This window comes from Acipenser ruthenus, chromosome 17 (genome assembly GCF_902713425.1).
Source record: "Acipenser ruthenus chromosome 17, fAciRut3.2 maternal haplotype, whole genome shotgun sequence".
NCBI classification, from domain to species: Eukaryota; Metazoa; Chordata; class Actinopteri; order Acipenseriformes; family Acipenseridae; genus Acipenser; species Acipenser ruthenus.
The window spans coordinates 33,197,496-33,337,139 of NC_081205.1; the positions used below are offsets into that span (position 1 = coordinate 33,197,496).

Here is a 139,644-nt window from a genome sequence, read left to right on the forward strand (position 1 = left end):
ACATTTGGTATAATTAATGTGGAATAGTCGCCTTTAAAAAAATAGGGGTTGCCACCTAGATTAAACCAGTTTAACAGGACCACTGTAGCTTTATTAGTATTTCTATGGGGGGACATGCACTAACAGTAGGATTTTAATTGACACTTCTGTACTTAAGTGCATACAGGTGTCACTTTTATCCAGTTTTTTTGTTTACCTTGACAATCACCCTTCAGTTCACGGTTCTCTGAATAATCAGCCCTGAAATATAATCTCTCTGTTGTATTATTAATATTTGTCCATCCACCGGGAGTGGTGAGCCGGCCTCGCTTCATTTCATCTGCCTGAAAAAACAATCATTTGTTTATATGAAAGCTTGTTTCATAATGCCAGATAGAAACCTCATGGATCGACTCAGCAAGTCAGCTTCCTAGCTGTAGAGCGCTCGTTATCCCACAGGTAGATACCCTGTAAGAGCTAACATGACGTGAGAATCTGGAATCTCGCTTTAAACAGCAACACAAATTTCAAGAAGCCCAAGCGATCCAAAACATAAAAAACACACGCAAAAACATTAGTCAGAAAAATATGTTTTCAACTTTTTCCACACTTTTTTTTTTACCCCTTAGGATAAAAAGATACAAACAATGATAACTGTGATCTGGCAAGTTTATTAAAGGACGGGTATATGAATGGCACTTATCATTATGGAACAATAAAAATAGTTTTTTCTTTTTTTATTCTTTTTAGGAATGGAACATGGAGGTTGTTTAATGGGATCCTGTGCAGTGTGGCACTCACAATATCTCCATCCCAAGTGAAAATATCTGGGTGCCGGATATCCTGATCAAGTGTTGCATTCACCCATGAAAGAAGAGCTAGAAAATGTTACACTGCTGGCAGTACTGTGACCAGGTCCTGACCTATCAGTTCTGAGTACTCCCAGATAAAGGGCTGATGCCCGATACCATGAGATAATTGCCCAGAGATATCGATGAAGAACAGTGAAATATCGAGGGAGAACTAAATCAGAAATAATGTTGATTATTACTCAGTTGCAAATGTGGAGCTTGCTTTTTGATCAGTGTAGTACCCAGGCTCCGAGGTTCTACCCAGGATAACAATGCACATTGCTGTTTAACGTGATGAACCTCATCGTTCCCAGCACCTTCCTCATGATGATCGACCTCTTCAGCTCCTTACTGCCAGCACAGAATGTGGCCATAGCCTCCTTCAAGATGACCTTGATCCTGGGCTACACCGTCTTCCTGCTCATCATAAATGACCTGCTCCCCAGCTCTGCTGAAACGCCGCTCATCAGTAACTCCTGGCTTGTCTAAGTTATTAGATCAGAGCCATGCAAACTCTCTTGATCAGAGACGTGAACTGCGTATGACAGAGTTCAGGAAAACATTGAAGTTCTTTTTAAGTTCTAGGATTTGTCTTTGAAGTTGTATCTAATGCATCAGATAAAAGATGATACAATGTTCAGAAACTAAATCAAGTAGACAAATGTTTCAGCTTCTGCCTTTTTCAGTGTACAAACCGAAACATTTCTCTCCTCTTTGCCTTAGAATTCTGATTGAGCGTTTCACGTCTATGAACAGTGTTGATAAAAAAGTTTGACTTTTACAAAGTGATTAAGAGGTTGTTGGAGGTGGGGGGAGGCAAGGTTCCTGTCTCAGATCACAGTACAGCATGTGGCTTCCCTCAAGCTCTTCTTATCTCAAAGACATTGCTGTTTGATACCTTTATAAATTACAGTTCTTAGAATAGAGAAAAATAACTGTTTCTTTAGCCAAGAACTCCCAGGAGCCTTAGGGACTCCCTTTCACTGTGTCCATTCCCTCCTAATAATCAAATCCTTATCTCATCAATGACTGCATGTGCGGGATTCAAAACCAAGCATTTGTAAAGTTCTTTATTTGAGCTAATTAAAAACTGAGAAAATATGTCCCTTTATATTTAAATTTTTGTAGAGAGACCACAGAAATACTATAGTGACGTGATGTGCAATTTATGGAATTATTTAGTTTACTACAATCACTTTAAAACCATCAAATATTCTCAACCCCATCCTATTGCTCTGATTTGGATCATGATTTAGCTACAAAGCTTGATATGGAACATATTTCAGGGGCTATAATTGGCTTCCTCAGTTAAATATGATAATTTCTCCTGGGGCAGAAACAATCCAACACCAAACAAGTTCACTGGGTCATTAAAGTGTTACAATGACACACGTTGATTAAACCCAGCGGATTCCCAGCCTCTCCTGAAGTTATCGATGAACAAACCTCCCCTTTCCTTCTCAGTATGTGCTCGCTGTTTGGAGCTTTGCCACACTGATTCGGAGAGCTCTTGGAAGGCTGGATGAGATTGTGAGACTTTGGCGTTTGGTGTTTAAACAGACCAGGACATCCTGTCTCTGAGGAGCAATAAGTGACCACCATCCACCATGGGGGAGTTCAGGGGTCTACTAATCCCTTCCTTGTGTTTTCTCTTTGGAGGTAAGACATCATAGTTCGGGATTGTTTGCCATTTGAGACACAGTGTCAGTCACACATATTTGTGATTGGGTAAGTTGACATTTAGCCTGTGTCAGTACCATTTTACTTCAGTGGTTAGAGCTAAAAAAATGATTCCATAATGCTTTGTAGTCACGCTTCCGTTCCGCAATGTAAATCTTACATTTGTAGTTTAAAATAAAGAGTACATGTTCCAGCAAACATGCATTTTCAAATAAAATGCAACCTGGTACCATACTAGGCTAAATAAAAGTGATCAGTCTGCAAGCCTTTCTTTCAGGTAGTCCATTATTACTTCCTCGGCCATTTCAACTCGGCAGTGTCTTTGTGAGTCATACTGCCTGTCTTGTCTTTTGCCTCAAGCCTCTCTTAGCATCTCTGTCCTCTTCCAGCAGCAGCCGTTCTCTCTGAGCTCGCCTGCAAAGACAGTCACAGCGGCCCCACCTATGAGTCCCTCCAGAGCGTCTTCGATAAGAAGCCTTTCCGTCCCGCCACCAACCTGAGCAACCCCACCGTCACCAACATCTCTTTCACACTGTACGCTGTGCTGGGGGTGGTGAGTAGAGTACCCACAGGTTAGGTTACATGGAATCCCCTGTAGTGAAGATGGAGGTACACAGGCAGGCAAGGTAACTCACTGATAGCTACAGTAAAGCAAATGACCAGCACAGTACAAGGAGAGCAAACTGCTAAATATCCTACAATTGTGTGTGTGTGTAAAGCATGTTGGTATAATACAGCAACCTGAACCTGTCCTGCTGCTTTCTATTGTCACAATGTAAGCTCACACGCTCGCTTCCTTTTTTTCCCTTTAAGAACGAGAAATCTCAGATTCTGACGACATTCCTCTGGCTTCGACTGGTAAGGGAGTCTCGCTCTAAATCTTGCATGTTTCAGGTTTTTTGTTTGCATTTGAATGCATGGCTGACTTGTTCAGGGTGGGCAGGGCAGATCAGGGAAACTGTGGCTGGCTCTATCAGGGCTGGGTTATACAGAGGGGTATGAAAGCAAGTGAAATATTTGTCTCTATGAGCTGATCCGAGTTTGCGCTCTGTATATCCATAACTCAAAACACTTTTTGAGAGGCATCTTCTACAGGGTTGATTTAATCAACCCAAACCCCACCAAGACAAGCCACTGCTGGATTTTATGACACAGGGTTACGGGTTTGTTATTATGTGTTTACCCCTAAGATTATCGAGCTGATGAAATCCATAGTCCTGAAATGTCTTTAATAAGATCCAGGGATAACTTACCCAGGCAGCATAATATTTAACAAATCAGCCCCTACTTAGATTTGTCACTCTCTGTGTTTAAGGCTTGGATGAACATCCTCAGATTGTCAAATCGACTGTGTGACGGTCGCGTCTCAATTTATGCACAGTCCTGGAGAAAGGTTCTTCTTTGTTTCAGTACTGGCACCATGAATTCCTTCAGTGGGACCCAGAGAAGTGTGGAGGGATCACCAAGATCTCCCTCCCCGTGGAGGAGCTGTGGATGCCGGACATCATTGTGTATGAGTTGTAAGTACCCGTGCATCTCCTCCACATTTATTTTAGGTGAAATGTATTATATATTCTTTCTTATATAAATGAATGAGACAGATGGACTGATTGAGAGGGAGAGAGAGAAAGAGGAGAGCAGCAATATGGGCTATCCTAGGAATTCCTTGTTAACACTTGCAGTCCTCGTTCGAATTATATATGATCTTCCATGGGAAACAAATGGAATTCAAATGGAAAATAACAACAGTAGCACCACAAAATGACTTTATTTCAAGGAAAGGGAGACTGCAGCTGGTGTGTGATTTCTCTCTCGCAGTATCGATGAGGACAAGTCCCAGCGCTGCCCGTACATCTACGTGAACCACACGGGGCAGATCCGTTATGACAGGATGTTACGCGTCCTCAGCTCCTGCAACCTGGAGATCTTCAACTTCCCCTTCGATGTGCAGAAATGCTCCCTCACCTTTGGCTCCTACATGCACACAAGTAATGCTTATAAAACTTTGCTGTTGTATGTGTCTGCTTGGGGTTGTATGTGTCTGCTTGGGGTTGTTTATCACTGCCTCGCACTGCTGTCGAGGAAGACATTTTCTTCTAGTATTTATATCTCTGGCCCGCAGTTCGAGATGTGCGAGTGAGTCTGGCGCTCCCCATTGAGCAGATCTCAGAAAACTCCAAGAAGTACCTGGAGACGAGCGGGGAGTGGGAGCTGGTGAAAATCCAGGGCGAGACCGACATCCTGAAGTTTGGGATTGACGAGTGGGACATCATTACCTTCTGGGTGAGCGATGAGAAACTCGGCTGATCTACAAAAGTGTCATCCCACAGATATGATCTATTATTCTATTCCTTCCCCTTCAGGTGACAATTAAGCGGCGGTCCGTCCTCTATGTGGTGAACCTGATCATCCCCAGCTCCTTCCTCATGCTTGTCGACATCATGAGCTTCTACCTGCCGCCTCACAGTGTGGACAGAGCCTCCTTCAAGATGACCCTGATCCTGGGCTACACCGTCTTCCTGCTCATCATGAACGACCTGCTCCCCAGCACTGCCAACGGGACCCCGCTGATCGGTGAGACAGACACTGCCCTCACCAAACCCTCTACAACACTAATGCACAGACACTGCCACAGCAATTCTGGTGCGGCCCATTGGTAGAATGGAACCACATTGGTAAAACATATACACATGAATTATAACTGAGATCCCAATGGGATTTTTCCTATGCCTCTCTCACAGTCGGTATCAGAATTGTAGATTGAAAAGCAGGTACTCCATGATCAGAATTTAGAAGTCTGCTCAGCCACATGTCCTGGTCAAGGTAACCATTACCAGAGTAGTTATAAAACCTGACAGCTACTGCAGTAGAAACTGGAATAGATCAGAATACATAATAAGTAGGTATAAAATGAAATATTAGGAAATATGCAATCCGCTTAATTGGCTGCAGAAGGATTTCAGACTACTTTCGCTGCTATGCCACGTGGTAAAGCTGCAGCGGTGCACATCTCTGCTCCTAGGGATCTACTTCTCGGTGTGCCTGGCCCTGATGGTTATCAGCCTGCTGGAGACGGTGATCATCACCAACGTGCTTCACCACAACGCCATGAAGTACCGGCCTGTGCCACGCCTGGTCCGGGTCCTGGTCCTGGGGTACCTTGCCCGCCTCATCTGCTACACCCGGCCGCCCAGCCAGCCAGAGACCCCCTCAAACAACATCACCACCGGTAAGACAGCACACAACTAAAACACAAAGCTCCGACTTTGCTATGTAGAGGGCTTCCCTCCCCTAACTCCTAACCTCTAACCCCACGCACTTAATCTTTTATAACATGCTGTAAAGACCTGTGTATAAGTGGCACCTGTTGAGCAATTGCACCTTTTTACTGCAATAGTCACTCCTCCCTTTTCCAGGACCCCCAAAACACCTCAATGTTAAGGTAAACAAAACTCCTCTATTGAATGAAGTGTTTTGGTTGGTTTCCTGTTGCGTCGGCAGACCCAGAGAAGATGAAGAACGTGGAGGTGTCAATGGTGAGCTTGCCCCCGCTGGCCAGCCCGGAGCTGCAGCAGATCTGTCGGGACCTGGGCATGGTGCGTGCCCACATCGACTCCCTGCGCCTCCAGCAGGACCTCGAGGAGGAGTGGATCCACGTGGGCTACGTCCTGGACTACCTGCTCTTCAGGGTCTACCTGGTCCTCATCACACTCTACGCCCTCGTCATCACCTGCATGTGGTGCATCTGGTACAACCTCTAGAGCTCCAGAGTGCAGGGGCCGTTACGACCCGTCCCACCCCATGAGCCATCATCCATCATTTCAGCAACGCTCATAGATTCTAAAACCCGTCCGTGATAACAGGTAGACAAACGTATCAGCTAGTGCAGTCACTGTCATCCTCAGAGTAATGACCAGAGTCTCAGAACAAAGCGTTTCACAGGCCCTGTCAGGTGCTCACTCGCTGCTACACCAAGGGTCCGATGACTAGAATACATGTTGAAAAAAAGCAAACATTAAATTGCAATGCTAATTGTAGGTAAAGCTGACGAAAAAGGGTCTTGTTCTCTTTTGGTGTGTGTGTGTGTGTGTTGCGACGTCATTTGCTTCCTATCTGAATGTAACTTGTACGTGGATGTCTCCACAGCGCTCTTCATATTACAGGTCTTGTTTAAAAGAATAGTAAATCGACAGTGTAACCTTTGTTGTACAATCAGTAAAAAATTTAAATATATACATACATAAATAAAAAATGCCATGGTTAAGGGTATTTTCTTCTAAATTGCCTGGTCTCGTCACATACAAACAACACATCCCTAAACAAAACGACACGCAGGGAAGTGGCGTGGATTCGTGGAGCGTCAGGCTGGATCAATGGACAGGTTATATTGGAACAGGCAGGTTTGTCATATTGGTTCTGCGTGTTTATATATGATGACTACATCTTAAGCAATCCACTACTAGACTCTGAAACTCCTAACTTGAGGCAGGGGAGGAGGACAGAAAAATACAAACACAATACAAATGTACCAAATACTGATTAAAAGAAATAGGACGGATTTGTTAGTACTGGTAATTGTGTTTTTTTTTGTGCAAGGTGTAATATGTGTGAACTGTGCACACCTGTGGTGTGAAAAGCTTTCTCTGTCCCTCATGGACCCTTCCATTGTGTGCCTGGAAACTAAGGGTATTGATGCTGAAAATTAAAACTCAGAACATAACAGGATTTCTTTAACTGTTTCGGGTAACATTTCTTTCAAAGATGCTTTGGAAGGTGAGATTGCTGGATTCTCACAGACCAGTATCTTATCCACAGAGCTGATGAACCCACTGCCTTCCACACTGCAGCCTAGATCACTAACCTCTGGGCAAGATTCATCCCACATAATCTCAACCCGACAAGAAAGAAAAAAACAAAGACACAAGCCAGTTTAGTTGATTTTGTGTTTTTCTATTTGGGGACAGTTCTCTGATAGTGCAGTGTTTCAGGTTCTATTCCATCCCAAATTGGTAACAGAATCCTATAAAATGTGTCATTCTTATATACAGCAAGACTGTGTGGCAGATTAATAATACAGGACATATACACACAGACACACACAACAGAATTAGTCTGATATAAATGAGTTCAATACTGCTTCTGTACTATACACACACAGGCTGTGCTTCACTGGAAAGCCAGGTCCACAGAGCAGGCGCTCCAATTCAGCCTCGTTTGGTTGTTGGTAGTCGTGTTCCAGGACATTTAGTGATATTCACACATTCAGCCTTTAAAAAATATATATTAAAAAAGTGAATTGCATGACTTCCAGCTTGCCCCGCTTCTACAGTGGATGCTTTTATATTTTAATGTTCATTGCAAAGCCGGCGCACACAGCTTCATCAGTGTTCAACACTCTCAGCTGCACTGCGAAAACTCCCCTTCACTCCCACCTCACTGAACCACATAAGCACTCCCACACAGGGAGTCCCCAGGGTCTTTTATAGATTCACTGTGCAAAACATTACTAGAAGATGCATCTCCCTCTGTACCGACAGGACCTAGGATCTAGAGGTGGACTCACAGGAGCTCCAATCTAATTGTGGGAGAACTTTACTACAGGCTTGCTTTTCATATAAAGTGAACCTCTTGGTTTCGTTTAGGAAAGGGGAAGGTTTAAACTCTGAATAGCAGATTGGCCATCTGCCAGAGCAGATACGTCAGTAAATATGGATTCCAGTTTCAATTTCAGCTGAGCAACAGACCCTAAAAAAATAAAAAACACAGGGCCTTCTGATTCAAACAACTTTTAGTAGAAATGCAATATTAGTAATTATATATAAAATTAGAAAAATAAGTTGTGAAAGCTGCTAAAAACTTTGAATACGGCTGAAAGTATTTTTCACCCAACTTAATTCAGTGTTTAACATCAATACTGAATTAACTAATGCACTTTCACTATCAAATCACTTTCACTGCCGTTCCTGTTCACAATGGAGCAGAGACTGCAGAGAGTACGAAAAACAAACAAACACGCTAACGGACAGGGACAACATGAAAAGTCTTGTTGTGCAATCGGCCCTTGTTTAAGAGAGCACAGGCTATATAAGAACAGCCTAATACATGAACGGTATAACAGTGCAATAAAATCTCATCTTCATCGGGTGAATGCAGAGGTTGTTTTAAAGACATACAGAGCAATGCATTCTTCTGAAATATTGCCATGTCATTTGAATTACTGGGATCTCCAGCTGTCCATCATGTGCACTGGCCCGTGATAAAGCTGCTCCTGTTTGGACAGATCTGGTCCATTCAGAGCAGATTTAGATGGCTTGCACAGTCCTGACTGTTTGAGAAACTCATCTCGGAATGGTAGTTCTGTGTCTGCGGGTGAGTGGGTTTCCAGCCCTCGATAGAGGGACTGCTTCCCGTGATTGCTTGTTTTCTCAGGACACTCTGCGTGTTCTTCCTGCTTCATCAGAGCACACAGAGCCTCTTACTACAAATGCAACCCTGCTTAGAAGCACATTCATATAGACTTTTTCCAATATTATTTCTCCAAACCCACGACCTCTGCAGAAACCAGACAAGGAGTCCAATATTAACACAGAGCCACAAAGAGCCAGCGAGGGCTGATCCAGACTCGTATGCACCCAAGCAGAGCCACCCACAGCAACACAGCAAGTGGGATGTTTTAAAACCCTGAAAATGAAGGACAGTACAACTGTCTGGGGACCTGCTTCAGGTCAAAGCACTGTGAACTCTCCCAAAAAAAATATCAATAAATAAATAAAAAGTCAGTGTTTTAAATATGTTTGTTTCATCCAGTCCAGCTGAATTTGAACCCCAGTCTCTCCTTGCTGTGCAATCTGGGGGGCACACAACCCCCTCTGGTGCACACAGCCCTCATTGAGACCCAACAGGAGGCTGTGCTCTGCAACTCGAGATCTGCGAGTGAAGAGATAATCCAGAGCCCGCTGCCGGTACGCAAGGAGAAACAGCTGTGTCAGGCAGCGCAGTTTCTCAGAGTAATGTGCAGCTTCAATGGTCTGTGACCCTTTATTAAAGTCATTAAAGCAGCACATGAAGACTTCAGTGAAGTCATTTAAAGCAGCATGTCTGAACTGAAGTCTAAAGGCTTGTGCTCATGGTATAGCTCAGTGCGTTGTGATCCCGTGCAGAGCGAGGAGTAGTGCACGGGGGGGTGGGCTCTGTAGGGTCGGTGCTGTGACAGCCATGTTCTCCGGGTCTCAGTCTCTCTCTTCACTGCCCCCCATGTCCCTGTCTGAGCCCCCTCCCCGCTCCTCGCTCTCCCCCTCCTCCTCCTCCTCATACTGCTCCATGTTCCGTCTGGCCAGCTGCTCACGGCGTGCAGCGAGGCGGCTGCACCTCGGACAGTCCTCCGAGCGGAAGCAGTTCTTGTGATAGCAGGCCTTGCACTCTGAGGGGGAGACCGAGAGGGACACAGTTAGTGTTCAGATGCAACACCAAGGCCACAGTGCTTTGCTAATTACTGTAAAGAAATATATATATATACTTTTTGTCTTGGGAAACTCAGACTTAGGAACACAGACCCTCAATTAGCATAAATCTTGGACTACCAAGGCCACACTGTTTTGCTAATTACCAGCCTGGACTACCTTGTGTTAACTTAGATAAGGTAGTCTGATACCAATATAAATCAAGTGCTGTGAAACCAGCCATACATCTTTTAAGTTACACACACACACATATATATTTATATATATATTTTTTAATGTAAACTGTCTAGACACACAACGCACACACACATGGTTGCGAGGAGCCTCACCTTCACAGCAGCGGCACTTATTGAGCTCGAAAGGGAACAGGATGTCCTTGTCATTCCCACAGAACTCGCAGATAAAGCCCTTTGCCTGGCACAGCTGGGGGTGAGGTGGAGGGGAGAGAGGGTTAGTGAAAGTGCTCAGAGAACCAGAGTGACCCAGAGGTTACAGATGAACACCTGACATGATGTAAACATGACACGGCAGAATGCTTCTAGAATAAATATAAAACCAAAAATACAATGTACATCTTCTTACAATGTGCAACACCTCCAGCACTAGCTACACAAGATCAAATGTAATGTGCTGGATGTACTACAAAGTGGGAGCTTTTGGGGACCGAGGTATAACGTACTGGGAAATGGCATCCCTGACAGAATGGTTTGTAAACATGCTCATACTGTTTCAACATAAATTGCTTTAAAACTTTCAATACAAGAGTATTTACTTTAGACCCAACTTTCATTACTGGTACTGTGGTGATGCATGCCCCTGTGGAGTTCAGAAAGGTAAATCTACACTATATCAGCATGCTGCGTGCAACGTGCACGTGTGCTTCCTCACCACGCAGCTGTGCACGTGCGCGGCCCCCAGGCGCACCAGCTCTCGCAGGCGGGGGGACAGCTCCCCCTTGCGCACGGCGCTCAGGTCACTCAGAGAGTACAGGTGCAGGTCCTCAGTCAGGTGACCCGGCTCCCGGTCAAACTGCTCCAGCAACCTGCCGGGGGAGCAGGAGACACAGCATCAGGGGCCAACACAACAGCCAACACAACAGCCACCACACACAGAGCTGCTCACCTCCAGCTGCAGCACAGGAGAGATGCAACTCTCCTCTTCTCATACAGGAGTGTATAAATCAAAGCATACAGCTTGGTGCAAAGTACATTTCAAACTGCAGGGTACATGGGAGTTTGACACGCAAAGGAAATTGTCAATGAGAGAGACGCTCGGCACCCTTCCGCCACCAGGGGGCTGTTCAATAATGTCAGTGTTTAAGTAGAATTGAAAACAGTGCAAATCTACATGTTGCTTTGTTGAAATAGGAAATAGGTACATCCCACTATGGGCGGGCTCTGTAGTGAATGCACAGTGCATGTGTTTCAGTTGGGGTTCATCTCATGAAGCTGCACCTTGTTGACCACAATGAAGTGTTCAAAGAAGCAGGGCTGCACTTACTCCCTAGCTAGCCGGCAGGTCTTGAACATGTTCTTCATGTGGACCAGCTGCATTCTCAGGAGCTGCAAGACACAAGCAAACAGAATCTTCAATCCACGGACAGAAAGCTACTGCAAAAGGAAACAGTAATAAAAACACAAGAGTGAGAGTAACTGGCAGCTTGCAGCACACCAACACAAAGAACAGCTTCAGGAAGCTCTGCTCCAGTGCAAGTTTGCATTGCTATTTCACTTTTACAAAACTAGAAATAAAAGAAAGCATGGAAACTTTGCATTAGGAGCAAAAGCTACATGAGTAAAGCATTAACCCCTAGTTGCATTTGGTCGTTACCTATTTGACAAAAAAGTTTTTTTTTTGCTGTGTTAGTTTTGAGTCAAATAACACAGGTTTAGCCCTTTCCAGTCCGATGTGGGACCAGGTCCGACATTACAATTATTCCTTTCCGGTCCGGTCCGACATCATCAAAAAGATGTAAAGCACAGGTCTCTAGTCGTTTTTTCTCCGGAAAAAGCCGAGAAAAGCTTTCAATGGCCGTGTGAGTCCGACAGAAACTCTTCACCACAGACATAACACCGACATGAACAAAACAAGACAGCTGCTTCCGCATCCAGCGCTCAAAGAATATCACAGACATTTTGCAGAGCTGTTTGAGATGTTATGGTTATAAAATAATGACTTGGATCGCATTATTGAGGAGTTTGGTGATAAAACGAGTGATCAGGAGATGATTTATCAGTATGCACGTCTATGAAGAGGTATGTGGAAAATACAGCAAACAATGAGTGGGGCGGTGCTGGAGATGCAGTACTGAGTGTCCTGTTGATATGCAGTGCCTTTTAAACCTGTTTTACTATGAATAAAATATGTTTTAAACAGAGCGTGTGAAAATAAATTGGACCGGACACGCCTGACAGGCACTGAATAAATGGACCGCAAAGGGTCCTGACTTAGACCACAGTAGAGGACAGTAGTTACCAAAGTGACCGCCTGCCTGCCTGCCTGCCTGCCTGCCTGCCTGCCTGCCTGCCTGCCTGGCTGCCTGCCTGGCTGGCTGTTCGGAAGCCAGCACTGAAACGAAGGACGGCACACCATGGCTCGCTTACCTGCACTTGCTCTAACGCCTTGACCTTCCTGTAAAGGGCACTGTTGATGTCCTGCACATTGAAGAGGGGGTCACCCCAGATCTTGGCCAGCAGATCTCTGGAGAAGTTGCTCAGGTAGTACTTGCTGAAGTCCCACTTGCGCAGGACGCGGCTGGGCACCAAGGACTGGGAGTTCTCGTGGCAGCACTGGCAGAAGTACTTCCCAAGGTACTCGCAGTAGCGCAGACGCTTGATGTAATCTGACACAGGGACAGAGACAAACACACACACACACACACAACATAAAAAAGTACATAAAATACTTATATGAGTTTAAGAATTAGTAATCAATATCTCTGCTGGAAGCCAACGTGAATGAATGATTGAATGCAAGCGTCTCACCTGGGTCTGTGCGGATCCCACAGCCTGCACAGCGGTAGTTCTGCTTGGCCACCACTACCTTCCTCCTGGAACAGACAGCAGCAGGATTACAATGAGAGGGGCAGCAGAGTCTCTACTTTACAAACAGGCTGCTCAACTACCTGTGCACCACGTCTACTCCTGGGAGGAACCCAGACACGCTCGTGTCTTTCCATGCTTACTCGTATTTGTAGCCATGTACACCCACTGCAGTATTGTAGAATGGCCCACTTACACCAAGACACTTACTGATGATGCAGGACAAGTCAGGGAATAACTTACGCAATGAGAAAACTAACATTCAGAAGCTGTGTACTTCAACTATATGCTATGCTTGCAAGTAACGACAAAGCCAATGACTAACACGCTGAATTAATTTTGCAGCAGCTATCTAGTAAACTGAAGCATGGCCAGTTTTGAACTCCCTTCACACACACACACACACACACACTGACTTGGGCGCGGGGTGGATGTTGAAGATGATCTGTGGCCGAGGAGGAGCCCACTCCAGATTTCCTCGAACACGGATCCGCAGCTTGTAGATATCCGCGTGCTCGCCGTCATCCGGGGAGATCGGCAGCGAGTCCGGGATCGGCAGCAGCTGGCATGGGAGAAACAAAACAAAGAAAGAAATACAAATCACATACACGTCAGTGCCCATCAAGGATAACGCTTCAAAACAAGTAACCCAAAATGTACCACACATTCTGTATGGTGCACGGTCAGGATACGAATCACGATGTGCAGCTTGTCATGAAATGATACGGATCACTACACACACACACTTTACGAATGATGGTATATGAATGAATGAATGAATGAATGAATGAATACAAACATGGTAATTTCTGCCAAAGATTACATTTTAAAGTGCATAAATGACGCCTGGAATAAATAACACACAAACTCCTGAACTATTTGTATTTATTTTTTTACTGCAATATGGTACACATTAAACTTTGGTAACAAGTTCAAATGAACAATACAGCACTTCAGCTCTCTCAGCCCTACCTTCTGAGGGGCTTCGTGCTCGGGGACCAGCCAGTCCAGCTCAGAGGCAGCAGGGAGCTGCATCCCCTCAAACTGCCGCAGCAACCCCATCGCCACCGACTCGGCAGAGTTTGACTGCAGGAAGGAGGGAGAGCTGCAGAGACACAGAGGGACACAGACAGAGGGCTTGTGTAAGCAGGGAAGCGCGTGTGAGTGCATGCATGACCAATGACGAGGAGAAGACAGCAACTCACATGGACTCCGAGCTGAGCAAGGACTTGCCACTGCAGCAGGTCAGGCTCCTCTTAATATCAGCGTCTGCAATGAAACCACAGTGACAGACACACGAGACCCTGTTAATTACGACAGCAACACCCTGTTGTGAGGAGCAGAACCAACAGAAACAGCTAATGGGGAGACAGGGAATGAACAGAGTGCGACACCAAAATGAGAGACCGTGACACAAGGAACCGACAGACACCGACACCCTGTGGTAAGGGGGAACTAGTAGACAGTGACACCATATGCAAACAGTAAAGGAGTAGACAGTAGCACCCTGCCACCCTGTAAGGCAATCAGCAAAACTACGACATCCAGCCGAAATGGAACTGATGAGACAGCGACATCCCGTCTAGGGGGGTTAACAGTCACACCTTGTTATGCAGTTAGTGTGCAGACAGCAACAAGCCTTTCTAACAGGAAGTTAAGAGACAGCAAGAGCACACTGGAACACTGGCTAACAGCAGCATTAAAAACACACTGGAACACTGGTTAATAGGCGAGACAGACCGTTTCAGAGAGTCAGGCTCAGGGGGGGTGATGACCATGTCATGGCTTGATGGACTTGAAACAATCTTTATCTCCTTCCCTTAATTAGGACACACTCTCCCGAGTCAACTGTGTTATGAGCTGCATTGTACAGCACACACAACCACCCGTGGATGCACACTGTAACTGCAGTCATCAAGCAATTACAAGGGGCATGCGTTTCCAGCACCGTGCTGCGTTTATGTTTCAGTGGTCTGTAATGAATATGAATGAGGGGTCTCCTGCAAGGTCTAAGATGACAATGAAGACACGCTTACAGGGCGCAGAGTGGGAACCCTGAGCCTGAATATCTGCACTGTGAACCGCAGACATGGCACCACCCCCAAAACCTCAGAGTGAACCCCCTTCCAGTGTGATCTAAAATCTATAGCTTCCCAAAGCACCAGCCACTCACACACACACAGAGTGAGACAGCGCCACCTACAGCCTCCCCAGTGAAACTGACCCCAGGAGGCAGCCTCATGCACACACCGTAAATTCTCAGCAGTTTGTTAATGGCCAGAAGTCAAAGGGCTTGAATGTGAATGGAGCTGCTAAGACAGTCAGAGGCTACAATATCGAATAGGCCGATGAGGTGCAATTTAGTGAATTATCTAACATAGAAAAGCAATCAAAGCTGTTACTAACAGAAAAATGTTTTTGTTATGTAACATTTTTTATATGATAATTGAATGTTTTTACTCTGAGTGTACCTTCCTTAGTACAATTCCTTGGTGCACCTACAGCAAGTGCTTGCACCCCCACCTTCCCCAATTCTTACACGCGTGTGCACATCCCCACATACATGCTTGCTCACACACAAACGAAGCGCGATTGCCCGTGGAATTTTTCCGGTACCTGAGAACAACGAAGCCATGGATAAAGAGAGTCCGCTCTTGGACATTAGAATCAGGTTAGATCCATCATTACCATCTGTGTGATGACAAAACGTTCACATTCAGCCTCAGCTCTCTGGCGCTGGAACCCGACTGAGGAACACACCCTGCCTGCGCTAGACTGAGCCTCTGCAGGACTCAGCATCTACACATACATTAAACAGCTTCACTCTTTCAACACCACAGACAGGCCTGGGAGAGAGAACTAGCACTCAGCACTACAGGAAAGAGAACTCCACTACACACTGCAGAGCGCAAAGAGAACGCCACTCAACACTGCAGAGCGCTCTAGTAATATAGGAAAGAGAACTCCACTCTCAACACTGCAGAGTGCTCTAGCAGTATAGGAAAGAGAACTCCACTCTCAACACTGCAGAGCGCTCTAGCAGTATAGGAAAGAGAACTCCACTCTCAACACTGCAGAGCGCTCTAGCAGTATAGGAAAGAGAACTCCATTCAACACTGCAGACCAGAAAACATATACAATATGCTAAAATGTGTATCACTATTTTCAGTCTAAGCCACTGCAACTATTTAATTCACTATCACAAATGAATCTTTCTGTAAAGTTTCTCAGTGCTAAACGTGCTTATTAAGAGGCAGAGTTGTGGCTTAAGCTCGAACGGTCTTCTTTCTATAATGAACAGGTTGTCACACCCCTCTCAGAATAGGTGACCCCTTAAGAAATTAGAAGAGTTAGGACCTGCATTGAGGACTGGCATACTGCCTTAATAAAATGTGCAACTACAGTACTTTCAGCAGCAAATAGTGTGCTATAATTGAACTCGTTCTCTCTCTCTCGTACCTTTGAGCTCGTACTCCTCCACCTCGTCAATGGAACTGGAGTCTGAGCGCAGCAGGGACTCCTGGGAGCTGTGCTGGGAACCGCCGCTGTCAGTGGTGGTGAAAGCTGAGGGGAGGCAGAGACACAGAGATCAGCGACAGAACAAAACCAGCAGCATTTCATTTCACCTTTCTAGGGGGTGCACTTGAAAATGACTCAACAAATCAGAAGATGCACGATCATCCTGAGCTAAGGTGTTTGCAGAGCAATGTGTTTAGCAAAACTACAGAAACGCAAGCTGCAGTTTGTAAGTTTTCATTCCTTCTTCATAATGAATGATGAACGAATGGTTGCTGGCTCCTGGCTGCTGGCTGCGCTGGTACGTACCGCTGTGGGAGTGCGGCGGGGGAGGCTGCAGACGGCTGGTGCGGATCTGCTGCCTGCGGAGCCGGATCTTCTGTTTGAGCTCCAGGATCTCACGGTCGTTCTCCTCCTCCCCCTCCCCCTCAGAGCCCAGCCCCCCGCGCTTCAGCAGGTTACACTTCATCAGTTCAATCGCTGCGATCAGAGACTCTGAGATACTGAAGTGAGCGTTCTCCTGCAGCGCGGGAGACAGGCAGACAGACAGGGGTTACAAACACATCACCCAACACGACAGTGCTCCATCCAAGTATAAACATTTATAAGAAACTATACAAAATTAAAATTAAAAAAAAAAATGCAACTTGCTGGCTAATGAGAACACTGATGATGGAATTAACCCAGGGGAAATCAGCCCCAGCACATTCCTGCCATGTCTTTAAACATTACATTGAACTACAATCATCAGTTACTTATACCAATAAACCTGTAATGGATCAGCACTCCCCCTCCATTAATTGGACACACGTTTCCTGAATTCGCTTCTCACATTTTATACAGTATGAAGAACGCACTGCCAGCCCCCATAAAGCCTACCTTCTCCAGATCAGCACAGCTGCCGAAGTCCTGCTCAGAGAGGTAGCTGATGAGAGACTGTCCCTCCGAGGGCCTGCGGAACATGCTGTCCGACACACTGCTGACCTGGGAGCCCTCTGCGGAACAATGAAACACAGACACGGTCTCATCATTACAAAGATAAACTGGAATTCATTAAAAAGAGTGCAGTCAGTCAGCAGTGAAGGGGTTAAGTGCGCAGCGCTCACCGGACTCCATGTAGAGGGAGCTGGGCGTGCTGACCTCGCTGCTGTGCGTGGAGAAGGCACCATACTCCATCACACTGGGCACCTCGGGGAGAGACTCTGACACACAGAAACACAGGTTAGCAGCACTTCAAAATCAAATCACCGCTTAAACAGCTGGCAAATGAACAGCACACACGAGACAGATCCACTGAGGCTACATGGTTTCACACTACAGTCGCTCAGTAGAACGTTGTTTCTATCAATCCCTTAAAAGTGGTGCAGAATAAAGAGCTCAGTAAATCTGTCCCGGTGTTACACAGCTGCTACACCTCAGCGGTGTGGTTTACAAACTGCCCTGGGCAAATACAAGTGCACACAAAAATAAAAGGGAACTGATCACATATGAAATGCTCCGATGTGCAAAACATTTAATAAAAAAACAAACAATGTCAAGAAACTTCAATATAATGAGAAAACAAAAAAGTAAAGCCAATGAAAAAAATGAATAAAAATAAATAAATAATAAATCAGCTGCGGACTGTCATCTTCCAGGGATGGGTCTCTCTCTTTTCACTGCTCCCCTTTCCCTGCATCGCTCCACCTTGTCATTTCTTCTGATGGTACAGCACAACACTAGAGCAGCCCCTCTCTTACTCTCTGTCTAGCTGAACTGTGTTTATATCAGGCAGGCGACACCCAGCTTCACTGAAACAGCGGGGCAGGTGAAGGACACATTCCCCCTGAACCCTGCCCAGCACACAGGGAGCATGCGAGGGACTTTACCATGCCCAGGAGGAGAGAACAGCAAAAGCGTGCACAAAGAAAGCATGCAATGGCGATGGAGGTGAGCACGACAGAGAGTTGAAGCACTGCAAACCTGCCATGGGGTCCTCAATTATAATAGTGATGTCCCGGTGTCCTCCTTCACAGAGCAGGCAAGGAGAGAGGGTTAGAGACAGAGGCAGACATGGTGAGACTACAGGAAAGGACAGGGTTCGACCTGCTCTACTGTTAAACAATCTGTACTGCAGGACGTGAAGGGAAGGGAAGAGAGATCTAGGAGGCTGATTTACTAAGCTGTTCTTCAAACTAGCCACCATTTCAATTGAGAATAGAACACAAAAAAAAAAAACCTGTACTGATCTAGAGTAAGATCAGAAAGCTCACTGTTGAACTGCCCTCCCCAGCTCACCTGGTGCCCGCGCCTGTGTGACTCCTGTGTCGGAGTGTGAGCGGGCGTGCCTTTTCCTGGCCCTGCCCGGTCTCTCTGCCCCCTGTCCCTCAGAGAAGCTGGAGCGCCGGGGGGGCAGGCTGAGGAGGGCGGACCTCAGTGATGAGGGTGCGTTTACAGCCGGAGGATCCCCCTTCACGCTCCCATTGCTCCCAGTGCTGCTGCTGCTGTGGGAGGCGCGGCGGCGCCGACCCAGGTTCCCGATGGCCAGGTACTCCGGCCCATCATCAAGCTCTCCGCAGGGGTCCTCAGGGGCGTAGGTGGCCGGGACGCTGCCTGCTGGAGTGGAGGGCTCGGTGACAGAGAAGCTGGGCAGTCCAGGGGGCAGCGTACTGACTCCTCTGTCTGCACAGAGCCAAGACTGGGCTGCACTGGAGCACTGCATGTGGCTCCCAAACTGACCGTCTACTGCAGGGGGAATCAGGGACAGGCAGTTAGGCACGAGGAACGTATTACATTAAGCACAAGGAATTCCATACATTGCACTGCATATGCAGGTTTTTGCTGTGGGAGAGTTTTAATAAACCGCTGGTTAAACTCATTTTCATGATTTCAAGACTGTGTGTGTTTGTGTTAAGCTGGGCAGGGGGCTGCACTGTGTGTGTCTGTGTTACCTGTGCTAGGCAAGGGGTTGCACTGTGTGTGTCTGTGTTACCTGTGCTAGGCAGGGGGCTGCACTGTGTGTGTCTGTGTTACCTGTGCTAGGCAGGGGGCTGCACTGTGTGTGTCTGTGTTACCTGTGCTAGGCAGGGGGCTGCACTGTGTGTGTCTGTGTTACCTGTGCTAGGCAAGGGGCTGCACTGTGTGTGTCTGTGTTACCTGTGCTAGGCAGGGGGCTGCACTGTGTGTGTCTGTGTTACCTGTGCTAGGCAGGGGGCTGCACTGTGTGTGTCTGTGTTACCTGTGCTAGGCAGGGGGCTGCACTGTGTGTGTCTGTGTTACCTGTGCTAGGCAGGGGGCTGCACTGTCCTGCTTGCTGGCTGTTGTAGGTGGTGCATCTGCGCTGCACCCCGTTGTGGGGGAGGATGCCCACAGACCCCGGCAAGGCCAGCAGACTCTGACTCTTAATCAGCAGCACTGGGGACTCCTTCTTGCGGGCCAGCTGGGGGAAAAGAGACAGTCAAGGAGTGGAACTGTTTATTAACTCAGTACTAAACCCTCATGACATACAGAACGTGCAAGATGCACGCTTTCATTGAAAAGGGTTGTAACTTTCATTCAACAGAGTCTCAGTCATAGTGTTCACTTCATTGCGAGGTATGCTGCACCCCAGCCTGACAGAGTCCCGCTCTCACCATGGTCGTGTCGATCAGAGCCAGCAGCTTGGGGTTGTTCTGCTCCACAGCCTCCAGACACTGGAACATGGCCGTCACGTGGGGGTCACTCAGCAGGAACGCACAGTCTGAGAGGAGGGGGGCAACAACAGAGCAAGGGTTACTCTCTGAGCTTACAGCAATGCTGTACAACACCAACATTAAACTGTGTGCTGCCATCATATTCCACCACTGCACCGCAGCTTACAAATCAATTAAAAAAAGAAAGGAAAAGAATGCAGCACCTCATGGCACTATACTGGACTGGTTGTTAGAAACCGCATGTGCAATCGCATGCCTGTGTTGTAATTTGTGCATGTGGTTACCTGTGTAGAATTTGCGAGTGTAGCTGCGCTGGTGCAGCAGGGGCCGCAGCTGTGCAGACAGGCAGTGGAACTGCAGGCTGTGGTGAAGCCAGCGCTCTGCCTTGTGTCGCTCGCTGGGCTGCAGGCCAGGCCACGGGCTCCTCTCCTCCAGGTTCATGAACTGGGGGCAGACAGACAGAGAGAGAGAGAGAGAGAGAGAGAGATTGAGGGGACTGGATCACATCTATTGGGATTCCCCAACATCTTCACAATATTTCAGGTTGGATTTTGGTGCAGGAGAACGATTGACAAAGACACAAACTCGGTACCTGGTCGACGTGCGGTGCCAGCTGCGGGCTGACGTAGCGGACGCACCACACAAAGCGCCAGTAATCCTTCTGCTTGCAGTAAACCTGCAAAAACATGCGAGTGTCAGAGAGCAGTGCTGGTGGAGTAGCAGAGCCTGGGAGGGTTAAGAGAGAGACACAGATCATAGATCAAATAAATGCTATTTGTGGGACTGGGAACCACTGCACTAGCAGGATCACGTCAATCAGTGTGTTCTTGTAAAGGGACTCTGAATCATTAATGCAACGCTGCGGTCTGGACTTGCAGCTCCACAATGGGGAGAGAATGTACACTTCCTCTTAGTCACTGCTACTGTAGAGCCATCTCCTACTGTCACTGACTGTCAGCCGAGTCCTCTTTCCTCATTGCTGTCATTATCTGGATTTTACTTCAAGGGCTTGTCAGAGTAGGTTGGAACTACGTACACTATTTGTTTTTGTTTGTTTGTTTTGCACACAGCGGGCAATTCATAAAAATAGATTGCTGCGTTGTACAGTAGTTTCAAAGGAAGTTAGTAAAATAATTCCGCTGCATTTAAGAAAGAAATTGCAAGCGAGTGCAAAGCGAGCGCCCTGCCCCAGCGAGCAGCCGCCAGCACCTCGTCGTGTAGCAGTCCGTGGCTCAGGATGTTGTTCATGTCCTTGCACAGCCGCTGCAGACCCCCGTATTTGGACCACACGTTGGGGTTGTTGGTGGACAGCAGCCCCTCCACGGTGGTCTTCAGACTGCCCAGCAGCTTCCAGTGCTCCTTCCTGCAGAGACAGCAAACACAGCGCAGTCAGAGAGGGTGAGAGAGCGAGAGAGAGAGAGAGCGGACACACGAGGAGAAACTTCTGAGCTCACTTAAAAACAAAAGAAAAAGCATTTCACAAAACAAACATATCCTGTGGGCAAATGGCAGGCCCAAGGTTTTGTTTCCTGTGAAATAACTTGTCATGTGCTTTCTGCCCAGGTCTCCACAGACGACACATTCTCCGATTCAGCAGAAACTCTGTCCTGGAGAAGAAAAAGAAGTTCAAGATGCCACTCAGCAATGTAATCTATTTTATTTTAATCTCAAGAGCAGGAAACCAACAGAGAGCTTTCAGGAAAAGCAAGCGAGCCATCCCGGATCAGCAGGGCAATTCTAATCTGGAATGCTGCTCCAATTCATCAAATCTGCCTGCTGGACAAAATCTACCGGCAACACATTGCACAGCAATCTCCAACAGCCTTTCAACATCACAAGGCTGGGATTTACAGAAGTAATGAGGCTTATAAAACACTAAAACCCAACAGTGTGGGCTTGTACTTTAGTCACGTATTAGCATGCTTCTCATCTGAATGACTGTGAGGACGGTGTTACATCCGAGACAGGCAGCCCTGAGCCTTTCTTCAATACTAGATTGTATATTTTTAAACACACACCTGGATCGTATGACCTGCAGTCTGCAGTGTAGCTCTGGTAATGGAGCTCCAGTAAAACCAGACTAAACTGCTATGCAACGGACTGAAAGGACTACAGTGAAGTTTGCAGAGTGTGTCATTAAAATAAATCCCCTTGTAGCTCTGATATGTTTAAAACAATGCACTTACACAAACAAAAACCAAAAAACCACCCTGAATAAGGAAGCAGAACTAAAACCCCAACAAAATCCCAGAAGGAGCTGACACCACAAGGTCTGGTAAATGCCATAAACACCAGAACTGCTATGGACTGGACTCTGGACAGAAAACAGCAGGAAACAGCTACATTTACAACCTTTGTATAGTTCCAGCAAATTCCCAAGTGAAACAAATGTCGGCAGGTTGGCTCTGCGGGAGGGCGTGGTACATGCTGCTGTTACAGTAAGAATGTGACGCTACTGAAAGAAAAATCCAGCAGTGCAGAATGGAATGCCACTAGCATTCCAATAGAGACCCGTCCCCGTCCCTCCGTGAACCTAGGAATATACTGCAGTTTGATCCAACACCTACACACTGTGTCTCATCTAGCTCGTATTAAAACCTAGAATGGGTGAAAGTGCTATGCAACAGGAGACTCAAGTTGAAGTGCAGTTCTTTACAGCCGAAGTCAATTGATGCAGTGGGGAAAACTTAGGAGTCCTACGCGGGCCTGTCTTCTCGCAGTCGCACACGCACACGCACACGCACACGCACACACGCCTCGCTCGATTAGCCGACACCCCACCCAGTTTATTATAGCTGGCTACGCTCAATTAAGGCCAATGTTACACTACCCGTCGACTCCGCGACTTCAAGTCGCTGCACAACCACACGTTTCACTTTCTAAGTGTCAATATTACGCATGTCTCTTTCTGCAGCCCTGATGGTGTTGGTATAATTTGTACTGTGGTAATACTTTGAAATGCCCAAAACACATTTTTCTTTTTTAAAAAAAAAAAATTATGAGTACAGGTAGGTATACAAAACAACACAACACTATACTAGTATATAGACGTCATTTACCTTTCTTTAATGCAACTTCGATACACAGAGGACCCGCGTCATGTACCTCAGCAAGATTATTATTATTATTATTAACCTGTGTACGGCACTTCAATTGAAAATATAAATGCTATTATAGCAGCTGTGTTAAAACAGCGTCGCTTCCCCTAGACATAACCCGCGGATAAATAATGTACGCAGATTGTGATATAGCGACTGGGGAGGTTTAGCGTGTATAGGACCAATACTCCCATCTTTCGAGAAATCTGCAGAAACGCAACTTGGATATATATATATATATATATATATATATATATATATATATATATATATATATATATATAATGAATGTATTTATTACCTCCTGGTCTCGCCCTCCTCCGTCATTGCATCCATGTCTCCCGGTGCAAGAGGGAAACCCAGCTGCAAACAATCCGTGCTCGTCTTCTTTGTGAAACCGCTCATAACTGCGGTGTTGTTATTTAATCAATCATTATTGCGAACGTGTTTTTGTTGTTGAGTTTTTTTTTCCCAGCTGCCAAATCTTCTCTCTCGTCTTGACACTGACAAGCACGACATTAACCTCTCGCCCGCAACTACAAGTCACCAGCGCAAACCGCCCACTTCCTTCTTCCGGACGCGGTATTGAAACTACATGTACCAGGGTGCTGTGCGAGAACACGAACTACACGCGTCACGCTGCTGGGTGACGCTTTGTTTTGAGTGGCAGCAATAGGAATTTATTTAACGCTTTCATGCTTGGAATGTTGAAAACAGTTGTTTTTGGACACATAATAAATGTTTTTTTGTATTGAATTGTTTTTGTATTTTATCTCGTAAGATTGGCATCCTCATATGAAGTCATCTTTCATGTCCCCATATAAAGACTAGAAGACTAGACTAGTCTTATTGTATTACTTGTATTGTAACGCTTGAAATGTTTTTGCTTACGATTGTAAGTCGCCCTGGATAAGGGCGTCTGCTAAGAAATAAATAATAATAATAATAATAATAATAATAGAAGAGAGGTTTTAATTGTAGAACTAGGACAATAAGATAAAAAGGCCAGTTTGTAAAAATAGAACAATTACAAATACCTTGCACTTTTATTTAATGAAAAAAAAAATACTCACTAAATTAATGTTTCTCTCCAAAAAAAATATAAAAATCGATAAAAATCAATAAAAGTCGAACTGCTTAATCTAGGGGTATACAACAGTATAGTAAACTACATTTCCCAAAATTCAATGGAGATTAGCTTCAAGGGCCGTTGCCGTTGTGACGTACATTCTTTTTTGCGCATGCGCGGAGAGGTGCTGGGGCGGGTGGGCTCAAGAGTTACAGGGTTTGGACTGAGCTGAGAAAGTGGGGAGGCCTTAATACTACTAGTATTATTATTATTATTGCTGGTGCAACTGAATTTAATTAAAAATATACTTGAGAAATAAAAAAAATACGATATGAGAAGGAACGGGTTCAAGAGCGAAGACGGGCCGGGTTTCGCTCATCAGCGGAACAGCAGTTCAGAGGGGCTGGATAAAATTGACATGTCTCTGGGTAAGGACAGAAACCCAGAGTGTTTTTTTTAGCTGTATGATATAATATAATATATGTGACTGGGAATGAGATACCAGGGCCCGCGGAGATTGGGGTTGAGGTTAACTACAGCAGCTGCCAGGGTTTCGATATGATCCACAACATGCAACCGGAGAGACTTTACAAAAATAAAATGAGAAGTGCAGGACATCTGCTCAGTGGGGGATACCTGCGGGAAGACGTGCCAAACAAACCACGGGCCTAAAGACGAGACTAGAAAGAGGATGCGCACTTCTGTGTTTGTTTGATAAAGACCACACAGTCTGCAGTGGTTAGTCATGTATCTGCTGCACGAAATAACCCTTCCATTCACCCGAGCCGGGTAAAACAAGTTCAGATAGTAAAGGTACGGGGTTTGTTTGTAAGTGATCGGGGTTTGTTTCCGATCACAGCGGTTTGTACATTTCTTCCATGACGTTGCGTGGCACTAGCAAGAAATCACAAACAAGCTCTCCTTGTGAGGTACTGGGGTAGACTGAGGCCAGTTTAGGGTATTTGGTTTCTTTAGGTGATATTATAAATGTACTGTCAATGGATCATGAATAAAACTTGACTGATTTTACCATCATCATGCATTGCTTCAAATATGTTAAATCAAATGTCACACTTTTCTTGTGTGTGTTTTTTTTGTTTTGCACCAAACCTCATGTTACAGTTCTGTGAAAATAATAATATAATAATAATAATAATAATCGTCTTTTCCTTACAAAGTGGGTTATGTTGGTTACACTTTGGTATGTGCGGGTGATACTGCTTACAATAATTTGAAACCAGACAAATTGCCACCTTGCTAATTGGGGATCTGTGCAGTGGGAGCCTCATTTCCGTCCCTGGATTATGATGTTGTCCTATTGCAGATGATATAATCAGGCTGAACAAGAAGGAGCAGAGGAACGTCCAGCCGGCCCGGTTCTCCCAGGGCAAGCCCAGGATGACCTGGAAACTCCAGCAGGGCTGGCGAGCGCCTCCAATTCCAAGAACGGCGTGGCGCGGGACCCAGCAGCAGCAGCAGAGAGGTGGGGAGAGCACGTCGACCACGGCAGCGCTTGGGACTCAGGCTAGCCCAGCTGCACACAGTCCTGGGGTTCAGAACTACCTTCAATGAAGTGTGTTATTTAAATGCTCAGCAGCCAGGAGTTTAATGTTAAATGAATTGTTCCTCCCTGGCATGCAGTGCCATTAGTTCAGAGCATATTTACCAGGGGCCTGTTTGTTCAAACTGCTGGCATCAGATTGTTTCAGTAATACAGCTAAACAAGGGAAGCTGTGATGCACAGGACTGGGTGCAGGGGGTTTCAAACCCTGCTGTGGTGGGTTTAATGCAACCACACTATGTTTTAAATAATAATACTAACACCTGATAGTTCACACCTTTTTAAAGACTCCAAACACTGTTATAGATATTCGTTTTTCATAAAGGGTCCTACAATTTTTGTTTTACAATTCATACAGCAATCTCCAAGCTCGTTTGGCTTCAGTTCATAGTGAAGCGTGGAAGTGTTTCGCAGTTGCAGTGCTGCGGCAGTGTTAATTCACGTCTCAGGAAGCTGCACTGGCACGTGCCTGACGCTTCGCTGGATTTGTGTTCCAGGCCTAGGGATCAACAGGCTGGGAGTCCGAGGGAAGAAGCTGCTGCCTGCCGTGGGGAAGAGGCGTGCCCAGGGCATCGGCACGTGGCTGGCTGCCAGAAAACCTGGAGCACTGCAGAAAGGAATCAGCCCACTAAACAGACCCGGTTTCACTCAGATGGTAAAAAGAAGGAGGCTCACGTACCCCGAGGAAACATCCCTAGAATCAATTTGTTAGCATCCCCATAAGAAGTGGCTGTGAAGAAAGTAACAGAAGGCATGCTCGTTCAGCATAGTCAGAGTAACGAGCCTCTGCTTGCTTGTGGAGGTCTGAGATGGAAAAATCAGAACATTTTGCTGTGCAGCTTTCTAAATTACTTTTGGCGATGTCCTTGTTTTAGTTTATTAAATGCTCAAGTTTCCTTCTTTTCTGTCTGTTACCAGAGACCCCATCCTGGGTTGCAGAGAAGGATGCCCCCTTACAGACAGACTGATGCACAGAGTAGGCAGCTGCCAGCTTTGGCAGGGCCTGTCGAGCTCAGGAGGTGAGCACTGGAACCTTAATCCACACAGGGCACGACACCAGAGCATTAGAGCCTGAATAACTGTGCGTGTTTGGTTTTTAGAATTTGTAAATTGATATGTGCGTTTTGAAGTCTTCAGCACGGGTGATGTGTGGCAGCGTTTCGGTGTTTCTCTTTGCAGGAATGTTTTGCCAGCCAGCGTCCCTAGTCCAGCAGCCCCACCACTAGCACCACATCACCCCCCAGCTCGCCAGACCCAGAAGGAGTTGCGTCAGGCCACCTTCCTGTCCAGGAGAGGGCTCAAGGTAACGTCCTCCTCCCGGTGTTTGTGCAGGGCTGCTGTTAGCACACTGTCGCACACAAACCAGATGCCAGTTTGACTCCGTTTCCAAGATCGTTCTATGTTACTTTCTGGACCCGGACCCTGTGATATCTGCTGCTGTTGGATTTAATGTGAGTTTAAACCAGGAATCCTTTGAGACTGAGGGTTGTTGATTCTTCAGTGTTTAAGAGAACATTGAAAGAAAGTGCAACATTGTGGTGTAAGATTGCAAGTTTGTTTACATGTACAGGCTGGTTTTTACTTGCTCTTTGTTTGAAATCTTCTATTGAGCCACACCATTGCTTAACTTGCTTCTGTTCTGCCCTGTTTGTCATCCTAAGGTTCAGACTCATTTGCCGACGGTGCCAAGCCAGCCACCAATGACCCAAAGAACGCGGCAGTAAGTCTTGTCTTGTACACTGTATTCGTGTTAGTGCTGCTTCTGCACGCCACTGTACGCATACCAGTTAACCCTGTATATCTGCACTTTATAAAATAGATTTGGCCATTAAAAATACATTCAGATGTATGCAATACATAAACATGATTTTGTTTTGGCTTTAAGCTGCGGAAAGCTGCTTTAAATTGGCAAAATCTCATTGCTCGCTTTGACTGCTGCTACACAACCTAAAGGATCGTTCTCATTAGCTCTCGTGCTTTGCTCTCTGACTTGTGCGATCCATCACACAACACGCATTTTAAAATGGAATATTTTTAAGCCCCAAGGAATTTAACACCAGTTTTGTTGAACAGTTTTGCTTTCTGTCACCAGATGGCGCACATCCACCACAGATGGAGGCATCCTGACTGTATCCATAGACAACCCAACTGCCAGAACGGTGCCACCAGAGTAAGTGCCATCCTGCAGTGTAGTCAGTGTACACCGGAAGAAAACAAATACTTCTGCTGAATCAGTGGGTCTGCATTTTTCAAATGAAACTGGCTCTGCTATCACAAAGGGAAGAAATAATCTTAGCATGCTAGCCGTGACTAACCTCCTTTTTAAATGAAGGTTCAGTTGAAGTTCTAGTCCACTGTACCCTGAAGAGTGATGACAACACTATGGTCTCATACAGGTGTAGGGAACTCTGGCTGCTCCATTCCTGGTTTAATGCATTGATTTGATTTAATTACTCTGTCAAAGGGATCAATTCAGTTTGAAATGTAAAGACATTGTTGGTTGTAACAAAGCCATGACTGCAAGGGACAAGGCTGTCCACCCTCTTGTGCAGTGTACAAGTGTGCCTGCTCAAAGAGGCTACCCCAACCCCACACACCCCAGCTTAGCTGAAGGGTCTCACTGAAAACCAGCCAGCCTGCCTGCTGAAGGGGCATATTAAACAAGTCTTCAGATTACTAACCAAGGTCTCCGCTGATTCCTTACAGCCCCCCCAGGCCGCGGATCCTGCGCCCCCCAATGCCTCCTGCCCCCCTGAAGCTGGAAGATCTGGAGGAGAAGAAAGTCCCCAAAGGAGTGCCTCTGGAGTTTGACATCAACAGCGTGGGGAAGCAGGTATGCCCACGGGAGCCCCTAGCAAAGGCTGTGTAACGGTCTTTGGGATCCACCTGTCACTTTATTAAAACAAGAGTAATGTTCTGCGTCATTTAATTAAGGCATATATGTTTGTTCCTGTATTCTTTTTTTTTTTTAGCAAGTAAACTGCATGTTTATCTAGACCTTGCTTTGGGTTCATCATTTTTGGTTTTGCAGTGTGTGACGATGTATCGCATTGTGTGACCTTTGCAAACGGCATTCTTTCACACTGTAATAATTTTCTCTTGAGATCACAAATAGATTTGTTTTTTTCAATGTGCTTTATAAGTGAAAGCGTACCAAAAAAAAGAGAGAAGTGAAGTGTAACCCTGTTACACTTTGTTTGCAGACGGCCCTGACCCTGAATGAACGGTTTAAAATCCTGAAGGATCAGAGGACGGCTGTCGCTCAGACTAAAGGGAGTCGCTTTGTTACAGTGGGGTAAAGAGGTGCGCCAGCCAGCTTGAATGAGGAGGCAGCCGTCCAGCCCCCACTGAAGTCAGCACCGAACCTGCAGGGAGCCGTTTCCCCTTCCTAATTCAGGGACCTGATACAGCAGATGTGTTATTTGTAACCCTTACTTACTTTGTACAATGTTAAAAAGAGTATGCCAGCTGGGATTTCATATAGAGGTTAATAATGGTGCAAAAAAAAAAAAAAAGACTTTGAGAGAGGTGGAGACTCGCAGTGCCAGCAGATCAGTCTTCTGTGTTTCATCTTGGTGGGGGAAAAAAAGTGGGGAGTTAATGTTGAAGAAACTTGTATTTTTATATCTATATAAGTTTCTTCAAAAAATATTTCATTTGCATTTGAAAAATATATATATATATATTGAGGGAATTGAAAAAACTATTTTGTATAAAGACCAAAACTAATGCAGTGGAGCATTTGCTTTTTAGTTCTGTTTTAAAAGTGACCCTCTGTGACCTTTTAGAAGATGGGAGAGTCTGTGTCTCTTCATCACTTCTCCCCTCTCGGTTCACACACCCGCACCCAGTTCTGCGACTCTTCTGAGACGAGCTGTGTCTGTTTGTGTTGGGCTGTCTGATTGCCCGCACTGGGGATGTTTGCCCCTGTGCTTGTTTATCACAGTTGCAGTAATTGCTGTATGTGGTTTGCATACACAGAAATGCAGGGCAGCAGTTGTGTGTGTTCATGCTTTCTTGTGTAGCTTTTATGGGTTTTTTTGTAAAAAAAAAAAAAAATGAAAAAAAAAAATTCCAAGTGTTTAATTCTGAAAAAAAAGCATTTCAAACTTTTATTAAATAAATGTTAAGTTTCACTTTGTGTGTTTCTCTTCTCTTTTTTTATTATTATTATACCTGCTACTGTATTTGAATCTATAAAATAAGATACAACATGATATTTCAGTACTCCAGCTTTTGGGAGGGGGTACGTGGTACATACTGAAGGTATTTAAAGGGCACTCGACAAGAACAACCATCCGGCGTAACTATTTCTCATGTCTAGAGCACAGGCTGCACTTTCCACTTTTACTTTCCGCAATGCGCATGTCTGTTGCTTGCTGTCGCTCCCTCTCAGCGCGCATGCTCCGTGCCAGCACTGGCGTCAGAGTGTTCTCAGTAGCTGCGCAGTCGCAGTGTGTGTCCAGCTAGTGGGAGTTAGCTGTGTAATGGCGGCCGTGGTGTTGATGTCTGTCGAGAGTTCCGGTCCCGGGTTCGGGATCGGCGGCCAGAATAACAGCGGAACCGGAGCGTCTGGGAACGGCCACGGGGTAGCGGGACCCGCATCATGGAACCGTTCTTTGGACCGGGCACTGGACGAGGCGTCCGTGACGGGCTCGCTGAACCTCAGCGGCAGGAAGCTAAAGGAGTTTCCGAAAAGCGCCGCAAACCACGACCTGACCGATACGACTCAGGCCGGTAGGAACCGGGGCAGGGAGTGACGGGAGCCGGGGTATAAAAAAGCAATGTGTATTGCTACTAGTGAACCGTTAAAACGTGACAGAGCTAAATTGAGCCCGTGTGGGGGGTTGTTCTGTAAAGACCGAGTCCTGATGAAAACACGGGCGAATCTGATGTCCCTGATTTGTTTACTAGCTGTTTCTGCTAGGACTAGTGGCGCTTAGTTTTACCAGCTACTGCATTGGAGTTTTTGTTTGCAGTTAATAAAAGCAGAAGGATTACGAAATATGTAAAAGTTTTAATATATAAACTTTTTAATTTATATATATATATATATATATATATATATATATATATATATATATATATATAAAGTTCAGTGCTGTGCTGGTGCGTTGATCCGGTTAGTGTTGTTGCTAGTCTGTCATCACTGTGAGTTCAGATTGCATTGGCACTAGTATTGCTGTATATAATATACTGCTTTGCATGAACGCATGTAAAGCCGCTGACGTGATTATAAATTATGCATTGTTCAGCATGGGCGGATGTCATTTAATTTAAAACAAATTTGGTTGGTTCTTTTTTTACTGTAGTCCATGTTGGTATTGTCAGCTGCAGAAGGGCGTTCAGTCGCTCTACAGTCAATTACCTACAACACCGTTTAGTGTCTTTATTTTCTATGCATTGAACAAAAGACTTCACATTTTCAAAAAGAAAAGTGTATAAAACAGCAGGTTGACCTGCTAGGGTGCAGTGTGCACAGCATTTGAATGTCGTGTGATTGCTTGACAGTAGGATGCCTTCTGCCAGATTGTCAAGATTGAACTTCATCCAAGTTTTGACCTGCAGGAATCACTGCTCTACTCTCGCTGATTAACGAGCGTAGTAAACAAGACACACGCAGCTTATAATGGTGTGCAGCCCTAGTGTGTGAGGAAGCCAGGTTTGCCAAGGCGTATTGTTCTTTTAACTGAGATGGCAAACAAACCATGTATTGTTTGTTGTTTTTTTGTTTTTTCAGTTCGATTGACAGTATTGTACTCCTTGTTACCAACCCAGTGATTCGTGCTCTTTGAATGCAATTAAATAAACAAGTATCCGCCCCATTAGTTTCTAAGCAGTAAGTTTACTGCTCTTCTCTATGCCGGATTCATGCTTTCTGAGTGAGTTCACTTGATTCTCCCATACTGTACAGTTTATCCTGATGTGCACTCGGCTTCACCAGAAACTGGTTCTCAGATTGTTTACACTTGGTGTTCTTGTATACTGAGCATTTTAAAAGAATCACATCTCTGCCATGTTCAACGGGAGCTTCATATATATGTACATGAGTGTATATATAAGGGAAAGCAGCATGGAGAAGTGCTTCAAGAATCAAGACGGGACTAATCTGGCAGGGCTTTGTCTCCCGTCTGATTGGTGAAACAGCTGCTACTCTTTGTCAGTTGAAAGGAGTTCCTTGTTGCTGCGGAGGGAGGGAGTGTACCTGTGCACAGGTGAGCCGCCCCATGCTCATAACCGTGAGCAATGCCGCAGTGGTTATGGAGAAGTTTCAGCCGTGCTGCAGCACTGTATTTTAACTCGTGTCTGTATCTTCCCTTCCTGTTACTCCGTCCGCACTGTACGATTAACTGGAGCTCCTCGGTGAACAGGTGTTTTTCTGTTTAGTTTTATTAAAGTGCCAGTGACTGCCAGCGAATTTCACAGCACTGTCTCTCCAAAATGAAGGCTTTGACATTTGCACCAAAATAACACCCCAGTAACGGTCACAGTGAGCCACTTTCCTCCCTTTGTGGTCATACAGGATCTCTGAGGGACTGGGAGGCAGGCTGGGCTGGGCGTTTGTGTTAACAAGAAGTGAGATTGAACTTCCAGGGATCATCTTCTGATGGTTTAGGTTAACAAACAGAGAAGTGCCTTAAACTGAAAAATCGCTCAGAATAGATGCGCGCAAAATCAGGGAAGGTGTTCATTTGAGCATAGGCTTGGTAAAGATGAAGAGGGGAAGTCTTGTTTCACTGCACGTGGTTCTGTGAGAAGCTGAACATTCCTGGGGAGTGGGAGTGTGGCCAAATAAAGGATAATCCATGAAGGCTTGTAGAATAGTGTAGATATTCCAGGAATGAGGAAGGATAGCTGAATAACCCGGATGAGCCCCTGAATGAGTCGAGTGTGTGATTTATCTATTCATTCTGTATCTAACAAGTGTAGAAGATAGAGAACAAAGTATGTTTCAAGCTAGATCAAGCTCCGCACCTTCTTAAAACGAAGCACCATTTGGAACAGTAGACATGATCATTCTGTTATGGGATTTGATTGAATGCAGGGTATAAACAGATGGGATACAGCTCAGTCCAGGGTGTTATGGTGTGAGGCAGTGCAGTGTGGTATTGCATGGACTCCTGGTGCTGGTGGTGCTTTTCTTCTCCTCGCCAGCGCCAGGAGGCTGAGTGGCTGCGTCTTGATTCAGAAGATTCATCTGTCCAGTAACCCGGAATGTAAGATTTACTAAACCTTTGCACAAAAAAGTAAAAAGAAAAAGGGGGACTTAACTATTGTTACTAAAAAAAAGTATTTTGTTGTCATTATTATCAGTTTGTTTGCCAGAGTGCAACACAAAAAACAATGCTGTTGGAGTGAAGACCTTAACAGATGTAGTCTTGAGTGTCTCCCCTTTCTTCTTTATTTCCCCTGCTCAAACACGGAAGTGCATCATCTTTTACGCAGGCCTAAGCATTTTGTAACAGTGCTTTTGTTTGTAATTACTGTGCTATGTGTTAGTTCTGCTCAGTAGACTTTCTGTGACGTGCCTGCAGCATTGATAAACTGTGTACCCCATCCAGCCCTCCTGCCAGAACTCAAACTCACTTCTTTGTTTAGTGTTTGCCCTAAAGTTTCAAACCAATTGGATTCCCTCAAATGCCGCATAAACCCTTACAGCCCATCTGTTATTTCAAGAAACATTGTTGTGGTCGCTGGAATGGTTCCAAAGACTTAAAAAATAAAATACAAATTGTAAAGTTGTGCACATGAGGTTTGGTTAGCGTGGGTGGTACGTGTCATGTGATCTGTGGAATCCGTGCTCTGTGAGAACATTCTCCTCGTGTTGTTGGTGGGTATCTCCGGCTCTTCTCAGGATGTAGCTAGTGGAGGGTTCTCAGGGCTGGCAGAGCGAGGACACCGTGCCATTTGGAAATCTCACAATCGTGCGTGTGATTTGACGCTAAGGCTGGAAATCTGTGTTTGATAGATCAAGCATTTCAGGGATGGAAATAAGACTCTCATTGCATAGTAGTTTTCCCCATTCCAGGTTTTAATGATTAACCCCAGTGTGTCGGCCACAAGCTCAGGTGAGTCTTATTAAACTTGTAGTGAAACCAGGAACTGATCAAAGTGCTGTGCAGTGGGAGTCTTATTTCCATCCCTGTATTTAAAACGTTTGTGCATGGTCGTTTACTCTCACATACACTTTCAGTGTAGAAGGTGACATGATTTCGTATTTATAACCATCTTTATATTCTACTCTCGTATTTACAATGTTACAGGAATTTCCACATATAATATAATATAGAGGTTTACAGTGCATTGTGATATTACAAAGAGTGAAAAGTGAAAATACTCTAGAAACTATGTTTTCGGTTGAAATAAAAAAAAAGAGTCTAGTTTCATTTAACATTCAAATGTTTAACCCTTCACAGCCCTAATGGACAAACACACACAAGCACTGCGCTATGGAAATGCTATGCTCGTGGTCCAGTGACGCAGCACACTCTCATTGTTTCAGTGATGGCTTCTTCCCCATAAGAGCAAAGGACGTCAGCGTATTTCGTGACTAAAGAACAATTGAATTGTCTTTTATAAATACAACCCGCATCACTGATCCGATTAAATCATGAAGTTCTTTCCTCCCCATTTGTATAGATTTCTGTTTCCCTTGCATTGAAAGACTACAGACCAGATTTAGGCATCTTAAGTCTGTAAACACCTTTAAACTTCATTTAAAAACTGCATCTTTCATTTCTGTTGTCTGGATGTTTTAGTAACATTACCAGCTTAGAAATCTTTGCACAATTGGAGCTTAGTACACATAGCTGCATGCCCTGTATTTACTGAAAATGTACAAATAGCTGGTTGTTCATGTTTGAAGCAGCATTCACATGTCTTCTTGCTAAAACTCCTACATTTCAAACTATAATCTTACTGTGGCAACCGAACCAGCAGCCTACGAAGCCTGTTGTCGGCTCCAAGAAGCATTAAAGCAACTGCAAGAGCTCTGGCTGAAGCTTTGTGTGAATCATATGCAATGGGAATAGAGTCCCTTGGTGTGTTTGGAAAGAGAATTCCAGAGTTAAGGAACGTAGTAAAGGTCTGTATTCATGAATATGAATGTAGCGCCGTGATTCCTACACACACACACACGCACGCACGCACGCACGCACACACACACCACAAGACAACGCATTTATATAGTGTCTCATGTTTCGTCATGTTGGTTTATCACAGAGTTGCCCAGAGAGACAATGTCATTTAATCTGATCGTTCTGAGGATTTCCAAGCCCATGTGAACGATGCTCCCAAGGCACGGCAGTCCTTTCAAATAACGTTCAAATCACTTGGGGGACCAACCAAGTACGCAGTTGCAAAACGTAGTTTTATAAATGAGTTAATAAACATAATGGGTTGTGGTTGAGGAGATGTGTTCTCTCTCTGTCTGTCTGTCTGTGTCTGTCTGGTCCCCTGGCTTGCCTGGGAAGCTGTACTGCACTGAGCTCTAGTTGTGGAAAGACAGACAGAACTGTCTAGTTTGTGTTTAATGTCTCTGCTGCTGTGCTGGCTGTAGTTTCAGCTCTGGCATTGAGTGTTTGTTTGCGTGCAGTGCTGGGGAATAGGGAGCTGGAGCAATCGGAGAATGCAGTCTTCACATACTGTTTTTTCATTTGGATCCAAAGCACGCAGGGGTGACGCAGTGGGTGACATGCAGCACTAACTGCTGTAACGCGTTCACAGATTGAGTTTGGGCAGCCTCAGCCCAACTCTGAATACCTAAACTATACAGTCACAGCACTGAAACTTAGCGTTCTGGAATGTGGCTGTGATTGAACAGCTTCAGGCTGTTTCCTTGCCTGCTGCAGTCACTGCTCCACTGCAGCAAAAGCACAGGGCGGACAGTAGACACACACTAACAGCACACGTGTTAATCTGTAATGGATTTGTCCAAAACCACTGGTATGGAATAATCCGGTTTTTGATCATGGAGAGCAGGCTTTATAAAAGTCTGTGTCTTTATACACATTTATATAGTTTATGTTTTAATCGGATCCCTGTGCTATTATTACAGTACTGTATATATAAATAACCCCACCCCACCCCACCCCCAATTGGGTCTCATTTGTCCCCTGTATAAAAAGTTGAAATACTGTAACGTAACTATCGTTGGCTCGTCATTAGGCAAAACATAGCATGCAGCACTAACTGTCAGCCACAGCCACCTGTGTTTAATTTGAAGGTGTAGAGAATGCTTCTAACGACATACCATCGGACGTGTGCCATATCGTTTGCAGATCTGTGTGGTTGAGCTCATTTGTATGCCCAGGTTAAGCTTATTCCCCTACCCCCTGGTTACACGAGTTCATATTTTTGTCTATAAATAAAGAGGGAAATGTTGTGTCTAAACTTGTTCTTCTGAATTGCAGCTGCTTCACAGTGAGGGTGACAGTGGTGGTGTTCTGGTACTGTAGCCGGAGTTGAGCCAGGCATCAAACAGGGAAACCTGTATCAATACATACTGCCTGCACTGCGTTTAGCAGATCTGAGAGCAGCCCCTGAAGAGCTCTCTGCTGTGCTGCAGTGCTAGGTGTACTCCTGCAGCATTCCTATGAACCTCTGTGCATTCGGTGACACAGTTAAACCTCTCTGTTTGTTTGTTGGTCTGACTCTGAATGTCCGGTTAGTAATCGGCAGCTGACAATCTGCCAGCTGACTGCTAGTGGAGTTCATCTCTCAGTTTTTAAAATAAACAAGAAATCAGCCATCAGACCTTTGCCTGCAGCCCATCCCAGAGCTGCACAACACACCCACATGGCAAGGCTTTCCACAGCGCACGTGGGTTTTTGGTTTTGCTGTGCTCGTCCTCTTGTACTCACTTGCCTGTTATTCCCCCATGCTTTGTTTATTTTAGAGAGATAGAGAGTCCCTTTCTACATAGCTGTGCGATCCTGCTTTACTGAGACTCTGAGCCCTGGCTGTTTCATTGTGTTAAACCCATTTTAAAGGCAGGAAGTGGTACAGAACCCCTAGATTATCCAAACCCTCCTGTAGTTACTACCACACTTTAAGTGAAGCTGTTGGGACACATTTTGTAGAGCACAGAGTTGATTCGTCCCCTGACTCGTTAGTCAGGTAAACTTGCAGTTACTGCCTGAGAGCACCCATCTCTTACCTGTCAGCTGGCTGATTTCAGCATTGCCAGGTAGCAGCTGGACGTGTCTGAGTGTTTGTTCAGCTGGAGGATCAGAGCAGCCACACTCGCTGAGTGTGAGGAAATCCCAAACTGAACAGCAGCCAGGACAGAGGAAGCACCGACCCCCTTCTGCCCTGGGATACTTCCTCCTCAACTCCAGCTAGCTCACCTTCACTCCACTCCTGCCAAAGACACACAATTACACAAGATGGCTATCTCTCCAGTCTTATTCTTTAATGTTTATTAATCTAAAACTAGAAGTTGTCTCGGTCGATTTTTGCTTTCCGCTGACAATGCAGGAAACAAAGATCCCAACTGCACTAGCAGACCTGCGCTTGCAGGTCCACTCAAGGGACACCGCTTTGAACTGAACCACAATTCATCTGGTGATGGCTTCGCTAAGGTTTATTGCCGTTCGTTTCATTCATTTGTTTTGCTGGAGGACGGTCATGCCCCTGTCCGTGATTAGACAGCAGTGGCACCGTTATTAGTGGTGCTGGAGTACAGAGACTGATGCTGCCTGCTGGGCAGGAACCAGCCTACCAACTCAAGCCCTTTCAGCTCTGGACTTTAATTAGCAGGGCTGGCCAGCCTCGGTCTCTTTTAATGAATGACTAGCTTCCCCAGTGCAGATTGTCTTGTAATTACTCTGTGCTCAGCTCTGTGCTGCTTGTTCACTGGGTGCACCTCAAAGACGCACAGTTTATTTCTCTCTGTTTAAAAGCTCATCAGCTACTTGGTAAGAAGTGGGAGTATGTGATGTGACCAAAGACAAAAGTCGTTGTTTACATTGCAGAGGCTGCTGCTGCTGCTGGCCCACGAGTTAGAGCGAGTGATAATGGTCCAAACAGATTTGCACAGCTTTTGCTGCAGTAGAAATTCTGCAGCTTTTTGTTCAGCAATATATACCTGAACTAGAACTAAAAATCTCTTGGAACTAGCAACCTCTTCTTGTATCTCGGAGCGCTGTGCCAGTGCAGGGGCAGTGAGGGGGTGGAGAGTGAGCTGTGCTCTGAGCAGCTCCCTGTGTGCCAGTGCAGGGGCAGTGAGGGGGTGGAGAGCGAGCTCTGCTCTGAGCAGCTCCCTGTGTGCCAGTGCAGGGGCAGTGAGGGGGTGGAGAGTGAGCTCTGCTCTGAGCAGCTCCCTGTGTGCCAGTGCAGGGGCAGTGAGGGGGTGGAGAGCGAGCTCTGCTCTGAGCAGCTCCCTGTGTGCCAGTGCAGGGGCAGTGAGGGGGTGGAGAGTGAGCTCTGCTCTGAGCAGCTCCCTGTGTGCCAGTGCAGGGGCAGTGAGGGGGTGGAGAGTGAGCTGTGCTTTGAGCAGCTCCCTGTGTGCCACTGCAGGGGCAGTGAGGGGGTGGAGAGTGAGCTCTGCTCTGAGCAGCTCCCTGTGTGCCAGTGCAGGGGCAGTGAGGGGGTGGAGAGCGAGCTCTGCTCTTAGCAGCTCCCTGTGTGCCAGTGCAGGGGCAGTGAGGGGGTGGAGAGTGAGCTCTGCTCTGAGCAGCTCCCTGTGTGCCAGTGCAGGGGCAGTGAGGGGGTGGAGAGCGAGCTCTGCTCTTAGCAGCTCCCTGTGTGCCAGTGCAGGGGCAGTGAGGGGGTGGAGAGTGAGCTCTGCTCTTAGCAGCTCCCTGTGTACCAGTGCAGGGGCAGTGAGGGGGTGGAGAGCGAGCTCTGCTCTGAGCAGCTCCCTGTGTACCAGTGCAGGGGCAGTGAGGGGGTGGAGAGTGAGCTCTGCTCTGAGCAGCTCCCTGTGTGCCAGTGCAGGGGCAGTGAGGGGGTGGAGAGTGAGCTCTGCTCTGAGCAGCTCCCTGTGTGCCAGTGCAGGGGCAGTGAGGGGGTGGAGAGTGAGCTCTGCTCTGAGCAGCTCCCTGTGTGCCAGTGCAGGGGCAGTGAGGGGGTGGAGAGTGAGCTCTGCTCTGAGCAGCTCCCTGTGTGCCAGTGCAGGGGCAGTGAGGGGGTGGAGAGCGAGCTCTGCTCTGAGCAGCTCCCTGTGTGCCAGTGCAGGGGCAGTGAGGGGGTGGAGAGTGAGCTGTGCTTTGAGCAGCTCCCTGTGTGCCAGTGCAGGGGAAGTGAGGGGGTGGAGAGTGAGCTCTGCTCTGTCCTGCTCTGAACAGCTCAGAGCCTGGAGAAAGGGCTCCTGTTCACTAGAGAATGGGCTTCCTATGCACAGCCATGATGTCATTGCCTTGGGATAGCCTCGGGGTTACCACGGGCGCTGTCTCTGTACCACATCCGTGATTTCTTACGCGACTTCAGAGAGATGTCTTTGTTTTGTTTGTTTTTTTAACTGTAAACAATTTTTTTTTCTTTTAATGGTTTAAAACTGTAGTACTTGCACCTTTTTTAAGTGCCTCTGTCATTATCTTGCAGTGAGCCGTCTGTCTGTCTCTGGAGTCGTGTCAGGAGCAGGTTAGGTCAGGACAGGTAGAGACACAAATACGAGGAGCAAAGGAGGGACAGCAAAGGCTTTTTGACTGGTTCCTCTTGCCTCCCATAGCACAGTTATGGGACTCGCCATCATTTCTATGTCCTTCCACAAACGACATTACTAGCCGTGGATCCAATTTTGCACTGAATCTAACCGGGGAGGGAGGCGGGTGAATGGCAAGGCAGAACAATGAGACACACAGTCGCAGGAAGGTGTAAGCTAGGAGCTTTACCAGTGCACCGAGTCTGTCCACTTTTCATCGGCAGCTCTCTGTTTATCTGCAGGAGTCCACCATGTCATCTTTGCAAACTGTTTCCCTCCAGACAGACAAAGCTTTCTGATTTCCTTCCAGTTTTGCAACTGGATGGAACTCAAAGTGGAACAGTGGCTGTACCATAATCACTGAGCCACACACCCAAAAACTCCACTCTGAACACTGGAGCACACGAGACTGCACTGTGAAGATGATTAGCTGTGCATTCCTCTCTGTGTGTGTGTGTAACTGGTGTGCAGACAGAGCATCCTTACCTGATACTGCTGCATTTCCTTTGTGCTGCAGGGTCTGGGTTGGGTATCTGGGACAAGGTCAGGCAGGCAACTTTCCAAAAACAGCGTTCCCACCAAGCTGTCCTGCTCCCCAGGGTCCTAAAGAGAGACCAGCATTCTCACCCCCCAAACTCTGCACCCAGGGTCCAATAAATGAAACCTACATTGCTTTCCAGTTCACATACACAGCTCCTGAAGCCTCTTCCTAGCCACTGGTAACCACAGTGTGCGTGTGTGCATGTGCGTGCGTGCGTGTGTGTGTGTGTGTGTGTATCACCTTCCAGCACTGGAGAGTACAGAGTGCTACGTGGGATTGTCTCTTTAGTGTTTAGTAGCTGCTGCTGCTGCTCCCTGTCCTGCCCTCCTAGCCCGAGGCTCTTGAGCTGTATGTTCATTGTTTGATTGCTGAGCAGGTTGGACTGCCCTATAATTGTAAAGCTTCACAGTGTAACCAAGGGTTTTGTGTAACTGTTGATTTCACAGACCTTTCTGTCCCCTTTGTGTGTTATAACTTGCTGAATTTCTTCCAGGCATTAAGTCATCACACAAGTATTGCCTTGTGTGCAAGAGATCTTGTTTGCTGGGGAATTTTGGTAAAAAAAAAAAAAAAAGATTTGATCAGTCTGTGCTTATCAGCCAAGGGTGAATGCTGAGTATCTGATAATCCAGAAGAAATTCAATATTTAAAGCCTGAAATCGAATGTGGTTGATTTATTTTAGTTTTGGAGACAGACTGGCAGTGCAGCAGTTAAAGAGTTAAGTCCGCTGCTGTGTTGTTCTACGGCAGTCCTGGAATTTCATTGTGATGCGTGGTTCTGAGCCTTCCACATGGATGGCGGTGGGGTTGCTTTCACAGAGCTCAGAGATCACTGCAGGCAAATTGGAAAGACAGAGTTCAATGACAACGGAAAGACTGCTAATCTGGCTTGGGCTGCACAGACAACAAGATTAACTGTTGTCTGTGCAATACTGTAGTACCTGCAGTATCTGGGAAGGGTCCACGCTGTCTCTGTCCTGGTGGGTAGTGGAACAGTGTGATTGTGTGTGTGTAGGGATGCCCCTAGTGCAGTGCTGTGCAGTGTCTGTAGTACCTGCAGTATCTGGGAAGGGTCCACGCTGTCTCTGTCCCGGTGGGTAGTGGAGCAGTGTGATTGTGTGTGTAGGAATGCCCCTAGTGCAGTGCTGTGCAGCGTCTGTAGTACCTGCACTGTCTCTGCTGCTGCTGCAGCTGGGAATGAGAACGCTGTGGAAACAGTGAAGGGAAACTGGCTCTGCTGTTTGTCTGAAGTGCGTTTCCTGCCTTTCCTCTCACAGCTGCACAGTTAAATATAGAGTGTGGATGGAGGCAGAGACAGAGAGAGCTGTTACTCTGCTGCACTAACTCTACAGCAGGGAGGGGTTTCGTGCTATAGCATTCCATCATCCCGGTACTGAAACACATCATGGAAACTGCTTCATTGTGTCAGGACTTAGTACTACTTGGTACTGTGCATACCAGTATTTCCTTGACCATTACGCATTGTAACTTGAGGCAGTAAAACAAGCGGTTTTGATTCAACACATTCAACAGAGGATAAAAGGATACTGTCTGCATATAACAGCACAGCACAGAAACACCCGCACTCACTCACTCACTCACAAATGCTAGTGCATGCACCAGGTCAGGGTTCCAGCGCAGTGTGCAGTGTGAATGAGGATGTGGGGGAGGTTTGATGAGCAGGGTTAGGAAGTGATGGCCGAGCCTGGTTCCACAGCCCTGCCGCTCACAGCAGGAAATCCAAGCTGAGCGGTCAGGGTGCAGCTGCAAGACTAGGGGAGTGAAACCCAGGCACACAAACCCACCAGGTCCAAGACTAGGGGAGTGAAATCCAGCCGCACAAACCCTCCAGGACTAGGGCAACGTTTCTGTTGGGCTCGTGCTGCTGTTACAACATCTTGTGTGTGTGTGTTTCGTTCCCCCACCATGATGAAAGCTTGTGCACATTTTCAAACCAATCCAACAAGTCATGGCAAGCTTTTATCGAATGCTGCAAACATCCCGTACAAGAAAACACATTAAACAGCAAGTGCAGTGCAAGCTGGGTGTGTGAGGGACTCGGGCTTTGTTTGTCAGTGGAGGGGCACAGCTCAGGGAGTGTCGTTGTGTGAGTGTGTTTTTAAAGGTTTGCACAGGACTGGTCTAGGTTTGGCAATCTTGGGTGCTGTGTATGTGTGTGTGCAATGCAGTGCTTTGTGTGTGTGCTTGCTTGTCTCTACCAACAGCAGCTGTTTCTGCAGTTCAGGGAGGGCTGGGGGGCCCCAGTGAGGGCTGGGAAGGCTTGCTGACTAAGGGAGTGTACTGTAAACAGAGCCTGGCACAGGCACACTTAACAAAAGAGAGTTAACCCTGTCCACTCCATGTCGCGGGATGCTCCTATTCCACAGCAGTTTGATCCATTCCTGGTTTTACTAGTTTTTAATAAGACACACTATAGGTAAGACACAAGTTTTGTTACTTATACACACTGTGGCTAATCAAGCTTGCGTTAAAACCTAGAATGGATGAAACTGTTCTGCAATAAGTCTTCTTATTTCCATCCCTGGGTCAGCCAGGCTGAACACTCTACTCCAGATTAGATTATTAGATTCATTTGTTCTGACAGTGGCTGCAGGGTGTGTTGTGGCGTTGACCGTACTGTAGCTCTGGCATGGACACTGAGCTCTGCCTGTCAGCCCAGTGCAGTGCAGTAAGTGCAGCCTGTGTGTGGAGGTGTGGGACAGACACACACAGACACCGTGCGCTGTGGTTTGAGTGCACTTCATACTTCAGCCAGCGCCATGACGCATGTTGCTATCTTAAATATCAGCTGCTTATTTTAAGACAGTAGACCTTGTTCCTTTGCAGTCAAGGCAGAGCTTCCTCTCAAATCAAGATGCTGTGTTACAGTATTTCAGTGCTTTTGTACGGCGTTATTCCAGCTCAAATTGACCGAATTCTGAGGAGGTGTTTTCTCCTTTTGTGGTGGTTGATGTTGATGATGATGATGATGATGATACATAAACCACATGTGATGGAGAATTTTTGTAGACTGTATTTTTTAGTTTCAGCAGTAGTGGCTTCTAGCTGCCTTCAATAACCACCTAGAATAAAGAACTAGATGCCTACCATGACGTCCCAAACTTTATAAGAGTAAAGTAACTGCAGCCTTAGCTGCCAGGGCTGCAGTGCTGAGGGAGCTGTGGGAAGGGTGATGTTGAATTATTTTGTAAAATATTTGATTCCTGAATGGACTCACTCAGCGGGCCGGTTTCTTTTCAGATTTGTCCCGGAACCGGCTGTCAGAGCTGCCGATGGAGGTGTGCCACTTCGTGTCCCTGGAGAGCCTGAATCTCTATCAGAACTGCATCCGGCAGGTCCCTGACTCGGTGCTCAACCTGCAGTCACTCTCCTACCTGAACATCAGGTAACGCTGCCTGCTCTCAATCAGGGACCCCAGGGGTACCATTACAGCGATATACATATGTGTCAAATACACTGACGAAAGGTATGAAACGTACCAACATGTTGGGTAGATGGCTGTTTTGAGTGTGTGTCTAGATAGATAGAGAGATAGATATAGATTTGTTTGTGATGCTAAAGTACTGTATAGATAGATAGAGATTTGTGTGTGATGTTTAAGTACTGTACCCTTCTTTATGATGTGGCTGTTGAATAACTGATTAAAGAGCATTGTATTGCTGGTTTGAGCAGCTTACTTTAGAACAGCTTTGTAGGTACATCGTGCACATGGCCTGTATTGAACTGTGCAGTGCTGGACCAGCAGGCTTGCTAAGCGTCTCCCCTCCCCTCTCCTCCCCTCCCCTAGCCGGAACCAGCTGTCCACCCTGCCCGGGTCACTGTGCAGCCTGCCCCTCAAGGTGCTCATCGCTTGTAATAACAAGCTGCTTTGCCTGCCAGAGGAGATAGGACATCTCCGCCAGCTCACAGAGCTCGTGAGTAACCACCACCTGCAATGGAACTCAATTCATGTGCATGTGATTGTGTGCAGAGACTAGATAGCAACTGAGTCTGTGTGAGAGAGTGCTGTCCTTTTACTCAATGAGGCAGCCGTTTCTAGGGGTCTGTGACAGGATAGCGCTGATATCGTCAGGAAAGAGACTGAGACAAGGAGGCTGCAGTTTAAGCACTAGAGTGCATGTTTATTAAACAAAAGAACAAAATAAACAGGCACAAGGGCCAAAATGAAATAAAAGGTTAAATAAAACAATACAATCCGTGCCTGTAGGCTGGGCATTCGCCTTCACTCCAGACTCCATAAACACGGGTGCAAACTTACCAAACTCCCTCCACCAGACAAAGGATTTCTCCTTCCCTTTTGTACGTGTGGCCACTCCCCAGTTGGCACTCCATTACCTAACTGGGGAATGGCCACACCTGTGATTGCTGGCAGGGACCGATTTAACCCCATCCCTGCCAACCTTACATTCCCACACACGCACTGTTTACATTGTGCAGTGATGGCAGGATGATTCCTGTTGGATTGCTGTTTGAGCCTCTCTGGTGTTTTAGTTTACATTTTCTCTAAGGTTTGTCTAATTTAAGGTCATGTGCGACTGTTAGACTCTCAGTAAAGCCTGGATTGGTTCGGAACTGCGGTTCAGGAGGAGTGTTTCTGATGTATTCTTTGTTTTGTTGTTTTTCATCCCCGGGTTAACGTGTTTGATTTGTCTGGCAGGACGTGAGCTGCAATGAGATCCAGACGCTGCCTTCTCAGGTTGGCCAGTTGGAGGCGCTGCGGGACCTGAACATCCGCAGAAACCACCTGGTCCGGCTGCCAGTGGGTCAGTGCTCACACCGCTTCGTACCCAACCTCTCGGTTACTGACACAGTGACCCTTTAAGTGCACCCGGGGCCATGCATCCCCACGCCACCGCGGCAGATCAAAGGAGTCTGTCCTGTTGCAATTATAACAGTTAGGGTTGCTGTGTTAGTGGTGCTATGTGCAGTTACAACGTCAATTAAAAAAAAACAACTCTGTACAATGCTATACAAAAATCTCCTTGGTTTATTAAAAACCCAGGCACACACAAACACGTACTTTTAATCCAATCTCTATAATCCCATGTTGTCTTTCAGAGCTTGCAGAGCTGCCACTGGTCCGGATAGATTTCTCCTGCAATAAAATCGCCACAATCCCAGTGTGTTACCGGAATCTGAGGCACTTGCAGACGATTGTACTGGAGAACAACCCTCTGCAGTCTCCCCCTGCACAGGTGAGTTCCTGCAGGGCAGCAATGCAGAGCTGGGGCTGCGAAAGGGAACAGAACAGGAATGCAGGTCAATTGTGTTTGGACAGGTATACATGTTTCTACTGCACAGGGATGGAAATAAGACACCTATTGTATGGCCCTTTTAGTCATTCAAGCTTTTTACTACAAGCTTGATTAGCCACAGTGTGTCTAGGTTACAAGCTCAGTTGTTCCCCTAATCCCTGGGGTGAGCAAGACTCCCATCGGCTCCTCCCACGCTGCAGTGCTGTTCTCTCTCATCACACATATCTTTCCTATCTCAACAGATCTGTATAAAGGGCAAAATTCACATATTTAAGTACCTAAACATAGAGGCCTGTAAGATCGCCCCTGATCTGCCAGAATACGACAGAAGACCGACTGCCTTCGGATCCTGGTAAGGGCCAGTCAGTTTGGAGTTATGTGCCACCTCTGTTTGTGCTGTTGAGCTCTCTGTGAAATACAGTGTGCAGAATATGAACATTTGTCTTCCGGTCCAAAGAAGCAGTGACTTCAAAAACACTTTAACAGAGATCGTGGATGTGGCTGAAACTTCCAGCAGTGAAACAGTTAACTGCCTTCCCCTGAAACCCCTCCCTGATACAGTCTCTCACATGCTGCAGCGCTGGTAACCAGAGTGTGGAAGTGCTGGTGACAGCTGTGTCACTGCCAGAGACAGCTGGGGGGAGTGTCTGAGGCAAATAGCATGGGTAATAACAGGGTCCCCCCACCCCCTCCCTCATTAACCCCTCAGACAGGCATCTGCTGTGTGGCTAGGGGTGGGGTGCGGGAGAGTGCCGGCCAATGAAATTAGATACACTGCCCGGATCCCGTTTCAATAACCAGCCCATCTGCTTTATTGTATTATTAATTATAAAATCATTAACAGCACTGGGATGCTCCCCTCCTTACCCAGTCTGTTTACAGTATTCCAAATGAAGGTGTTGTAGATATGAAGCAGCTGTGCCCTGCTTGGAACCTGAACCTGAACCCGAACCTGAACCCGTGCTGCATTGAATGATATCCTAAACAGCTTGTACATATGAAAGACTTGAGCACCAGAATTAAATCTCTCTCCCTGCGGTTCAGTTTTAAAGGGTGTTTTGGTATTTATGTGGAAACCACATGTACTTGACAATGGGGGCAATGAACGCGTTGGGCTTCCACATGTTTTCTTTGTATTTTGCAGGTGGTGTTAGCTCATCTGGATGTGATTCCTGTGGTGCTCCTTCTTGATTTTTTTTTCTGACTTTAATGGAATATTGAAAACAATGAGTTAGTTAAGGGCCCTCATGCAGAAAAAAAATACAATTTACTGTCAGCGTGGCCTAAGCGTGAATTAACCAAGTTAGAGAGTTATCGAATGGGGGAATATCGAGGGAGCACTGCACTACATAATGAAAACACACACAGCAAGGTAACCGTCTGTCTGTCTGTCCCTCAGTCATGAAGACCTGTACCCCAGCCGGACTTACGGAGCGCTGGACTCGGGGTTCAACAGTGTGGACAGCGGGGACAAGAGGTGGTCTGGGAACGAGGTGAGGGCGCCCCCCCCCCCCCCCCGAAATACACAGCAATTCATAGTTTTTTTTGTTTTTGTCTTTTTTTTACTGGAGAAATATGTGTTGAATATGTTTTTTTTGTTTGTTTTTTTTGGTAACCATTTGGACATATGATTTTGTTTTTTAGACACTATGATAGCAATTGGGAGACCTGAAGTTTAAAACTGAATTTGAGCTCTCTGTCTCTCTCTCTTTTCTGCTTGATTATCATCCTCTTCCTCTCCAGCCCACAGACGAGTTCTCAGACCTGCCGCTGCGAGTGGCGGAGATCAAGGAGCAGCGTCTGCGCAGAGAGAGCCAGTACCTGGAGAGCAGGACCGGGGCGCTCGTATCCAACGGGGCGGGTGAGCAGGAGTGGGGGACAGGGAGGAGAGGCTGGGGGTGACGGGGGGTGACGGGGAGGCAGTCAGACCAGGGAGCTTGTCAAGTGAAGGGGGTCAGAAGACACCAAGGAGGGCTGGGATAGTTGTGGAGGAGTTGTGCTCTGCTGAGAGAAGGCATTTGGAATGGCTTTGGTGTAGTGATTTATCTGTAGTCTGTCTAAACCAACTGGCACCTGCACTTCTCACTGATGCCAAGCCTAGTTATCTGATGAGTCTCACCGTTTCTCGTCCTAAATGCACCTCAAGTTTCAATTTGCAGTTAAAAGCCCCCTCTTCAAGTTGTGAAACAGTGTCTCTTCAGTAACTGCAGTCAGCAGTGATAAATAGATGCCTGCCAAGGTTCGGTGGAGGAGCAGCAATTAAAGGGAGATACGGAGCCTTCTGTTGTGTCGTTGAGAGTGCCGAAGATGATGAGGTCATTGTGTGACAGTAGCGGCTGTGTCTAAGCGCCCATTTCGAGTCTTTAACCTTTTTAGACTGGAGAATTAACTCTGATGATGCGATTATAAATAAAACTCTCCCTTAGGGAAGATACGCCAGGGAGCACAAATCTTTGAAAAGATCTCAACAGACTGCTGTCCCTGGCTTAATCACACTGTGCGTTCTGCACCACTGTAACACCAGCTGACTCCATTTGAATACAGCTCTTCAGTACCCTGAAGTACCGCAAGATGTTAGCTAATGTTTTCAGCCTTGGTATAGTTAGCATGTGTTAGAGCTGCTATAGTATCACACTGTGTATTACTCACCTCAGCAGGACCATGCTAAATAACCTCTGCATGAGTTTTACAGGAAACCTATCTGTGTTTCACTTTTAGTCTGTTGTAAAAAAAAAAAAAAACAACTAAAATGTTCAGACATCAAAATGAATACACGTCTGTGCAGAGCACATCCTTTCCAACATCGGACGCCACTGTGGAAATGTGTTCCACTGCACCTGTGAATCTGTTTCAGTTCAGAACCCTTGTTCAGCTGGAACATGGGACCAGAGCTTCAAATGCTGCTCTCGGCCGTGTGTGAAGCTGAATTCAGGACTGATCTGAAGCCACTGTATATAATCCATGTGTGTGTGCGCAGGCAGGACATCTGGCATTAATAAAGCAAGAGGTAAACACATGTCCTGAAGTGCAATATCAAAGCAGTGGGCTCGCTCTGTCTGTCTGTCTCTCTCTCTCTCTCTCTGCATGTGTTTACTATTATAAAGAAGCAGTAAATACCTCTGGCAGTGGCACACGTGAGCTTGTGTAGAGTGTTCATAAAACACCATTACACGTGTATAGAGAGTCTGGGGAGAGATCGCAGCAGCCGGGGTCTTTACAGTGTCTCTCCCTTGCAGTGGAGCACGACGTGGAGCAGATTGATTTCATAGACAGCTGTCCTGAAGAGGATGAGGAGGCGCGCACGCACAGGGGGGCCGATCGAGACAGCCTCAGCTCACAGTTCATGGCGTACATCGAGCGCAGGATCAGCCACGAGGTAACGAGGGAGGAGGGCCGTGGGGGGCGATCAAGGGTCCAGGGATGAGGAACCAGTTTGGCTTTGAGCTAACTCCATAATGCACTGAGCTTGCAGTATTCGTCACTGCCTGAAGTCTTGGAGAATCAATGCAGTTTCATGTGCATTGGACAGGTTGAGAATGAATAGATGTATTAATAGATTCCTGTGTCTTGATGGCAGTGGCACAGCCGTTACAAAGTATAAGTGTGGCGGCGACATAACCTGTGATTTCATTCTCTAGTTGAGACAAAACCGGTGATTGATCTTGGGCTTGTGAATGACTGGAGATATTAGTCATTTTTTTATTATATAAAATAGATCAAATTGAACCGGGAATAATAGGGCCGTGTGTGTTTGATTTCCAGGGCTCCCCGGTTAAGGCCAGCCCCACAAGGGATTCGTTACGAACAGACGATTCACGGCGATGCCATCCTCCCCCCAGCAGGTACACATTTCAGACCAGGGGTACCACTAGGGAGTTTTGCCTGAATACATTTCATCAACAACACACGTGTAAAGCAGATGTTTTAAATCCTGTCTTTTTGACCCTTAGGAATGGTGGATGTGCATCGCCATCTAGTCCCTACAACCAGGTAATACAATGGCTTTGGAGCAGGAGACGTTCTCTGTATGTTTTAGAAGACAGTTGACCTTTTCTCTTATGGTACAAGACTGTAATGTTTTGAGCACTACAGGTGTCTTTCCTGATGGGAAACAATTCATTATTTTCCGAAAATATTCCGAAAGTATTTCTTTATTTGCCGATGCCCTTGTTGAGAGTCTCTGCCCCAGTGTTATAGATAAGGAGCAGATACGTCTAATTTATGCAAACAAAAGCATGGTTAATCATTTAGCAGGGGTACAGCACACATATCTATTAGGAATTACTTGCAGTCGTTTAATACTGCGGGTAGACCAGTGTTCCTAAAAAGTGTGTGGAGTTTTTATGAATGTTTTGTTCATTGGTTGTTTGCCCATGACACCTATTTCAATAAAGTGTTTGCGGGCCATACCAGGGATGGAAATAAGACTCCTATTGCATAGCACTGTCACCCATTCCAGGTTTTATTACCTGTTGCATTAGCCACAGTGAATAGGTAACAAGCTCACTTGTGTCATTAAACTCATAGTAAAAGCAGGAATGAATCAAACTGCTGTGCAATGGGTGTCTTATTTCCCTCCATGCATACCCCCCTGGTCTGTGTACATGTGTCTCTCTCTCACCCTCACTCTCCCTGCATTGCAGTGTTCTCACAGAGGCCAGGCTGAGTGTGTGTGTGCGTGTGTGTGTGTCTCTCTCTCAACCTCTCCCTCTCCCTCTCCCTCTCCCTCTCCCTCGCTCAGTGTTCTCACAGAGTCCAGGCTGGGTGTGTGTGTGTCTCTCTCTCACCCTCTCCCTCTCCCTCGCTCAGTGTTCTCACAGAGGCCAGGCCGGGGTGGAGCGAGCCCGCAGAGAGGCCCAGCTGGCAGCGCTGCAGTATGAGGAGGAGAGGCAGAGGACCAAGCAGACCCAGAGAGAGGCCGTCCTGCACTTTGTCAAGGTAGACCCACCTCCTCCCTCCTCTGCACTCCCGACTGCCCTGGACTTCAAGGTACCTCCTTCCTTCTCTCTCTCTTTCTCTTTCTCTCTCTCTCTCTCTCTCTCATGCCTCAGCTGTACTGTGTGTTGTCATGGTAATACACTTCTTCCTAGCCTCCATCCCTCCCTCTCCACCTTGCACCTTGGCACACCCAATGTTTATGATTTTATATAATGGGGATTCCGTTATTTCTCCCTGTCCCTCTTACACCTTCTTAACCCTCAGTTTTCCATGCGTCACATTTGTTCTCAGTCGTTAAGGCAGTGCCTGTAACAAGGTCAAATCAAAACAATCTGTAGCTCTATTGTATTTTTCTTGTTGCAGCACAAAACGACAATGAGCCCCACAAGACAGAGTCCCACGGACAGCGAGGTAAGAATTGTCTGCACTTAGCTGTGTCCTTGTCTGTCTGTTTGTGTGTCTGCTGTGTTGATGGGTTCTATAGATTGAAATGGAGAAGGCAGGCAGCTCCCTCCTGCAAGCCTCCTGCCATACTGTTTTTCCATTGTGCTGAAACATTCTGATAGTACACTCGTACTGTACCATACCAGACAGCGGCCAGGTGTTGTTACCAATGGGCTTATGCCACAGCTAAGACACTGAGTATACCCGCCAGTGTCTCTGTGGTGACAGAGCTCAGTGAACAAGCTTGAGCTGAGACTCTTGTGAATGGGAGTGGAGAGCTCAGTGTTTAGTGGTGCACAGAGAATAAGGCACGCTCTCTCTGGATCCTACCTAACCCTGCACAAGTGGAAACTGAGAGTCTGGTCTGGCATGGTGCTGGATGAAGTCCCCCTTTCTCTTGAGGCCACTGGAGTTGGGGGAACATTGTACCCTGTACCCCCCCCAAATACACACACACCCACTGTCCCTGCCTGCATCATGGTGGTATTACTGTGTGTGTGTGTGTGTGTGTGTGTGTGTCCTGACCTCGCTCCCTTTCTCCCCCTCCCACCCCAGCGCCTTTTCCCCTCCAGACGTTCTCAGCACACGGACGATTCAGCCCTCTTAGTGGTAAGAGCCTTGCTGCACGAAGTGGCCTCAGCCACCAATCTGAAACCTAGACTGTAGATCCAGGCACCTAGCTCTCAATTAGTCACGCCTCATAGAGAATCGCTCTCAGTAGGAGCCTCTTTCTCTTCTGGCATTGCAGCTCAAACCGGGAGCTTTTAAGAACTGGTCATCACCTTTTTTTATGTCTCTATTAAATCTTTGGCATTTGTCCAAGGAAAGCATTAATTGGAATAACTTTGTGAAGAGCTGAAACATATGAGACATGTCTCTTCTATAGAGCCTGCAATGTTTAATAAAGTTAACATTGAGGGAGGAAGAGTGAATAGCAGACCTGTGTTATATTAAAATATATTATAGCAGAGACAAACAGTAAATATGCTGTTCGTAATTTGCAAAACGTAAATGAATAGATCCTAGCAGTGATTTATTAAAATCCCTCCCGTTGTGGGTTCCAGCCCCCTGTTCCCCGGTTTGTGCTCAGTGTGAGTGAGTGAGGGCTCTCTCTCTCTCTCGCTCTGCTGTAGGGGTGTACAGTATCTCTCCTGTGTGATTTGCCTGCCTGTACTCTGTGTGTGTGTGTGTTCAGGACTCTGACTCTGCCTGCCTCTCTCCTGCATGCCTCTGGTTTCCCCTCCAAAGAGATCAAGCCTCTCTGGTGTTAGCAATCCTGGAGGGGCTGCTCTGCATGGAATCACAGGCCAATGCAGCGTTGGCACGTTCTAATGCTGGAGACGGGAGCCGTAGTTAGGAGCATGTGCTGTCTGTGTTCCGCAGTGCAACAAACAAAGTGCCAGCGGACAGAGTAATCCGAGAGGCTGGCAGCTAGCACAGGAACGTTTGAGAGTCTCTGATCAGATCGATCTGCTTGTCTGACTGCACCTTACAGATCTGTCTCATTAACATTGTGTGTGTGAGCTGAACGCTGTCTTAAATCAGTCCTGTAATGATTTGAAATAACTTGGCATGACTGAGAAGGAGGAACTTGGCATGACTGAGGTCTCGCTGACCAAACCGACACCATCTACTATAGGGATAGCATTGCGGCTGATCGAGCTGATAGTAAAACCTGGAATGGGTGAATATGCTGTGCAATAAGAGCCTTATTTCCATCCCTGCACCACATAAATGACAGATTTACATAAAAGGGTTTTGCTAATGCTTTCAGAAATCAACCCTTTATTATTGAAGGAACTGGGGCTGGTTGCATATAAAGCCTTCAGTATTCAGTTTAAGTATAACACTTAAGGATACATTTTCCCTGAACTAGGGTATTGACTTGAATGTGTTGAGATGCTTTGTGCAACAGCCTTGACTCAAGGTGTTTTATGGAGGGGCCACTGGGGAGTGTTAAGTATACTGTATCAGATAGTGGTGCCCTTAAAGCATCCAGAAAAAGCATAAAACACATTAACAGCTGAACTAGTGTCAGTCTGCCATTCACACACTCTGGGAGCCCATATCTTCCTGCCTTCTGCAGTTTCCAGCTTTCACTTTCCGTGTTTAACCAATAGCCAGTGTAATCGCCTGGATCTGTGCGGAGTGTTTTTTAAACTCTTTCTCTTTGTCTGTCTGTGTGTGTGTTTTTATTTTATTTATTTTTTCTCTCTCTCTCTCCTCGCTGCTGCACTTTGCTGCTGACTCTTGACAGAATGGGTATCAGCCCCTCATGGTGTTTGAAATAGACAGTAACACCAATACCATTAAGAGGAGACCGGGAACTCACAAACAGGTGACTGAGGCACAGAGAGCCCATTCAGCAACCCCTGAGCACCTCATCCACAGCAGCAAAACAAGCGTTGCTGTAGGAGGAATTGTGTGCGTTGCTGCAGGAAAAGATACAGTCCAATTACCATATAAACAGTGACATCCTCCATTCTGGTCAGCCTTAGCAATAGACCTCATCCTGACTTGGGGCAATAGGACATAGCGGCGTCCACGTGTCACTTCATGCACACCTCCTAGCTCTGAGGTGTAGTGTAGCATTGTAGCCTTGGGGGTCTGCACCCCGACACTCACTGGCTTGTCACACAGATGTTACTTTAGGTTTTATACGTAAACATATGTTTTTATCATTCCATGAAGTAGCTGATTGATACTGTTGTATCCTGTTTCTTTTCTGTACTGAATTAACTAACTAACTAACTACTGTGGCTAACAACACGTTTTAATATTTCTCGCTTCTTCTATGCCTCTAACACCCCTCCCTCTCTTCCTTTCTCTCTCTTTCCTTGCTCCCTCTCACTCTGCCTGCCTGCGTTCCTCTCAGTCTCTCTCTGGGACGTCCCACGATGGTTGTTCCTCTCATGTCTCTCCTGCAGCAGCTGTTCCCTCCCTCTGCTGTCCACTCCAGGTATGGCACGCTGCTGCAACAGGCATCCTCGTAATCCATGTGAAAAACTACGAAGCACAGCATTGCACTGCAGGGTTGGAGTACAGTCTACCTCCTTTATAATAACTACAAGGACCATATGTCATCGTTCTCTCACAGTTTACTGCACGGATAGCAAACTTGCAGTGCTAGCATCCTATAATGATGATACTGACATCTATGTGCATAATTAGGGTCCCTGGCAGGGGCTGGGTGATGCATGGTTTAACCGCTGTGCCGTGCCCTGCCCCTGTACAGCTTTGGAGACACAGCCAGTACTCCATAATAATCTTGCCTTCCTCCTGCAGCAGAACGACGAGAGATCCCCGCTTTCACAGAGTGCGTCTTTCCTCCAGTCAGGTAAGAGACCTCCTCATGTTAGTGCTGCCCCATTCAAACACATCCGTTCCCCGTTTCAAGTGCTGTTTCAGTTGTTTAAACACGGTCGTCTTATTCCTGGGTTGCTTTGCTGGATAAAGAAAGAAGACAATCGCAAAAAATGCAGTGTCTGACGAAGGAATACATGTGAAATGTACCAGATCTTGTTGTCTTGGTTGATATGATGTGTGGTTTGATATGATTGCTCCGCTGGGCTGGTTCCCCCCACCCTGCCCCTTCCCTGGATTGGATGGGATTAGATTGCAGACGCAGGTCTCGGGTCCTCTCCTGTGTTTATACCTGCCTGGAATATTGCAGCTGATCGTTTGCTTGCACCCTTCTGCACCATTTCATCCCCTTTTTATTTTATAACCCATTTGAATACAATAAGAAAGACTCCACTCCCCTATTGACTGCTTACTCTGTAAGAGCAACATATTGAATCCAGGGATTCAGTAATCAATAAATCAATAACTACTAGACTTCCTTTTCTTTAATCAATACAGTGTGTTACACATCCTGAGATTTCAGATTGAAGGCAGGCAGCATGTGTATCACAATGTGCAATGCCCAGATTTGAGTAGTTTCTTATTGTGTTTAAAATGATTTTATTCCTCATCAAATATTTTCCACTTGCTTATTTTACTTTCTCATCCAATGTCTTTGGTCCCTTCTCACTTCCACCTGTCCACCTGCTTCCTGTCTCCCCTGCAGCCCTCCAATCACCTCCCTACCCTGGCCCTGCTTCCCCGCCCTCCTACCGAAGCCCCTCCCATCGCCCCGAAAGCTTCCTGTTCCGCGCGGCTCTGAGAGAGGAGGTCAAGAGAGGTAGGTGTGGGTGCCTGTGCTTCGCAGGGCTGCTGTGTGTGTGTGTGCGCGCGTGCGAATGTCTATTGTGTGTGTGCAGGAAAGGGACTGTTTGTTATCTGACTACACAGCTCCTTTTAGAAACTAGTTACCCACAAAGGTGTAATATTAATGCAGAAACTCTTACTTGTTCCAAAAATCTTTTTAAATCAACTGAAGCCTGAGCTTTTTTGTTGTTGTGCTCCTCGTTTGTGGAACTCTGTTCCGGTTGACGTTAGACAGTTTGAAACGTTGGATTCTTTTAAGTCTACATTGAAACTGTTCTTTTTTTAAATGTGCTTTTATTGTATAAAATACATTGTTTTTTTTTACTTTTTTCAAAAATCTTAAAAGCACACAGTCAAAAAATCATAAGTGTAAGGTTTTCAGCTTATAAAAAATAATAATTACACTAATAATAATTATAAAGTAGTGTAGTAAAAGCATAACCAGGTTTGTGTTTCTTGGACTGTATAAGATATTGCTTTAACCTCCGATTGCTAACAGTTTGTAGCAGCACTGGCCCCAGCCCCTGACCCAGCTCCTCTCTTTCCTCTAGCAGTGACCCCCACGCTGTCCCCCACGTCCCCCGTGTCCCCCACATCCTCCATGTCTCCGGGATTCGATTCTGAGGAGCCGAGGAGCCCGCAGAGCGATGGGGAGCTGGGAGAGGACTCCCCGCTCGCAGAGGAGCTACGCAAGGTAGGGGCGCACCGGCTGTACAGCTGGGCTCATATCTGGGGACGTGCTATTCCACACGAACCCTTTGGGGGTCTTTCCGTGCCATCCTCATTTTAAAAGCCTGTTTAAGTTTTGCTGTTACACAGGTGGAGGGATACAGTCCTGACGTCTGCGTTCTCTGTCCCTGCAGAATATCGAGTCCCGGTTGAAAGTGTCGTTGCCTAGCGACCTGGGGGCGGCCCTGACAGACGGAGTGGTGCTCTGCCACCTAGCCAATCACGTGCGGCCGCGGTCAGTGTCCAGCATCCACGTGCCGTCTCCCGCTGTGGTAAGCACCGAAACCCCTCTGCCTGCCTGACAAAGCAGACGTTCAAAAGATTCTGCATCAGAAAAGTGGATGTGATGCCAGTTGTAATGCTGGATGTGGGTACATGAGTTTTATACTGCTTCATTCTCAATATGTTAGGAAAGTCACATGACCAAGTGAACTGTGCTATACACACACAGCAGGGCTGGCAATAAGACTCATATTGCACAGCAGTTTCACCCATTGCAGGTTTTACTATGAGCTGGTTTAGCCCCAGTATATAGGTAACAAGCTCAGGTGTTCCTTGTTAAGCTCCTAGTAAAACCAGGATTGGATCAAACTGCTATGCAATATGAGTCTTATTTCCGTCCCTGACACAGGCACTCATTTATTCCTGACCTCTCTGCTTCAGCTTGTATATCGTACTGCAGTCTGTAGATGTGACTTTTTGCTCTCCTGTTGCTGCAGCCCAAGCTGACGATGGCGAAGTGTAGACGGAACGTGGAGAACTTCCTGGAGGCGTGCCGCAGGCTGGGGGTGCCGCAGGTAAGACACCAGACGCAGGAATAAGTTTGTTGAATGGTTACTTTGCACTCCTGTCTTCCCTCTGCGTGAAGTGAAAATAATAACATTCATAATAATAATAATAATAATAATAATAATAATAATCATAATAATAATAGTAATCATAATAATAACAATCATAATAGTTATAATAATAATAATAATAATAATAATAATAATAATAATAATAATAATAATAATAATAATAAAAATAATAATAGTTATAATATTATTATTATTATTATTATTATTATTATTAATATTAATAAAAACAACAAGAAGCAATCAGAAAACTGATTCCAGCTTGGTGTTTCAGACTCAGCTGAGCAAAGCTCCATTCCCATTTAAAATGCTGTTTGTCCTGGTCAGAGAGACTCCCTTGTTCTCTGAAAGGTGCCGGTGGATCTTGAGCAGCAGCCCCTCTCCCGTGGCTCTGAGCAGGCTGCTGCTGTCCTCCATAATAATTAATCAAGGCATGCCTCTGGCTCCGGGTGCAACTAACAAAGTCTTTCTCTTCTTTTCTTTTTCTTCCCCTCCCCTCCTCATTCTCATTCACTCTCCCACGACCGTCTTTTACGCTCCCTGAACCCCCTTTTATTTATATATATATATATATATATATATATATATATATATATATATATATATATATATATATCTCTTATACTTTCTCCCTTTTTAAATATTTCCCCATTTCCTTTCCTTCCTTGCTCCATTGCCCTCCCTCTGTTGTTCTTCCGTGTTCCACCCCTCACCCCCGCCTCTGCCCCCTCCTCCTCCTCCTCCTGCTCCCTGGTTCAGGAGAGCCTGTGTCCCGTGGGGGCTGTGCTGCAGGGTGACCCCCGCTGCCTGTACCGGACTCTGGCAGCGCTGCTGTCTCTCAGGACCACCCCTGCATCCCCTGCTTCAGCCCCGCTGCTGGCTGGATTTGCAGTGTTTTACCTCACTGTGATGTCTCTGCTCTGCGCGCTGTACTACCAGCTCTCTGTGCTCTTCTAGCTCTCTGACCCCTGTCCTTACGGGGAGAGGGACAAGCCACCAGCTGTGTCGGGAGACGAGACGAGACAGAAAGTTTGTTCAGTTGTACATTCCAGGGATCCCGATTTGTCCAACGGGATTGTGTTCCCATCCTGTCATGCATGTCCAGACCTAGGGCTGTGCGGATACTGTAACTTGGATAAGACATTCTCTTTAAGTAATAGCACAATGTAAAAATACAATTAAAATACTATGAGAGTAGTGCCTTAAAGGTGCAGCATTTCTTTTACTCTTTACTCAGGACACTAAAGTAGCACAAGAAACTGAATTGAATTAACAATTACATTTGGGAAATGCCATTGCTTTCCAGCACCCTCTTCCCCTTCACTGAGACAGAGCAGCTGGTGGCTTGGTCACCCCCCTGAGCCCTGAGAGCAGGGCAGGTTGCTGTGGCTGGCGTCCGCTACAGTTTGTCTTGCTGTGTGTTGCTATGGACTGCCTAACCTTATGCATTCCTCGGAAGTCTTGAGTCTGGACAGTAAGCCTGTTACAGGCCTGAACAACTAACTCCCTGTGGCTTGAAGTGAAGCATTGTCCGTAGCACTTTAGAGTTCCTGCTGTAGCTCATTCCTCAAGCAACCCGTGGGTTACACAGACCCCAGCTCGGGTCTGAGCAGAAGAAAGTGTCTCGCGTTTCAAAGGCACCCTGAGCTTCCTTCTCAAGGGGTTGCGATGAATCCTCGGCACAAAACATCCTCCAGACCTCCACTGTGAATGGCACTGATGGGGGAAACCAGATCTGAAGTATCTTTTCGTCTGTTCAGGTTTCAAGCGGTGGGTTGAGAAATACACAAGTATTCTCAGAACTGTTCACGAGCCCGATATGAACACGAAAACATGACCCATAACAAAAGCCCTGCACTGCTGTGTTTGGAATTCAGCCTATTGATTGTATAGCTTTCTATTCTAGTGTGAAGAAGAAAGAAAACAAAATCCGGAACAGAAATGCCATGTTAGTAGTTGCATCGGATGATGTCGTGTTTAATAAGATAATAACCGTGGAAAAAAAGAAATAGCAGGGATTTCAGTACGACTGCATCTAAAGAGGAGTGAATGAGAATTGTGAAGCAGTGGGGTGTCTGTGTTTAAATGTGTGATTTTACCATGTGTGCATGGGGTCAGTTTTTTGCATAGCAGTCCCTGCAAGGATATTATAGGCACAGTCCAATCCAGGTTTTGTATCCCCCCGATCCCCTGTGCATCCTGCTGGATCTCCTAGCTGCTCCTGACCCAGAGTGAAACAGCCTGTTCTGTAGCTGGCAATTAAGCTACCAGGTTTTGGTAATGACTGCTTGAACGATGAGAGATGAGAAATGACACTTGTGTATTCTTTCTTCTTTGCAGTAAGACTCCAGTGTGTTTGTATCGCTGTGATGCTACAAAGCTGTTGCAATGATGTTTTTGTTTAACATTGTTCCAGTGCCTTTGTGTCCTTCCCTGGTGTTTACAGATGAAGTGACGGCGTGTTTGTTCAAACGGGGACACGGTATGATAAGGAGAGATCTGTTGCTCTGTGTGTGTGTTTATTACCCTCATGATGACAAAGTGTTCCTTCTGTAATGAGCTTTATCAATAAATGCAACTGGTTTGTAACCAGGCAGTAGGGGAGTGTGCAGGATCCCTGAGGTGTTTGTTTCCTAGCCGCTGTTCAGACATGACTGTTTGTTTTGCAAAGCATGTAGAGGCGCCAGGTTGGTGTGTCGGCCGAGCTCGGAGTTCTTCATATTTTCTCATGATGGACTGCCAGCGGACCTCTCTTTGAGCCTGTGTCTGTATGCAGATGTACAGCGGAAAGCAGAGTGCTGAGCACTGCTGTGTTTGAGCTGCGTTTACAAAGTGTTTTTCTAAAGTGTGCCCTGAGATGCCTTTGTGAGGTTTTTCCTTAGGATTTCCTTCCTGGTGATTCTTTACCCATTAAAAATCTCAGCAGTTTCCATGTGGTGTTGTGATTCCTGTTGGAAGTATCTTGCACTGACTCCAGCTCTCCACCCACCCGAAGTCACCAGATCCAAGTTCATGGATTCTTCTTTAAATAACTTGCTATGTATTCAATCATTCAGTCTTTCACTGTGTTTGTTTTTTATTCAATTTCATAAAAGTGCACATTCAGTGTCTCCCCCTGGGTGTGAGCTGTATATGCAGACTGGTAAAGAAAATAGAAATAAAAATAACAGGAAAATCCATCTTTAGTGAAGACAGGTCACTGTGCACTATCTTCTAGCTGTACAGGGATACCTCCAAGAAGCTTGGGTTTACATTAGATTATTAACGTCTCTGCCTTCATAAATGCGGTCCACCTATTAGCACATTACTGAGGTCCAGTCCTGCAGAACGGAGGTGTTTCACAACCACTGCACCTCCCCTCCTCCTCCTCCCCTCCCCTCCCTCTCCTGCTGTTTTTACTGAGCTTGCATTTTCCTTTTATTTCTTTAGTTTATTCTCTCATTCCGTTTCCCTGTCAAGATGTTAACCAAAAAGGTGTCCATTTACGTGCGTCCCCTTTGTAGATAGACGAGATAAACAATACAAATCTAAAACACATAAAGCAATAACTTAAAACCCATTAAAATGAGACCGTTACGTCATCGGTATGGAACGCGAAGTAAACTGGATACCAGGGTTAACAGGCTGTAGGATTTATACATTGTAGGTGTATTTCATTTAGTTTTTTATTATTTTTATTATAATTTATCCATTCATTCAAATCCATTTTTTTTTCTCCTTTTTTTTTATTGTTGCGTTTACCCCCCCCCCCCCCCCTCTCCTTTATATTTGTGCACGCCTGTCCTTGTCCCTGTCCCTGTGTGTGTCCCGCTCTCTCCAGGCCCAGCTGTGTCTGCCGCTGCACATCCTGGAGACGAAAGGTCTGGCTCAGGTGGCCGGGACGGTCCAAGCCCTGCTGGAACTGGCGCCCCCCAAAAACCCACAGCTCTCCTCGGTGTAGGATCTCCCCCAGGAACCCCCTGGACCTCTCATCCTCCCCTCACACTCCCCTACAGACCAGGACGACTGCTCCACAGTGGGACCCAGCACAGGCAGTGACCCTGCAGACCCCAGACTCCATCATTATCCCATCAGCAGCTTCCAGACCCACAGGGACAGCACGGAGCCCAGAGTGACTGCAGGGAACCTCTCCGTCTTGTTCACACACGCCTCCCTTTCTTCTTTCACTCCTCCTTTCCTTTCTCTCTTTTCTGTTTCTTCTTCCTTCTCTTTATCACTGTTGCTTTCTTTCTCCCTACATGTCTTTTATCCAGTTTATTTTATTAGGGGTGAGGGGTGTCTATACAGTATATGGTTATTTATTTTGATTTCATTTTTAGTTTATTTTTTAAGTTGTTTTTGTTTTTTCCAACATTGTTTCACGGTTTGCACAGCACATAGAAACAAAAACAAAAAACCAAACCTGAGGGCATGTTACTGAAGTGCAGTGCACATGTCCAGTTGTTTAAAGCAGTTTACATCATGTCGGTGAACATCAGCAACATAATTCTATATAGATAACGGTATTGCATGATTCTGCTTGGCATAGAAGACCCTATTGCAATTGTTTTAGGGGGGAAAATGGGCATTCAATCCTATTGGGTTCCAGTGACAAACTTTACTTTCTGACATTGAAAAGATTAGTATTTGTAAGCTTTTTAATGTTTGCTCTACACAATAAATAAACAGGATGCACACGCACAGGCACACACGCACAGGCACAGAATGAAGACGGTTTAACTGGGATCATTATAAAAAACCAGTCGCTGAACATTCAAGCGCCACAGTCCTGTTGCATTCTGTCAAGAAATGGAAACGATACTGATTGCTGAAAGATTTTACTTTATATATTATAATAAATGAAAAAAAAATGTTTAAAAAAGTGGTGTAAACAAAGGAGATGAGGAGCACCAGTTTCTGAAACAGACTTGGCGTTTTTGGCACAAACCTGATGCAGTGTTGTTGAAATCTTCCCCTGCTTGTGTTTCTGTCCAGGCTGACAGCTGATTCCAGCTGCAGTGCTTTGGTGTTTTGGGTTTTCCTGGTTTGTTCTGTCATGTGGACCGCTGAAGGCGAAGCTGAGCTTACCTGTGTTATTAATTGTGCAGTTTAGTTTTCACTGCTTGCTGTTTTATTTCTACAAGATTTAGCCTGTTCCCTGTCCCTGTAATCAAGGATTTCCTTGGCCAGTACACTCTGGAGTGCTCGACTGTACGCTCCTGTGAAGAAGCAAGTTTGCCCAAGTGTTGCATAAACTTGGTGAATATTGATGATATAAGTGTATCATTTATTGGGGGATACAGATTTTAAACTTGTTCACAATAAAATGGCTGAACTGTGCAAAATGCAAATCTGCACTATTTAACAAAATGCATGGCTATGCAAGAGAGCTAACAAGGTACACACTCACGCTGCAGCTCTGCAGCAGACACAGGCAGCTGTGCCTTTAAAACACGTTTAAACACAATAATGCAAATTCATACATAGGAAAACGCATGCATGCTTCTCGAAAGAGCACCTAGTCTTCAAATGGTTTATTTTGAGGCTGTGGTGTAGCTCTTGCTATTCTAGCCGTGCATGCTCTTGTCTCCCAGTCCACGCCATTCCTCTTTGTCGTGGCACTCAATTCAGTGTCTGCTTTGTTTACAGGGAGGGAGCATGAAGGGGCTGGCTGGGATTAGTTACATTCAACAGGTTTTATGCCTCAGCCAATTGCTTAAATACTTCTATATACGTTTATTTGTGTTGCCGTGCAGTGTATGTACAAAAAGTAACCCTCTGTGACTTTATAACAGTGGAAATTATTCTGTTTACAAATAGAGGACAAGGCTGGAGCATAACCCTGATCTCTGAATTGAGAACCGCTGCATTCCACCATCTTTCGCTGGAGTTCTTGAGCTCCTCTGGGGCCGTTTCCTGGTTTCTATACAGATTAGTGACTGTTTAGGAAAGTATTTCCCATTCTGAGTTTCTTCCAAACACTCTGCCCCCCTTCTCGTTCTGTGCTGCAGAGGCAGTATTTTTCTGTCCCCCTTCTCGTTTTGTGCTGCAGAGGCAGTATTTTGGTTTGAAGCCATAAACGGTCAACTTGCTGTTCAGAAACTCATGCTCCCAATTCACATGTCCCACGAGTGTGAAGTTAAAGGAACAGTTATTGCTTTTCAAGTGAAAGGCTTTTGTAAAGAAGCACCAACTAGACATTCTGCGCTCCGCCGAGTCCCAAGTGGTTCATATCAGCCATGTCCGCTGAAACTTAAAATGACCTTTTTTTATTTTGAAAACTTTCTTCTGACATTTTTTGTAATTTCAGATTTGCTATAGCCCCGTTCTGGACCAGGATCACATATATTTAATGACAGTCTATATACTGTAATGTACATGACTTACCAGTATATGTGCTTGTATGGCAGGCTGGCTCGCAGTGGTGAGGTGTGGTGACGTCACGGACCAGGAAGTACAGAAACCAAAACAATGGATGGGCGGGTGAAGCTGAATGCAACTGCATTCAGCGTATTTAATAACAAACAAAACAAAAGATTTAAACAAAACACAACACAAAAAGGCAAAAGGGCCAAACGAATAAACAAACAAACAAGTAAGTGTCGTGCTGGCTAATCCAGCACGTTTTAGCAATTGTTAATTCTATATTATTCTCCTTGTGCTCTCTCTCCGCTCTCCCGTACTCTCCTCTCTACACTCCACCCCGCAGCACGGGCAGCGGCCGGTTCTTATACTCTGGCCGAGGGGTTAACTAGTTGTTAATTATCTTATTACCCCTCAGCCAGAGTCTGCACGCGTTTGGTAAGGATGCATGACTGTCAGCTAGTTAAATAATCAGTAGCTGATCAGTCACGCATCCTCACGAGGTTTATAAAATATAATATCAAAAGACGCGCCGCTTTTAACTGCGCCGCAAACAAAAATACAAATAATAGTACATAGGGGCGGGACACTCCGCCACAGCTTGTTAATTTATTATATTTTTTTAAAACACTAAAAGGTATAACGATGCTGTAAAAGCCTGGTCTTTGCGGGGTTAACTCTTTCCTTGCTACGTGTTTACAGGCGATTTCAATGCAATCCATGAAGATAAGGAATAGGAAGTAAAACTTCCTGTAGTGTCAGACTTCATACAGTAAAGTAACACATAAGTACACGGATACCAAAAGGTTACTGCAGTGCAAGTATCTGACACAGGAATTACTGGAGGACTAGCAGCTTGGGAATGTGTACTTGGTGATTCTTAAAATACAGTAAATAAGCCATGACTGTTTTAACTTGCTTTTTATTGACATGGGGCTTTGAAAAGGGAAGTTAAAGGTGTTTTTATTAATATTATTATTTTAAAGGTGTTTTCCTCCTGTGTAGATAATATTTCAATGTTTTTTTAACTGAACCCTCAGTATGGTAGAGTTCAAGCAAGCCCTTGTAATCATGTGTTAGCTCAGCAGCAGGTTGCTCCCCATGGCCCCTGTATGTTAGCTCAGCAGCAGGGAGCTCCCCGTGGCCCCTGTATGTTAGCTCAGCAGCAGGGAGCTCCCCGTGGCCCCTGTATGTTAGCTCAGCAGCAGGGAGCTCCCCGTGGCCCCTGTATGTTAGCTCAGCAGCAGGGAGCTCCTCATGACCCCTGTATGTTAGCTCAGCAGCAGGGAGCTCCCCGTGGCCCCTGTATGTTAGCTCAGCAGCAGGGAGCTCCCCGTGGCCCCTGTATGTTAGCTCAGCAGCAGGGAGCTCCCCGTGGCCCCTGTATGTTAGCTCAGCAGCAGGGAGCTCCTCATGACCCCTGTATGTTAGCTCAGCAGCAGGGAGCTCCTCATGACCCGTATGTTACTGTACAGTATATAAATACATTCCGTACATTGAAAAGTATGTATTTCTTTATCTGACTATTTTAAGTTGACTTTATTTTTTTTTTTGTTACAAAACAAACAAACAACATATTTTGCAAAACTGACCTGTCTTATTTGGTGTCATTTTAAAAATAAAGATTAGTTTTTTCAAGTCTAATTTGGGTGCTTTTATTTTGTGTGCGAGCACATGTTGATTTGATATATTTAGTTCTTTGTTTCAACACCTTGCTGGATTGATGTGAAATCTTGTATACAGGTTCATAATACTGGGGGGGACAAAACCATGAGTGATATGGATTCCCCAAAGCCCCCTGAAATCCCACCGGCAGGCTACTAATAGATTTATAACCCTAATCATTTTCCACCCCCCTCAAGGTAAGCCTCTTTCAAGTCAAGTGTCTTCCACAAAGCAGAAGGTGTAATAAATCCAAGCACTGTGTTTTTCATAACCATCAGCAGAAGCCTCGGACTGAGATCAAACATGTTAAATGCATGCCCATCCAGTTAAATATATATATATATATATATAAATATATATATATATATATATATATAATCCATCTCCAGGCTGCAACGTTAAATATGGTTTAATACATTTTCTTTTTAAAATTCTAGATAAATTGTCACTTTTTCTAATTCTTGCCTCCCCCCTTGGCCTTCTTCGCTTTCTTGCCAGTCTTGTAGGGGCCCAGGCACTTCCGCACCATGATGCCTGGATCTGGGGGGACACAGAGGGGCCTCTTTAGCGTCGGGTACAGCAAACGCCACCCAACATTTACATTACGTGCTTCCTCTCATTCTCCTCCACGCGGTCCTCCATCACTACCTGTTCACACTCCCTGTACTGAGAGGAAGCAAAGACACGCAGGCTTTTTTATTCCAGCCCATCCAAAAGTGACGTGCGTTCCCAAGAAGACATACTTCGGTGGAAATGCATGCAGTGCAGTGGAGCTGATCTAGCTGGTTTGTTTTTGTTATTTATTTATTTTGTAACATTCACCATGTACCAAGTAGACGCAAACCTAGGGTTATCAACTTCACAACGTCATCCGTGCTGAAGTAGGCAGACAGCAGCACACTGTATTATTACAATTGCAATGAAAGAATACTATTTGCTACTGCACAGGGGATGTGACAGGCAAGGCCAAGCTACATGGGAATGTACAGGAATACAGGACCCATCAGGACCACCCGAGTCACCCCAAATACGAAACGGAATAGCAAACCCCCCATGGTAACACTGCGGTACCCAAGTTGCAGCGATTACCACAGTCTGAACCCTGATTTACCCTTCACACGTACTGTATAATACACTACAGCTTGCCTTTGACAATGGTTAAATGTTTAAGCCATTATTAGCGCCCGTATAACCGCAGTAAAGTTTACTTCACACGGACTGAGAGTGTGCAGGGAGGTAGACAGTACTACCGATGCAGAATCCGGCCGGCCCTCGTAGGAGACTGGCATGATGTATCCCAGGATGGACAGCTGGTCCACGCAGCCCTCCAGGACAGTGGAGACCCGCAGGACATCCAGGGGGGGACAGGGGCTCCATGGCAGCACTTGCTTTGCAGATCAGTCACACATCGCTGGCATGCACGAAGCACAACCACGCGACTTTAATCCCGTCGAACAACCTGCGCAGGTGACAGGCTGTCACTATGGCAACCAACCACAGCAAGACGAGTCTTTATTTTTAAACAAACATCTAAAAACAAATCACACCGCGCTTTCGGGCGATATTAACCTACAAACATATTTGACATTATTTAAACAGAGCTCTTAATAAAAAGGACAGTGTCTGTTTTGTTTCATATTTGTAGCTAGGTGTGCTGTATGCGTATCAGCTCGGTCCTTTCAAAGCGAGTGGCCTTTCCATAACATTGCCTTAAAAGCAGTACATTCTCACTGACCGAATCAATCATTTGGGGGCTTTTCTTTTTTAAAATGTAATTCATTTCAATCACGTGCACATCTTATTTAACAGGTTCTAACGCGGTTTAACGCTCATTTTAATCAGGCGCTATTTGGCCAGCTATATGTGTATGGTGTTAATTTCCCAGCATGCCTTACGGTCCTCCCTTTTTCTCCATCTTGGACCCCGGTGCAGGTGAGATTAATGGGTAGTCTTCAGTTTTAAACACAATGTTTATACCTTATTCAACATTTAAGACGATCAATACGCAACCGTGTAATCAGCACAGCGTCCCTTGTTAATAAATATATGGGTTTTGTGTATCTCTACCCGGGGATGACGGAGATATTTAGTAGATGTCTCTGTTGGTTCCTTCGCTTCTCAGAAATGTCTGTCTCGGAACCGTTTTCGTTTGAGTGGAGCGGAGGTGCATTTAATGTGTTTAAAAGTAAACAAATGGTGCGGAATGTGCTTCACTGTTAAAAAGAGGTACGGTCGATGTAACCGTACACTTTAATTTAAGTTAATCGTTTTAAAAACGGTAATGTCGTTGCCTACGTTTACGCTGGTTGGTTGTCATGGCATGCTTCATGGATTTTCATTGTTAGTATTGACTCTGACACGCTGAAAATCGCCACTATTTAATATTGTGTGTCTGAAGAGCGGTGCTGTGTCTGGACTGTGTGGAGGCGCTCAAACCCGCACTCCTGCCGTCTGTTTATCTCAAGAGGCCTGCTGGCTTTCTGCACGTTTCCTGTGTCAAAACTGAAGTAGCTCTCGCGTACTGCGGCTGTCGCACTCCAGAAGTCCTTACAGTACCAATTAATGATTTAAAACAGCCTGGATCAGTTAAAAGTTCCTAACCTGCCTGTCTCTGATAATGGTAACGTAGCGGGACGCTTCCCAGTTGGTTTGTTTCTGTGATTCACGAGTATAAACTACAGACACCCACCAGGAATCCTAACCTGCTTGGTTTGTCTGCATGTATGTACAGCTACTCTAGTAGAATATTCGGTTCTGTTTGTATGGTCATGTTTTTAAATCTCCAGTAATCTGTATTAGCTTGTGTACGGTCTGCTTTGGGATCACGCTGTCTATTTATACTGTAGCGTGTTGGGTGCATTTTCAATCTCGTTAACCAACATTTATTTTGTTGTACTGCAGGATTGGCTGTGTCTGGACAATACATTATCACAATGCCTGGAAGGTAAGACATTAATGTTCCTATTTACACTTGGTGGTGTTTAAGCTGATTGCATGTTTTTTTGTGTCTACCATGTGTGTTTGATTGTCTGCAGGGGGCTAGTGTAGCCCTATGAAAGTTGAGCTAGCATGTTTATGGACTGATGTGTGTAAATAAATAATGCATTTAAAAGCCCTGGTCAAGTGCACCAATCCTGCTTGGGATATTGCCTTATGGACACTGAAAGCAGTACCCTGGCATAATGTATGTGAGGCACAGTATTGCAGAGGACATCTCTATTCATTTTTAAAGATTGCATGTGCAACAGTATTGCTGTTTTTTAAAAGCATGAGTTCAGATGCTGTTGGTAAGCTTGCAGAGAGGAGCTTGGTGTTTATTGGAAGTGTTTGTCTCACCACCCTGTTTTAGACTCTGGAGCAAGGCTATCTTCGCCGGCTACAAGCGCGGCCTGCGTAACCAGCGGGAGCACACGGCGCTGCTGAAGATCGAGGGCGTGTACACCCGCGATGAGACCGACTTCTACCTGGGCAAGCGCTGTGCCTACGTCTACAAGGCCAAGAAGTGAGTGCCGGGGGTCTTCAACATGGCTCACACCGTGCTTTCATTCTAGTGTCCTCGGATCACATTTAACATGCTTCATTCATGTCTCAAGAAGCCCTTTAATACACTGGGTGTGTTCACAGAGATCATTCTGCACAGATTCTGTGCAGAATCTGCAGCAGTGTGGAGTAGTGGTTAGGGTTCTGGACTCTTGAGCGGAGGGTTGTGGGTTCAATCCCAGGGGGGGGGCACTGCTGCTGTACCCTTGAGCAAGGTACTTTACCTAGATTGCTCCAGTAAAAAACCCAACTGTATAAATGGGTAATTGTATGTAAAAATGTGTAAAAAAAATAATGTGATATCTTGTAACAATTGTAAGTCGCCCTGGATAAGGGCGTCTGCTAATAAATAAATAAATAATAGTCTGATTAAGCACAGAATGATCTCCGTGAATTCACCCATTGTGTGAGTTCAGTGTAATTGGTGCCTATAGAATCTGCTGTCTTTCCATTGCTTGGCTGTAGTTACTTGTGTTTACAAGTCATGGCTGCTGTCTGTCTTTCATAATGGTTTAGGTGCTGTTATGTTGCATCACCAGGAAAAATGAAACTTGGAATCACGGCTTCATTTAGATATTTTGATATACTTCTTTGGGTTTTGATCTTGGTAGGTAACTGATTGAGAACACTTGGAAATATTTGATTTTGATTCTCTTCTGTAGGAGCAAATGTATGTAACTGTGAAGACTCTAATTTGTTGGGGAATACTTTGAATAACTGGCCTCCTTGTATGCATATAATTCACTTTTAAATGTTCCTGTGTCTGTGTAGAAACACTGTAACCCCCGGCGGAAAGCCCAACAAGACCCGTGTGATCTGGGGCAAGGTGACCCGAGCCCACGGAAACAGCGGCATGATCCGCGCCAAGTTCAGCAGCAACCTCCCGGCCAAGGCTATGGGACACAGAGTGCGAGTGGTGAGTACTGGGGCACACGCTGCTTCAAACGCTTTCTTCTTCAAATACGTTTGATACATTGCAGTCCGCCAATCGGCTCTTGAATTAATAAATGTGTAGTCAATATGACTATCTGCCTCCAACCTGTCGTTTTCAGTTTTGCCCCATTTAATAATTTTTTTTATAACCACACAGTCCTTGCATGCTACAACTGGGTCACTTGGTTTTTCAGAATGCCCACTTTACATCTTTGCATTTAAAGAGACCCGTGTGCACCATGAAACAGACGTTTCAGAAATAAGCAGCTCAGACTGAACTGGAAAAGGCAATTGAAAAGTGATCCTTGCCCAGACATATGAATTTGCATACTGGTACCAGCTCAGTTATGCAGAAAGAGATCTAGAAAGTGATCACAGAAAGTGGTGCCTTTCAACTCAGGAGTGCCGTGAGATGAACTGGAGCACATTAATGTGCTCTTTTTCCATCTGACCAATCAAATGACTCCCTGACATTGGGGGATGCCTCTGGATCAGGAGGAGATCATCACAAGAGAACTTGAATTCTAGACAGCTGTCAACATTTCAGATACTGGAATCTGGATAAAGGGAATTCCAAGAGAGTCTGCAGAGATACCTGCTGCTGCTGCATGTAATTCACTGCAAACGCAACTTGGGGAAACTAACTCTGTATTTGTTGGAACCAGCGCTGTTTTAATCAAGGCTGTGTACGAGCTGTGCAGTACCTGCAATACAATCGCTTTGTCCTAGATATTAGTGTGGTGTGACCCATGTTGAAGTATTTACACTATACATGAAGCCTTGTCACTAATGTGTGTCTTACCTCTCTGTTTTTCTTTCAGATGCTGTATCCATCCAGAGTTTAAAGCACTGTTGTTGTACATACAATAAAAAGACTTGTCAATCCAGTTTCAGGGTTTTTTCTTTCTTTTATTGTAGTTTTCACCAAAGTTCATTTGTTTTTATTTAGCAGACGCCTTTATCCAAGGTCTTACAGAAACTAGGGTGCGTGAACTATGCATCAGCTGCAGAGTCACTTACAGCGACGTCTCACCTGAAAGACGGAGCACAAAGAGGTTAAGTGACTTGCTCAGGATCACACAATGAGTCAGTGGCTGAGGTGGGATTTGAACCGGGGACCTCCTGGTTACAAGCCATTTTCTTTAACCACTGGACCACACAGCCTCCTATAAGTGATCTTCCTGTTCTGACGTCCTTTTATTCCAAGTTCTTCCTGAGATTACTAGTTAGGGGTGAATAGAGCTGGAAATCGGGAGGAATGTTCTCCATGTTTTATTCATGATCGGTCGTTCCGATCAGGGAATGGTGTTTCCTCATGCGACTGAGAAAAGGCTTCCAGGGTAGGTGTAGTGTGCCTGCACAAGATCTGTGGGACTCATACAACCCCTTTCCATTTGACTGCACAAGTCAAAGAACCCTTTCAGGAGTTCACCAACAAGCAATTCATACAGATCTTTAAAGCACTTGAGCAACACCCATTGGTAGCTCTAGCTGGTATGATCCAGTGTAGCGTTACTACTTTTTACTGGCAGCTACATGAATGCAAGAGCTTCAGTGTTAATGTAAGATGTTGTATCAAGTCTCTATTCTACAGTGTTGCAAATACACAGATGTCAGAAGGTTTAAGTGCACAATGTGACGTCCAGTGTTGGTGTTCAGAAATCCAGTTCCACCGCATTGTGTGATTGGGATGTGTCTCCCTTTTTAAACCTGTGAAGGATGCTTGAGTGTTTACAACAGATGAAGGTATAGAATGACTACCAGCTATATAATGCAGATTGTGTAGTATTGTTAAAAGGCATTGCATATGCTGGTAGCTGTACATCTGTGTATGAAATGGAAGCGGTGGCACTAGCACAGCACTCAAAGCTTTGTAATGTACAGTGGCAGGCTGATGTAGGTAGCTGTGGGCTTGTCCGCCCCTCGCCAGTCTTCTCTGCATCATTTCGAGGGCAGTGCAGGCAGTTTCCTTCAGGCTGCTCCATGTTGTGGCAGTGCTTACTTGGCACTGGTTGTGCAAGTAGCTTTGACATCCCTGTTTAACACTGCAGTCTTGCTGCGTGACTGCAGAAATGCAAGATCATGTTTGTTATAAGCAATAATAGGAACCCTTCTGCAGTACAACATGCTGGTTGTGGAGGTGAGATTAAAGTGAGACTCTACAAAGTGTTCTCCTGTTTCCATGTGAATGCAGTAGTCGTGCACAGGCGAGGTTAACTGAAACTCTGTTTTGTGCACCAGATAGCTTTTTGCCAATGCTAGGTATATTTGGCTGCTGCCTAGGACTCGCCCTCTTTATCAGGATTTACTTTTTGTAGATAAAATAAATGAAGTGCAAGAAAAATGAAATTTCAGCTGAGGGAAAACAGCCACTTTTTCATTAACAGCGGCTTGAAACCTGGTTCCAGGAGCCCGGGAGATCTATTCTGAGGCAACTTTGCTGTATCAAACCCCAATGATTGCCATGCAGTGGCCTGAAACCCCTGTAAAAACCAAGTTCCAAGTCACAAAATGGCTTTGATCCCTCAGCTTTAGGAAAGGTTAAGTGATGATGCATGTAAGGTCTTAGAACTGAGATAGACTACTTTGGGGTTGTGTTTAGTCCACTTCTTTAAATCATTTGTGCCTCTATGTGTTATAGTGTATAATACCATCAGCACATCATTCAGCAAACTATATACAGCCTGGGCTAATGTATAGGGCTAGTTTTATCATTTAGATTGTAGTTGGAATGAATTATTTGCACAGTTAGGAAGTTTATGTAAAATGGCTTTGCTTGTCAGTCTTGTACATTAAAAAGATGAAGATTTATCTCATTACAGAACACAGCAGGCCTGACAGGGAACAGTCAGTGCGGCTAGTGGAAAAGTACTGGACTGTCTCCTTTGTGAAATGCAGGCTATTAATCCCACCGGTGCACTCTGCACAAACTGCAGCCTAATGCACTCTCAGGAAACTGCCCTCGCATGCATGCACTGCCAGGGCTGCTGTCCGAGAAATGCATTGAGCATTACTGGAATCCACGCATCAACACTCCAGCACAAATAAAGAAAAAAACAACAGCAAACCCAAAAAGGTTTTTATTATTATTTGTTCATGCCTAGGTGAGCCTAATACAAACTTACAATACATTATATATATATATATATATATACACACACATATGGAATACATATAGAGAGAGAGACTCGCACATTTTAATGTTATTGGCAATATGATTTGCAGAGAGTTTGCATGATATGAGAATTGCTTAGCCCTGTACTTGGGACTTTGTGAATTATGGCTTTATTCATTTCAAAGACAGTGCTATATATATATATATATATAATGTGTGTGTGTAATGTACGTATTCGATCCAGTTCAATTCATATTGATTCACCCTTTACTTGACCACATTGCTATTCATAGCAATGTAGAGCTGATGTATATGCAGCTAGTACCTTGAATGGCAGGTTACTGCGGTATGTTATGGTGCCGGTTGGCGTGCGGCAGTCTGTACTATTCCACTTAGTGCATTTACATTAGATAATGAACTGAGAGGGAAGAGAGATAAGGGAATAAAAAAGGTAAGTGACTTTCTTGCCAACCTGGACGCAAAAACATTTACTGCCCTGTGAACATTGACGAACCGTCATTTATTAGAGACACCTGTAATATGAAACAGAAAACTAAACATTATATAGAGTACACGCGTTAAAAACCAGCATACACTGTTACATGACACATTAAAAAAAGAAACGTGAGTATATACTGTCAAATGCGATATTCATGAGTGTTATTATATAAAATACGCAGTTTCTGTTAAAAATCAAGTCTGTTTTTGTACCTGCCGGGCGAGTGCCCGTTCCAGGTAGCCGCGTGCACGCGCCCTTTATTCCAACTGGCTGTTTTATTCCGTAATGCGCGCGGCCGCAGCGCGTACACAGTATAGCCCCTCCTCTCGGCGACGACTGTGAAAGTACCACCCTCCCCGTACTGTGAGCAAGGGGTGCCTGGGAACTGTAGTTCTACTTTTTACCCTGGAAAGTGCGACAGACGGCTGCTCCGCTCAGCTTGAGACTACAGTTCCCAGGGAAGTCTCCGGTACAGCGGTGCCCGACGACTCGTTTATAAGCGATGTTGTTTTGCTCGTTCGGTGATTATTTGGATCTGCAGTGATAGGATACTGAAGAGAGCAGGTAATGGTTGCTTGGGAAACTAAATTAATCATTAATTTTTTTTTTTTTTCATACAGATGCGTTTAAACGGGGACTTATTTAATTTTCTATAGTAACATTTTGTCTTTTTATTACGGGGGATTCAACGGTTTTTACTATTTTGATTTTCGGTCGGAGAAAGAAAATCACAATACGTGTTATTTGTTACTATGATTGGAAAATGAATTTATTGACATTTATTATCAGTAGTCTAATAATAAAAATTGTGATTTAAGTTATTCTTTTTACAATTAGAAATATAACGTTTTATTGTATTACTAATAATGATAAATGTTCTATTAGGACATATTTAAAACACACACACACACATATATATATATATATATATATATATATATATATATATATATATATATATATATATATAATATTAGTCGTTAAGCTACAGTTTGAGGCCGTTACTGTATTTTTTCTGGTATTACATTACGGGGTGGTCAGACCCAGTAGAAAATCTACTGGCAGCAGTCTTTTTGAGGTTTCCTATTACCAGTACAAATTATAATGAGCCACAAAAAGACTGTTGCCAGTTTATTAATTACTTTTAAATAAATACAGAAAAATTACATCATCTAGAACTGTTCAGATATACGCGTTACAAGTGAATAATTATTTGCTAAACTGATTCAGTATTATAGGCCTTTTCCGGTCTTGTAATCGCGTTGGCGTGTTTCTTGTATGTGTTTAATATGTTAAACTTGATATTTGTTTTAATAAACCCGCATGTAAGAACAGTAATGTAAAGAGAGATGTGTTAAGTTCAAGCAGACTGTGAAGAGACGCGTATTCCAGTGACAGATCCACGCAGGGGCCCTGCGACTCCAGGTCTAGGGAGCAGCACTGGGTTTTCGTTATCCTTATGATAGTAAGCTGCTTGCTCACTGATGAGAATGAGGAGATGGAGAGAGTCTGCTACAGGAACACCGCTACTGCAAGGCTTAGTAAAACAAGACAGGGGACAGAAAAATAGTCATACTGGAACACCTTCCTGTCCCTGGTTATTAAAACGTTACAGACCAGTCTGGTCATTTATCATGTGTAAATACTGTACGGTTTTAATACAAGGGACATACGTGTCCCACAGATGACTGTAAAAGTGATGGTAACTTTCTTCTTTTTGCAATGAGGTGCCCGAAAGAGGGTTTCCAGTGTACCGACAGGTTGGATCTTGTAATATAACTGAATCCCTGTTCGCCTTGCAGATAATTGTATGTGCAGGAGTTCAGTACAGAACACAATTAAAGAAGTTTCCCATTATGAATTGTCTGAAGTCTCAATGCAGTAAAGCAAGTTAAGTTTGCCTGCTTTTGCTTTCCTGGCAGTTGTAACTAAACCACTGAATGTGTTAATAATAAAACATCACTAAGCAGAATAAAACGGAATGGAAAATCTGCATAATAATTTGTGACCTTTCTACTACTGGTGTTTTTTTTTAAATATTTTTATTTAGCGTTTTGAGAAACCTCCCTTCACCCCCATCTATGAAACCCTGCCCTGTGTCGGTGAAGAAATATGAAAGGCATTGAACTGGGCAAAGACTATGTACTCCCCAGTCCTGGGTACAGGGGTGTGGCCAGGAGAAACACACAGGAGTGTTGTGAAACCAAGTACCAGCCTCCAAAAGCACAGGTGAGTGTGCTTCTCCACAGTGAAACCAGGTACCAGCCTCCTAAAGCACAGGTGAGTGTGCTTCTCCACAGTGAAACCGAGTACCAGCCTCCTAAAGCACAGGTGAGTGTGCTTCTCCACAGTGAAACCGAGTACCAGCCTCCTAAAGCACAGGTGAGTGTGCTTCTCCACAGTGAAACCGAGTACCAGCCTCCTAAAGCACAGGTGAGTGTGCTTCTCCACAGTGAAACCGAGTACCAGCCTCCTAAAGCACAGGTGAGTGTGCTTCTCCACAGTGAAACCGAGTACCAGCCTCCTAAAGCACAGGTGAGTGTGCTTCTCCACAGTGAAACCGAGTACCAGCCTCCTAAAGCACAGGTGAGTGTGCTTCTCCACAGTGAAACCGAGTACCAGCCTCCTAAAGCACAGGTGAGTGTGCTTCTCCACACCAGCCTCCTAAAGCACAAGCACAAAATCCGAACACATTTAGACTTTTACGGTTAACAGAATTCGAGTAAAGTTATCATGACAATATAGTTGAAGAGAAGATTGTTCTCCAATCAGGACAGTGGCACTCAGTGTGTTCAGCTATTTCAAATATACAGCAGGGCAGCCAGCCATGAAAAATCAGAGGCACTGCGGCTAAGCAACGTCTAAGAGAGCTTAAATAAATAATTGTATGAATTTAGCCGAGGCCCGTGCCTCATAGCTGGCTACGGCCTTGTACAGTACAGTACAGTACAGTGGTATATTTTGCTAGTTCTACTGTTTTGAGTATCCTGCCAGTGTCCTTCTAAAAGTAGTGCAAGCATAGTAAACTGTTATAAAGCACAGTGAGGTACAGTAAAGCTTATTAAATAACATTTAAAAAAAGGATGGCGTAACCATGGCGAAAACATGAGAATACTGCAAAGTTACTGTGCAGTTTTACCAGGGTAATAATAATAATAATAATAATAATAATAATAATAATAATTTCATATCAATCCCATTTAGATGGATGCCTAGATTGACAAGTACAAATTTTGCTCTTCCACTCCTGGCCTTTGTTCCAGCCCTGCTCTAAATTGTTCAATTCAACATTTAAACCTCCATCCAGACCCTAAGTAGTTAATTATATAGTTGCATCTGTTAAACCTGGATTGGAATGGCCCTCCAGGACTTTGATTGGACACCCCTAGACTAGTCACCTGCTTGTGTGGCACCTCCTGTGCTTTGCAGGTGTTGGAACAAGCGACTGCAGTTCAAACCCTATTATTGAGGACATGCCCTACAGACCTCCTCCTGCTGCCTCAATTCAGATTCCAGTTGTCGGTCACTGTGGTATAATTCAGAGCACCCACCGCCTGCTGTGTAATGAATGTGATTCCTGGCAGTTTAATTAGGAAGATATTATCAGATATCTGTCACAGACCCAGAGGGGGATTATCAGGCTCTCTGAAATAACACAGTGTGATGTGCCAGCTTGCAGCTGCCTTTCTCCTGAGCCTGAAGACTGAAGGATCACATCTTCTGCAGGACAGGGGCTCCTCGCAACTCCAAGTAAAGATCTATTTTTCTAACTTTAAAGTAACTCTTTTGCAACCCATTCCTTCAAAATATTTGCAGTACTGTCAGTTTTGTTTTAACATCTAGATTAAGAACCCTAGGATAATGGTTTTCCTTCTGTTGAGTCAGAAACATGGAACCTGCTCTTGTGTATCTCTTGTGCTTCTAGAGATTGAAGAAGCCACCCTTTGTGCAGCATTGCGAGCCGGTGACTGCAGTAAAGTGCTGTTGGCATGCAGCAGCTGAGTGCTGAAGCAGCCCCCCCCCCCCCCCCCACCCTTTCTTTCCTCTCTGTTCCCAATGACTCGGCAGGATCCGAATGACTCTGCCAGAGGGCATCTGTGCTTTTTTATTTTGTGTTTTTTTTTTTTTCTGCTGTTTCATTGCAGTGGCTGTCTCGTTCATGCTTCCCTAGAGACAAGACCCACTCCGTCAGCACCACCCGCTGCAGTTAGCTGATTGGTAAAGTTTCCAGGAATCACTTTATCAATGGCTGGCGAGTGTGTGTGGTGTGTTTTTTTTTTTTTTTTTTTGCACCTTTCCATTGGCTCCCGGCCTCTACCAGCAGCCAGTGGCGCTGTGTTGAAGGGCCTCCCAGGAAGCTTCAAGCTTGGTCTGTTTAACTTCGGTGTGATCCACATCCTTCCTGAGTGCTTCTGCATCAGTGTGACTGGGCATGCAGTCAGTTTACACCACTACTGCTGTGAGCTGTAAAGCAAGCACTCTAGACAACATCGCTAGAGTTCCTACAGAATTTGAATAAATAGAACTTATTACCAGATTAACAATTCCAGCTCCTGAATGTTCTCCTTTTCTTCCCATGCAGGTGGATCAGGGGCTTGTGGTTGGTTTTCATCCTGTGATGTTCTTTATGGTTCTTTACAGCGCACGTGCGTGATAGAAATAGGAATGAGCTGCAGGGCGTGCTGAACCGGTGAGGAAATCGGAGCCAGCTTGTGCTGGTGGCTTGATGTGCGTGAGAACATACCAAAGAGATCTGATCCCTGTGAAGCGCTGTCAAACGAACCAGCAAACCAGAAAGGGATGCATTGGGAATGCGTTTCGATTTGTTTGGGCCGGTGCGCATTGCAAGCTCTAGGTTGGGGAGTGCTTCCACTGTATTCAAGAGAGCAGAGAGCAGGGCACAGTGATTAGAATCCTGGCAGCATTCCTGTTTGGCTCGGACTAGGCTGTGGTTCATTGTTCATTGTGTCTGGGAAGCAGCTGAGTTGCAAAGATTATCTTCTATAGAGTGGAAGCAAGGACATCATTATCTGTCCTTGATCCTAGAATTAGCCATGCTGTTGGAACATAGTGTTGCTTATTCTTGTATTCTGTCGTTTTAGTTAAATAAGAAGTCCTCACTAAAGGAACACAATGGTAGGCTATCGGCGGACCTTTCTGAATTGAAGACAGACTGTACTGTAAAGACAGTGACTGCAGTAGAAGGTCACTGCTGGCGCTGTTCTGTAATCTCCTAAGCAGTTTGAGGCACTGTGGGTGCGCTGGTAAATACTGAATCTGTCTCTAAATGAATGATGCTCAGACTGCAGGGCATGTTTAAATCCATGCCTCCCTGCCAGCAGGCTCTCATTGGAAGCTGTGGATATTCTAGGCACAGCAGGCTGATCTGGTTTGTTTTTCTGATAGAGGGTGCCACAGGGTAGATTTTTTTTTTTTTTTTTTTTTTTTTTTTTTTTTCTTCTCTGTGGTCGAATTGCCTGTGTTTTGATTGGACTTGTAATCTGACCTTCAAATTGAACTGTATGTAGTCAGGGGCATCTTAACCTGCAAAGGCCCAGGAGCTCAGATAAACACATGACTGAAGACATGCTCTGAAAATAATTATTATTATTATTATTATTTCTTAGCAGATGCCCTTATCCAGGGCGACTTACAATTGTTACAAGATATCACATTTATACATATATCGCATTATTTATTTTTTTACATACAATTACCCATTTATACAGTTGGGTTTTTACTGAAGCAATCTAGATTAAGTACGTTGCTCAAGGGTACAGCAGCAGTGTCCCCAATCTGGGATTGAACCCACGACCCTCCGGTCAAGAGTCCAGAGCCCTAACCACTACTCCACACTTGTCATCGATCTATTGAAAAGCACCATGGTTCAGAGGAATCCAAGTATTTTAATAAGACTGCCTAAGCTTTTATATATTTCATTTTATTTTTTACTTGCAATGTCTGCAGGTGCTTACCAAACACTTTAAACTTTAACATGCTATTATAACTGCTTCTACAGTATATACCGACCTGTATCGCAGCGATGTGTGTCCGTGTTAATAAAGCAGGAATGGGTTCTGAAAGGCACATCTGGTTCCCTCTCTTTCAGAACCGCGCTGTGTGCCAGGATGCCTTGGAGACAGCGGCGCGAGCAGAGGGGCTGTCCCTGGAGCAGCTTAAAATCCTGGACGAGGAGAATCCCAAGAGCAAGTACCATCAGAGCATCAACCTGCTGAAACCATTCCGCACCACGTCCAAGTGAGTGTTCCGGGGGCGGGGCGGCGCGGAACAAGCTGCCAGGAAAAACGCTGCTTCTTGTGGCATTGCTCTTAATGCTGTAGCTGTAACAAGTAGAAATGTCCGGTGTTTGCTAAGCTGCTGGAGAGCAATGCCCAGTTTGTGTTTCCAATAGTTTGCTTCACCTGGTGTTGCACTGTAGTTTTTAGCTCCAACTGTTCTGCAATTTAGGTTGGATTCTGTAGATTTATATTTGTGTGTGTTTGTTTTTTTTTGTCTTTTGCGAAGATGTTTATACTTATTTTGATGTAATATTAATTAAGCATTTTGGAGGCCGTTCTGTACTGTAGAAGATGGGACAGATTTTAGCTATAGAGATTTCAATGCAGCACGCTGACTGTGTGTCTTCCTCTTGCAGACACAAGCACCCCGTAGACAATGCTGGCCTGTTCTCCTTAATGACATTTAACTGGCTGACTCCAGTGGCTGCCCAAGCCCATAAGAAAGGAGAGCTGAACCTCGAGGATGTCTGGGCACTGTCCAAGCTCGAGAGCTCAGAGCACAACAGCAGGAGGTAAGGCACTGGGGCTGTCCGGGTTCACACGCCCTGTTAAAAACAGTTTCTGGGAATTACAGTTTTTGGAGCTGCATGAACTGATTATTCAGGTATTGGGCTTTGCACCACAGCAAGCAGGCTCTCGCATTGAGGTGAGCAACAGCACCTTTGTGATTGAAACCGCTGAAGAAACAGCTGCTCTGAAAAGCTGCCGTCTTCGGGGTGAGCAGCAATCCAGCACAGATTCAAGAAGCTGCTGCTTTGATTTGTTTGTTTCAATTGGCACCAGCACCATTGCCCCTCACCTGGGTGTCTGTGCCTGCTTGCTGTGGAGGAGAGCTGCTTCCCGATCTTGGGCTCGTGCAGCTCTAGATCAGTTGCCCTGGTTTCTCACTGTGTTCCCCCCCTGTGCTCTGCAGGCTGGCACGGCTGTGGCAGAGTGAGCTCCGGGACTGTGGGGAGGAGGATGCCTCTCTCAGGAGGGTGGTCTGGAAGTTCTGCCGCACCAGGATTCTCATCTCTATAGTTTCCCTTATGATCACACAGCTAGCAGGCTTCACTGGACCAGTAAGTATATCCGCCCGTTTTTTTAAAACTGAACTTTGTTCAAACCCCAGAGAGTTTGTCTACGCTGGGGTTGAGGGTGGAGTGCTAAACTCGGTCTAAACCTACCTTCAGCCTTGATGAACTACATCAGTGTGGAATACACACTGCTTGCTACTTCAGGCAATGCATATAGCATGCAATCCAGGCCAGGAATGTGTGAACCACATCGGTGTCGCGTGGAGCACAAGTGTGCACGTTACAGAATCAGTGGCCTGGATGCTTGATAAGGGTAGAGGACAGTAACACACGCTGTAGGTTAGGGATTATATAGGCATCTGTACTGTGCTATTCCATACAAAGGAATGCTGTGCACAACGATGCAGAGACCGTTTCTGTGCTAGTTTTAGTACGGTTCATTTTAGTAGACCCGGTTGACAGAGATAAGTTACCTGTCAAATTAGCAGAAAGTCATTGGTATCCGTGTTCATGATTTAGTTTAGGTTGCTTGTAACCAATATTTATTTTGTTTATAGAGCAATTGCTTTATTATTGTGCCCAGAACGATGCAAAGTAATTGATACAGTGAAACCTGTGCTTTCCTCTTTTTTTTCCTTTGTTTGCAAATGCTTATTTTTTTCTTTCTTTAACATTCTTCTAAGGGCTGGTGCTTCTTGCCCCCTTGTTTGTGTTTTTTTTGTTGTGTTTTTTAATAAGTCTTATCAACTAAATGACTTGATTTCAGAATTAAGAGGTTCTGTTTCATTGGGATTTATTTAGACGCATAATAAACAAAGTAACAAAAAATAAAATAATGTGAAAGACTTTTTCCAGGTGTCTAGAGAAGTCTTTCTCCAGGTGTCAGGGTTAACACACCAAGAAGAGCTTCTGTCACTGTTTCACTCCAGGGTATGTAGTGAGTTTCTTTTCCTTCATTGTCTTGATGAACTCTTCAGAGCTGGATTCTCATTGGCACCAGAGAGAGCCCATTCCCCCAGCGTGAACCAGAACCACCCCAAATTAGAAACCACAAATCCAATAAGACAGGGTTCATTACTCTTCCATACGATCACAGACCCAGTGGATAGGATGCAGGACATTTCACTGTGGAATTAACTGTAGATTCACACGCAGGCCATCTCTTTCCCTCAGTCAGAGTTGCTTTGAACAGGGTTTTGACCCAGAGAGAGAGACTGTTAAATAGTCTTTGCAGCCCAGAGATTGAGATCACTAGGGTGTATATCCCACATAATCCATGTTTATTGTAATCTGTTCACACTCTGGTCAAACCAGCTTGTAAATCATCATCACGAAATCCATTTTAAAAAGAAACAAAACTGGAAAAATGAAGGCGTGCTGGTTTGTTTGCATGAGCATCCTAGCTTTTGCATTTTGTTTTCAATCGGAACTCGCTCTCAAGTGTAGCTGTTGTAATAGAAGAACATTGCATGAAAATCATTTTTAAATGTAATGTTAATTACACTGAAGCATTTGCAGTAGTGTTCAGGAAGGCTCTTGCTGCACCAGACTTATTATACAGAAACAGTTACGAGAGGGTAAGTGGGTGAGTTTTAAGGTTGTTCATATCTCACTGGTAAGTTATAGCAAAGCTTTCAAACTGTGACCATCCATTGAGTCTGTATAGCCAGTTCCAGATGCTCCCCCTTGGAGAGTGGGGATACAAGAGATTACATACCATGTGCAATACAATACATTTATACATACCATGTGCAATACAATACAGTTAAAGGAGTCAGACTCGCATATTTCCCAGACAGTAATTTTCAGATTTTATGTGACTTTTTCTAAGGGAAGGCCACTTGATAGCCAAGCACCCTACTGTACTGTATCTCAGTGCGTGTCACAGCGAGGCCCCTCCCTTCATTATTCCAGCTTTGTTCTGCCTCTGTCTGCTCAGATTGCAGGTGCTCTCACTGGAGAGTGGGGCGGGGGAGGTGGGGGGGGGGAGATAGACAGGGACAGAAGATGGAAGTCACTGCTGTCCCTGCAGTGGAACAAATGACAGAAGCTGTTCTTTAGAATTCACAGGATACCCGTATTCCACTGAGGGAATAAGAGGGGCGCCCAGGCAGAAACCTACTGCAAAAGCCTGAGAGGTAAGGTGACATTTATTAAACAGGAATGCTTACAGCAACCAGTTTTCTTTCTTTATTTTATATACACACTATTTATTTATGTTTTATATACTGTAGATACTTGTTTTATCTTTGCAAATCATGACCCTGTAAAATCCATATTATTTCTTTCTTTTTTTTTTTTTTTTTTACAAATATTTAATTCTGGAAGACTCCTCATCAGGAATCACTAATGTTTAAATGCTTGCTTTTGTTTTTATAACAGATGAACATTGTTGTCTGATATCAAATGTTGAGCTATTCTGTTATAAAGGTCTTGTGTGTGTTCGCCAACAACTTTATTTTTTTTGTATCCTGCCATATTTTGATATAATGGACTCTTGCTGACATCAGACCAACAGTGTTTCTAAAAGAAAGACTTGACTGTGATGTGCTTTCCTGGAAACCTGCGTATTCCTAATCTCAACAATACAATAAAGAGCCCAGGGTAACTGCCTGCCAGTCATTTTACTGTACTGAAGGAAATCTCCATCCCTGATCAATAAGATCAGTCGACTGCGGTTTTTCATACAGATCACTCAAGCAGTGGAGGGAGACCCCATGCAAAATAAGAATGCAGACTCTTCTTGATTCCAAGTGTTCTGCAAGCCTACACTTTCACATTGTGCCTGTCTATGGTTTCTGACTTTGGTCACTTGTGCAATGTCAAAGCTGGAGGAACGCAACTCCAGAAAGAACAATAGAAAAACAGCCTGCAGATCTTCTGTTTTAATATGCCAACCACCCCAGCAATACAGCAGCTTTCATTGCTTTCATTTTAGTTTGATCCCCCTGATTTAATGTCAGATTTGATGGAGTAGCCACGTGGTTGTGCTTCATGCAGACTTTTAACCAGGGAATAATAATGTGGAAATAGTGTCAAAACACTTTTCCATCTGGAATAAATACAGACTGAAACCTGTGCGTTCCAACGCGTTCAGAAAATAATGGTTTGCACCATTCTTTATCCCGCCAATGTGTCTGTAAAGTGGGTTCAAACTGCTGTGAAAATGTATGGCATGATATTTGTGACAACTGCTGTCCTGTTTATATTCTTGATTTGTTAAATCTGTTTGATCTGTTAAATTTGTACTAAAATGTTGCTCTCCACAAACCTTTATTTTTATTTTTTATAAATTGTGTTTGTTTGAAAATGCATTAGTGGATATTTTACGTGTTCTGATTCTTTTAATTTAAATATTTCAAATAAAATGTTGCTGTTGTCCTTCATTCAGTAAGTGTTGCTGCCGGTCCCTACGCGTGTGTGTGTGTGTGTGTGTGTGCGTGCGCGCTCCTGAATGTACAGGGATGAGAGGCTGCTGTTCTCCTGGTTCTGCACGTGCTGAGTAGAGGATATTATTCATGGAGGTGAGATGGGGGGAGGGGGGGCGGGATTCAATGAGATTCATCAGTTACTCTGCTGTCTTTTGTTTCTCTCTCTCTCTTTCTGATCTCTTTTTTTTTTTTTCCCTCTGTATAATAATTTAAACTGCTGATGTTTTATTTCCAGGGATAAAACAAACAAAGCCCCCTGTTGTCCTCTCCCTCCTCCTCCCCAGTCTGACTGTAGGTACAATGTCTTTCTGTCCGCACGATACAAGCCAAGCAAACTGGGAAGAATGTATTCAATAGAATGAAACCTGTCCTGCCTTTGTATGAGAAACGTTATTATGCTTGTCAGTGTTTTTCATTGTTTCTTTGTTCTTTTCAAAGGATCTTTTATAGAAACGAAAGAAAGGTAAATATGTATGTATACACACACACAGTACATCGCAGATTGCTGAGGTCGCTTTAGCAGTTTTTGTTGACTGTTCGTTCTCACAGCCATCTCTGGTTTTCTTTTTAAAGATAGAAGTTTGCTCAATTTTAGCTTCCCTGTGTAGTTTCAAATACTGATCAAAGATTTAGCAGACTCTGAAGGGAAGAAAGCCATTGTGTGTGCTTGTATTTGTTTTTTAAATTGTATAGCTGGTATTTGTAGATGTCGGCGTGTTGCGGTGGGTGAGACTCACGCCCTGTTTCTTGTCTGCCCCTCCCCTAGGCCTTCGTGGTGAAGGGTCTGCTGGAGTACACACAGCACAGCGAGCCCCGTGTCGCCTACGGCTTGCTGCTGGTTCTCGGGCTCTTCATGACGGAGGTGATCCGGTCCTGGTCTCTGGCCCTCACCTGGGCCCTTAACTACCGCACTGGCACCCGGCTCCGAGGGGCAATCCTCACCCTGGCTTTCCAGAAGATCCTCCGGCTGAAAAACATCAAGGAGAAGTCAATGGGCGAGGTAGGTACTGATGGCTACCATGTCACTGTTACTCAGGTGTGGTGTTCAGTGGTTTGGTTTCGTAGGAGGTGAAACCTAACTGCTTCTTTTGTATTTTTTTCCCAGTTGATAAACATGTGCTCCAACGACGGTCTGCGGATGTTCGAAGCTGCCGCGGTGGGGAGTTTGTTGACCGGCGGCCCGCTCATAGCAATCCTCGGGATGGTTTTTAATGTGATCGTTCTCGGACCTACAAGTTTACTGGGATCCGCGGTCTTCATTCTCTTCTACCCAGCCATGGTAAGTGGTAAGGTATTGCAATGGCTTGACTGTTTCACGGACCCTCGTCACTCTTCTGGGTAGAGCATCTCTTTGCATGCAGATCACTTTGCATGAATGCAGAAATAGTTCTTAACCTGCGGAATGCAAAAGAAAACAAAAACTGCAGCAAATGTACTGCATGTCGGGTAGCATTATGGTAAATGTGTGGTGTTTTTATGCTATGTGGCTTTGTTGCAATGAATGATTACTGACTGTCCGCGCTTACCTGAGCCTCTTTCCTGCACTCCAGATGTTTGTCTCCAGACTCACAGCCTATTTCAGAAGGAAGGGGGTCGCGGTGACAGATGAGCGGGTGCAGAAGATGAATGAAATCCTCAACTACATCAAGTTCATAAAGATGTATGCCTGGGTGAAAGCGTTTTCCCAGGCTGTGCAGAGTAAGTGTGTGTTCAGTTTACCTCTGCAGCTGCTTGGTGACCTATAAAAAGAATTGGGTCTTGTGGCTGTCTGTTCATCCCCTGTCAGAAATCTGTTATCTTTATTCCACGTGTGAATTTCTACTAGAACATTTTAAAATCCTGTGCATTCCCTTCCTCTCTGTGCAAAGATGTGCTGCTAACATTACCAATGTTCCAATCCAATCTGCATTCCATTCTAATGTTATCCCTGTTGATACGTTTATAGTGGAGGCGGTTGTGGGTGTGTCACAATTGACATTATCTCAGTTATTCCAAATACTTTACTATGATACTAAAACCTAATTTGCTTACCTCATGACATCTAGCTCTTTAAATACCGCTTATTCAGTGTCCATTAACCTATTAGATCAGTCTGCAGTGTTTTGCGTCGTGCACAATGCTGTAGTTTTGAACTCGCAGTGGGGTGTGTGTGTGTGACTTGCTCCCCCCTCTCCCGTTGTAGAGATCCGCGAGGAGGAGCGGAGGATCCTGGAGCGTGCCGGGTACTTCCAGAGCATCACGGTGGGGGTTGCTCCCATCGTGGTGGTGATTGCCAGCGTGGCTACCTTCTCCGTGCACATGCTGCTGGGCTATGACCTCACCGCAGCCCAGGTACTGAATAAAGACAAGGGGGGCAGTGATCCCAACAGTGACGGATCTTAATACCTCTGCTCTCAAACTTCAGAACTGGAGACCATTCAAATGTACTGCATAGAAATCTATGGATAGATCTATATGTACTGTAGATCAAATATATACACAGCAGCAAACAGTCCAGTGTACCATTCAAGAGTGTGTGTGTGTGTGTGTGTGGTTTTGTTGGTTAAATATTTGTTCATATTTCTTTCTTTTCCAGGCCTTCACTGTTGTGACGGTCTTCAATGCCATGACGTTCGCTCTCAAAGTAACCCCCTTCTCTGTGAAGTCTCTGTCCGAGGCCTCCGTGGCTGTAGACAGGTTTAAGGTAAGACACCTTTCACACCTTCTTTCACTGACCAGTGTCTCTGTGTCAAAGTACTTCACCAGGTAATAACAGCACTTCAGATTTGGATGCATCTTTATCATTCACTTGTAATAGGTAGTAATTTAATTCCATACAACTGCAGGTATCTCTTTCAAATCTTGACATTGTAGAGGTGGGAACTTCAAATTAAAGATACGTTTTGAGTACTCAAATGCTGGACTAGTAAAAGTCATGGGTCATTTATTTTCCTTTTTGTAATTTTGCTGGCTGGAATAACAATACATAAAACTACTTGAAATGGGAACCAAGCTAAGACTGCCATTTAAGGTTACGGTGAATTTGAGTTTGCATTGCTTTTTTATTCATGCTGCTGGCAGGCAGGACACTAGTTGTATCGTACTGTAGGGATGAACTGCGCTTTGCTGGGGTGTCACGCTGCGCATTGCTGGGGTGTCACGCTGCACATTGCTGGGGTGTCACGCTGCGCATTGCTGGGGTATCGTGCTGCAGCTAGCATTGGCTGCAAGGACCTTTCACCCATATCCCATTATTTCTTTTTGCAAGGACATTCACAAACTGCTGTTTTAATTAATAGTTTTGTTTGCTTCCTCGAGACCCTCCGGGATTAGTCTAATACTCTGAAGAATTCTATGTAACGTACTTGTGTGTGGCTTTTTTATTTTTTATTAATCCTGCAGAATATTTTAGTTAAAGCGAGTAACACACGAATAAACAGCTCGTAAAGCACAGTAAAAGCATGGGGACGGCATTGGGCAAAAGCAGAGCCGAGTTGCAAACAATAAGCCTCTGTATTATTTACCTGTTTTGCTGCAGTGAGGCTGACCTACTTTTACAATGCAGCATTCATATTTTGCTACAGAGTACAGAACTGCATCCATGCAGAGGAGGCTTGCACAAGTTAAATGTGCGCCTCATCCACACCAAGAGGGTTTTGTTCTTATTTGTTAAGCTAGTCAACTTCATGAAGCTGACTGTGAGTTTAAAAGGGGCGGGGGTGTTCAGGGGATTCATCGGGTCTGAAGAGTACATGATGGGTGCCACTCTTGTAGCTTTACAGCAAATCAAATACAGAACCGATCGAATACAGAACAGCCATGACTCCTTCTCAGCGAGTGCTGGAACAGCCTGTTATATCTGGTCAGATCATCTTCACCAAGAAACCTTGAGGTTCACATGAGGACAAAAGAATTGGATGAGGGAAACAAATCGTGGTCCTCTGCGCGTTTTACAATTTTATATAGATATTTCTCTTCCCTTTACAAACCTCTGATATCCTGTGCTCACTACAGTTGATTCTTTGCACTAGCCAGAGGCAAATAAATCTGAATAGATTGTAATAGATAACTGTACCTGTAAAAAACAAACATTTTAAATATGCTTACCAGAAATGTTTTAATGCCTTTTATTTGTAATCCATGGTTTCATCAAACTCCATGACCTGTTCCTTGTGAAGTAGGCTCAACTCTACAGTCCTGTGTATTGGAGACAACCCATTTACATCATTAATAATTACCATTTACACATTTTAAGAATTGGAATTTTAAAAAATGGCTGGTTCCACCATAACTGTTAAAACGTTTGCAACACAATCCTGAAAAAAGCTTGGCACTGAAGTGAGTCTCTTGGGCTTTTTCTCACAGCTTTGCACTTGAAATCAGTAAGCAGCTCACAGGTATGGTCCCTGGAACCAGTCTCCACTAATGAGCTGTGTTTTGCCCTTCAGCAGCAGCTCTCCTCCCTCTTATCCTGACACTGTGTTTTTCTGCCTGTGCCACTGGCATGTCCCCACACATAAGCTGTTGTGTCTTTGCACCTCTCTCACAACCCCTGTTCAGAGTTTATTTCTAATGGAGGAGGTTCAGATCATAAGGACAAAGCCATCGAACCCCCTCAATGCCATAGAGCTGACAGGCGCCAGCCTGGCGTGGGACACGTCCAGCACCAGCGCCTACCCCACGCCCAAGGGCACCCCGAAACTGAAGAAAGACAAGGGCAAGAGGAGAGACCGGAAGAGGCAGGAGGAAGAGGAGGAGGAGGAGGAGAAGGCGCAGGGGAAGCAGGGAGTGCTGGCTGAGCAGAAAGGACAGCTGCTGCTGGACAGTGACGAGCAGCACAGCCCAGGGGATGAGAACAAGGTGATCCAGAGCATCAGCCTGCGACTGCAGAGGACTCTGCACTGCATCGAGCTCTCCATCGAGGAGGTGAGGGAACTGTACTACAGCACCCAGCTACCGGGGGCATTCAAGTGCTGCACCTACACTGTGAAATAGAATTGTTGTTATTTTATAGGTTTTGTTTTATGTCCCCTTTCTATTTGCCTAGTGTGTGGTGGTGGTGTGTGTGTGTTTTTTTTTTTTTTTTTTAATATTCAGGTTTTACGTGGTGTTTTATTCTATGTTTCTAACAGATTCTTGTGGGTTTTTATCTCAAATTAGGGGAAGCTGGTTGGGATCTGTGGCAGTGTGGGGAGTGGAAAGACCTCTCTGATTTCAGCCATATTGGGGCAGGTAAGAAAAAAAAATCCTGCAGATTTTCACGATAGGGTTTTTGGTTGAAAAGGGAGTGAGCTGCACGGCTGAGTCGTGTCCTGTGTGTCCGCCCCTGTGTAGATGACCCTGCTGGACGGCAGTATCGCTGTGAACGGGGACTTTGCCTACGTGGCTCAGCAGGCCTGGATCTTCAACTCCTCCCTGAGAGACAACATCCTGTTTGGGAAGGAGTATGAGGAGGACAGGTAACGAGGGGCGGTGAGACTGCCACAGTTCCTACAGCAGAGAATTGATGGACAGCTGGAGCAGATATAGCCTATAAAAACAAACTCTTTTTCAGTTCCAGAATTTCCACATGAATGTGCTTTCCTTCCCTATACAGGTACAATACAGTGCTGAGTGCTTGCTGTCTGAGAACTGACCTGGCCATCCTCCCCAATGGTGACCTGACGGAGGTGAGTATCACTCACTGACAGGACAGTACTCTGTGCAGCAGGGGTGGCTAGTCACAGTCCTGCAGGGCCACTCTTGCTGTGCAGCACACCGCAGGAGGACCCGACTTCACCTGTGTCTGGTGTGTGTGTGTGTGCAGGTCGGGGAGCGTGGAGCTAACCTGAGTGGGGGGCAGAGGCAGCGCATCAGCCTGGCCAGGGCTCTGTACAGCGACCGCGCCATCTACATACTGGACGACCCCCTGAGCGCACTCGACGCACACGTGGGCAACCACATCTTCAACAACGCCATCAAGAAGCAGCTGAAGCAGAAAACCATCCTGTTTGTCACTCACCAGCTCCAGGTATTCACAAGGAGTCTTACTGCTGCCCGCCATTTGTTTGTAATGTTGCTGTTGCTGTTGCTGTTGCTGCTGCAGCTGCTGCTTGCCCATCCTGAAATGAGACTCGGGTCTCTGAGTAACCATTCCCTGTTCTCTTTCTAATAAATAACGGCACGTATTCCAGGGATGGGAACAAGACTCCTATTGCATAGCAGTCCCCCCCCCCCCCCCCCCCCCATTCCAGTTACTACACGCTTGATTAGCCAGAGTGTATAGGTAACAAGCTCCATTTGTGTCTTATTGAACTTATTGTAAAACCAGAAATGGATCGAGCTGCTATGCAGTGGGAGTCTTATTTCCATCCCTGCATTAGAGCCGACAGAGCCACGGCATGGACGAGGTTAACAGTGTCCCTCCCTGTCTGTCTGTCTGCAGTACCTGGTGGACTGTGATGAGGTGATCTTCATGAAGGATGGCAGCATCACAGAGAAGGGAACCCATGAGGATCTGATGGGTCTGAATGGGGATTATGCTGCCATGTTTAACAACCTGCAGCTGGGAGAGGCCCCTCACATTGAGGTAGGATACATGCTATTGTGTTACTCATACTCTCTGTGAATACAGTTTTAAATTGAAGGTTAATTGTTTTTGAATGCATGTATTACTGGGAGAAACAACAGCAAATTAAGATGTTTGCCTCTGGCAGATAAACAACAAGAAGAACACCAACTCCCTGAAGAAGCCCCCAGAGAAAGGACCCAAGGCTGGGTCTGTGAAGAAGGAGAAGACGGTTAAGAAAGATGATGGTACGAGTCTCTCGGTACCTCCCTCTTGTGTGGTGTGTGTGTATATAAGTTCCTGAATTCACCCAGGAGCAAGCATGTGGGTAGGATATTGGGAAGGCGCGATGCCAAGCTTCCACAAACCCTGCTGACACTTTTGCCCCGCCCCCAGGTCAGCTGATGCTGGTGGAGGAGAAAGGCACGGGCTCCGTGCCCTGGTCTGTGTACGGAGCCTACATCCAGGCATCTGGGGGCCCCGTGGCCTTCCTGCTCATCCTGGCTCTCTTTGTGCTCAACGTGGGCAGCACCGCCTTTAGCAACTGGTGGCTGAGCTACTGGATCAAGCAGGGCAGCGGGGTAAGAGCGCAGGACTTCAGCCTTGATTTAAGAATAACCTTGTTGGCATGTAATAAAATCACAGAGAGAGTTCATTCTGTGTTTATTAACCAGGGGATTTTACCCATTGTGACGGAGGCCTCATTTACAGGGGGGTCCTGGAAAACATATGTACAGCAGATAGGAGAATCTGTTAGAAACCCAGTCCGGTGTCCTGTGCTAAACTTTTTTAATCTGGTTGTGTAGAACACGTCTGTGTTGCTGGGCAATGACACGGTGCTGAGTGACAGCATGAAGGATAACCCCCACATGCAGTACTACGCCGGTATCTACACCCTCTCCATGGTCCTCATGCTGCTTCTGAAGTTTGTGCGTGGGATTGCCTTCGTCAAGGTACGCTACCCAGCACTGCCTGTGCCCTGGGGTGCAGTGCCAGGAGTCTGAGCCAACCGCAGCTGATGCGTTCCTAATAGAGAAGTAATGTTTAACATTTCAGGTTTTACTACAGGCTTGATTTAGCCTCAGCGTATAGGTAGCACGCTCAGGTGAGTCTTAGTAAACTCATTGGTAGGAATGGATCAAACTGCTAGGCAATGGGAGCCTTAATTCCATCCCTGCATGTGCACCGATTAACTCCAGATATTATTCAGTATGCTGGCAAGGCCTTCAACTGAATGCAATCTGGAACAGTGGAATCCTTGGAGTATTTATTGGTGGTATAAAATAAAAATGATTTGCTGTTCGCTAATCAATACAAACCAAAAGTTATCGTTGAGAATCCTTTTTTTTTTTTTTTTTTAAACGCAGTTTTAATATGATCTGTTCTTGCATTGTGCTTGACCTGTGTGATTTAAGAATGTGTAATGTGATTACTCAGGGCACACTCCGGGCCTCCACCAGACTCCATGATGCGCTGTTCCGTAAGATTCTGCGCAGTCCCATGAAGTTCTTTGACACGACCCCCGCGGGGCGCATTCTCAACCGCTTCTCAAAAGACATGGACGAAGGTAAGACGCAGCCCTGGGGGAACGATGAACAGGTGCAGGGACTGAAAGGATAAGATTGGGGAGTTTGTTTAATAATCAAAACATCACGCTTGATCCCTGTACCACCTTGCTGTTTTGTGAATGCGTGCGATCTGGTCTGCTTCCCTGCTCCACAGTGGACACCCGGCTGCCCTTCCAGGCTGAGATGTTCATTCAGAATGTCATCCTGGTGGTCTTCTGCCTGGGCGTCATCGGCTACGTGTTCCCCTGGTTTCTCGTGGCGGTCGGGCCCCTGTTCATCCTCTTCATCATCCTGCACATCGTCTCCAGGTAAGGCATCAGGATCTCCCTCCATTGCGTTGAGCCTGTGAAACGCACTGCACGCTTTGGGCAACATTTCAGGCCACTTGTCGTGGGGGCAGCGATTTTTGAGTGTTATTTTCACCCTGTGAATCGTTCAGTCAATAGTTTCAGTTACTTCGTGAGAGTTGCTTGAAAATGCACCCCTACAGCTAAAAACGTTACCAGAAGCTGCCTCATGTTCTTTAGTGCAGACAGGCTGCACCAGATAAAGCCCTGAACCCCCCCCCCCCTTATTTTCATTGCAGGGTTTTCATCAGAGAGCTGAAGCGTCTGGATAACATCACCCAGTCTCCCTTCCTGTCGCACATCACCTCCAGCATCCAGGGGCTCACCACTATCCACGCTTACAACAAGGGAGCGGAGTTCCTGCACAGGTCAGTGTTTACCGGGTCTGCTCCACAGCTCTCCCTGTCCCTGCATATCCACTGCACTCCCCATTTAATTATATTCAAAGATAGAAACTGTTTACGTGAACTCTGCTGTGTACGAGAAGTTCTCTGCCAATATGTTGGAAATAAGACTCCTGTTGCATAAGTTCCAGGTTTTACTAAAAGCTTGATTAGCCACAGTGTACATGTAACAAACTCAGGTGTGTTCTACTAAACTTGTAGTAAAACCAGGTGTGGCTCAAGTTGCTATGCAATGGGAGTCTTATTTCCATCCCTGGGATATTCCGGTTCTCGCATGCCTTTCCTTGTCTCTGCCCCCTCTCAGGTACCAGGAGCTGCTGGATGATAACCAGGCTCCCTTCTACCTGTTCAACTGTGCCATGCGCTGGCTGGCAGTGAGGCTGGACATCATCAGCGTGGCTCTGATCAGCATCACGGGCCTCATGATCGTTCTCATGCACGGGCAGATCCCTCCAGCATACGCAGGGCTCGCCATCTCCTACGCAGTGCAGGTCAGTGGGGACACTCGACCCTCCTCCCGGACACGCGGAGCCAGGGAATAGTCTACTGTGTGCTGAATTAAACATTTACATATTGTGCTGTGTACATATGCCCTTATAAAAGTTTACCACAGTAAATTTGCAGTTTTCCCATGGTTATACTATGCATGCATTTAGTATGGTTTGCCATGATTTTTAATATGGTTTCATATACCTCCCAGGGCTTTACAATGCATACAGTTTCTATGCTTTTACTGTGGTAAACTTTAAGGGTACATGCTCCTCAAGATGCTTAATGTTCATGTTGTAACACTGCCAGTAAATGCACACCCTGTCAGAGAAGCTGTACAACCTGCTACCTGCTTTATATTTCATTACTGCAGCTCACAGGCCTCTTCCAGTTCACTGTGCGGCTAGCCTCGGAGACAGAGGCGCGATTCACTTCTGTGGAGAGAATAAACCATTATATAAAGGTATGTGTTGGCTTTTTTATTATATCTAGATATCTGATTTAATATAGTGTTTGATTGACGCCAGGGGCCGGTTTTTTAAAACTCTGGTAATCGGATTTCCGCATCTGATCTGGATTATATCGTGAAATGGGGTTTTTCAAAACATCGAAATGCGATCAGGATTACTGTGACTCTGGATTTTGTTTTGGTAATCCGGTCACGATTTTAAATGTTTCAATTGGGTTTAGCTTTTAAATGATCATAGAACATTGTCATAGCAAACGTACACTGTCCAAATCGAGTGTTATAGCATTTACATATTTTAAGTTTTTTGTATCCATGCAAGCAAAAAGGAAAACATGTATTTAGTGGTATAGCTTTAATAAACAAGCTCATCTGAGAGATGCTGGACTCCCAACCGACGAGGAAGACGATGAAGAAGATGTCTAAAAACGCAACCTTTTTTCAAAAGTTTTATTTTTATTTAATTTAGTTATTTAATTCTTGCTAAGTAGGCATAAATAAAATAACCTTTATTTGCATGTGTTATATGTGCACCAACATTAAAAGTGATTTGTTAAAAATAATATAAAACAAAATTAAATAGTTGTGTATTACTCATTATTACCACAATCTTATTTCTTTTGTTAAATTAGGTTATATCATAAATAATGGCCTCTTAAACTAGCCTACTTCAAAAAACTGGGTTTCGTAATTGTGATTATTTGTTATCTGGATAAATGTAATGCAGCAGTGACATTTTCTGAAAAACCGGATCAAAACGATCCAGATGAAAGTAATCTCGATCACAAAATATAGGACTACAGAATCTGGATCACTGTTATCCAGATTACAAGAGTAGAAGAACCTCGCTTGTGTGACTCTCTCTCTCTCGCACGCGCAGTCTCTAGCTCTGGAGGCTCCTGCCCGCATTAAGAACAAGGCTCCCCCCAAGGGCTGGCCCCACGAAGGGGAGATCGTCTTTGACAACACCGAGATGAGGTACCGCGAGAACCTGCCCCTGGTCCTCAAGAAAGTGTCCTTCACCATCAGGGCCAAGGAGAAGATCGGCATCGTGGGACGCACAGGCTCAGGTCTGTCGCGTGGCCTCTTGGATTTCAGCAGTGTTTTTAATTGAGCTCATTGTTAGGGATGTGCTGTTTTATTACAATGGCATTCTAGCCATTGAAGAAGATGTGAAGAGAAAGTGTAAACGTTGGTGTAACAGCAGGGGTGCAGTGACGCGTGCTGGGTGTGTGTGTTTCAGGGAAGTCCTCTCTGGGTGTGGTTCTGTTCCGGCTGGTGGAGCCCTGTGGCGGATCCATTAAGATCGATGGGGTGAACATCAATGAGATCGGGCTGGCAGACCTGCGCAGCAAGCTCTCCATCATCCCCCAGGAACCTGTGCTGTTCAGTGGCACGGTCAGGTACCAAACATCCACACAGAGGCTGTTTTAATTGTGTAACTGCGGCCAGTGTGGTGGCTCTGGATAAACCTCCTCAAACAGCATTCCATAGCTGGGGATAGCTGAGCGGTTTTTCCAGTTAATCTTTGCAACCACAATTCAGTTTCCTACAAGACAAACTGATCGCATCAATGCACACTCATTCAGTATAACCCTTCACTAGTCTACAGAACCCTTCTGGTTATGGACTGGGATCTGGGCTATCCAGAGTGACTTGCTTTTCCCCCCCAAAGTTTCCTGAAGACATTTCAGGATATATCTGCTGTATAAAGATAGAGATATAGAATGTGGTTTGTTGGTTTTCTTAAGAAGCACGGTTCTGTGAGATGTTGACAGGTTTTATTTATTTTATTTTTTCTGCCTCCAGGTCTAACCTGGATCCCTTCAAACAGTACAATGAGGAGCAGGTCTGGGACGCCCTGGAGAGGACCCACATGAAGGAGTGTGTAAGTGTGCATGTAAACTTGGAACGTTTTAGAAAAGAATGATGTCTAGCTGTAGTTTTCATGGGAAGAATGCTGGAAGAGCTGCATATGGTTCTGTTTTTGGGGAGCCAGCGGTCTGCAGCTATAGCAGGGATGGAAATAAGACTCCTATTGCACAGCAGTTTCACCCATTCCAGGTTTTAATACGAGCTTGAATAGCCCACAGTGTATAGGTACCGAGCTCTGGGGTTGTCTTACTAAAGTCATAGTGAAATCAGGAGTGGATCAGACTATGAGTCTATTTCAATGGGAGTCTATTTCCATCCCTGTATAATAACATGGTGCTCCCCTCTCCCTTCCAGATTGTTCAGCTGCCCCTGAAGCTGGACTCGGAGGTGGTGGAGAACGGGGAGAATTTCTCGGTGGGAGAGAGACAGCTGCTGTCCGTGGCCCGTGCTCTGCTGCGCTGCTGTAAGGTGAGGAGAGGAGGGGAGGGAGCAGGCAGAGTCACACTGGAGGATTCATTAGAGTCCCAGTGTACAGAGGCACAGTCACACTGGAGGATTCATTAGAGTCCCAGTGTACAGAGACAGTTTAGGAGCGGTGTATCCCAGGGGGTTGATGAGGGTAGGATGCCTATAATATGTTCTTGCAGGTTATGGATGGGAAATGATATACTGTGCTGTAAAAATAATTAGAGGTGTTTTAATAGCGAAGGGTCTAAACGTTACTGATGTGCTAAATGTTTTGAAATCTTGCCTAAACATTTAACCATTGTCAAACATGCAGGCCGAGTCTAGGTGTTAGGCTTGGTGTTTACATGTCCTGGAGTGTGCAGCGTCGGTCCATTTTATATTCAGTATTTCATAGTATGCAGTATGTGTGGTACACATGCAATCTTGTACACAGATATGTGCTGCAGTGGTTTATGAAATGGTGATCGAGGGGTTGTTTTTATAATGGCTTTTCTGATTTTGTTACAAACACTCACCATATGTTAAAAGTTGAATCCTGAAGTTTGAATGTACAGGAAGTTAAATGAAATAATAATGTGGTGTTGACAGGGAGTAAGACTCTGTGTATTCTCAGATTTTGATCCTAGACGAGGCGACGGCGGCTATGGACTCGGAGACGGACTCTCTGATCCAGGAGACGATCCGCGAGGCGTTCGAGGACTGCACCACGCTGACCATCGCCCACCGCCTGCAGACCGTGCTGAGCTGTGACCGCATCATGGTGCTCAACCAGGGAGAGGTATCGGACTAGATCACCGGGAGACTCGCTCCATTCCGGACCAGTGCAGTTTAACATGCACGCACACCTTCAAAGCATGCTCATTGCTTACCTGTGTTGTACTCTGCACAGTTTACAAGTTGTTTTATACGCACACCAGTTGGGGCAAACAGCCTTTGTTTGTTTGTTTGTTTAGTTTTTACCAGACAATAATATTTATTTTTTGACTGGCTGTGTTTGTTTTCAAATTCAGATTATGTGTCCCGTAAGTCCTGGTGTATTTTAAATAGCAGCCAGGGATGGAAATAAGACTCCCGTTGCATAGCAGTTTGATCCACTCCTGGTTGCACAATGAGTTAAAGAGGACACAGCTGTGGCTAATCGAGCTTGTATTAAAACCTGGAATGGGTGAAACTGCTGTGCAATAGGAGTCTTATTTCCATCCCATTTGCTAATAATAATAATAATAATAATAATAAAAGCAATTCTGTCTTTTCTTCAGGTTGTGGAATTTGACGAGCCCTCCAACCTTTTAGCCAATGAAAACTCTCGATTCTGCGCCATGCTGGCTGCTGTGGATAACAAGATGACAGTGAGGGGCTGAAGGGCATGACCCGAGCCGTGCAGAAACGCGACGGAATGAGAAGGACCCTGTGTACCCGGGAATGGAAATCTTTCTCTTGCCAGTAGAGCGGATTCCTGTCCTTGAGACTCTGCACAGCCTTGTCATGCCTTCCTGTTAGCCCCTGTGAAGGGGCGGGTGTGTTACACTGTGTGTGGAGGAGGGACCCCCAAGTCTCGTCATGACACAGACGCCTGTTTATAGAGCAAACTGTTTTTCTTGTATGTTTTAATACTAAATGCACTCCTATAAATAACGTGGTTCAGGGAACCGTAGATATAAAAAAAGAAGCATAATCCATGTATCTGTAGATGCACACACACAATATGTATGTATATAGAATATAAATATATATATATATATATATATATATATTACTGTGAAAATGTTTTAATTTGTACTTTTTCATTTGGGTACTGTGTTTCACAGTGTTGTACAGTTTTTATCATGTACTTGTACAGCCTCACTGTACTGGAATGTGTTTACTAGATGGCTGCGAGAGGCAGGTTTAATGTCATGCTCGACAGTCTTTTCTTTTCCCGTGCTTCTGAAATATTTCTATCTGATAATGTTGTTTTGAATGTCCTTCATCACATGCCAGGGGACAGTGCAGTTGAAATGTTTCCCATGCTGCAGTGATCAGACAGCCAGGGGGAGGTATGGCTAGCACCCAGGAGGGTCAGCTGGACTGGGGAAAGAGAAGGAAGGTGGGGTTTGAGGGTTCCTGTCTGCTCCAATGGGACTGGGGCACATGGAGAAAGTGGGAGTTACCCCTTCTCCCTTCGTTTTAAAGATTCTTGTGTTTTTTAAATCCTGGCTTGCGGTCAGGTTCCTGCTCAGAGGAGGTATTTCATCACATTCCCTGACTCAAGAGCAGCTGTTTAATGAAGGCAATCCTATCGGTTCAATGTATCAGCAGTGTGCCATGCAGCGGAGCAATGTCTCTGCGTCCTGCTAAGAAGCGTGACTCAATCGAGTGGCATTTCGGGTGTGATTTTGCTGGGTCTTTGCTGTGGAGCCTTGTACAGTTATCTAATAATCTGTGTTTGTTTTTGATGTTGCCACTTTTTCTTCGGTGCTCATTGAAACCTCCGCATTGGGTTACACTACCATCTGCTGGTGATCAGCCTGTCACTGCATGTCAGGTGCTTGTTTCAATATACTTTATTAGCCAGTCTGGACCTCACTGACCCTTTCCTAATTATTGTGGGACTCGGCTTTACAACAGTCCATTGATAAGTGTGAAGAGAGATCTGCCGCCTGTTTGTGTTGCCATGGAAACTGTCTGCTGACTCTGTTCTGTGGGACCAGCAGCCCCCTAAAGGATCGCTTCTAGAATAGTGATGGTTTCTGGGACAGTCTGGTGAAAGAGTTTTTTTTTTTTTTTTTTTTTACTTCCATTGACATATTTTTGATAGCCTTAGCATGACTGCATACATGCCTTGTAGAGGGAAAGGTGGGGACAAGGGAGAGGAAATCTATACAATGTTTAATAAAACTATTTTTGAGTTTATCCAGACTTTTCGGTTTGTGCATTTGTTTTGTAAACAAGATGTATTATTAATACTTCTAATAATTCACATACATGTCAAAGGAAACAAATCATCATCTTCAGATTGACTGTTTTTAAGACCCTAGTTCTCTTTTTTTTTTTTTTTTTTTTAAGTGAACTCATTCTGCATGAAGACTCCCGCATTTATAAGCAATGTTAATGATACGGGTGCTGCACTGAGATTACAGGGTGTGGTCAGCTTGGAGACCAGAACTGTCATCAACAGGACCTCACTGTAGTGGCTTCAGAATTATAAAGGACAAGGGTCTACAACAGTGGTACTTTAACTCTATCTCTCGAGATGCAATCCAGCCTTGGTCTTTATTCCAACCAGGTCCTAAATGAGTTAATTGCCTCTTAGTAACTTCAATTAACTACATTAGAACCTGCTTGGAGTAAAAACCTGGACTGGATCTTGAGGGCCAGAGTCGAGTACCACTGGTCTACAAGATGAGCATATTTACTATGGAACTACCATAGAGGGTATGGTGGCTGATGCAAACTCGTTTATTATCACGTTCTGATTTTATTCCACCCCCACCCCCATGTCCTCGATAGCAAATCCTGTGTAGGCCCACTTGTGTCATTTATTCCTACTTTGAGCGAGTCATCAATGTGCTGGGGCTGGCACAATAAAAAATCATTTAAAAAATGGAACAAAGTAGGTACCAGGGGTCGGTAACCTGTCCATACACACACACGGAATTGTATAGAACTTCTGTTTTGTTTGTCCGTCACCACTCGACAGGGCGCCATCCCCTTAAAATTACATTTAAAAAACAAGAAGAATTGCATTAGTGAGCCTACACAGGCTTTCAGTCCACTATTCTAGTGCAGAGCCTGGGAGCTAATAGCACACACAGTCAGGAAAGGTCCCCGGTCAGCCCATGGAAGTTTGGCTCAGTAATATTTTGTGTTTAAAGATCTCTTTACTGATAGATGAGGGGGCGTGTGAGAATTATCTGTCAGACGGCTGCTGTTTCACTTGGGGCACCGCACACATGAGCTTGTGGTTTGCGTCTGGATAAAAGAGCCAGCCAGTACAAGCCACAGGAATTCACTCCGAGAACAGAAAAGGGTGGCTGGGACATGCAAACAAAGACAACCACAGTATCGGGTGGTTTGGTTTTACAAGAGACACATCCAAAGACAGCCCTGCTTTCAATTTCACAAACATTGTGTTACAATATATTCATTTATTTAGAAACTCAGTTTCAGTACAGTAGAATATTACAGTAATGCCAACAGCAGATGAGTGGGTAGACTTGAGCGTTAGACAGGGCTTTGGCTTGTTAGCTGTGCTGGCGAGACCAGCACAGCTGAGATTCCAGTGGCAGCAGGGGTTACTAACAGTGTTTAACAAACAAAGAAAAAAGTGCTTAGCAACATGTCGACTAAGCTGTCTCCTGCTGACCTTGTGGAGGTGCACTGTGGACAGGATTGTAACTGACTGCTCAAAGAAAGAGCAGCTCATTTCAGAATTAGTTTAAACCATCTGGACGACTCCAGTTAGATAAGAAAAGTTCTGATCGAGAGGAGGCCATTCAGTCTGGCTCCTCCGGTTCTTAGTCACTGATTGATCCCAGGACTTAGTCAGCTCTAAAAGGAACTTTTCTCTTTCATCCAAGGGAGACTAGTTCAGTCACGTGCTAGGGCTGAGACTAATTAAACTCTGGTGACCAGTCTAAAACGGGTCCATGTCCTGACTTAGCAGCTGTCCTATATGAAATGCAACCTCTATAGAGTGCTTTGGGTTGGCAGTTCTACCAGTTGCACTGCATGCGAAGGGAGTTCTGGAGGGTCTCAGCGTGACCTCACAGTCCCTCAGCCCATCACTAAAAGAACATCACATCCTGTTCTGTGGATTAGGCAGCTTGGAGGAGTCTGAGATGCTTCTGCAGTGAATGAGAAAGCACTGGAATATAAAGATTGTGCAAACGCTAGTAGGTTACAGCTGAAATCATATTTCACATAGTCATACACAGAGAGACCGCTCAGCACTGTGCCTGCTTTCTACATCCAGCACATGCTAACGCCCTGCATTTCCACTTAAAGCACCTCAAGCTGCTTTCACAGACCCCGTTTAGCACACAGGTGCAGTGCTCCAAGATTAGTGCTGAGCTTGACTAGTGAAACCAGCCATTCAGGGGTTAATGTTGCTTTTTGGATCATTCAGATAGTTCCATCAAGGTCCAGCAGTGAATGTGACATTATTATTTATTATTTGTTTATTTAGCAGACGCCTTTATCCAAGGCGACTTACAGAGACTAGGGTGTGTGAACTATGCATCAGCTGCAGAGTCACTTACAACTACGACTCACCCGAAAGACGGAGCACAAGGAGGTTAAGTGACTTGCTCAGGGTCACACAATGAGTCAGTGGCTGAGGTTGGATTTGAACCAGGGACCTCCTGGTTACAAGCCCTTTTCTTTAACCACTGGACCACACAGTGGTTGCATTGCATAGATCCACACACGCCCACAGACACAGACACACACAGTGTTTATTGGGTGCATTTGGAGGTCCTAAATGAAGCATTGTTTGTATTCTGTAACAGGATACCTTTCCTTCCACTGCATAATCAGCGCAGACCTGCAGGTAGATTACATTGGTGGTGGGGGGTGTATCTACTGCATATCTAATGCATACAAACAGCACAGGCTGCAGAACACATGTGAAAATTCCAGAACAGAAAACTGCTTGTGTCTTCATCTGTGCTGGAGACAAGCCTGAATTCAAGGTTGTACATTTGTAAGTACTTTATTATTTTCCCCAGTAATGCGGGTTATCAAGCAGTGTCAGGTGCCTGTATTTAGACACACACACACACTGTCTGTCTGTGAGTCATTCACATACTCAGCCTCTTGCTCGGTAGCGCCCCTACCGGCTGGAACGTTTTTTCTTTGGCCTCTGATTTTTATTTCCTCTCGTGTTTTTACTTCCTGTTTTCAAAGGGAGTCACACAGCTCAGGTTGTTAAATTTTAACTTCAGTCGAGTTCTCGTTTTGTTAGTGTCGGTCTTTCATACTCTTTAAAAGAATAATACATCTTGAAATCCTTTGCTTGCGTCTTTGATTAGCTAGGAATACAGCAATGCTCGAGTCGTTTTTAGCGAGGCCCCTCATGGATTTCACGTAGTACCATATATTTATTACTTTCATTTAAACGGGATTTTTAAAAAAAAAAATTTTAAAAGCACTTTTTCCTCTCCGTTTTTTATTGCCAGCGTGCCTGTAGAACTACCCTAGTATATTTTTACATTCTCTCTCTTATTGTCTGTGTAAGTTGTGTTTTATTATTATTATTATTATTATTATTATTATTATTATTATTATTATTTAGTGCCACTGCTGTTTGGGTTATTTCTTCTTTTTAAACCATGTCTGACTTTCAGCGCCCAACGTTTTGCTGTTGTCGGAAAGTTTTATCGATCCCCAACAACAAAAGCGAGAACAGTATGCCGGCGATGGGGCAGTCTCCCCCCGTGGACATCGCCTCGGCTTCCAACTTCCACAGCTTCACCCTCCGGCATTTCCATCTCAGTCTGCAGCTCAATTTCAGGGATAAAGAAATGACGGGCCGCCAGGTACTGGAGCTGTGCTCGACCAAGCCGGACACACAGACACTGGTTCTGGACACGCACCAGTCCCTGCTCATCCATTCCATAGACTGCAAGGTCCACAGCGCCAGCGGAGACCAAGTCTGCACGTCCCTGACCTACCGGGTCGACCCGTTCACCGACTACGGCTCCTCGCTCACCATCTCCCTGCCCGCCGCCATCCGACCACAGCACACTTTCCAGATTATCATTCGCTACAAGACCACCGACGGACCGGCTGTGAGTATGACCGAGCCCAGCTGTTCTGTATGTGCAGTCACACAGTGCGAGGTTAGGGTGCCGCGTTTGCGTTCTGTTTTATACAGTGGTGTCTTTTATTGTTTGCAAATGAGAGAGAGATTTTTATTTTTTATTTTTGTCTTATAAGACTAGGAAAACAATTAAGGCTGCTGTTGCTGTACACTGATCGGAGTTATTTATTGCAATCACAGGGTGTTATTGTTGTTTTTTTTTTAACCTATTACTAACAATACTAACTTTTGCAATCGCTAGCATCGTGACTTGTTTATTTGTAATGAAGATTGTGACACAGCAAAGTTCTTCATGTCACGAGTATTGAGGACGGTACACACATTATCATATTGTACCGATCAGGTTACCGAAAAATAACAGCAACGGTATTGACCAGTCTGCGCTCACTCCTCAATTAGGCATGCAGCAGCACAGCGAAACACGTTGCAGAAAGAAAGGCCAGCTATTTTTAAAAGTCATTGCTTGCAACACTAGGCTCCTTCAGAGCCGTGGTGGGCATTCCATTTCTATGCTGTGGTAGTTATGACATCACGTCGCGTGTTAGTAACATGCACTTCAATGGGTGTGCAGCAGCGGCGTTCGATTCGCACAGAGTGCATCTGTTTTGGCAGGGGGACGTGGTTTTTGCGAATGGGTTTCCAAACATTGTACTGCAGGAACAGGACAGTGACCCGGTTATGCGATTCTTCTGAGTTAGGGTCACAGAGCAGCTGTTTTGCTCAGGCACAGGAGCTCATATCTCATTCTAATGTGTTAACTTGTGTTTGTGTGTGGATTCATTTGTGGGGACTGTATTCCATGCAAGACCCCCTTCTTCAGGTCAGGATTTTTTAAATTGTTTTTTTGTAGAATTTTTTTGAACAGTTTGTGTGAACTCTGTCTACGGAGTTCGAGAAGTTGCCTTGCTAAAACTTTGAAGAAAAACAAACCTATCTGCATTATGAAAGCGATCCGTAGATAGGGAAGCTAACAAGGTGCAATTCTGCACCACAGTGACTGAAGGGGCTCAGAATGTAGTGAAGGACCCCCTGTGTTGTCATAGTGGAGCCCCAGTGTATATTAGGTGTCCAGTTAGAATGCCTGGCTGCTGTGTCCCAGTGTTCCACGCCTCCTGCAGCTATTCACAGCACATGCTGCACAAACAGACTCCAGGGTGGTTAACTTGCAGAGGTCAAGAACAGTTAAGCATTTCAGGTATGAGTCAGGATTTTGTAGCTCATGAACTGCATGCCTCATGTTTGTGGCCCCAGCGTAGGTGTGTTTCAGTGTAAAGGCACAGTCCTGCGGTACTGACCTCTCTGTGAACATGTTAGACAGTGTTGCCAGGAGGTGTTTTAATACTTTCATTAACTTTGTACACTGTGGATTTGCAACAGCTTAACCAGAGCAGCTGAATACCTTTGACTTGTCTGAGGTTGGGCACAGCGAATGGATTTGTATTTAATAAGTGGCTGCGTTCCTTGATCTCCTCAGAACCTTTGACCGAGTGAGAAACACTCCCTGGAAAGCAAGTTTGTATTGAGTGCAGCTGAGCGAGGGATTTCATTGACAACACGAGTCGGGTTCAGTTCCTGTTCTTGCATTCCCAATTCCTTTTTAAGATCAAATGCCAATAACCAATAATCCAGTCCAACACATCATCACAAGTGCAGATCCGCATTGCAATTAGCAGTATTCTGTTAAGAGCTTCTTGCAGTGGCAACAAATTATTTAAATTAAAGTCCCTCTATTATTATTATTATTATTATTATTATTATTATTATTATTATTATTATTATTATTATTACTTACAAGTCTTACAAAATATCACCTTACAAAATATCACATTATAAAATTGCAGTACAGAGTATCACATTGCAGATAAGATGGAGATAAAGAATACAGTAGATGTTTACATATAAGGGAGAGTTTGACTGAGCAGTTAACTTACAGAAAAAAAAGTGCTTATACGAGTGAAGTCCGATAAGAGCAAGTACAATAAATGGGTGAGAACGGTTTCAAATAAGAGCAATAAATAAAAAATGTGAATAAGGATACCTATCGGGGTGAAGTCGTGTACAAGATACAGGAAGTAGTTCTAGTTAGGAGCAGTAGTGGAATACGGCGAGGTGCGGAGCAGTGCAGTGCAAGTACTGGAACAGTTGGGTACCATATAGTCCAGTATAGGGGAGAGTTGTGAGGTTTACAGATGCTGTCTGAACAGGTGTGTCTTGAGGAGGTGCTGGAAGGTGCTCAGGGAATGATCAGCCCTGATATCTGTGGGTAGGTCGTTCCAACACTGAGGGGCGAGGGAGGAGAAGGCGCGGGCTCTGGAAGCAGGGGAGCAGAGGGGGGTACAGCTAATCTGCCTGTACCGGTGGGGGCGAGAGGGGGTGTTGGGAGAAATGATGGTCTGGAGATAGGAGGGAGCAGGACGTGCGATCAGCAAGGTTGGAGGAAAACCAGACAAGAGCAGTGTCTGAAATATCAAGCACTGGAATTGAAAAGCAGAACCCCAACCCTGGACAGCACGCATGGTTAAGGCCCTGTGTAAATCGTGATTTCACATGCTGAATAAAAATAAATAATTTCATAATTATTTGTTTTTCATACAAACAAAACTCATTAATGAAACTGTACAGCTCTGCTCTGTGCCTGAGTGTACTATTTGCCATGCACATAGTGCTGTGCAGTGATTATGTCATGCGGGAAATTAAAATACTACACACTGTAAACAAGAAAATGGAAGTCTCTAAAAAGGCAAAAAATGTGTCTGCAGCAGATCACGTAAAGCAGTGTCCAGCAGGAGTTTTACACAGCGATGGAGGTAAACTCTTCTGTACGTCCTGCAGCGTTACTGTCGATCACTACTGAGAATCGGCTGTTGACAGGCATTTAGATTAAAGTATTCACCGAACCTTTGTCATGTTCTTACTCTCTCTTCTGTCTTCTCTCTGTGCAGATCTGGTGGCTGGACTCAGAGCTGACGTGTGGAAACTCCAAGCCGTTTGTCTTCACGCAGGGACACTCTGTCTGCAACCGCTCCTTCTTCCCCTGCTTTGACACGCCCGCTGTGAAGTGCACCTACTCTGCCACTGTGCGGGTGAGCCACAGGGGCCAGCACTAATACTGCGGTCCTGCTCTTTATACGTCTCATCCAGGGGTGGAAGTAAGACTTCTGTTGTGTAGCAGTTTGATCCATTCTTGTTTTTTTTTTTACTATGAATGGGTGAAACTGTAATGCAACAGGAGTCTTATTTCCATCCCTGACCCCCATTGTCTTCAATGAATGAGATGTATGAAATCAAGAGCAGGTAACTGGGTCTGCCGTGCTGAGGATTTGCACGTTCTGGAATTCAAATGAGACTGAAACTTTTTTTTTTTCTTACTTGGTTATTTCCCCCCCAAGCCCCAGTCTACAAACTATACATTTTATTTATTTATTTATTTTTTTTTTTGTATGAGATCAATCTAACCACGAGACTGAGACTCTAAAGTGTGTGTGTTCTAGGTACCAGAGGGGGTGCAGGTTCTGATGAGTGCCACCCGCAGTGCATACAGCGCCCACGAGAAGGCATTCCAGTTCCACATGGAGTACCCCGTCCCTGCATACCTCGTGGCGCTGGTGGCTGGGGACCTCACGCCCGCTGACATCGGGCCGCGGTAAGGACCTGGTTCATCAGGGTAGGGTGTTAGCACGTATTTGAAGTGTGCTCACCTTTCAGTGAGGCTCTCTCCTGCCTCATTGCACAATTCTGAAACAAGCTGGACCAATCCGCCATCTTAATTAGCCGCACCGCTCCTGTGTTAGATAATCCATGGAGAGGTATCCAGCAGTCTCCAAGCACAGTGCAGGCTGTCTGATTCCAGTCTCCAGTCTCCAAGCACAGTGCAGACTGTCTGATTCCAGTCTCCAAGCACAGTGCAGGCTGTCTGATTCCAGTCTCCAGTCTCCAAGCACAGTGCAGACTGTCTTTATTCCAGTCTCCAGGCACAGTGCAGGCTGTCTTTATTCTAGTCTCCAGGCACAGTGCAGGCTGTCTTTATTCCAGTCTCCAGGCACAGTGCAGGTTGTCTTGATTCCAGTCTCCAGTCTCCAAGCACAGTGCAGACTGTCTGATTCCAGTCTCCAGTCTCCAAGCACAGTGCAGGCTGTCTTTATTCCAGTCTCCAGGCACAGTGCAGACTGTCTGATTCCAGTCTCCAAGCACAGTGCAGGCTGTCTGATTCCAGTCTCCAAGCACAGTGCAGGCTGTCTGATTCCAGTTTCCAAGCACAGTGCAGGCTGTCTGATTCCAGTCTCCAAGCACAGTGCAGACTGTCTGATTCCAGTCTCCAGTCTCCAAGCACAGTGCAGGCTGTCTTTATTCCAGTCTCCAGGCACAGTGCAGACTGTCTGATTCCAGTCTCCAAGCACAGTGCAGGCTGTCTGATTCCAGTCTCCAAGCACAGTGCAGACTGTCTGATTCCAGTCTCCAGGCACAGTGCAGGCTGTCTGATTCCAGTCTCCAGTCTCCAAGCACAGTGCAGACTGTCTGATTCCAGTCTCCAGTCTCCAAGCACAGTGCAGACTGTCTGATTCCAGTCTCCAAGCACAGTGCAGGCTGTCTGAATCCAGTCTCCAGACACAGTGCAGGCTCTCTTGATTCCAGCCTCCAGGCACAGTGCAGGCTCTCCTGATTCTTGCTGCTGTCTTGTCTCCTGCAGGAGTCGGATCTGGGCGGAGCCGTGCCTCCTGAACGCAGCGGTCAGTAAGCTGAGCGGTCTGGTGGAGCGCTGGCTCACCGTTGCGGAGAGCCTGTTTGGACCCTACGTGTGGGGAAGGTAAGAGAGGGAGAGAGGGAGGGAGGAACGCCCTTCACTTAGGGTTAGGAAACATAGCAGACGCAGATGTGTAGAGGATTTTCAGGACATTTTGAGGGGAAAATTCTACACACAGACGTTTTGATTGTATACACAGTGGAATGATATAAATCTCTGTCTCCATGTCTCTCTCTCTCTCTCTCTCTCTGTCTCTCTCCCCACGCAGGTATGACATCGTGTTCCTGCCGCCCTCGTTCCCCATCGTTGCCATGGAGAACCCGTGCCTCACCTTCATCATCTCATCCATCCTCGAGAGCAGCGAGTTCCTGGTGATTGACGTCATCCACGAGATCGCGCACGGCTGGTTCGGCAACGCCGTCACCAATGCCACGTGGGAGGAGATGTGGCTGAGCGAGGGCCTGGCCACATACGCACAGAGACGCATCACCACCGAGGCCTACGGTGAGTGGGGGTACACTGCAGGACTGCATGCATTACTGCATACAGTGGGCCGCTACAATTACATAAACAACCATGTATATATAACCGGCCGCTCCTGTGGCTATTGAGGTCATTTAGTTTTTTGGACTGTGACCACGGCAAACAATGTAACACACTGGTGGAGGTCTTCAGGCTAAGGTCTCGCTCTGCCTCTCCTGCTCTCTCCCTCTCTGTCTCTCTCTCCCTCTCCCTCACTGTCCCTCCCTCTGCCCCTGTTTCTTTCTCTCTGTCTCACTGTCCCTGTCCCTGTCTCTGTCTCTTTCTCTCTCTTTCTCTCTTTCTCTCTGTCTCTCTCTCTCTCTCTCTCTCTCTCTCTCTCTCTCTCTCTCTCACGCTCTCTCTGTCCCCCTCCAGGCTCTGCCTTCACCTGTCTGGAGACAGTGTTTCGTCTGGACGCGCTGCACAGACAGATGAGGCTGCTGGGAGATAATAACCCTGTCAGCAAGCTGCAAGTCAAGTTTGAGCCAGGTCTGAAACAAGGGGGTGTGGAGGAGTGTACATGTGTGTGCGTGGGAGCTGCTGAATCACTTTACGATATTTGTTATTACGGGAGCTGGATAAAACTGTCAGGGTGTGTTTACTCTGTTTACACTTAAGGTAAAACTGCTAGGAAAGTCAAAGCAAACATTCGTGCTGCTGTGCGTGATGCTGTGCTGTCTGTCTGTCCCCTGGCAGGTGTGAACCCCAGCAGTCTGATGAACCTGTTCACCTATGAGAAGGGCTACTGCTTCGTGTCCTACCTCTCCCAGCTGTGCGGAGACACCAAGCGCTTCGACTCCTTCCTCAGGGTCAGTCCAGCAGTCACACTCTAGATTACATTTGGGAATAATTGTTTAGACCAGGAGTCTCCAGTCCTGGTCCTGGAAGGCCGCTGTCCCTCCTGGTTTTTGTTCTGTACCCTGAATTACATAAGTGGACAAATTTAAGTGCTTGTTAGAACCTAATTAGTCTAATTAATAAATTTAGGGTACAGTTGGAACAAAAACCAGGAGGGACACCGGCCCTCCACAACCAGGATTGGAGACTCCTGGTTTAGACAAACAACGCTTTCTTTATTAACTAACAACACTGTGTGTACAACAAGTTTTCATCCATGATGCACAAACAGTATGTATGAAGGTACTAACATTCATATGTAATGCATGCAATTGAACAATGCTCAAAGCGAAGGGATTTTCAGAAACCACAAAAGCAGAGGTTGTTTGGTCTTGTAGTATATAAAGCCCCACACATTTTCTACAGCATCATGAAGCTCACTGCACTTGGTTGATGAAGTTGTTGAAGTTGTTTCTGGGATGTGGTTTGCTCTAATCTACACACAGCAGCTGAGAGAGGATGCAATATGAAGTATATGATGTACCCATGCACTGTATCTAAACTCGCTGCACTAATTGTGAATTCTGCAGCATGTATATTTTGCAATGGAATTCATGCTTTACAGAATATATTGAAGAAAAACAAACAAATATCATGACTTGCACATCCCTGGTGCTAGACAGACCGACCTGAGTAAGCACTGTGCCACTTCCAGACAGGGCTGCTTATCATTGCTGTTTGTGGGGCAGGGATCTTCCAAGTCTGAATCGGGGAAGGAAACAAGACTCTGAGTACATAGTAGTTTCCCTCATTTCAGGTTTTTAAATAAGCCTCATTAGCCACAATGTGTACAGGTAACAAGCTCAGGTGTGTCTTATTAAACTCACAGTAAAATCAGGAATGGATCAAACTGCTATGCAATGGGAGTCTTATTTCCATCCCTACTGTATTTTCGGTCCGGTCCAGTCCAGTCGGGGCTGATTCCTGCTCCCTGTCCCTGCAGGCCTACATTGAGAAGTTCAAGTTCACCAGCGTGGTGGCTCATGACCTGCTGGAGTTCTTCCTGGGCTTCTTCCCGGAGCTCAAGGAGCGCTGCGTGGCCAACCGAGAGGGTGAGGAGGGGGCTGGGGCTTCGTCTGTCTGTCTGCCTGCCTAGATGCTTCTGTCTGTTTTTCCTGTCTGCTTGCCATCCCTCTGCCCGTTTGCCACCTTGCCTGACTAATTGTTTGTCTCTCTTTAACTGCTCAATGATTAAAGGGGATCGTTGATGCCAATACAGGGTAGGAAATGGACTAGTCTTATAAAGAGAATTTTTCAAGAGATACCTTCCCACAGATATATAACCTCTCTCTCTATTCTCTCTCTTTCTCTCTCTGTTCCATCTCTATCTCTCTCTCCCCCTCTCTCTCTGTTCTCTCTCTGTTCCATCTCTATCTCTCTCTCTATCTCTCTCTCTCTCTCTCTCTCTGTGTTCCATGTCTCACTCTGTTCCATCTCTCTCTCTCTCTCTCTCTGTCTCTGTCTCTGTCCCTCTATCCATCTCTCTCCCTCTCTGCAGGTCTGGAGTTCGAGCGCTGGCTGAATGCCTGTGGCCCCCCCCTGGCTGAGCCGGACCTCTCTCAGGGGGGCAGCCTGACGGAGCCGGTGGAGTCTCTGTTCCGGCTGTGGACCTCGGAGCCGCTGGACTCGGCTGCCATCGCACAGCAAGACCTCTCCACCTGGAGGACCTTCCAGACCGTGCTCTTCCTGGACAAGCTGCTGGACCACTCGCCTCTCTCACACGGTACCTGCTCGCCTAGTGCTGAAATCAGAAATACCGAAGGAAACCAAATGAATCTATAGACTCTCATTGCATAGTAGATTGATCCATTCCTGGTTTCACTATGAGAGAGAGTATGAGACACACCTGAGCTTGTTGCCTATACACAGTGGCTAATCCCCCTCTCTCTCTCTCTCTCTCTCTCTCTCTCTCTCTCTCTCTCTCTCTCCCTCTCTCCCCCTCTGTCCTCAGAGGTGATGACACGGCTGTCCCGCAGTTACTCCACGCTGCTCGACTCGATGAACGCAGAGGTTCGGATCCGCTGGCTGCAGATCGTGGTGCGGAACAGCTACTACCCTGACCTGTGCAAAGTGAGGCGCTTCCTGGAGAGCCACGTGAGTACCTGGGGACCACAGAACCACAGGGTGGGCAAGTACAAATGGTGCTGCGTCTTCGTTTGCACACCAAAGGATCTTCTTTTCATAGTTTTGACCTTGTCTTTTGTTGTTTGTGCAATTAATTGATGAATGCAATCTTGGATATAGCACATAAAGTGTATACAGGGTTAAAAAAAAAAGGGGCAACAGAACAAACTGCACAGGTTTGGACTTTTTAAATAAACAGCGCTTTTACAGTTTCAGTGCAAAAAAGTTGCAACTATATCCCCCTCGGTCACGAATTTATCATTACATCTTTAGAAATTTAAAGCCTCAGAGTTGGAGAAGGTGCCCTGCCATGACATATATGCATGATAAAATAGATAGATAGGTAGGAGACGTAACATTAACTACAGTACCTGCCCTCCCCCTCCCTGTGTTCACTCTCCGCAGACGTCACGAATGTACACGGTGCCGCTGTACGAGGACCTGTGTGGCGGCACCATGAAGTCCTTCGCTGTGGAGGTGTTCTGCCAGACGCAGGCCAGGCTGCACATCAACCTGCGCAGGACAGTGCAGCAGATCCTGGCTCAGACCTTCAGCGCCTTTGTGACAGTCCCCACGGCCCCCCCCTCTGGAGACCGGCCTCCCGACACCGCCATCGCACTCAGGGACGTCAACGTGTTGGCGTGAGACACAGTCGCCAGGGAGTGTCCAGGAGATCCGTGCAGGGCGCTGGGGGTCCCGGAAAGGAACAGGACGTGGAATTCGGAGTCCAGGGGTGCACTTCATACAGCAGCGCTGACCAGCCTCGAGTCTGTACTGCTGCCGCCTCGATCTGCTGTTCACAACGAGCACTCTCCCCGCAGACCGGTGTGTTTGGGGAGAGCATACATTGACTATCTGAGCTGCTTTCCTGATAGTAGGCGAGTTGTGAGCGCTGTGTGCAATACGTGTCTCTGCGGTGCGGGTGTATTTTGAAGTGTGTCACGGATTTCACATCCCCCACCCTGCCCCCCATCAATATGCAGACCCTGTTCGTGAAAACCGAAAGACTAAACTAGTCTTGAGCGGCATGGGATGTGTTCTGATCCCTGGGGGAGGTGGACTTTCTGCAAACCTGGTTCTCTAAGTGAATACAGATTGCAGATTCCTAGTTAGGAAACAGTATCACAATTGCAATATAATTATACTATGGTTTAAAAAAAAAAAAAAAAAAAAGAACTTGTTGAGGACTACAGTTAATTGAAACCTAAATGCCACCCTTTGTTTTGAGTTTTTTTTTGTATTTATTGGTGATCAGAAGTTTTAGAACTGTATAAAATATTTTTTAGAGACAATATGAAGAGCCTGGCTCAACCCTCGAACTGGTGCTGGAGGAAACCATTGCTCCCTGTCTCTTTCATGCCTCTGGGTCAGAAGGGATAGGGCTGTGGTCAATCAATCAGGGAGTCCACAAACCCTTTAAAACCAGTGCCTGGGTTTGCCCCGCTCCTGTCAAACACCCTGTCCTTCAGTTAAAAACCCCCTCCAATCCCCCATGCATAGCTGTTCTTGAAGCCACACCCACATTCTGCACCCAGCACCCCTCACCCAGCGCCACTGCACCCAGCACCCCTCACACACATTCTGCACCCAGCACCCCTCACCCAGCGCCACTGCACCCAGCACCCCTCACCCAGCGCCACTGCACCCAGCACCCCTCACACACATTCTGCACCCAGCACCCCTCACACACATTCTGCACCCAGCACCCCTCACCCAGCGCCACTGCACCCAGCACCCCTCACACAAATCTTTTTTTTTTTGCCCTCCATTGCCTCTTCTCTTATAAAGGACCACACTCACTGCCTCTACAAATGTTTTCTCTGTGGGGGGGGGAGGTATGGCGCTTTTTAAAACAAGGGAGGGAGGTGTGAGAGAGGTTCCTGATAAGGGGTCTTGTTAAAAGCTGCGAGATATTTGCACAAAATGAGACACTAGTGTATTTTATTTCTTTTGTATAAAAGACTGAGAAGCGAAAGTGTTCTAATTGGAGAGAAGTTGTTTGTGAAGTGATATGTTTTTGTTCTTGTTAAAGCCGGAAGCCTTGCCTTGCTGAGCATCAGAACCACAGTGCTTCACATTGAGGGGGGAGATTCTACCTGCTTTAATACATTGCAGACCTCAGCAGTGACTTGTACTGTAACAGACACCCCTTTTTATTGAGTCAGATCGCAGTAAAATGGCTTCATTACAACATTAACATTCTCGCTCTAATGATTATTGCTATAGCTCTGATGCTCCCAGTTTTATTTCTTTTGTTTTTTTTTATTTTATTTTCCTGTTGGCTATCTCTCAACTTGCTTTCAGCTTAATCCAATGCAGCTGTAGGAATGCTGATCCGCTGGCCATTGTCCTTGGTGTCCTCTGTGCAATGGTGTTGCAAGCACACTACACTACTACTAAAACACATCAGAATGACAAAGTGGCAGCTATGTATTATTGGTGAATAGAGGACGTATTGTGCCGGGTGTGCTTGAATAGCGTAACTTCAGATCATGCATTTATTGGGAGAAAAGGCACAAACAGTAAGACATGCCTTCTAGTAGCCAGGGTGTTGTATAGAACTACAGGATGTGGCGGTCTTAATGGCAGACATGCGTGTTGTATTTCCTACATGTATGTAACTAGAGTTTGTGAGAGAATCCGCGATCTGAAATGTCAGCACTGTTTGTTTTGAGGGTAGGCAGGTCATACGCAGGTAACGCCGGGGAACGTTTAAACAAAGTGAAGTGCTGCTCGTTGTTTCGGTTTGGTTGAAATGTTTGAATGTGAATGATCTTCTGAATTATTATTATTATTATTATTATTATATATATTCATGTGTCTCTCGTAAAACAAAGTAAATATGAGGTGGAAAAACAACCCCAGAAACATTCATGTAATCCAGCGTTGAAGAGTAAGAAAGCAGCTGCCTTGGGATCTTTAGCCGTGTGTGTCTTGTACCCTGTTCACACTTGTTTTGGAACGATACTGGTGCCCTTGCTTTGGGTTTAGAATATACCGATACGATCCCACCTTCTGTCCTGACTCCCTTTTCAACACCAGTGCAAGACCGATACTGTTCTGATTTACCTGTCCACATGCAAGCTGGTTTCTATCGATACATGTAATAATCTATTACACCGAGACGTTCTCCACACCACTGGTTTTCTGTGGGGATTCTGTCACGCTGCGTGCAAACGATTGTGGGACAAAGAGCTCGGGAGCAGATTTTCTATTGAGTCAATGGAGCGAGCCGGGTCGGATTGACCTGCTTTAAGATTTTATCGACATTTAAAAATATAACGAACTTGTGAAGTCTGTTTTGCTCTTGCTCAGGCTGCCTTGAGGAAACACATAACCCATGGTAATGACGACATACCGTAATCTGTACGAAAAATGCACTGTTCTGAATGGAGTACCAGAGCTGGCACATGCGCAGAAAACAGACGGACAGGTGCAATTCTAAAACTTGGATTTATTGTTATTAGCTGTCAGTTTTTTATGTTGTTTTTTTTTAAACCATCGATTCAAATTTCACTTGGATCATTTACTACTGTAATGTATCTGTAAATATAATAAAATAGTAAATTAATAAAACGAGCATGATGGAAGTAAAAGTGGCGTTGAAATCTTGGTAATGTCTTTGGTGTCAGTGTGCTGTGCGTGCCTCGGACTCCTCCATTCCGTTGTCATCTCTGATCCACCTGTCCACGCTTGATCTGCTCCGAGTCATATGGTACGGGTACCGGCTCTTGTCTGCGTTTCGTATCAATACTGTACGACGCCGGTAACAGCTCCAGTGTGATACGATACCGGTATTAAAATGCAGGTGTGAACAGGGATGTGACTTTGCACATGCGGCTGTGCTTGCGTGTCATATGATTTTTATAATTAGTTCCTCGTACAGGTAGATGCTTCTCATCACTGTGTTTCCAAGATCCAGCATTGCTGGGCTTGGATGCATGCTCAAGGTTTATACTGTGTAATGGTAGTAGTGTTCGATGTCATGCATTTGCTAAGCCTGAAACAAATTCTCAGTGACCCGTCAGTGTGATTTTTTTAATCACTTCCTAGTCTTGTTTCCTCGCTGCCGGTGGTAATGAACCCTGCTCATTACAAGCTCGGGAGCATCTCAGCAACGCGGGGCAGTGGAAACAGATCTTGTGATACCTGAGATCATGGCAGGACAGTCCCTGGAACAACCCTCATTTCTAGAGCAGTGAAATAGCAGTCAGCACAAGGAGGGCACAGGGCTGGAGTCGGCTTCCTGGTAAAAAGCTAAAGAACGCAATGCATTGACAGGCACACTGCCGCTGTACAGATCCAGCTGCTCCTGTGCACAGTACAGCACAGGATCAGCACAAGCTCTGCTTAATTAACGCTGCGGATGGGAGATCCACGACAGCGGCACTGCTTTAATCGCCTGCCTCCTTGCACACTTATCTCCACCTGACCAGACCAGGAGCTGCTTTAAACAAACCACTGTAAATGAGCGCTCTGACCTCACTGATCTTTCTCTGGTACTCTCCGTCTTCCTTATGAACACAAGAGGCTGCAGCTTCAACAAGACTTGGTAACAGGTTTGCTCATGGAGCACGGCGCTCTGTTAGTGTTATAGACTCCTGGCACTCCTCCCGTCCTCTCTCCCTCTCTCTCTCTCTCTCTCTCTCTCTCTCTCTCTCTCCTGTGTGTTGGTCTGTAGCTTTGTTTCTGTGCTCTTGTAGATAAAAGTATCATCGCCTCCCATCTGCTTCACACAGCCAATCTCAAACCACAGTTGAGTTCTGATTGGCTGTTAAAAACCAACTGCTGGAGTCATTTTTCAAGTTATTGTTGCCAATTCACTATAACATCACTATAACAAACACAGTTGTGGCAAGGACGAGGAATACTTCTCAGTGAATTGTATAACAGGGTGGCTCTTTTGAATACAGAGGGAGAGGGGGGTGACAGGGTTCTTTTTTTCTTCAAACAGAAACACTCCCTTCATCTGGTTCAGTCCAGTGCCAGGCAGGAAGACATCACAGGTCAATGTGAACTTATTATTTATGCAGCTATCAACAGTTGGCACTGTGCGTTATACACAGCGACTAGACACTCTGAGAGTGAGTACACCAGAGCGGGCATAGACACCCCTGCATACAAATACAAAACACTCAGAGTGTACACTGGGGGCTCATCAGTCATACACATACTCAGTGTGTGCTGCTTTACCAGAACGGACCCGTTTACACTGAGACACAGGCTATTGGAAATCTGTCTGTCTGATCCGAGTGAATGGGGCCGACACTGGGTTTCGTTTAAGGTCAGGGCGAGATACTGGGGGAGGGGGGGTGTGTTTCAGTGCAGTGAAGGGAGTGATCCTAACAGAACGTAGGTCCATTAGTACATCGCTGAAGGGCGGTGAGGTTTGGATCTGCCAGGCTCAGATCATTAAAATAGACATTTCAAAACAGATAAATAGTTAAAGGAAACACATCATATTAACATTGATTGTTTACTGGGAAAATCGGGTCCCTGCTGTTCTAAGTTAGATTTAGTCCCCAAAAATCGTGATTTTGCTGCACCTCAAAAAAGTAACTAGGCTTCAGCTTTGTTGGCAATATTTCTGTAAAACTCTAAAGACATGGCGAGTTTGAGAAAGCTGATGCAACATTGTACCACACGTTTTGTAAACACATCTGAATTTAAGGTCCAAGGACACATGAGTTCTTGCTGAGTGGTTGTTTTAAGCGTCGTGTTGAAATCTGGAGTCGCTGTGTCTAAAACATGTGACCACAATGGATTAGAAAGAAACTTCCTGAACATGAAGCGCTGAAGTGACTGTAAAACACTGTATGAAAACCTTTATTAGACAATAACGTTACCATTGAGACCCCAATTCAGTAGGTATTCACCCTGGGACCCCAATTCTGTATAAAGGTGTGCATCCCGAGACCCCAATTCTGTATAAAGGTGTGCACACTGCACCCTGGGACCTCAATGTCTACAAAGTGTGGTTACAGCGCTAGCCAGGCAAGGGCCTATTCCAGATCACATTACAATTACCATCAGTGTCCAGCAGGGGGCAGTAAAAACACGTTGACAGTACATTGCTGTACCTGTGATATCGCAATGCAATAGTCTCGTACCGTTGAGATCATCTGGGACCGATAAAACCGCGGTTTTGTTTTAGTACTCCAATCCTGTTAAATGTTATCACTAGCACTATATTAAAAATAATAATAATACAAAAAAAATGCAGCATAAGTGTAGAAAGATGGGCCAGAGTTTTCAGCGACTGGTCAGCTGAGAGAATTTGAATTCCGAGTTTAAGATTTAAATCAGCCCTAACCCGGTTAGCTTCAGGGCTCAACGAGAACGTTTCATGGGTTAAGAACAGTTTTTAAATTGGGCCGTCTTCCTGCATCACGCAACCGACTCACCGCAGTGTGTCATCGCGATTAGTTACTGTGCAAATCATCTTTCTTGTTGCGTATACATTTTCTCCAATGCGCAGGCCAGTCCTCGCCATTGGAGGTGTTAGCACCAATGACTGTTTGCTTTGTTGGTGTTGCGCTGCACTGTTCCTTTGCTTTGTTGGTGTTGCGCTGCACTGTTCCTTTGCTTTGTTGGTGTTGCGCTGCACTGTTCCTTTGCTTTGTTGGTGTTGCGCTGCACTGTTCCTTTGCTTTGTTGGGGTTGCGCTGCACTGTTCCTTTGCTTTGTTGGTGTTGTGCTGCACTGTTCCTTTGCTTTGTTGGGGTTGCGCTGCACTGTTCCTTTGCTTTGTTGGTGTTGCTGCACTGTTCCATTGCTTTGTTGGTGGCGCTGCACTGTTCCATTGCTTTGTTGGTGGTGCGGTGCACTGTTCCTTTGCTTTGTTGGTGTTGTGCTGCACTGTTCCTTTGCTTTGTTGGGGTTGCGCTGAACTGTTCCTTTGCTTTGTTGGTGTTGCTGCACTGTTCCTTTGCTTTGTTGGTGTTGCGCTGCACTGTTCCTTTGCTTTGTTGGTGTTGTGCTGCACTGTTCCTTTGCTTTGTTGGGGTTGCGCTGCACTGTTCCTTTGCTTTGTTGGTGTTGCGCTGCACTGTTCCTTTGCTTTGTTGGTGTTGCGCTGCACTGTTCCTTTGCTTTGTTGGTGTTGCGCTGCACTGTTCCTTTGCTTTGTTGGTGTTGCGCTGCACTGTTCCTTTGCTTTGTTGGTGTTGCTGCACTGTTCCATTGCTTTGTTGGTGTTGCGCTGCACTGTTCCTTTGCTTTGTTGGGGTTGCGCTGCACTGTTCCTTTGCTTTGTTGGGGTTGCGCTGCACTGTTCCTTTGCTTTGTTGGGGTTGCGCTGCACTGTTCCTTTGCTTTGTTGGGGTTGCGCTGCACTGTTCCTTTGCTTTGTTGGTGTTGCGCTGCACTGTTCCTTTGCTTTGTTGGGGTTGCGCTGCACTGTTCCTTTGCTTTGTTGGGGTTGCGCTGCACTGTTCCTTTGCTTTGTTGGGGTTGCGCTGCACTGTTCCTTTGCTTTGTTGGTGTTGCGCTGCACTGTTCCTTTGCTTTGTTGGTGTTGTGCTGCACTGTTCCTTTGCTTTGTTGGGGTTGCGCTGCACTGTTCCTTTGCTTTGTTGGTGTTGCTGCACTGTTCCTTTGCTTTGTTGGTGTTGCGCTGCACTGTTCCTTTGCTTTGTTGGGGTTGTGCTGCACTGTTCCTTTGCTTTGTTGGGGTTGCGCTGCACTGTTCCTTTGCTTTGTTGGTGTTGCTGCACTGTTCCTTTGCTTTGTTGGTGTTGCGCTGCACTGTTCCTTTGCTTTGTTGGTGTTGCGCTGCACTGTTCCTTTGCTTTGTTGGGGTTGCGCTGCACTGTTCCTTTGCTTTGTTGGGGTTGCGCTGCACTGTTCCTTTGCTTTGTTGGTGTTGTGCTGCACTGTTCCTTTGCTTTGTTGGGGTTGCGCTGCACTGTTCCTTTGCTTTGTTGGTGTTGCTGCACTGTTCCTTTGCTTTGTTGGTGTTGCGCTGCACTGTTCCTTTGCTTTGTTGGTGTTGCTGCACTGTTCCTTTGCTTTGTTGGTGTTGCGCTGCACTGTTCCTTTGCTTTGTTGGGGTTGCGCTGCACTGTTCCTTTGCTTTGTTGGTGTTGTGCTGCACTGTTCCTTTGCTTTGTTGGGGTTGCGCTGCACTGTTCCTTTGCTTTGTTGGTGTTGCTGCACTGTTCCTTTGCTTTGTTGGTGTTGCGCTGCACTGTTCCTTTGCTTTGTTGGTGTTGCGCTGCACTGTTCCTTTGCTTTGTTGGGGTTGCGCTGCACTGTTCCTTTGCTTTGTTGGTGTTGCGCTGCACTGTTCCTTTGCCTTGTTCTGGTTGCGCTGCACTGTTTCGTCGGTGACAGTGTGTTTCATACATGCTGGCTTTCTGATCTCTTCATTATTGCTATGTAATTTCAACCTAGTGCATTTTTAAGATATGACTGCCAGAACGCCTCTGTCTCATATCTCATTGTAGAATCGCTGAGGTTTTCGCGGCGCTGTGTTTTGTTTTGTTTTTCTCTCCCTAATTACTGAAATGATTTGTTTTGCTTTCCACACTAATTTCGTGTGATGTTTCCTTCCGCAGGGAGGCACTCTGTATTTAATGATTATTTTCTCCCATTTTCCATGGACTGTTTCCCCCTCCTCCTCCTGCAGGGGGAGTTTGCGCCTTTGGAAAGAGACTCCCCCCCCTCTCTCACACACACACACACACACAGAGACAGACAGCTGCTTCTGACTGGTGAAAAATAAAAAGAAAGATCGCTGGGGGAGATCCTGGGATCACAGATCGTATGAAAGGAAAACTTTAATTTTTTAGGTGTAACAAAAAAAAGGCCGACATATTTCCAACAGGAGGTGAATGAAGGGGCCGAGCCGCGTCTGGCGCGCCGAGGGGGATTAACGCACACACGGTTTGTTTTCCTTGAAGAATACCCATTCCAAGCGGAGCCCTGGCCACATAAAGGGACCTTACAAGGGGGCCGGGGATTGCACATCGCTGTCTTCTGCTTGTCTCAATATTGGTCCGCCGCTGACCATGGGGGAAACTAAGATAATCTATCACATTGATGACCAAGAGACGCCGTATTTGGTGAAACTGCACATCCCGGCGGACCGGGTGACTTTGGCAGACTTTAAAAATGTCCTTAATAAACCGAACTACAAGTTTTTCTTCAAATCTATGGACGATGACTTTGGGTAAGCCTGCTCATTTTTCTCAGCCCATACTGTAGTGTATTTAGTACGAGTGTAACGCGCCTAGGCTGATGATCGGCTCGGTTCGGTTCACATTCCAGTACGCTGCGAAGTGGGTCGACTTCGATTTCCCTAATATAAGAAGCGTGCTATTTGCTTGTCGTCCCTTTCTGCAGTGTTATGTTTGTGCGTTACAGAAATATGTAGGGAGACAGGCAACTGTTTTTTTTTTTTTTTTTTCCCAAAGCAAGCCCTCCATCTTGGAAATGGAAAAGCCCTATAAGGATATACTAGTCGTGTGGTGACAGGCAGCAAGAGTTTACTAATAGCCTTTCCGTGCTGGATGTGTCTGGGAAGAGGAGTCGGAGGCGGTGCAGGCTATCTCGGGGGTCATGGGTTTATTGGGGTGCAGTTTTGGATAGGGTTTCCAAGGTCACCAGGGTTGCTGATGTTTTGAAAAGGATGGGGGGGGGGGGGGGTCATTAAGTGGGCACCGTATGTTCAGTATAAGCCCCCCCCTTGAATAATCTAGAATTCGAAAAACCGCTTGTCATGAAAATAACACAAGCTATGCTAAGCGTTTGCTTTTCCGACCACTGCATCTTATTATTTGGCCGATTCCTAGGATTTGTCGACTCGCTCAACCCAGATTTTTTTTTTTTTTTAAACCTCGTCTCCGCCGCAGACTGGAACTCTCTGAATTGAAAATGGCGGACAGTGGACTCTTGTTTCGATTGTTTTTCTCTCTCTCTTTCTCTCTCCGTCTCTGTCCCCCTCTCTCTCCTTGGCAAAATCCAGGGAGTGAGTTTTGTTTTCTCTGTGAACTTCTTAATTCGGCATATGAGGTGATGAAGGTGGTGTCAGTTTCAGGGCCTGTAATAAATCACTTCATGGCGCGACAGTCGGATACTGTGTATAATGTTTTGTTGTTGGTTTGTTTAATGTCCATGGTGAAGAATCAGCTAGCGGCGTTGCGCTCTGACTGTGACACCACACACATGTGACTGCAAACGGCATCGTCGCTAACACTCCGTGTTGTGTTACAATCATAAAGAAATCAACGCGTTATTGACAACATTGTTTCGTCCTTAATGTAAACACACCAAACAAAGAGCCCGAGAACAAAAGTGTCTGCGCTTTCCATTGCGACACAGTTTGAAAAGTTAGTCTGGGTAGAGAAACACAAGAAGCCCCTTTTCATTTTATTTTTGGTTCTGTTTGTTATGAATTGTTTTAGAATTTGTCATCCCTGCATCTCTATAAGATAAGCTATTTACCCGAGAATAGTTGCTTTAATGACTGCAATGAACACTTCTCCACGTCAGCCTGTTTGTTTCCAATCTTTTTTTTTTTTTTTTTGTGTCTAAACCCTGCATGCTCTGTCTTCGAGTTTAGCCTTTACACAGGTATGGAATCAGCCCCTGTGTTCCAGGTAGCTCTGCGTATTTATTTAAATGAGTGAGACAGAGATGCTATCAGTTTGGTACCACGCTCTCGTTTTTAGATCAAACCTGAAAAGTATTCAAACTCCAGCCTTTGTCTATGACAAGTGGAAGTGAGCCCCAGTACTACAGGAGCCCAGTCCCTGGAACTGTACGATACAATCTGGAAAACACCATGCCTCTTTATCTGTGACGCTGCTTGCCTTGTCTTACAAATTCCTGGGATTGCAGTGACATTCCTGGAAGCCTGCAGAGGAGGATTCCCTGCCCTCGGGCTCCGGAGTTGTTGAGTCTGCTTCGGGGCTTGAAATCCTGCGTGATCCAGGGGGATGAGTATAGAAGGATATAGGTGCCATCTGTACAACAAACCCAATGGAACAGATGTGCTTGACGTGGCTTCTTCCTTTGTCCTCTCTGTCTAAAGGCTGCACTGCAGGCCACTGTTTCCTAAAGTCTTCCTGAGCCTCCAGTTGACAAGCTGTTGGGACAGAGGAGCAGACCCCGGCCCCCTGCCTCCTCCCCATGGCAATGTGTGTTTCCACAGCCTCCGGCAGCATCTTGCTTTCTTTAGAGCACATATTGTTGTCAGTTCATTTTAAAATAGTTCTGATTCTCTATACTTGTGAAATATAATAGTCTGTAGCAGGGATGGGAATACACACTCCCATTGCATAGCGGTTAGATCTATTCCTGGTTTTACTGTGAGTTTTAATAACACACCTGAGCTTGTTACCTGTACACACTGTGGCTAATCAGGTTTGTAGTAAAATCTGGAATGGGTGAAACTGCTATGCAATAGGAGTCTTATTTCCATCCCTGTGTTGCTGCTGCTGGACGTTACTTGAAGGGCAATGTTGGATGTAGATTTTGTTTAGTTTCGCTCAGAACCCAGGGGTTCAGATAAATGCTGACACTGTTGCGTTACAGCAGCCCCCCCGTAACACTTCACTTTTCTGACATACCTGTCTTTCCACTGGTGTGGAAAATGCTGTGTAGGAAAGGCTGGATTTCCAATGCAGGGGGTAAACCCGGGGGGTATAGTTCTGCAGCCCAGCCTTGCTGTTCCTGTGTCTCTGTCTCGGGAGAGGAGTAACCCGGCAGTCTCTCTGCGGCTCTGCTCTCGCACTCCTCACGGTTCTCCAATAAGCAGGCAGGCCAAGGTCACACATACTGTAGGAAGTCATATATTAAGTTTTTTCCCTCCAAACAGGAAACCGTTTCATTTTCTTTTTCGGCTTGTGTTGCCAGTTCATCCCTCCGCCCCCCCAGCCGCAGGCTGACCTCCTCCTCTGCAGTGTCGTCCCATGCTTGTGTCTGGCAGTGGCGGGTCGCTGTGAGTTCACAGGACTGTTCCACAGCAGATCTGGGATGACGACTCAGGCAGGGTCTGTGCGATTCCCAGGGGCTTAAAAGTTTTGTGTTAATCCAGCATTGGATTCCTCTGCTTCAGACAGATGATGCAGTTCTCAGATCTTAACCCTCTCCTAGATTACAAAGCATGATGCTTAGGAGGAAACTGAAACCTATTCAGATGAACACACTTCCATAATTCCTACTCCATACAGCATGCAGTGAAAGACCTTTCAATGCAAAACCCTGTTTTAATTATAATGAACTGTGTTCTGTGCACTGGGGAGTGGAGTGTGTTTTGATTATAGTAAACTGTGTTCTGTGCACTGGGGAGTGGAGTGTGTTTTGATTATAGTGAACTGTGTTCTGTGCACTGGGGAGTTTGGGTAGTTGACTGTCTAGTGTGCCGTACAGCTCTTCTTTTATATGCTTGTATTTTTCCCATCCCGTAAATGCCTTTTTTCACAGCACTACATGCATTAAATGTGTTCACAGTGTAAAAATGTGCTTAGCAGCGGGCTCGCAGTCTGCAGCATGCATTGTTTCTGTACCAGACTGCATCGCGGGTTCAGCTGCCCCCGGTTTAGAGATTGTTTTAAAGTGTGAGTGTCTGGGTGCATCCTAGAAGGAGATATCTGGATGAGAATAGCTAGTCCCGGTCCCCTGTGCTGCATAATGCCTGAAACAAATCGCACTGGCCTGCCTTTCAGACAGATCGCCTGCCAGAGGTCTAATTTTAGGCATGCATCTTGGCTGAGTCAGCCCATGGTCTGGGATCGAAATCACGACCTTCCCAGTCCTTAAACACCTCAAGCTTTGAATGCTAACGAGCCACAAGTGCCTCGGAGCCTCAGACTGTGTCCTGGCTGCAGAATTGTTGAAGAAGATGTTTTGATTCTGAAGGTGTCTGACTCCTGGCAGCCTGAACTAATTGTTTTTCAGGAAGGGTCCAAGAATATCAGATAAGAAAGGTAACCATCGCCCTTCCAGTCTGGGTCTGCTTCCTAGTGCTGTTTTTTAATTTAATGAATTGAACTTTTAGAGAGTTCTTTTCTGAAGTGAGAGGTGTGTGTATTTCAATGGCATGTCGTCAGTCTTTCTTGCAGTTATATTGTCAGACTGCAAGCTTGCCACTGTGAGCCAAACAGGTTGCTCCTGCTGGCTTTATACAAGCTCTTTTAATGGGGTACGGTGCTGCTGCAGACATATACAAGCCAGTGTTCTGCAAGAAAAAGGCATGTCTTTAGCTGTGCTCGACACACAACTCGGAGCTGTGAGCTGGCTGGAAAACGAGCTGAAGCAACTCAAGTAAAGACCTATTGGAGTATGAAAAGGGCACGAAAGCGAGTGTGCAACTATAGCCTGTGTCCCGGATTTCATGTTGTTTTCCTAAAGTTGATCTTTCATGAGCTTAAACTGCTTGTGAGCCGAGGCTTGTTAAAGCACTCCAAGGTTTTGAATTGATAAATGATCTGATTAGGGTTTAATCTGACACAGTACTTCAATGAGTTCTCGCCACTGAAGAGAGAGAGACCAAGAGGTCGACTGGGTGAAGCCAGACCCTTGCACAGGTTGAGATGTGTCAGGGTCACTGTAATGCAACAATCAAGGGAAAACATGATGTCATAACAAGTAATACCCCTCAGCAAACATGATGTCATCATAACTAGTCATACCTCTAAGCAAACATGATGTCACAAGAAGTCATACCCCTCAGCAAACATGATGTCATCATAACTAGTCATACCTCTAAGCAAATATGAAGTCACAAGAAGTCATACCCCTCAGCAAACATGAGGTCATCATAACAAGTCATGCCCCTAAGCAAACATGATGTCATCATAACTAGTCATACCCCTAAGCAAACCATTGCCCAAGTCACAGTGTGTTGTCTTGCTCTCAGTGTTTCTACAAATAAAATAAAACTCATTTGAAAACTAGTGAAATACAGAGACGCAGTTTCTGTACACCAGCACAACTGTGTTGAATGGTAAAGTGGCACAGACAAAGTTTTCGAGACTGTTCCGTTGCGTTCCAGCTGCTGTCATTCCCTCTTCTCAGTAATTACCTGCCTGCTTGTTCTACACTAATGGAAACGAGGTCCCCACTGGATTACAATTTGTTGCCTATACTGTACATGACTGTGGCTAATTAAGATCTTGTTAAATTCTGGAATTAATCAAACTGCGGTTTACTATATCTATCTATCTATCTATCTATCTATCTATCTATCTATCTACATATATCCTGACTTTGCTTTAAGCACTAATTTAATCCCAGTCAGCTTCCTCGGAAGGCTTGTATTTCAGTACAAAGTGTGTGCTGTGACTGTGAGAGTCCTTATCAGTGTGTGGACACCAGGCTGCAGTCTGGCCTCAACTTTGAACCCTGCGGTGCACCTGGTGTGTGTGTGTGCCTGGTGTATGTCTGTGTATCTGGTGTGTGTGTGTGTGTATCTCTGTGTATCCTAGTGTGCGTGTCTGCATTCTCGTTTGCATAATTGCTGCAGCCGTTTCTGATGCATGACACGCAATGAAATGTTTCAAGGGGAAGATCAAGTTTGTTATTAAAATCAACACTCAGGTGACTTGGAAAACAGAAGACTGTGCTGGTGAAAGTGATGTTGTGTTAGCAGGCCCCTCAGACGTTCGCAGGCCGCTGCTTTGCCGGGTCTCTGTAAATGATTGTGTGGGTGGATCAATGGTGTGGCTAACACTCCACATTCAAATGAAGTCTGCAGTTTAATCAGGACGGTCTGTGGGCATGTCTTTCATTTCTATAAGCAGTCAATTCAATTTAAAAATCAATGCGGGCGCGCTGCTCTGTGTGAGATGCGGAGGAGAGGGTGGCTGATGGGCAGTAAATTATAGGGTTTGTGTCGGGAGGGGGGGGGGGGGGGGGGGTCATTGAGCTGTGGAATCACACTTAGAACCTGAACTCGCAAAACTTTAGAGCTTTCTACAGGGCCCGGAACAGCACAGACTGTCCCTAAAGCTTTTCTGTCTGGGTTCCCCCAGTGCCAGTCCCCAGCGAAAGTGACAATAAGAAAACGTAAACAGGGCCTGATTTGACAGGGGAACGCTGGTCATGAAAGAACCACATTATGAGATTACGAGGAACTGTTTTCTGACTGTCCCGTGCTTTGCTGCCTGCCAGAGTCACTGGAGAGCCTTGTTTTTGCCTGACCTAAAGGCACAGTTGATAGCAAAAGCAGGAGCTGCCAATGCGATTGTTATTTAAGCTGGAGCAGCATATCTGGGGAGAGGGGATAAATGAATACAGGATCTTTAAGGGGGGGGGCTTGCTCTTGGAAGTGATTTCATTGGGTGACCAGGTGAATCAGCGGCAATTAAAAACAACAGTATCCTGCCTCGGGGGAGGGGCACGTACTGCAGGAAGCAGCTTGACCTTCACATATAACTTCTCACAACGAGGATTACGAGGAACCACTGAAGCCCCCCCCACATACCGCGGGGTAATGTAACGGCAGAAAAGGCTCCTAACTGCTTTTAATGACTCGTGTTGAGGGGTTGAGTGGGACGAGAGTAATTGGATTGCGCAGTAAGGAGATTGAGGAGGTAGACGCTGCAGTGAGACGCGAGTCGGGGGGGGGGGGGGACACACAGTGGGACAGCTTGTTCACAAATCAAATTTATTCCTGGTCTCTGTCAGGATTCATCCTGAGTTAATAAGGTGACCTGTGATGGGATTGGAATAGAGTGCAGATACAGAGGCTGTTGATATGCCTTCGTTACCTAGCACTGTGTACCAGGTCTGCACTGCTCCCTGTCCCACCTTTAACCTTAATTACATCATTGAACCTCCTTCCAGGTCTCAATCACGTCATTATTTATTAATGACACCTGTATAATCTGTTCCAACACGTCACTGATCAGAATTACCATTAGCAGTATTCTGTTAAATTACCAACACATTACTTCAGTTCAAGTCACTGCTTGTTAGTCGATTTTAAACTGGCTTCAAATGAAAGCAGTTGAACAATCACAACAATGATGTCTCTAAAATACCGATTCCAATTCATTCGAAGGAATTGATTTAAAAAAAAAAAAAGAATTGGAATTGAAAAACAGGAATTGACCGCTACCCTGAGAGTGACCATTGCTGTCTGTAGACAGTCTATGAGAGTGACCATTGCTGTCTGTACACAGTCTCTGAGAGTGACCATTGCTGTCTGTAGACAGTCTCTGAGAGTGACCATTGCTGTCTGTAGACAGTCTCTGAGAGTGACCATTGCTGTCTGTAGACAGTCTCTGAGAGTGACCATTGCTGTCTGTAGACAGTCTCTGAGAGTGACCATTGCTGTCTGTAAACAGTCTATGAGAGTGACCATTGCTGTCTGTAGACAGTCTCTGAGAGTGACCATTGCTGTCTGTAGACAGTCTCTGAGAGTGACCATTGCTGTCTGTAGACAGTCTCTGAGAGTGACCATTGCTGTCTGTACACAGTCTCTGAGAGTGACCATTGCTGTCTGTACACAGTCTCTGAGAGTGACCATTGCTGTCTGTAGACAGTCTCTGAGAGTGACCATTGCTGTCTCTGGCAGTTTTCTGTGAGTGTGGCGCAGAGGTTGGTTGTAATGTGTTTGCTGTAAGTTGGTTCCCGAGTCTCCTCTGCATCACATTGTGCCTTCAGGCTTCACAAACGACACTTGCTCTTAGCAACCTATCAGCACGTTTAACTCGCTAGCTGCTACGCTTCATACGTGTAGTTAGAACCAGCTTAGTTACAAAAGAGCTGTCAAAACATGTCCGGCACGTCTCTAGCTGTCTGCAAGGCACGCTCCCCAGTACACACGCTCTGTATGGACCTGCTGGGCAGCACATCGCACTACACAGGTCTGTGAGACGGTGTCGCTGCTCCTTTCACCGTGGGCTCCTCAAGGGTTGCTGTCACAGCAGGTACAGCCTCTTTCACCAGATGTGCTTGAATTCTTTGTAGTCCCATCATTCATCACTTTGATGTTGTACGTTTCCCTTTTGAATGCATCAGCTGGATAAAGATGCATTGTTTTAGATATAGCAGTGATGCTGAGACTGTCAAACCCATAGCGCTCTGTATGCAGTTGACTGCAGGGAGTGAGTACAGTGTTCCTGGGAGCTGTGTTATTACTGCATGGAGAGGACACCCAGGTTCTGCAGCTAGACCTCGCCACAGTGTGAAGAGGCAGCTGGGAGACCTGCGCTTCAGTGCAGAGGGAAGGAGGCTTCGCAGAGAGCGTTTCACTTTGAAATCCTGTATGAAATGCAATTGGAAGAATTATCAAACCCTAACAGTTGTTATTTTTTTACAATAAGCAGTGCACACAGCAGCAGCAGAGGCAGTAGCAGCGGTGGATTACTTTCTGACACCACTGCATGAAGGACATCTTCAGTTTAACAGCTATTCAGAAGTCATTGACGTTGCACCTTGCACCGTAATGTGAAATATTATCTTCCGAGCATGCAGGATGACGGAGTCTGTGTTACTGATGGATCTGAAAGCATGTGTATTCTTGCTCTTCCAGCCGAGGTGCTCCATGCTGAATTATTAACACCATGAATGCAATACAAATCCAGTGGAAAGAGGGGGTGACAGAGCAGGGCCGGGAGCCTTGGGGAGGAGTTCATCATGCCTGCTGCTGTTAGATCATTAAAATAGACCACTGCAATAAGCAGGTTCATACAGCTTTCTTATTTCATACCTTGAGCAGTGAAACCCAGTAGTCCACATTGCATTGGAAACATGCAGTTTCTCTCACAAGCAGCGTGCAGGAGAGAGACCTGCAGTATGTAGAACTGTTTGTGCAACACTTTCTCTTGCTAGTTGTGACAGCAACCTTTTTTATGCCTAGTTCTGCAGCCAGCTTTCAGGGATTCAGAGACTGTTCTCAGACAGGTAAGACAGCCCGGGCTCCCTGTGTCAGTGTTGTGAATCAGGGAGCTGTGATTTGGAGAGTGAAGGCTGGATTTGCACAAGGACCCTCACCAGGGCCAGTCTTCACCTGAGTTATGAGCTGTGAGCTGCTTGCTGCTTGCTGCTCCTTCCCTTCCCACAGTCTGAAAAGCCCAACGTGGGCCTCATATGTGTTGAATATCGCGGTGTAGGTGGGTGCAGCAGCAGTTTCAGACCATCGTCTCTCAGGCTGTGACTGGTAGCTCGCTGTCTCATATCGTGAGTATTCGTCAGTTCTGCTGTCCCTGGGACTGTACCCAGATCTCCAAAACGATTGCTAATCCTGTCCCATCTCTCTGCTGCATACCTCTAATCTGACTGGAGGGTTATGGAAGAAAACCTCTCTTGTTTGTACAGTGTTCAGGCAGTGCAGCATGACGCACAATGTCTTTCAGTTTTGATTTTGCCTGGTACACCTGGGTTTATTACATCACTGCTTGAAAGTCCAGTTCCTTACCTCTCCTTCTCGCATTGTTAAAACCACCCCCCTTGTTATTCTAGTAGATCTTTTAAAGAACTGAATGGTAAAAAGGGCGACCAGTGATGATTTAAATACAGCTAACAAGAGGCTAGACCATGGATTTGACAGCACTGCGCAGTGATCACCACTCACCTCGAGGAGGGTTATCTGTCCTGGGCACAAAATAAAAAACAGAGCAGCAGGATTTCCACTGGGGCGCTCCACGCCTCTTGACAGATCCACGCTCCACGCCTCTTCAATTCGGCTGAGCGTCGTTGGTCCAAGGTGCTGCACACACAGTGACCCGGTGACTTCACAGTCCCCCTTCATTCTGAGTCGCTCGTCGTCTCAGATGCTCCTGAAGGCGCTTCACTCATGTTGCTGCTCCATCACCAGAGAGAGAGAGAGAGAGAGGGATAGCTGGAACGTTGTGGGTAATAAAACACTCCCCTGTTCCATATGTTTTGAATTTTACACACCTAAACATCATCTAAATGTTTTTTTTAATTTTGTTTTTGCAGAGCTGGGAAAAAGGTTTACAAGCGTTTTAGTGAGTCTGGGTGGTCTTGAGGAATGATGAATTCCATGGTGGTTACAGCAGTCGCCTGGGGAGTGGTTAGCTCGGGCAATCCGGCCAATGCACCATTACTGCTAGGAATCCAGGAATAGTGGGGAGGAGCAGATCTGAATCCGAGTCCTAAGCTGCGAACGCTGACTGCATTGCTGAGGCACGGTGGCAGATCATTTCTCGGACTCAGAAAACGCTAAGTCTTCAGAGCTGTACTGAGTCATTTGTGTACAGCTCCACCCATATTCTTGAATCCAGAGTCTTTATTATGCTGTCATGGGTGTTGCAAGTTTTTAGTAATATTAGTCCTGTGTCGGCAGGCTTCACAGCCTTGGATTAACACTAATCTGGGACTGCCTTACCCAAGGAAACTGAAGATTAGTGCTAATCGGAAGCTGTGAAAACACATGGGGAAGTTTTTGAAGTCAGGACTTGGTATGGTTACTCTGCGGAGGTGTACAATCTGTCCTGTAATGGGGGGAAGCAGGGGTCAGTCTGCATTCTCATACATTAGCCCTGCTCCTCTGGTAAATGAATTGGATTTAGGGGTCCCCAGGGTCACCCTCACAGCACTCTAGTTTGGTTTTCCTCTCTGCCTCTCTGTTTTATTTCTGGGAGCTCTCTGTAATGCAGGCGCAGAGGGGAATAGAGCCTGCATCTGCAGTGTGATCCAAATTCAGACGGAGTTAACCCCCTGAGAGCCAGTTCTGGTTAGCATTCAGGTATCTCTGGACTGCTGTGGGTTTGTTTCTGGTTGAAGGAGGAGAGTGCAGGCTTTGTTTTTGTGGTTGTTTTTTGTGTATTTGGTAAATTATTATGTATTATTCTTCTTATTGTTCCGTATAGCCTGATCATCATTTTGCTCAGGTGTCAAAGACAATTTTTTTTTGTGACTGTCTTTTTTTTTTTTTTCTGATGATTGAGTGCACAAATATATATGTCCCAACTAAAAATAGGCCGACTTATTCATCATGGTGCTTTACTAATAACACGCAGCCCCAGTGGTGCTGTGCTGTGTGAGGCGCTGTCTCGAGTGGAGGATGATAGAAAAGGTAATCTGGGAGAGAGGAGGCAGTAGGGAATACTGCTGTCTTGAAGGAGTCCGTGCTGGAATGTGCGCGGGGGAGTGAGTACCAGTTTGGATCGTGCTGCAGTGTGAGTGTCATGGCTGGATGCACGTGTGAATTACAATAGAGAGCTGGAATCTCAGATTTTAGGATTTCTGTGAAATGTGTTGTGTAGTAACACTGTCTGTATTTACCTGATAACACAGGGTCAAGCAAAACCTTATTCCCGCAGCCTAGGCGTCGACTGGTCAAGGCATAAGCTGAAGCCCAGTGCCTGTGCTGGTGTGCTAATGCTTTCTGAACTGTGTCCTGCAGAAGGTGTAGGAGCTTCATTCATAAGGGAAGGGCACTGACGATAGACTCCGAACATCAGTGCATCCGGTCTCGTACAGCTGCCAGTGCACCAGATCAAAACGATTTGAATTGGGGAAATGCATTTCATATGATTTCCTTAAAGCAAGGGTCTGGAGGCTCGATAATCATTGGCTTCCTGCTCTCTTCACAGCAGAGCTGACAAGCCCAATCAATAGCGGGATGCTGTCAGAATACAAACTCAGAGCTGTTACATGGAGAACTGGATCCACGCATTGAGCTGAACATGAGGTTAACAGGACACGCTTTGGGTTTAAGTAGTCTGGTTTCTTTTAAACTTTTTATTTTATTTATTCATGTATTTATTTATTTATTTATTTATTTATTTATTTATTTTTACAAAGTGTTTAAGTTTTGGTTTGTTTTGACACTGTTTCAATAAGCTCGCTAATGTGTCCCACATGTTTCTCGTAGAGTGCCACTGTCGCTCGTTCCCCAGTCCTAGCTGACATTGTAGTCTTTCATGTTCATTTTATGGCTGGTGCAGGTTTTTTTTTTTTTTTTGTCACACACACCCTTTTTATTTCCAGGAGCAGATGAGGAATAGAGGAGTCTCCCCAGTGCTTCATCGTAAATGGAAAAGCATGTGAGCTGCAGTATGTGGTCTATCAGACCGTTTGAACGCTGGCACAAAGTTTATTTGAAGGGAGTCGCATTGAAAAATTACACTAGCCCCCTTGTGAAACTTGTGCTTGGGTGCCTTGTAACACAAACTAAACTTGAGAGGAGAGAACAAATAAGTGTTTTTGCAACCCAGGGCAGGCTTAGGCAGAGCGTTGCTGTTTATTAACACAGACACGCGCACGCACGCACGCACGCACACACACATACACACGCACAGACATTTCATCTTGAAGGATTAGTCTGAGTTGATCGCTCCCAGTGTTTTTCTACGAGGCGCAGATGCCTGCAGCCCTGACAGTTTTGGGCCATTCTGTCGTGCGTTTGAGAAACTTGGCTCGAGGCCTTGCTGTACTTCTTAAATTGGTAAGACAGTCCTCCCTCCAGCAGGAGGAGAGAAGAAGAGGAGGAGGAAGGGATCTTGTTTTTAAAGTTTTAAAGAGAGCACTACAGAGTTCTCACATGTAAGGAAAGTCTCGGGAGATGATTCTGATCCGATCAATTGGATTTTTAAACTGCCCGCCGTTTATAACAAAATGAAGGGAGGGAGCGGGGCATATTTGTAACAAAAGATGCACAGAAAATGGAAAGTGTGTGAATGCTAGACTCCGGTTGTGGTGTGGCATATACCTTTGCAGGCAGGAATAACGCTTGCAACAGTTGTGTTTCACGTCAGGCATGTTTTAAACCTGCACGCTGGTGGCTGGCTGTGTATTTTGATATGTTTTATTTTCAGTGGATGTTCTGTGCTTGGCTGACTCTGCAGTCTGCTGTTCGTGTTGTGGATTGGCGCATCTCATCTCATTTGAAATGATTTGCTTTGGCTCTGCTTGGCGAGCGGTTTGAGTGCGTGCTGCTGCAGTCTTGCCAGCACATTCCTGGAACCCACACCCGCAGCGTCCTCTCCTCACCTCTGCAGTGGTATTCCAGTTGGTCCACAGCACCGGCTATTGCAATGGTTCACTAGGACCTTTTAAAATCATTGTACAATGCGTGCCATCAGTAATCTGCACAAGATGTGATACAGCCCTTAAAAAGGTTTATAGTTGTAAAAGCATAGCAAAGTGTAATAAAGTGTAGTGAAAGCATGATAAAGCTCAACGACAAATGGTTTGTAAAAAAGCAGGGCAGACCATGGTAAACTGGCAAATAGCTGTAGGTTAACCAAAGAGCAGATCACTCATTTAAGTAGGATGTTTACCACACTGCAATTAGCAGGTCCACTGAGACACCGCAGACACATTTAACAAAAGACCAACAACACGGCAATTAATAATAAAAAAGATTTTATTTAGAAAGTGAACCATTTTTCATTACTCGCTGAAAAAGGCAGTTGAAACAATTCATGTGTCTGCTTAGGATAGCTCATTTGAAGACAGGGACAGCTGGCTTTGTAGCAGCTCTGGTAAAAGAGCCAGGAAGAGTTCCAGGCACACAGCACAGAGCTGTCTTTATATGAGCTCGGAAAAGAAAGGAAGAGAAGAAAGAATAGAAGTCCTTCACACAGCACCCTCTCAGCCTGGTGGCTCTAAATCAAACGACTGTGGAGTTCCTAAGATCAGAAGCGATGATGAGCAAGCACAGTCCATGTATCCTGTTGTGCCATGGCGTTCTTAAGTGCCCTGTGTAAATGTGCATGTCAAGCACCTACGGCACTGAGCAGATTCGGGGAGGAAGGATGTTTCTGCCTCTCTCTCCCGTGTCTGGCTCTGCACTCTTGTAATTTTAGTTGTTATATTGATGCAGTGGCTCGCACCTCCTTGCATGAGGCTGTGCCAGCTATTACTGGAAGCAGGCCATCGTTCTGTTTCTTTCTGCCAAAGATGGACTCTTAAATATTTGGTAAACCGCCAGGAAATGAAGCCATGAAGTGTTTGGTTTGGTTTGGCTGATGAAGTGGTTGGTAAGTGTTTGGGGGTTGTGTGCCTCTGTCTGGCAGACTGATTGAATTGAGATAATGAAGCCATGCAGCAGTGTTACAGTATGTTTTGATTGAATCCACCATTCACACTGCGAAGGTGCCCGAGCCCAGCAGCTTTGATGGAAGAATGTGTTTTATGTTGTGGAAACCTGTGCACTTGGACTCAGAGCAGCAGGTATGGGAGCAGGGAGAGGAGGGAGAGGCAACTCTCATTGCAGTCTTGGGCTGTATGTTTTCTGTGGATTCATAAAGAAAAACACACACACACACACACACACACACATTGGCTTCCTATGACATGTGCTATCAATCTAGAACCTCTTCAAGGTCCTGGAATACTCTTCATCATAATAATAATCATAACAAATCTCATGCAGTTATTAGAGGTCAGGCTAGCTCCTCAAGCTGTTTTATGTTTTTTCTCTAAAGAAAAGGCAGACTTGCAATTTTGTAAATTAAGACACAGTATTTATTTGTGTGCTGACAGTGGGATCTGGCCGGTTGCCATGGAAATGGAGAGGGAGAGGGATTTGATTGGTCACCACAATGATATGCTGCACAGGGCCAAGAATAAGAAACAACGCTCATGCATTACGTGCTCCTATGAAGACACAACCAGACTGCCATGAGGAGACTTTCACTAGATACGCTGCCATGACGAGACTTTCACTAGATACGCTGCCATGACGAGACTTTCACTAGATACGCTGCCATGACGAGACTTTCACTAGATACACTGCCATAAGGAGACTTTCACTAGATACGCTGCCATGACGAGACTTTCACTAGATACACTGCCATGAGGAGACTTTCACTAGATACACTGCCATGACGAGACTTTCACTAGATACACTGCCATGAGGAGACTTTCACTAGATACACTGCCATGACGAGACTTTCACTAGATACGCTGCCATGACGAGACTTTCACTAGGTACACTGCCATGACGAGACTTTCACTAGATACGCTGCCATGACGAGACTTTCACTAGATACGCTGCCATGACGAGACTTTCACTAGATACGCTGCCATGATGAGACTTTCACTAGATACGCTGCCATGACGAGACTTTCACTAGATACGCTGCCATGAGGAGACTTTCACTAGATACGCTGCCATGAGGAGACTTTCACTAGATACACTGCCATGACGAGACTTTCACTAGATACACTGCCATGACGAGACTTTCACTAGATACACTGCCATGACGAGACTTTCACTAGATACACTGCCATGACGAGACTTTCACTAGATACACTGCCATGACGAGACTTTCACTAGATACGCTGCCATGACGAGACTTTCACTAGATACACTGCCATGAGGAGACTTTCACTAGATACACTGCCATGAGGAGACTTTCACTAGGTACACTGCCATGACGAGACTTTCACTAGATACACTGCCATGAGGAGACTTTCACTAGATACACTGCCATGACGAGACTTTCACTAGATACGCTGCCATGACGAGACTTTCACTAGATACGCTGCCATGACGAGACTTTCACTAGATACACTGCCATGAGGAGACTTTCACTAGATACACTGCCATGACGAGACTTTCACTAGATACGCTGCCATGAGGAGACTTTCACTAGATACGCTGCCATGAGGAGACTTTCACTAGATACGCTGCCATGACGAGACTTTCACTAGATACGCTGCCATGAGGAGACTTTCACTAGATACGCTGCCATGACGAGACTTTCACTAGATACGCTGCCATGAGGAGACTTTCACTAGATACGCTGCCATGAGGAGACTTTCACTAGATACGCTGCCATGACGAGACTTTCACTAGATACACTGCCATGACGAGACTTTCACTAGATACGCTGCCATGACGAGACTTTCACTAGATACGCTGCCATGACGAGACTTTCACTAGATACGCTGCCATGAGGAGACTTTCACTAGATACGCTGCCATGACGAGACTTTCACTAGATACGCTGCCATGAGGAGACTTTCACTAGATACGCTGCCATGACGAGACTTTCACTAGATACGCTGCCATGAGGAGACTTTCACTAGATACGCTGCCATGAGGAGACTTTCACTAGATACGCTGCCATGACGAGACTTTCACTAGATACGCTGCCATGAGGAGACTTTCACTAGATACGCTGCCATGACGAGACTTTCACTAGATACGCTGCCATGAGGAGACTTTCACTAGATACGCTGCCATGAGGAGACTTTCACTAGATACGCTGCCATGACGAGACTTTCACTAGATACGCTGCCATGAGGAGACTTTCACTAGATACGCTGCCATGACGAGACTTTCACTAGATACGCTGCCATGAGGAGACTTTCACTAGATACGCTGCCATGACGAGACTTTCACTAGATACGCTGCCATGACGAGACTTTCACTAGATACGCTGCCATGACGAGACTTTCACTAGATACGCTGCCATGACGAGACTTTCACTAGATACGCTGCCATGACGAGACTTTCACTAGATACGCTGCCATGAGGAGACTTTCACTAGATACGCTGCCATGACGAGACTTTCACTAGATACGCTGCCATGAGGAGACTTTCACTAGATACTCTGCCATGACGAGACTTTCACTAGATACGCTGCCATGAGGAGACTTTCACTAGATACAGAAAAATGTGAAAGCATTCTGTCAAACATCCGCTGTGTCTGTATCCAAGACAGCTCATACACACACAAGCAAGCAAGCACACAAGCAAGCAAGCACACAGACAGACACACGCAACTGCGTACACACACATACTGACACACACACACATACTGACACACTGCTGGAGCTGAACTGTTGTTTTTGTTGTTGTGGTCACAGCAGATACAGTTCAAAGTTCAACACCCGTTGTACAGCAACAACAGTCGACAGGGTTGAGAATGACCAGCGCTAATCCCTTATGCAAACAAAACAAAATACTTCAAACAATGAAACCATATTTCTGCTGTGATACGGTTAGCTGAAGTTTATTTTTATTTCTTAAATCTCTTTGTTTTTCTGCAAGGCTAATATCGTTATTAGTTTTTAGAGGAGGTTTGCCAGGTGTCTTTATACGCGCTAGTGCAATAAAACAGAAGATAAGTAAACAGGTTCCTTCTGCACACGTCCGCAGGGCAGGCACCTGAGCAGCGCCCACATTCCTGGGAGCTGGAGAATGTCACATTACACAGCCATTGTCAAGCAGTTGAGTCTATATGCGTAGTTGTAGCTGGACAAATAACATCCAGCTTGTGTTCTTCGTTTTGTTTTCCGCAAGTCAGATTTTCTAAACTATGACATGATCCGAAACTCCTTGAGCGGGGTTGACAGCAGGTGGTGATGCATGGTAAGGTCAGCTGTTCTGCATGTATTTAAACTACACGCAGCACAGAGGGGTTGAGTAGCGCAGAGAATCCTCTTGCCCTGCTCCTAGTCCTTGCATGTGTAACAGGGCAGAGGCAGGGCACGAACTGGCGACCCCGCACACCGCAAGAGAGCGTCACTGACGGGGCAGTACCCGTATCAGCAGTGCATCCCACAGCACTGCCGTTACACTGGGGATTGTAAGTACGGTCTCTCCGCTGGTTAAAGGAAGCTCTCTTCCTGTCGTGACTGGATCTTTCTCAGAATACCTCCAGACTCAGGAAGGGTGGTCGAGGCAGTGCAGTGGTTAGTAAAGCTGACCTTTAACAGGACTGTTGTCTTGAATGTGTCATCTCTGCTTATCCAGATAGTATGCTTTTTATATATTGATATGAAACAAGGAAATCCATTAAAACGATTCAGAAATGGATGTCCAGTGCAGTTAAATGTCAGGCAGAGGCCCAGGCCCAGTTTACTGTGCTAACGTCTGCCCTCTAGTGTCCATTGCCGGTATACCTGTTTGGAAGCTGTTGCCAGCTCATCATTCACACACACGGCTCAATTGCATCTTGCAACTAATGATAATAGTTTTTAAGCCTTTCATTTTCCGTGTGAAGCAGGAGGGGGGGGGGGGGGGAGAGGGAGCAGAGTTTCCTTTTAGGCTGCACAGCAGAAACCCTTATGTATAATAAAGTGCCTCGTAGCTTTTCCATGACATTGTCGGGAGCTGGAGCCATGAAATCACCAGTGAAGTGCCCTGCTGCTGCGTGGTAAATTAGAAAACGATGGCTTCGTTGTGAGCGCTGGGTTTCTGTCTGGCTGTTTCCATTCACTCCACATGATTGTGGGGTGTGTTCAATCACTGGCACTGCTGCACAGAGTGAACGCCAAGGAGCTGCAGTGGAGGAATGTGATAGGGAGCCAGTGTAGAGTAACAGCCTGGAGAGCCACACTTACTAACACACCTCGTGGGACTTCCTGACAGTAGCACAAACTCTTGCATATAGTGATGTGCCTCATAGCTTTTCCATTACAGTATCGGGAGCTGGAGCCATGAAATCACACTGAAATCAACATTGAAATGCATGAAAAAAAAGAAAAAATAAGATGCTCAGGTTTTATAGGTGTTCTGGAAATCATGACTGGATTGGGGTTAGTGTTGGGTTGGGTTGGGTTGGGTTAGGGTGGATTGTGGCTAGGAGAGGGTTAGGGTTAGGATTGGGTTGGGTTAGGGTGGGTTGTGGCTAGGAGAGGGTTAGGGTAGGGTTGGGGAGGGTTGTGTTTGAGTTGTGGCTAGGAGAGGGTTAGGGTGGGGTTGGGGTGGGCTGTGGCTAGGAGAGGGTTAGGGTGGGGTTGGGGTTGGGGTGGGCTGTGGCTAGGAGAGTGTTAGGGTGGGGTTGGGGAGGGTGGTGAGGTTGGGGGTTGGGTTGGGGTGTTCTCTGGCTAGGAGAGGGTTAGGGTGGGTTTGGGGAGGGCTGTGTTTGATTGAGTTGTGGCTAGGAGAGGGTGAATCACTGGCTTGCCCTCCTCTGCTGAGTGGCAGGTGTCTGTGGGATGATTTTTCTGTTAAGAAGCATCAGTTTGAGTGCTTTGTCTCCAGCAGGGTTTATATATAAAAGCCCCAGGAAGGGGAATTAAACCAAAAACAACCCTGGGCTAAAGGAGCAGACTGACTGTCAGCACACAGCTTGCAACATGTGTGTGCAGATCAGGGCAGTTTCATTCCTAGGATGTGGGTCATGTGTATATATATACTTGTGTTGTTCTTTTGCTCACTGGTCACTTGAGCCAGTCTGTAATTCTGTGTTGGGACTTTCTGGATAGCCCCTTCCCTCCCCCTTCCCCTCCCTCAATCTGTCCCCCTGCAGGACAGCTGCCTCCCAAAGCCCATCTGACTGCCTGCCCTGGTTTCCATGGAAACTGAGGTTGGATGGGGTCACAACCTCCTTATCTCCTCTCTTGAGCAGCTGTGTGCGTCATTCTGTGTGTGTGTCAGTGTGCAGGTCGCTGTAGAGCTGGGCTATTCTGTGTGAACTGTAACATGTGTTAGCCTGACTGGTGCTCGTTATCAGACTTGGAAATCTCAGGATTGTTTTTTTTTAATGATGGATCTCTCCTAATAGCCGTGAGTTTGAACAGCACAAGTCTTGGGGTTGCCATTAGTCTGACTGACATCTCCGCGGTGTGACGGATGTTGCATTGTCATGGAATGGCCCATGTGTGTGTCAGGGTGTGTGTGTCAGCGTGTGTGTCAGTGTCAGTGTGTGTGTGTGTATGCGTGTCTGTCTGTATGTGTGTATGCGTGTGTGTCAGTGTCAGTGTGTGTGATGGAGGAGGTTATCCAATGAGATTCCAATATTATTATCATCATTATGAAGTGTTTCATCAATCTTCAAGCTGCACTGCACGCATCTTCAACTCATGCTTGAGAGCAGAGTGCTCACAGGAGCTGTGTTTGAGAGTCTCCGTCATTCGGTCCTTGTGTTATTTGGTTTGTGTTTCTTTGTCTATCTTGGCTGCTTTTCCGGAAGGTTCCTCCTTGTTCCAGCAGCAGACAGGGCCTCTGAAGCTGCTTGTTTATTCACTGATCTCAAGTTTTATTTCCCTCGTCCCCCAGTCCGAGGAGACCAATTAAGACAGCATGCTTGTTTTTTTTTGGTTCTCATTATAAACACGCTCCCTACATCAGCAACACGTCTCTCCAGATCACAGATTATCAGATTCATAAAAAGTGCAACTCAAATGAG

General features: G+C 45.7%; 8 protein-coding genes across 38 annotated transcripts in view; 7 read left to right on the top strand and 1 right to left on the bottom strand.

The window, feature by feature from the left end:
* Nucleotides 1–735: 735 nt before the first annotated feature.
* Nucleotides 736–7,117, top strand: LOC117423514 (5-hydroxytryptamine receptor 3A-like). Of its 2 annotated transcripts, none has more exons than XM_034039438.3 (9): nt 736–2,489; nt 2,900–3,063; nt 3,324–3,368; nt 3,921–4,030; nt 4,329–4,498; nt 4,633–4,793; nt 4,874–5,084; nt 5,533–5,739; nt 6,012–7,117. In XM_034039438.3, the coding sequence occupies exons 1-9, from the start codon at nt 2,438–2,440 to the stop codon at nt 6,269–6,271; spliced, it is 1,380 nt and encodes a 459-aa protein (XP_033895329.1). In that variant the 5' UTR covers nt 736–2,437; the 3' UTR covers nt 6,272–7,117. The 2 variants fall into 2 exon arrangements, with proteins under 2 accessions (XP_033895329.1, XP_058846423.1); XM_058990440.1 differs by having other exon boundaries at nt 2,903–3,063.
* A 322-nt stretch (nt 7,118–7,439) lies between these two features.
* LOC117423513 (run domain Beclin-1-interacting and cysteine-rich domain-containing protein-like) lies at nt 7,440–23,899 on the bottom strand. 5 transcript variants are annotated; one of them, XM_034039434.3, is made up of 22 exons: nt 23,598–23,899; nt 21,408–21,561; nt 20,791–20,874; nt 20,483–20,642; nt 20,139–20,245; nt 19,786–19,945; nt 18,805–19,251; nt 18,490–18,534; nt 17,634–17,729; nt 17,407–17,522; nt 16,837–17,047; nt 16,471–16,575; nt 15,628–15,702; nt 14,217–14,280; nt 13,984–14,116; nt 13,428–13,573; nt 12,955–13,019; nt 12,574–12,812; nt 11,471–11,532; nt 10,859–11,012; nt 10,300–10,393; nt 7,440–9,930 (listed from the first exon to the last, which is right to left on the bottom strand). In XM_034039434.3, the coding sequence occupies exons 1-22, from the start codon at nt 23,699–23,701 to the stop codon at nt 9,740–9,742; spliced, it is 3,012 nt and encodes a 1,003-aa protein (XP_033895325.3). In that variant the 5' UTR covers nt 23,702–23,899; the 3' UTR covers nt 7,440–9,739. The 5 variants fall into 5 exon arrangements, with proteins under 5 accessions (XP_033895325.3, XP_058846422.1, XP_058846421.1 ...); XM_058990439.1 differs by lacking the exon at nt 23,598–23,899 and adding an exon at nt 22,766–22,895; XM_058990438.1 differs by lacking the exon at nt 23,598–23,899 and adding an exon at nt 22,551–22,724.
* Nucleotides 23,900–24,528: 629 nt separating this feature from the next.
* LOC117423190 (UAP56-interacting factor-like) lies at nt 24,529–30,062 on the top strand. The gene is made up of 9 exons (XM_034038686.3): nt 24,529–24,793; nt 25,690–25,848; nt 26,424–26,581; nt 26,845–26,945; nt 27,106–27,229; nt 27,588–27,646; nt 28,019–28,096; nt 28,633–28,759; nt 29,130–30,062. Exons 1-9 carry the CDS (start codon nt 24,697–24,699, stop codon nt 29,223–29,225), a joined length of 999 nt encoding a protein of 332 aa, XP_033894577.3. The 5' UTR covers nt 24,529–24,696; the 3' UTR covers nt 29,226–30,062.
* Nucleotides 30,063–30,309: 247 nt separating this feature from the next.
* Nucleotides 30,310–64,551, top strand: LOC117423425 (DISP complex protein LRCH3-like). 22 transcript variants are annotated; one of them, XM_034039176.3, is made up of 22 exons: nt 30,310–30,663; nt 43,374–43,518; nt 43,921–44,047; nt 44,791–44,896; nt 45,192–45,328; nt 45,631–45,740; nt 46,788–46,881; nt 47,132–47,249; nt 48,625–48,764; nt 49,151–49,230; nt 49,339–49,378; nt 50,198–50,377; nt 50,690–50,737; nt 51,326–51,379; nt 53,028–53,108; nt 53,646–53,729; nt 54,056–54,107; nt 54,840–54,953; nt 55,534–55,673; nt 55,843–55,980; nt 56,428–56,505; nt 57,325–59,174. In XM_034039176.3, the coding sequence occupies exons 1-22, from the start codon at nt 30,414–30,416 to the stop codon at nt 57,520–57,522; spliced, it is 2,514 nt and encodes an 837-aa protein (XP_033895067.3). In that variant the 5' UTR covers nt 30,310–30,413; the 3' UTR covers nt 57,523–59,174. The 22 variants fall into 22 exon arrangements, with proteins under 22 accessions (XP_033895067.3, XP_033895074.3, XP_033895075.3 ...); XM_034039174.3 differs by having other exon boundaries at nt 30,311–30,663; nt 55,531–55,673; XM_034039175.3 differs by having other exon boundaries at nt 30,311–30,663; nt 54,059–54,107; nt 55,531–55,673.
* Nucleotides 64,552–66,420: 1,869 nt separating this feature from the next.
* Nucleotides 66,421–69,932, top strand: LOC117423179 (large ribosomal subunit protein eL33-like). Its single transcript, XM_034038667.2, has 5 exons — nt 66,421–66,504; nt 67,474–67,516; nt 67,922–68,074; nt 68,884–69,028; nt 69,867–69,932. Exons 1-5 carry the CDS (start codon nt 66,459–66,461, stop codon nt 69,888–69,890), a joined length of 411 nt encoding a protein of 136 aa, XP_033894558.1. The 5' UTR covers nt 66,421–66,458; the 3' UTR covers nt 69,891–69,932.
* A 3,184-nt stretch (nt 69,933–73,116) lies between these two features.
* LOC117423606 (ATP-binding cassette sub-family C member 5-like) lies at nt 73,117–98,446 on the top strand. 2 transcript variants are annotated; one of them, XM_034039668.3, is made up of 30 exons: nt 73,117–73,223; nt 74,710–74,888; nt 78,769–78,917; nt 79,315–79,470; nt 79,872–80,019; nt 84,172–84,405; nt 84,511–84,684; nt 84,956–85,103; nt 85,588–85,736; nt 85,981–86,088; nt 87,945–88,310; nt 88,545–88,616; nt 88,719–88,843; nt 88,981–89,053; nt 89,191–89,394; nt 89,809–89,952; nt 90,080–90,179; nt 90,328–90,512; nt 90,738–90,884; nt 91,369–91,498; nt 91,654–91,807; nt 92,086–92,214; nt 92,555–92,741; nt 93,113–93,202; nt 94,086–94,275; nt 94,449–94,608; nt 95,015–95,093; nt 95,435–95,548; nt 96,162–96,326; nt 96,808–98,446. In XM_034039668.3, the coding sequence occupies exons 2-30, from the start codon at nt 74,772–74,774 to the stop codon at nt 96,907–96,909; spliced, it is 4,299 nt and encodes a 1,432-aa protein (XP_033895559.3). In that variant the 5' UTR covers nt 73,117–73,223; nt 74,710–74,771; the 3' UTR covers nt 96,910–98,446. The 2 variants fall into 2 exon arrangements, with proteins under 2 accessions (XP_033895559.3, XP_058846425.1); XM_058990442.1 differs by lacking the exons at nt 73,117–73,223; nt 74,710–74,888; nt 78,769–78,917; ... (4 more) ...; nt 84,956–85,103; nt 85,588–85,736 and having other exon boundaries at nt 85,988–86,088; nt 87,836–88,310.
* Nucleotides 98,447–101,388: 2,942 nt separating this feature from the next.
* Nucleotides 101,389–112,831, top strand: LOC117422882 (aminopeptidase RNPEPL1-like). 2 transcript variants are annotated; one of them, XM_058990445.1, is made up of 12 exons: nt 101,390–101,760; nt 101,875–102,318; nt 105,293–105,433; nt 105,842–105,993; nt 107,038–107,154; nt 107,360–107,595; nt 107,989–108,102; nt 108,310–108,422; nt 109,454–109,562; nt 110,009–110,233; nt 110,462–110,604; nt 111,040–112,831. In XM_058990445.1, the coding sequence occupies exons 2-12, from the start codon at nt 101,938–101,940 to the stop codon at nt 111,277–111,279; spliced, it is 1,971 nt and encodes a 656-aa protein (XP_058846428.1). In that variant the 5' UTR covers nt 101,390–101,760; nt 101,875–101,937; the 3' UTR covers nt 111,280–112,831. The 2 variants fall into 2 exon arrangements, with proteins under 2 accessions (XP_033893984.3, XP_058846428.1); XM_034038093.3 differs by having other exon boundaries at nt 101,389–102,318.
* Nucleotides 112,832–119,268: 6,437 nt separating this feature from the next.
* LOC117423415 (segment polarity protein dishevelled homolog DVL-3-like) overlaps nt 119,269–139,644 on the top strand; it is a 44,597-nt gene continuing 24,221 nt past the window's right edge. For 2 of the 3 annotated variants that reach the window (XM_058990443.1, XM_034039152.3), the window contains exon 1: nt 119,269–119,806. In XM_058990443.1, coding sequence (XP_058846426.1) covers nt 119,646–119,806 — 161 coding nt within the window. In that variant the 5' untranslated portion in view covers nt 119,269–119,645. The remainder of the gene's footprint in view (nt 119,807–139,644) is intronic. The other variant, XM_058990444.1, reaches the window with a different exon arrangement.

What these genes read in the sequence shown, in the direction of transcription:
- LOC117423514 (XM_034039438.3), top strand. Translation starts at nt 2,438, where the DNA reads ATGGGGGAGTTCAGGGGTCTACTAATCCCTTCCTTGTGTTTTCTCTTT. An exon ending in GACATCATTGTGTATGAGTT is followed by an intron (nt 4,031 to 4,328) that starts GTAAGTACCCGT and finishes TCTCTCTCGCAG; the next exon opens with TATCGATGAGGACAAGTCCC. An exon ending in CAACGGGACCCCGCTGATCG is followed by an intron (nt 5,085 to 5,532) that starts GTGAGACAGACA and finishes CTCTGCTCCTAG; the next exon opens with GGATCTACTTCTCGGTGTGC.
- LOC117423513 (XM_034039434.3), bottom strand. Translation starts at nt 23,701, where the DNA reads ATGAGCGGTTTCACAAAGAAGACGAGCACGGATTGTTTGCAGCTGGGT. An exon ending in CTCTGATCGACACGACCATG is followed by an intron (nt 19,946 to 20,138) that starts GTGAGAGCGGGA and finishes CTTTTCCCCCAG; the next exon opens with CTGGCCCGCAAGAAGGAGTC. An exon ending in GGAGGAGTACGAGCTCAAAG is followed by an intron (nt 15,703 to 16,470) that starts GTACGAGAGAGA and finishes GTCATCACACAG; the next exon opens with ATGGTAATGATGGATCTAAC.
- LOC117423190 (XM_034038686.3), top strand. Translation starts at nt 24,697, where the DNA reads ATGAGAAGGAACGGGTTCAAGAGCGAAGACGGGCCGGGTTTCGCTCAT. An exon ending in CCAGCAGCAGCAGCAGAGAG is followed by an intron (nt 25,849 to 26,423) that starts GTGGGGAGAGCA and finishes TTTGTGTTCCAG; the next exon opens with GCCTAGGGATCAACAGGCTG. An exon ending in TCAACAGCGTGGGGAAGCAG is followed by an intron (nt 28,760 to 29,129) that starts GTATGCCCACGG and finishes CTTTGTTTGCAG; the next exon opens with ACGGCCCTGACCCTGAATGA.
- LOC117423425 (XM_034039174.3), top strand. Translation starts at nt 30,414, where the DNA reads ATGGCGGCCGTGGTGTTGATGTCTGTCGAGAGTTCCGGTCCCGGGTTC. An exon ending in TGCGTCTTTCCTCCAGTCAG is followed by an intron (nt 54,108 to 54,839) that starts GTAAGAGACCTC and finishes TCTCCCCTGCAG; the next exon opens with CCCTCCAATCACCTCCCTAC. An exon ending in TCGCAGAGGAGCTACGCAAG is followed by an intron (nt 55,674 to 55,842) that starts GTAGGGGCGCAC and finishes CTGTCCCTGCAG; the next exon opens with AATATCGAGTCCCGGTTGAA.
- LOC117423179 (XM_034038667.2), top strand. Translation starts at nt 66,459, where the DNA reads ATGCCTTACGGTCCTCCCTTTTTCTCCATCTTGGACCCCGGTGCAG. An exon ending in CATCTTGGACCCCGGTGCAG is followed by an intron (nt 66,505 to 67,473) that starts GTGAGATTAATG and finishes GTTGTACTGCAG; the next exon opens with GATTGGCTGTGTCTGGACAA. An exon ending in TACGTCTACAAGGCCAAGAA is followed by an intron (nt 68,075 to 68,883) that starts GTGAGTGCCGGG and finishes GTGTCTGTGTAG; the next exon opens with AAACACTGTAACCCCCGGCG.
- LOC117423606 (XM_034039668.3), top strand. Translation starts at nt 74,772, where the DNA reads ATGAAAGGCATTGAACTGGGCAAAGACTATGTACTCCCCAGTCCTGGG. An exon ending in TTCTCTTCTACCCAGCCATG is followed by an intron (nt 84,685 to 84,955) that starts GTAAGTGGTAAG and finishes CCTGCACTCCAG; the next exon opens with ATGTTTGTCTCCAGACTCAC. An exon ending in CTGTTCAGTGGCACGGTCAG is followed by an intron (nt 94,609 to 95,014) that starts GTACCAAACATC and finishes TTCTGCCTCCAG; the next exon opens with GTCTAACCTGGATCCCTTCA.
- LOC117422882 (XM_034038093.3), top strand. Translation starts at nt 101,860, where the DNA reads ATGTCTGACTTTCAGCGCCCAACGTTTTGCTGTTGTCGGAAAGTTTTA. An exon ending in CCTACTCTGCCACTGTGCGG is followed by an intron (nt 105,434 to 105,841) that starts GTGAGCCACAGG and finishes TGTGTGTTCTAG; the next exon opens with GTACCAGAGGGGGTGCAGGT. An exon ending in CCCGCTGACATCGGGCCGCG is followed by an intron (nt 105,994 to 107,037) that starts GTAAGGACCTGG and finishes TGTCTCCTGCAG; the next exon opens with GAGTCGGATCTGGGCGGAGC.